General features: G+C 39.7%; 2 protein-coding genes across 4 annotated transcripts; one reads left to right on the top strand and one right to left on the bottom strand.

The window, feature by feature from the left end:
* Positions 1–370: 370 nt before the first annotated feature.
* Positions 371–47,083, top strand: LOC139685112 (ciliogenesis and planar polarity effector 1-like). The gene is given in 38 exon segments (XM_071581731.1): positions 371–453; positions 1,004–1,156; positions 1,975–2,110; positions 2,292–2,411; positions 3,285–3,514; positions 3,855–3,961; positions 5,688–5,844; positions 6,628–6,731; positions 6,877–7,059; positions 8,481–8,730; positions 10,407–10,559; positions 11,744–12,498; positions 15,075–15,259; positions 16,152–16,232; positions 16,872–17,036; positions 17,700–17,873; positions 20,796–21,024; positions 21,253–21,386; positions 23,846–24,063; positions 24,344–24,508; positions 25,559–25,697; positions 26,126–26,232; positions 27,327–27,488; positions 27,635–27,743; positions 28,106–28,412; positions 28,868–29,801; positions 30,972–31,135; positions 32,336–32,472; positions 33,180–33,262; positions 35,934–36,010; positions 36,819–36,887; positions 38,336–38,412; positions 38,415–38,518; positions 39,565–39,822; positions 39,997–40,740; positions 41,606–41,769; positions 42,858–42,987; positions 43,953–47,083. Coding segments are annotated over 37 exon segments (7,710 nt in total). The 5' UTR covers positions 371–453; positions 1,004–1,075; the 3' UTR covers positions 44,271–47,083.
* LOC139685109 (ciliogenesis and planar polarity effector 1-like) lies at positions 45,141–103,985 on the bottom strand. Of its 3 annotated transcripts, none has more exons than XM_071581724.1 (52): positions 103,903–103,985; positions 103,200–103,352; positions 102,245–102,380; positions 101,944–102,063; positions 100,841–101,070; positions 100,394–100,500; positions 98,509–98,665; positions 97,622–97,725; positions 97,294–97,476; positions 95,623–95,872; positions 93,794–93,946; positions 91,855–92,609; positions 89,103–89,287; positions 88,123–88,203; positions 87,319–87,483; positions 86,482–86,655; positions 83,331–83,559; positions 82,969–83,102; positions 80,302–80,519; positions 79,857–80,021; positions 78,666–78,804; positions 78,130–78,236; positions 76,885–77,046; positions 76,630–76,738; positions 75,961–76,267; positions 74,575–75,508; positions 73,241–73,404; positions 71,750–71,886; positions 70,960–71,042; positions 68,212–68,291; positions 67,335–67,403; positions 65,704–65,887; positions 64,398–64,655; positions 63,480–64,223; positions 62,433–62,614; positions 61,233–61,362; positions 60,212–60,266; positions 58,987–59,091; positions 58,424–58,516; positions 57,654–57,766; positions 57,258–57,456; positions 56,752–56,996; positions 56,052–56,145; positions 55,025–55,183; positions 53,639–53,669; positions 50,550–50,715; positions 49,232–49,293; positions 48,641–48,802; positions 47,581–47,693; positions 47,152–47,235; positions 46,106–46,275; positions 45,141–45,717 (listed from the first exon to the last, which is right to left on the bottom strand). In XM_071581724.1, the coding sequence occupies exons 2-52, from the start codon at positions 103,278–103,280 to the stop codon at positions 45,577–45,579; spliced, it is 9,408 nt and encodes a 3,135-aa protein (XP_071437825.1). In that variant the 5' UTR covers positions 103,281–103,352; positions 103,903–103,985; the 3' UTR covers positions 45,141–45,576. The 3 variants fall into 3 exon arrangements, with proteins under 3 accessions (XP_071437825.1, XP_071437826.1, XP_071437827.1); XM_071581725.1 differs by having other exon boundaries at positions 62,451–62,614; positions 68,212–68,288; XM_071581726.1 differs by lacking the exon at positions 76,630–76,738 and having other exon boundaries at positions 75,961–76,229.
* Between the last annotated feature and the right edge of the window lie 3,511 nt (positions 103,986–107,496).

Raw genomic sequence — 107,496 nt, 5'->3', positions numbered from 1 at the left:
CGGGCAGGGCGGTGCTGGGGCGATGTTGGAGAGATGCTGGGGCGGTACTGGGGAGATGCTGGGACGGTACTTGGGAGATGCTGGGACGGTGCTGGGGAGATGGGAGAGTGGGGCGGTGCTGGGGCGGTGCTGGGGCGGTGCTGGGACGATGCTGGGGCGGTGCTGGGGCGGTGCTGGGGAGACGTTGGGGCGGTGCTGGGCGGTGCTGGGCGGTGCCGGGACGGTGCCGGGGCGGTGCTGGGGCGGTGCTGGGGAGATGTTGGGGCGATGCTGGGGGCGGTGCTAGGGCGGTGCTGGGCGGTGCCGGGGCGGTGCTGGGCGATGTGGGGGCTGTGCTGGGCGGTGCCGGGGCGGTGCCGGGGAGATGTTGGGGCGGTGCCGGGACGGGGCTGCGGCTGCGCCCTGCTCTGGCCCAGCCCTGGTCCGGCCCCGGCGGCTGCGGCAGCGCGGGAGGTTGGTGGGACTGGCGTTGGGGCCGGCACTGGGGCTCGGCTGAGGCTCAGCTGGGGCTGGCGAGACCGGGTCGGGGTCCCGCATCACGGAGACCCGGATTGCGGCGAGCGGGCCCCGGGTTGTTTGCGCAGCCGGTCCGTGTGCCGCCGAGCAGCCCGCCCAGCGCCGGCCCCGCACGGAGGCGGTGGGGCCCCCGGGCCGCCCTCGCGGCCCAGGCCGCTCCCAGCGGTTCGTGCTCCGGCCCCGCAGCGCGCTCTGCCTCGCTGTGTGTGTTCAGGGTGCCTGGCACTGTGCTTGGCCTCGCGGCTGCTCCCCTCTCCCAGCCCCTAGCGGGGCAATCCCGTGGCTCCTGCCGGCCTCACGCCCATGTCCCGGGCGCTCCCGGGCGGTCTGGTTTGGCAATAGATCCATATAGGGGTGAGCATGAACCAGCGCCGTCCGTGCCCAGCGGGAGCGACCCCGGGCAGAGCTCACCTCTGCATTGTCCCCCTCCGCCCACCGCTCCTGACAGACCTCTCGGCCTTTCTTCTGTTTGTTTCTTAATTTCTAGAGATTCTCTAGGGCTGTGTGAAAGAACCGCTGTTTGCTGTGCTGTATGATGGTTACGTAGGGTTCAACGAGAATGGAGGTTAAGCTGGATGTGCTCATCTCTACGTCCATCAAGCAAAGAAAACCGTGGCCTCGCATCGCGTGGGTTGGACAGGTAAGTGTAATGGACTTCTATTTGAATAAACTTCTGTGAAGAGTAAGGCTTTTAGTTATATAATAGTTTGCAATTACACTTAGTTGAGGAGGATGTGGGTAAAAAAAAGCCTCAGGAAGTGATGTAAACGCATCTCAAGAGTTACTAAAATAAATGGCTTGGATTTTTATCTTCTTGACATGAGGCTGGAGATTCAGGATTTCTCAGAGAAACAACGCAGAGCCTTTTTGTTTTCCTTCACAAAAGCTGTCCCTTATACGAGATTGTTGTTTTGATGGTTCTAGTTTTTCATATCCTCTTTTTACAGTACATGGTGGGAAACATGAACACCCCCCCAAAAGGGCATCCTGCATTTGTTGAAAGACAGGCCTTCTTAGACTTTTTTTATAAAATGAGTAATTTTTTTCTTGTCTTTTATTGGAATTTAAGTAGGTAGTAATTTAAGGGCAATACTTTTTTCTGTTGGAATCACTGACAAATATCTCAATAAATTAAACACTACAAGACAAGATAGCTAGTGTCCAATTTTTGTCATTTTTTAGCAAGCTGAGTTCCTGAGTTACTGTGATAATAACTGTAAAATTAGTTTGGTAGTTCGAAACCTGTGAACCAAACTGATTGTCACCACAGGTTGATGCTAAATATGTTGTGCTGTGAAGCAAATATGGCAAAGATTGAAGTTAGAGTTGTAATTGCAGTTCTTAGCATACTATTTTTATTACTGTTTTTTCCTTAACTTTTTTATCTGTGCATTATTTTGTAGGCTTGTGTAGAAAATACTTTTTAAAAACTTAAATGCTTTTCAATTCTTTTAACAGGAAAAAGAGACTGTTTTTCTTCTAGATGGTAAACATATAAATGAAATTAACCTGGCATCAGGGAAGACAAGGAAGAAAATCCCTCAGCTTCAGTCATTGTTGAAAAATGTGGTTGTCTTAACAACATCAGGAAACGGTTAAGTATAGTATCTTATGTGTTGGAAGTTCGTGTTATGTTGTTTGTAACAGTCTAGAAGGGCAGAATATCTAAATGATCTGCCCATTTACTGGCAGTTTTAGAACTGTAGCTGAGATGGAAGTAATGTAAGTACTTCACAATAATATCCTTTAAAACTTTTCTCCCCCAATCAACACAGCTGCTTGGTTGGCAGGAATACTTACAACAGGAGAGCTGTTTCTTTGGAATAAAGATCAGGACTGCTTGAAAATTGTGCCAGCAATCGAAGAGTCTAGGAAAGTAGTGGCAGCAGCACAAGGTAGGTTTTTTCAATCAAGCCTGTGAAAAATTGAGTACAGAGAAAGTTACTTGGATTTCCTTTAGTCTTATTTCATGAGTAAAACTATATTCTCACATTGCTTTGCATTTGTGTAATTTGTATGCTAGCTAAACTTTGGGAAATGTCCTTTTAGTTATTTGAATGGTGCAGGTATTTCCATTTAATAATCCCCTGTAAGTAGCAATGAATTTTCAAATACTATAAGTGTACTTTTTAATGGTCAGTTTGTAACTGTAGGTAAGTATTCCTGACTAGGTTGTCAGTACTCTAGAGCAGATGTACATCTGATATAAACAGTATATGGACAACTGGAAGCTTGTTCTCTAAGTGGGATTTTATGACAAATGCCAGCTGAAGAGAATAAATAAAGGCATATATTTGCAAACTTAAGTATCAAATCATCATGCATTGGATAATATCACTGATATCAGTTTGTAAAATGAAGTATTGTCCAGCAATTCTGTAATTTCAGGGAAGATCAGTAGTGCATTTAGTATTTAAAAGTAATACATAGTTGAGTAGTTACAAATTTATTGCTACTTTTCATGAAAGGTGGATTTCAAGAAAGACAGTCTCAGGAAACATGGTTGATGGTTGAGTCTGGTGGGAAAGATAATTCGTAAGATGCATAAAAATTGACATCCCATCTGACATTCTTGCTGCCCAAGGTCTGCCATCATTGGTGAAGCTGGAAATGAAAGATACTTAAGGTGGCAGCTTGGATTTCTTGATATAGACAAGAAAAGAAATTTCCTTTCTCTATTCATTTTAATTCTGTATCTAACAATGGAACAGAAACTATCCTGCCATGTTGTATTGTTTGTTGTTTTTTGTTTGTTTTTTTTTCCCCAGAGTGTTTAATGAGGTTGTACTTGTATGTATCTGGAGATGGCAGAAAGGCACTATTAACTACTCCTACAGCATGTGTCTTCTTGTGGGAGAGCACAGAACATGGAAATACATCCTCTTACAAACGCTCTTCTTCTGGCCGTTGGACGCAAATTTTACCTGATGAATCCGTCATGTTGCCTTCTACTGAAGAAAAAGAAATTGGAGTGCATGCTGCTTTCATACAAAATGAGGTACAAAGTAAGGCTAAAGCAATAATTTTATTTCTTAATTAAATTAGAGAAGCAGAAGCTACAGTGAATTTTGAGAGCAATGTGTGCCTCTTTGGTATCACGTGCAAACTTAGTCGTTCAGCTCGTGTTACCTTTAATGACAACGTAAGAACAGCCATAGTGAATCAGATCATAGTTTATCTGGTCCATTAATACTCTTGGCAGCCCTTATATTTCTGAATGACAACATTATGTTATTTAATCTGAATTGTGATAGCTATTGATTTAAATATATAATTAAAGAGAAAATTGTGTGTAACAAGCTTTTGGGGTTTTGATTCTGTTCTTTTTTTTTCCACAGATACTGGGTGATTGCTGTTTTTGCACATTTGTATTTTACTCTGGAGAGTGTTTGGTGCTCACATTTTTGATTCTTCGGTGGCATGAAAATACCTTTAAACATGTTAGGTAAGTTCAAAGATACCTGAAGTTACCATAACTTCAGGAGCATTGCGATTATTCTTTAGAGCTGGGATTCAGAGCTGCAACTGAACACATTTATGGGGATGTCCACTTAGCCTGTGGTTACAGGTACTTACTTGTGTTTACTCGGGTAAGTTCATAGCATGCCCTCTGTCAGTTTGAAGCCATTCTCCCCTGTCCTATCACTGCATGATCCTTTTAAAATAATAGCATTTATTTACATGCTCCATATTTCATTATTAGTTTACACCTAAATAAAACTGAGTGCATTTATCATTCCATGTGGGTGGCTGTGTATACATACACACATCTGTGCACACATGTGTTTTACTGCCAGAGTTTTTTGCATCATGCTAATAGAATGTCTTCTTCTTGTTTATAGTGCTTATGTATCTTACATTTTCTGTATTTCCTGTACATTCAGCCATGAATGCCCTGAATACCTCTTCCTCTTCTTTATTACACAGATTTGTCTATTTTATTTGTTTTCTATACCCCTTTTCATCTCTTCAGCTTGACTATGAAAGAGCAGGCATGTGTCTGTCTGTCTGGGTTGGGACCATGTACAGAAATATGTGGATACAACCACTTAAAAATGCAATTGAGCAATAATCTGAATCACAGATTATTCCTATTCCTAAGAGAGATACACAAATCTATGAGTTTAAACAGAAGTGTCTTCTGCAGGTATCATTTGAATAACTTGCTAAAATTTTGCCCTGCACTTCACATGGTACAACTACATTTGTTATATAATGCCCTTTTGATACTGACTTACTAATGATGTCCTTCTTGAGCTAATCTTCACTCAGTTTGTCAGTAGCATGGTAATGCCTTTCTGGTTATATAAAAACCAAAATAGAGCATAATGTGCTCTGTGTAGAAATGCATAATATATCCATATATATATATATGTATATATCTCCATATCCATATATATATATATGGATATATATACACATGTGTATATATATATAATTTTTTTTACACAGACACAATAGCAATTGCAGCCTGAATTCAAAACCACATTTCTCAGACATGTTACTCATATCTATTATGCTAACTCATGCTCAATTTCATTATTTACTATTGTTTTTTCTGTGTTAATGTGCTCTTTTATCTGTCTGTTAGGTAGCAGGCTTCTAAATGGAATCTTGTGTCTTTTTGGATCTTTGTAGGATCACAGAACAGTTTGGGTTGGAAGGGACTTGTAAAGCTCATTTATCCCAACCCCACAGCCATGGGCAGGGACACCTTCTAGGCCAGGTTGGTGGAAGCCTGACCCAGCCCGGCCTTGAACACTTCCAGTAATGGGGCATCCCCAGCTGCTGTGCTCACAGCAGCCTACTGTTTATTTTCTAGTTCTGAGTATTCCTGCGTTGGATAGTGTTGCAAGGTCGGAGGAAGCTGTTCCTTGCTAAAATGCAACTGCCTTAATTACGTCATGCATCATCTATATTTATTTGCATGTTCTATACTTACAGCCCAAATTCCTGTCCTATAAAAATTATTCCCTGTGATCAGAAATAATGTTTAAACTTGTGCAAGTGCAAAATAGTTTTTCATTTGTAACACACTTCAAAACAAAAAGGGTGTTTATTGTTCCTGCTCTATATGGTTTTGTCGTGCATGTTTTTTTACTGTAATGAATAATGCTATTCAGCATAATGGAGCAACCTCTTGGTTTTCTTGTCTTTTTGTTGGTATTCAGTTCTTTGCCATACCAGATCCAGTGGGTACAGCAGACTTGTTCTCTTGTTAATTTGGTTCCTCAGTGTGTGTCTGTAAAGTCACGAGGAGCTTTGCTGTGTGCGTTTGCAAGAGATGGCCTTCTGCTTGCAGTAGCTGTCAACCAAACTGACCCAAAGGTATATGAATGATAGTGCTCATTTAAGCTAAAAGTTCAGTTTGAATGAAGTGGTAACAGGGATTTAAAAACACACTTTTAGGATGATTTGTCAGCATTCATAGAGATACATGGGATTATATTCACAGTGATATCCATAGCTAAAATATTCTGCTACAAATTGTAGTGTTTTGAATGTGGTGTTCAGTTAGAAGTCCGTGTAAGCTCCTCTGTCATTTCTAGTCTTCAATAATAAGGAAGTTAATTTCAGTTACTGCATTGTATCTGCAGAGATTTGTGATGATTTTCATTCAAGCCTCAGCCTACCATGTATTGGAGGTTACGTTTGCACTTCATAATGTTATTGCTTCTAACAACTCAGATCAAATCCTAATGTGTACTTTTAAGTGCTCATGGTGGGAAGGATTATGGACCAGCTTATTTGGTGTACCAGGCTGGGATGATGCAATTCTTCAAAACCCCAGTTGTTAATTGCTAATAAGACTAAAGAAGAGTGATCTTATATTGAGAGTTTCAGCAAAAGTTATGTTAACAAGAATATCAAATTATATATTGAATATATAATAGTTCTTAATTGTTTTTCAAATTTGTAATTAAGTATAAAATTTAATAAATACTATAATAGTCATAAACACTGAAGGGCAATGTCACTTTCATGTGTAATAATATTTCTGTTACATCAAGTGAAATGAATGTTAACAATAGACTTTTTTGTTCCCTTACCATAGTGACATTTTGATACCAACATTTATGTATGTCTTTGCATTTATTTTTTTCTTTCTAGGCCACTCAGGTTTTGTTTTTAAACATGTTGAATTTTGTAACTGTTTCGGGTAGCCTTAAGGGTTGTAGTAGCAAGAGCAACATGGTCCCATCCAAGTTAATCAGGTCAGTAATTGATGCTGTTTCTGCTGCTCTTGTGGATTATTTTTAGTTTTCTGTTGTGGTTTGGTTGGTTGTTTTATAACTTTTCTAACCTTCTGATGTAGAAATTTGACAGAGAAAAAAATATTTTTTTACCTGTCCGATTTAGATCTTACTGGGTTGGTGATATGAGTTGGACTCCTGATAGCCTTTTCTTGGCTTGCATGTTAAAACGTGGATCTTTGATTTTATTGACATGCATGGGTGAATTGCTGACCTTAATTGCATCTGGCTGCTCTGTAGAATTTGGACCAGCACAGTTTATTCCATTTCATCCACTTATAACATACAGGTAAAAGGATTTGAATGTCTATATGTTTTTGTCTTATGGTCTTATCTTACTTTCTATCATGTATAGTATAATTTTACATAAAAGTAATCTTTCAAATTCACTCTTTTTCTTGTCTTCCCAATATCTGTTTCTCATTCATAGTTCTCTTTTATTTCTTATAATGGGTTTGTCGTGATGAAAATTGGCATTGTGACCATGTAAGTATACATCAATGATTTGCTCTTCTAGAAGTGTTTGATTGTATTAATAATTAAAAATAGCATGCTTTTATGATGTAAGAAGAAATTAATCTTATGGAAGTACTAAAAGTGCAAATTTATTTTAATCCAGTGTTGTTTCTCCGCTAACTATTCAATTTTACCTATAGAACTTGACATAAAGTTTACGTATTGGATATTGTAAGTAACATATTTGCATGGACAAAACCCAGTTATTTTTTAAAATCTTCTTTTGGGATTCTTCAGATGTAAATTTTGAAATCATGCTGCTGGGTGTGTGAGAGAATAGACAGATCTCTGATAGCCCTCTTCAGCATAAATTGGAAGTTACCAAAAGTAGTGCAGTCTAAATGACTAGAGCATACACAGCAGAATGTAAATACTAAGTTTTTTTTTCAAATCCTGTTAATGTTGAGTGACTCAATCCAGACAGTGTATGAATGTAACATCTCATGAAGACGTTCAAAGCATTATAATACCTTCTTACAATACCTGGTTGAAAAACCAGATACTAAAATGTATTAAAATACATGTATTATGGTTATTTATTGAATGTATGTGGCTACTTTTTTTCAAATAAAGACAAAGAATAACTTTGTACTTGGCAATAATGTGTCATAAGGCTAACATGAAAATACATGCATAGCACAGCCCTCTGGAACTCAGTAAGGAGGGATTTCTCTAAGAAGAGACTTTGTAAAGACTTCTTCTGAAAGTGAAGACTTGTGTATTTGTTTAATTTTTCTTCTGAATATCTGAACTGATGCTGAAATCCTAAGATTCAGATCTTGAGGGATTTTTTTTGTTTTCCATACATGGCTTTCTTAGAAGTGACTTCCAGTTTGATCTTCGAGCATTTGTCTTGGCTAATGAGAGCCAGATAAGAATGTAGAACTTTGAAGTCAAATTATGAAAAATACAATTCTTATTAATGAAATAATAAATGGATACTGAAAGCTGTTTTTAATTTTATTTAAATTTTACATATTGCTACAGCAGCAAAATACTGTCATCTTGCAAGCATAAATAGTGTATCCATAGTGCTTATCCTGCAAAAATTTAGACACTTCCTTAGTATTCTGAGAGTTACTGGGATAATAGAGAGCATAGTATTAGATGTTCTTAAGTTATTTCTTCTCTCTTCTGTTCATAATTATTACATGTGATGGCCGCTTCATAATTTTTGCTGTATCTCTGTTTTAGGCCACAGCACTCATTTTGTCAAGACTCTGGGCGGTCTCCTGGTTCTTCAGATTCTGAACGTGATGTCATGAGGCAGAGATTCTCTGTGGCTTCACATTCAAGGTTGCCCTACCTCATTGTCTCTGATGGATACATGATAACAGTGCTTAGATTTCCTCATAACTTTTCACCATCAGGATTTGTAAGATCCCTTTTGCTTGATTCAACCCAACAGCTTGAAAATATCCGCCGGAATTTGCTGAACTTCAAGGTGGGTTTGTGAATTATTTTGTAGACTTCCAGTAAAAAGGTTTATCTGTATGAAAGTGTGTAAATTCTAAACTGAGTACCTCAGTTTAGTTTACTGTTATATTTGCATAAATTCCTTAAAGTTCTTTTGAGAGTGGTGTTGGTCTGCAAAACGATGAATACACAGTTTTTCTGAGATTTTATTCCTTTGATGTCTGGGCGATATTTCAGTAGAATGTGGTGAGGGGAACAGTCTGAACTGTTACTGTGGTCCTTTTTTCTTGACCTGCAAAAGAAATAGGGATTTCTGCATCTACAGAGTTGATGCATAGCATTGACAGGCATTACACTACTCTGACCAGCTCATCCTTTCAGAGTGATGCAGAAAGGTTTCTCTGAATCCTGTTTCTGGGGCTGCTGCTGTTTTAGAGCAGTCAGCAGCAGTCCCAGGGATGCCGCGTGCATGTGTCCACGAGGCACTCAATCAAGGCTGGCAATTAAAGTTTGTTGAAAGCATTTTGTGCTTATTTTTCTCTCATTTTTAAACTGAGCTAAGTCTGGGAGAAGGGAAATGGCGTCCTGGCCTGTATCAGGAACAGTGTGGCCAGCAGGACAAGGGCAGTGACCCTTCCCCTGTACTCAGCACTGGTGAGGCCACACCTTGAGTGTTGTGTTCAGTTCTGGGCCCCTCAGTTCAGGAAAGATACTGAGGGTCTGGAGCAGGTCCAAAGAAGAGCAGCAAGGCTGGTGAAGGGACTGAAGCACAAGTCCTATGGGGAGAGGCTGAGGAAGCTGGGGTTGTTTAGTCTGGAGAAGAGGAGGCTCAGAGGTGACCTTATCACTCTACAACTACTTGAAAGGGGGTTGTAGCCAGGTAGGGATTGGTCTCCTCCCAGGCAACCAACAGTAGGACAAGAGGGCAGGGGCTTAAGCTCTGCCAGGGGAGGTTTAGGTTGGATATTAGAAAGAAATTCTTTACAGAGAGAGTGGTCAGGCACTGGAATGGCCTGCCCAGAGAGGTGGTGGAGTCACCATCCCTGGAGGTTTTTAAGGTGAGACTGGATGTGGCATTGTCTTGGGTTGAGCCATGATCTAGTAGTCAGTGGTGTTGGATCAAGGCTTGTACGTGATGATCTCAGAGGTCTCTTCCAACCCAGCTGATTCTATGATTCAATTCTATGATTCTATGAAACCACTGAACAAGAAGGTCCTACAGCTGTTGGCAGCCATGTAGGGTGTAACAAATACTTAGTTCAGAATCTTTGTATTCACGAATGGAATACAACTTCTCTTCCAATTCATTTTCTATTTGGGATTTTTGGAGAAATGAGTTATGGTATTCATGCATAAGCTAGAATAGTGAGCAAGGATTTGAGGATTTAAAGAGACGTGTTACTAGTAAGAATGCAAGAAAACCCAACATACAAGCAAACTTGTAGGGCCTTTTCAGGGATCAAGAAAGCATATCTTTTCAATATGAAGCTAACTAAAGTTGTCTGGTGCTGACAGAATTCCACTCTCCTGGAGCGTGGTCAAATGACTGTTTCTGCAAGCAGGTGCTTGCTGACCTGTTCTCCCTTTCTGTCTGGGACTGCTGAATTAAAGCTTTTAACAAATCTAATTTCCTTGACTTGTTTATAAAGCGTCTGTCTTCCTAAAGTCTGATAATGTGTTTTCCGTTACTGTTATTTCTTTCAGTCTAAAGGGAGACCTCGGCATCTACGGTCATTGTTGTCTTTAAAAGCAAGTCTTTTAAAACAAGTTCAAAACCAAAGTTCCATCTTTTCCAGCATTCCAAAGTTCCTGGAGAAGGACACAACAGAAATGAGTGAGAAAACTATGGATTTACTGGTACTTAACAACATTTTTCCACTTAAAATTGTGAAATTATTTCATTTTAATGTATGGAAAGAATAATTTTTTTTTCAAATAATATAGATATGTTTGCTCTTTTTAGGTTTATTTAAAGCAATTTAATATTGGTTAAATTCTGATTTCCTTTACTGGTGTGAGGAATACACTTATTTTTTTAACTGATACTTGATTTTTATTTTGAAACATCTTATTTCTTTCAGCAGTGCATTAACTTTTCGAAGAATATGTGCTAATTACATATACATCAGTTTATTGTATTTTAGTAGAATCATAGAGTGGTTTGGGTTGGGAGCAGGTAGCTCAGAGCCCATCCAGTCTGGCCTTGGACACTTGCAGGGATAGAGCATCCCCAGCTTCTCTGGACAACCTGTGCCAGTGTGTCACCTCTCTGAGAGTAAAGAATTTCTGCCTACTATCTAATCTAAACCTGCCCATTTTCAGTTTAAAGCCATTCCCTCTTGTCCTCTTGTTTTACATGCCCATGTGAAAAGTCCCTCTCCATCTTGTAGCCTCTTTCACAGACTGGAAGTTGCCATAAGGTCTCTCTGGAGACCTAAAACTTTAGCTTCACTTTAAAATAAAATGTAACATTACTCTGTTACATATAGTGGGACTGTAGAGTATTAAGAAGAACGGTGTTATCCTTAGTAAATAAGATACTTACATTTATCCTTAGTTTCAGAGGATTCTTTCATCAAGTCCAAAGTTTCTGTGTCTTTTGGAAGTGTGGTTCTGTGACCATAGTTATGGTTCAGCCTTTCCCAACTCCATTTCATGCTTTTGTGTTTTGGTTTGTTCTGATGCTTTTGAGCTTTTGTTGAATGTCTTTCATATCTTAGAGGTATTTGGCAAAAACTCTCATGTTCTCTGCTTAGTGAAGGACAAGGTTTCCCTTTCTACTATAAAATCTACGGCTGTTTTGGCAGTGTGATTTTGTGTTTTTGTTAGGTAATTTAAGTTCTGTCTGCCCAACTATTGCAAAATAACCACATTTAATTGGAGATCAAGATGAAACTGCTGTGATTTAAACTTACTAGCATTTAAGGAAGTTAATTAGCTGAAGAATTTAATTTGTGAGGTGGGCTAAATGGTGATTCCTTGCAGACTGTGCTCTTTCCCAATAAGCTTGAAGTAAACTTGATTTTTTTTGTCTGATTTAGGATTATGAAGAGGAATCAGATGATGAAAAGCAGTTTTACAATAGCCCTTCCAGCTTCCATAACCGAAGAATCCTTTCATTTGGTTGTGAAGCTGATCAAGGCCACTTAGAATTTGCATCAATGTTTGATACTATGCATGCAGATGATACTGAAGAGAAAGATAAATCATCGTTGGAACTATATTCCGTTCAGAAAAACCTCCTTACTGCATGGCAGATAGGGATTTCAAAAAACGTGGAAGAGAAGGATGCGTTGCTGAATTACACAGTGAACTGCATTATCCATTTTTTCAACATTGTTCAGTTTGTGAAATGTTCTTCGCTAAAACAGGATACATCTTTAAACAAGTCTGTGAAGAGAACTCAGTGGATTCATTGTGTCCTACAATATTTTCGTCAGTTTTTGACTGTCTTGTGTGGGCATTCAAGAGCCAGTGTCACTGGACATGTGGCAAAGCTGACCTTAGAAACTTTAAAAATAATGCTTATACAGCAACAAGATCAGTTGTTCTCAAAAAACGTTTTGGCATGCTTCTGTCTTTTAAAAATGGTTTCTCATACTCTAAGAAGTGTGTGTGTACTACAGTATGAAAATTTTTTTTCATCTCCTGATGTTAACGTTCTTGTGGAACTTGACTCTCTCACTGTGCCTGTTTTCTTAGTTCTTGATGACGTTACTACTGAGCAATTCAGCTCACTGAAACCTCTGCTTAGAGACCCCCCTCACGTACACCATGATGCAAAACCAGAGAAAAGGTATGAATAATCTTTGCATGGGGAAATAAAAATACACAGGACAACTAGGGGTTCTAGCCCAGCCAGCATGGGTTTATGAAAGGCAGATCCTGCCTGACCAACATGATCTGCATCTCTGACAGGGTGATCTGCTGGGTGGGCAAGGGTGGATGCTGTGCACCTGGACTTGACTAAAGCCTTTGACACTGTTTTCCAAGTGTTTCCTGGAGAAACTGGCAGCTCATGGCTTGGAGAGGTGCACACTTTGCTGGGTAGAACACTGTATGGATGAGAGGGCCTGGAAGAGTTGTGGTGGATGGAATTACATCCAGCTGGGGCCAATCACTGGGCAGTTCCCCATGCTTAGTGCCGGGGCAGCCCTGGTTGGTGTCTCTGTCAATGGTCTGGACAAGGGGACCTAGGACACCCTCAGTCAGTTTGCAGATGACACCAGCTGGAGAAATGTTGATCTGGGAGGGATCTGGGCAGGCTGGATTGATGAATTGAGGCCAGTTGTGTGAGGCTCATCAAGGCCAGGTTGCACGTCCAGCACCTGGGTCATGACAGCCTCAGGCTGCTCTTGGGGCAGAGTGGCTGAACAGCAGCTCATCAGAAGAGGACCTGGGGGTGCTGGTTAACAGAGGCTGACCATGAGCCAGAGTGTGCCCAGGTGGACAAGAAGGCCAAAGGCATCCTGGGCTGTATCAGCAGTTGTGTGGCCAGCAGGACCAGGGCAGTGATTGTCCCTCTGTACTGGTCAATGATGAGGCTGCAGCTTCAGAACTGCATTCAGTTCTGGGCCCCTCACTTCAGTAGGGACATTGAGGTGCTGGAGTGTGTCCAGAGAAGAGCAAAGGAGCTGATGAGAGGTCTGCAATGTGAGTCAGAGGGGCTGAGGGAGTAGTAGGTGTTTAGCTTGGAGTAAAGGAAGGTTAGGGGGAACCTTACTACTCTATACAATGACCTGGAAGGAGGGTGTAGCCAAGTGGGGATCAGCCTCTTCTCCCAAGTGACAAGTGAGAGGAGAAGAGGAAATGGCCTCAAGTTATGCCATGGAAAGTTGAGGTTGGATATTAGGAAAAACTTTTTCTCTGAAAGAGTTGCAAAACATTGGTCCAGGCTGCCCAGGGAAGTGAGTTCAGTCCCCATCCCTGTAGGTATCTAAAAGATGTGGTGCTTAGGAACATGGTTTGTTGGTGGACTTGGCAGTTCTGGTGTTTGGACTCAATGATCTTAAGAGTGTTTTCCAACCTAAATGATTCTACCTGTTGGAACAAAATTTTGTCATTTACACCGTAATTGCAACAGCCTTTTGGGTTTTTCTGCCTTTTACTTGATGGAAGGTCATGATAATCTATTAAAGCATGCAGATTAAGGCTCAGACTTATTAGATGAATGTAGTTAAGTTATGGTGACTAAACTAACTACTGCAAATCAGTTCAGAGATAATTGATGGTTGACAGCTCACACCAGGTCTGGTAGTGCAGCGTCAATCCAGGTATTGCAACTTTGCATCCTTTGGCTGCCTCTTGAGCTTTCAGTCCTTCCCAGCTGCAAACTCTATGGAGCAAGAGCCTGCTCATATGCAGTGTATCAGCAATGTCAGTTCAGTCAGCAAAGTTTGTACTGATTATGGTTTTGGTGCCTCAGAGCAGTAAGAAAGACCCAAGTGTGTGAAAGCTTACTAAACTGTGTGAGTTATTTCTTCTTAGAAGGTAGACTCATAAACTTGGAACTGAAGTGTGCTATCCAACTGTTGGGAAAGTATATTATTGTCACTGGAGTATTTCTGTACTGCAGAACTCAAATGAATCCAAGTGTGACATTCATATGAGCAAGATTTTCCTTTCCAGAGATTTAGAGCCAAAGAAGTATTTTAACTCACAAATTTAATCCAACTACAGTAGAGTGTATTTCCTCAATAATCTTAAAATGTAATGCTGTGTTCATTGCAAATCTGTTCAGCAAGTTTCAGTTATCTCTGAGAAGAGATAACTGAGAAGAGATATTTTTTGGCTAACTGTGCTCCAAGTACTGAGCACTGTATGGATAATTATGGAAGCAGTAGTAATTGAGAAGAAGATGCAGAGGTATTACAGTTCTGTAAAATCTTTTTAAATCTCTAACAAAGAATATTTGCTTGTGTTGTCAAGCTTATTGCATATCTGAGCTGGTACATCTAATAGTACTATGCTGGGCAACAGGGACTTGCCCGTCCTAAAAACATGCTCTGCAGTCTTATTTTCCTGTCTTTGCTTTTCTGTATTGTAATTTTAATCAGTCTATAAGCATGATACCTGTCTTGAGCTTTCTCTGAGACCATTTCATTTCCCCATTGTTAGCTAGCAAGGGGATTAATTTTGGGGGTATTGGGGTGCTTAAAGTAGATTACTGTGTTGAAGCAAATTCAGAAGAATTATTGTTTGTTGGTCATAAACAAGACAAAAATATTTTTCTTTTCCTCATAAGTCAAGAAAGTAGTTGATCCAATTTAATTCTCAGGTGCAGAAGGTAAAATACAAGGAAATAAGAAATTACTGTAAGCAACCTTGCTAATTCTTGCTTAATTTCATAACATTGTACTTCTTGAACTACAGGTTGATTGTACTGTGGCGGTTGTTGTATAAGAAAGTGGTTTGGTATCAAGTGCAGCTGAAAAGAAAAGCGAACAAGAACGCAGAAGAAGCTTCTGTTGTCTCATTGCTTTTAAGTCATATACAAGCAACTCTCCAGTCTTCAGCAGTGGCCCTAGAACAACATCTGAGGATTAATTCTGTATCTGGTTAGTACAAACGTTAGGTAGTCACATAGTCAACTGAATACTTGGAAAATTCGGTCCGACAATGACAATCAATAACCAACTACCAGATTTAAAAAAAAACAATGGTGATACTTTTCTTAAAACTCTTATCAGAATTTTGTCTTAATGTCCTGGTACACCTGTAGATTGTAGGCAATCTTTAAAGCTTGTTAAGCTAAATAAAAAGAATATATTGACTTCAGTTTGCTTTGAGACGTGTCCTTAGGAACCTGAATGCAAGATTTGAATTTTGTTCTCCTTTGAACTGTGCTGTTTCCTCAGAAGTAAATGAGTATCACAATGTGTTTCTTACTGGATTTTTGTGTTCACTCCATGTGATCATTATGGGCGTGACCATGTTGTGTACACAATGTAGTCAACCTCAACTAAGCATCTAAATTAGTGTAACCTAAGGTAACAGACTTAATCTGTCATATCTATTTTGCAAACAGTATATAGTTGTAGCCTAAGGCCTTACACATTACTGTCCTATGCTCAACCTTTCTTATCACTTATCACACTGCTACACCCAGCTTCCCATTTGTGTCTACCACCACAATTCTTTTTATTTCCACATTCTTGTTCTCTCTCCCTTAAATGACACTTGTAGCTGCTCTTCCCACATCACTCCATACAATACATGAGCTCCTCCTGGAGAGCAACTACTACATTACCTGTCCTGGGGAGGGTATTCAAAGTCATCTTTGCTCATATGCTCAAATCTTAAGATTTAACTGTGAGAATAAGAATTTGCTGGAGACTCACATATTTTACTCTGCTTTTCATAAATCTCTAATGCTGAAGTAAGTGCATGTATGTTTGCACATGTAACTTTGTGGAGCTTTTAATTTGTTACATATTGTGACTTGTATAGGTGAGGAGCAGTTCCTTTTAGGCTCATACAGAGAATCCGTTGACATTTGGAAAAGATCTCTTTGTGAAACCAAGGCAAAAGGTAGGGGATAAAATCTTTCTTGGGAGAGCAGGGGTAAATTGTAAGCCTTAATCTGTCTGTTATGCTTTAACTTAACATAGTTACTTGGGACTGTCTTTGCCCTTTAAAAAAAGGTGAGAACCAAAAAGAATGCACATTAGAAATTAAGCTGGGATTTGAATAGAGACCAGTCAAAAACTAAATCTGGTTGATCTCTGAGAAAATTCTGTGTATTTCTATTTCAGTATCAGAGTTTTCTTGTGGTTATGAAGTAGTTGATATAGAGAAGCTCTGGATATATTTTTGAGTAAGAAAGGGACAATGAGAAAAGGATGAACAAAAATCAATTGCTTTAGTAGCTGTGAAATGAAAAGACTTAGTGTTTAGACAGTAGCAAAATAAAACTTCACAATAAAACTGCCACATCTTTCAAAGTAAAAATGTTGTAGATGAGCATTAACTTAATAGTGACTTAGAGACTGTAGAAGGATCATATCCTAAAATAGCTGCTCCTAATTTCTACTCCTCTGAGTGTGTGTTGATGTAGATATTTTTCTGGAGAGAAAAGAGGTAGTACTTTCACTTGGTGCATCTGCTTTTGTGTTTCCTGTTTCTTTTCCAAATGGACTTCTGCCCTATTTCTTTTATCTTTTATTGCAGAAGGAAAAAGAACATGTTTTCTTCAGACTAGATATTACCTTGCAATATTATTTTGCCACCTGTATCAGTATAACTTGTGTGAAGCTCAGGGACTGTGTGACCATTTGGTAGGAGAGATTCTGAGGCGATCACAGCTCTCAACAAGGCAGATGGAAAACTTTTCTGGTATGTTTGTATTGCCTAATGGGGGTGATGAGGTATGTTGACACTGGTGTCTAATTTGTGTGCCATCACATTGGCACTCTGGACAGCATGTTTTTCCCTTTGCAATGGATTGAAGACTGTTTTCAGTGACTTCCTTGATCTTTTCCTGGTTCTCAGATGTTCTGTCAGCAGCACTTGTTGGAATATGTGCTTAGACAACTTTGCACTGTATAATTAATAGTGAAAGCAATGTTTTTAGACTGAAATTCGCTCAAGAAAAGACTTTGGATAACAAGAATAAGGGGGAAATGATGTGATTTCATTCTATATTCATTTAGCATTGTTTATGATACAACATGATAAAAGACTTGACAGTGGAGTGCTTTTGCAGATGCTTGTAAATTTTACTTCTATTGACTCTGAATCTGCGTGAAATATAAATTTCTAAATTTAAACAAGTGGTTTTTTGACCCAGTGATACTCTAAATTTAGATGTTAGAGGTCCATCCTCAGTCTTCAAAAGCTACTATAAAATTCCTCTAATACTAATATAATGTGTAATTAGTGTAAGTTCTTAAAGCTTGTCAAGAAATTAAATAAATTTGCTTGTTTAAAAAAAGGTTTTTATCATTCAAATTTAAAATAATTTTCCTCCTAATGTTTTAATTTTTTATGTTTTTTTAGACACTAAGTATCTTCATCATGAGCTATGGATGGTAACCAGCATTCATACTGACACTGCTATGGCTGTGATTCAGTCCTTGGCTCGATTCATGGCTGCTTATTTCACAAATCAGATGCTCTATATCTTTCCCCCACACAGTGTTGACATTCTGCATCCACTTCACATCAAACAAGGTATTTTCTCTTAAAAGCTGTTTAGTTTCCTTAGACCTTAACCTGTCTGTTATTCTTTAACTTGCTGATCAAGTTAGCTTTTCCATGGAGTACGAGACAGAAAAAAGGATGTTGCCGTTCTGGTGGAACTGATGCAATTTTTGCTCCAACATACAGAATCATTTAGGTTAGAAAGCATATTTAAGATCAGAGAAGCGGTTTTTCCTAATATCCAATCCAAACCTTCCCTGGCACAGCTTGAGTTCATTTCCTCTTCCCCTGTCACTTGTCACCTGGGAGAGACTGGTTCCCATCTTTCTACACCCTCCTTTCAGGGAGTTGTAGAGAGCAGTAAGGTCCCACCTGAGCCTCATCTTCTCCAGGCTGAACACCCCCAGCTCCCTCAGCTGCTCCTTACAGGACTTGTGCTCCAGGCCCTTCAGCAGCTTTGTTGCTCTTCTCTGGACACATTATAGCACCTCAGTATCCTTAAAAAGTGAATGCAGGATTTGAGGTGTGGCCTCACCAGTGCCGAGTATGGGGGTGCGATCACTGCCCTGGTCCTGCTGGCCACACTGTTGCTGATACAGCCCAGGATGGCTTTGTCCTTCTTGGCCACCTGGGCACACTCTGGTTCATGGGCAGCCACTGGAAACCAGCACCCCTGGGATTCTTTTCCACTGAGCCACTTTCCAGCCATTCTTCCCCAAGTCTTCATCATTGCTTGGGGTTGTTGTGACTCAAGGTCTGAATGTGGCACTTGGCCTTACTGAACTCCTGCTGTGGCCTGTCCAGATCACTGTGCAGAGCCCACCTTCCCTCCAGCACATCAACGCTTCCTCCTAGCTGGTGTCATCTGCAAACTGAGGGTGCACTTGGTCCCCTTGTCCAGACCATTGATACAGATATTAATCAGGGCTGGTACTCAGTCCTGGAGAACTCCCCTAGCGACTGGCCCCAGCTGAATGTAATCCAATTTACCACCACTCTCTGGGCCTGGCTATCAGCCAGTGTTGTACCCAGCAAAGAGTGTACCCATCCAAACCATGGGCAGCCAGTGTCTCCGGAGGAATGCTCTAGAAAATGGTATCGAAGCCTTTACTAAGGTCCAGGTGGTCAACATGAGCAGCCTTTCCCTCATCCACTCAGCAGGTCACCTTGTCACAGAAGGAGATCATGTTGGTCAGGCAGGATCTGCCTTTCTTAAGCCTGTGCTGGCTGAGTCTGATCCCCTGGTTGTCCTGTGTGTGTCTCATGATAGCTGTCAAGATGCTCCATGGCCTTCCCCTGTGCCAAAGTCAGGCTGACAGGTCTGTAGTTCCCCAGATCCTTCTTCTGGCCCTTCTTGTAAGATAGGTATCTCTTTTCTCAACCTTGCTGGTGAGACAGGACTGCTGGTAAATGATGGAAACTGTCACTTCCCTCAGTACCCTGGGGTGGATCTCATCCAGCCCCATAGATCCGTGTGTGTCTAAGTGGTGTAGCAGGTCACTGACCATTTCTTCCTGGATTGTGGAGGCTTCCTTCTGCTTCCTGTCCCTGTATTCCATTTCAAGGGTCTCAGTACCTGGGTAACAACTGGTCTGACTGTTAATGACTGATGCAGGGAGGACAATTCAGTATCTCGGCTTTGAACATCCAGTGTCACAATTATGCCTAAAGATCTGGCTCTGATTGACTTTGATCCTCCCAAAAGTGAGAATAAAGGAGTGCTTAACAAATATTTGAGTTGTATCTGCTATGTTGTGACCTGAACTGAAAAGTCAGAGGAAAGGCTTTTTTGCTTATCTGGCAGTCAAGCTCTTGGAATCCAGAATGCTTCAGACACTGTATTGTCAGAGCAAGTGGCAATGTCAGATTGGTTTGTTGCTGAACTCAAGTAGTGCTTATTAGCTTAAGTCCTGCTTTTCAGCATTTTTATGAGAATTAATATTTATCATAGTGGGTGGTTTATGTGTTTTTTGCAAGAGATTCTGTTTAAAGATTTTCCTTGTTAGGAAACTTTTGGTTTTAGAATTAATTTTTCCACAGGCATGTAGATTCATTTGGAGGTTTTTATGTTTTCTGTAGTGTATGTGAATACACTGACTATGTTTAATGTTTCTATACTACAGTATGCACTGGTATGTGTTTTTGTCTTTGTGGTCTTTTCGATGTTTTAGTTGGGCAGCCTTCCAAATAAAACCTACAAAATAAGACCTTGCTTTTAGCACTTACATTAGGCAAAGATCCATGTATGTGGTGAGACAGCCTTGGTAAAATTATGTAGCATGAGCTGGATTAGTGTGGATGTCTCCCTAACTGTCTGAGCAGTAAACAGAAACTGTGAGAGCAGCAAATAACTCTTTAGAATTTATGTTGATCAGCTCCTCTCCGGGAGAACAGGATGTAAAACCTTGAAAAATGATTCTAAATCTAAGGAAAAAAAGGGGATACTAAATTTGTCTGAAGTTTGTCGCTATATTCGCTCCTAAAATCACAACATAACAGTGTTTTGTACCATTCTTTCTTAAAAATGTGTTTAAGCATTCTGTCTTCTGCAGTAAAGCAGTGCAGTGAGTACAGAAAACACGGGTACACTAGGAAAACTCAGAATTTCCATTCATCTTTGATATACTCTCTGGTGCATCCTAAACAGATGTAGCGTACTTGCAAAGGGTCTGTCAGCATGATTGAATCTTTAAAGTAAGAAAACCCCACAAGTTTTGCACTTGCTTATCCCACATTATTAACCAGAAAAGTAGCCTATTCTAAACTCACTGTTATATCATAGCATGAGCTGCATCTGCCTGCTGCAGATAAACTCCATGGTGTGCCTCTAAAAGTAAAGAGCAATTGTACACTGAAATTAATCCAAAATCAATATGAGCAAATGAATTCTAGGTTAGTCATGTGATAGCATGCAGATTTATGTAAACTTTAAATGTGTTTTTTCTGTCACAGGTGTATCTCCTCGTGTTATTCCACTGCAACACTGTTTGGTTACCAGAGCCGTCAGGGACCAGAACCTTTCATCTGTGTGGACAGCTGAATATGCTCTTGATTTGTTCTTTATTGGTGGACTCATTCCAGAGGCTGTGTGGTTAGCCCACACACTTGGGGACTGGAAACTCTCTGTTTCAATTGGCCTGGCCTACCAGCTGTATTGTCAGAACTCTGATGAATTCTTAAGGTAAATTTGAGCTTGGAATTAGTAATAGTGTATTTTGTTGTGAATTATCTGCATGAAGTTTATTGTGACAAGAAATACCCTTTCCTCAAAAATTCAGATTCTCAGGGTCCTAGCAAGTGTAGGACTTAATGCGTTGTTTTGGCTTAGATATTCATTTAAGAGACCTTCATTGAATTATGTGTGGATGTTACTTTGTTATTTATGAGCAATTTCTTGTTATACTTTCAGACTGAAAAACACAGAACATCACCTGCCATTAAGCCTATCACCAATGCAGACTTTTCAGGAAAAGTTACAGTCTTTGTTAGGGCAGCCAGTAACTTCTGAAACATCAGAACTTCTTAAATACAAGAAGTTTACAGGTACTTAAAAATAACTGTGGTGATTTTTCATGTTATTTGACTACATGTTCTGTGTTATACTCTGTTTTAGAAAGAAACAATTGCTTCATCTGCTCCAGTGTCTGTATTACTGTTACAATATATTGAAAAGCTTTAATGTCATAGGAGTTTGGGGTTTGGCTTTGATCATTCCAGGAATGGAGTGTATTACCAGTCTCGTCTTCTTCATCTATACTGCCCAAACCCTTATTTGACTATATGTGATATTAACTTCTTTGGAAGAAAACTGAAGCTTTATTAAAACAAACAAAAAAAGGAAATATATTAACAATGTGGAAAGTGTCATCACACTTAAAGTTAGCTACATGAAGGAGTGTAATTTTGGCTTTTCCTTTCTGTCAGAGGAGTAGGGGGTGGCATCTCGTAGCCTGACACCTCCACGCCCCCAGGTCCAGCAGCTAGCAAGGCTGAGAATGTATTACCGGTAGGGCATATACAAAAACACACATACACAACACCTATATACATCTGGCCACACATCAGCACCTGCAGACGTGCTCAGCACTCACACAGACAACAGCAACAATCCCACCCTGTTACCCTTTCTAGCTGGTCAGAGTGAGGGTCTGCATATAGATACCTTTTTGTACAGTGTGTATCCCTCCAGTAGCCCCAGTAGCTGAGTATCTCGTATTGCTTGTGTCTGCCTATGTGAACCCCCAAAGCCCCAGCCCCACTTCATTTTCTAGTACAGCTCCCCCCACAGATACCCTCTTCACCCTAGGCACACACTGTCCATGCACCTCCACAGTAGCTGTCTTTGAATACACACTCCATCCACTGGAGAGCTGGTCTGGGTTCCCCAGCCTGTCCAGGTGCCTCACCTTCACAGATGCACACGCATCCTGCCACGTACACAGTGTTTTTCTGGCAGGTGGTCACAACTCCCTTGCTGTCTCCAGTATCCAAATCCCCTTGTCTTGCCCCTAGAGACGAAGGCACACAAGTAGGTTTCCCAGTTGTCTGTCCAGCCGTTGGCCAGGTCTTCACTGGTCCCTCCAGACACTTGAGTTGCTGTCTCCTTGCTCTTGTGCCTCTGATCGCAGGACACTTCACTTACTCATTACTGAGTCTGACTTGGTATTTGCTGGCATTCACACCTGCACTTCCATAGGCACTGTGGGATGTGTGAGAGCTCTGACCTGACGTTGCTGGCACTTGATTTGACTTGACTGGAGTCTCTGCAGTCGCTGGCATCCCAGACGTTGCCTTTCTGACCTGTGGTCCCTGTCATTTGTTAGCACTTGAAATACTGCACACAGCACAGAGAGTCCCTCTCCTAGGAAAAGAGACAGGGCTCAGTGGAGGTGAAGCTGCCACAACTCCATACCATCTTTGGTTTCTTTCCTAAAGATCCCATCATGAGCCTTGTGCCATCCTAAAAACCTCTTCCTCTGCATTCTGTGATATGTCCTGTTCTTGACAGTAACCTCTCTCAAGCCAAAAGGTACTTGAAAGGAGCCACTCCCACTGGCTCATTTTGATGGGTTTCATAACTGGACCCCAGGGCTGGTGGCTCTCCTGGGAAGAGGTCATGGGTGGATTTTTATTCTCCGAGTAGGTGAGGCTGTGTACTATTCAGTCTCTGTGCTCCTTTGGAAGTGTGTATACGAGCTTTTTATCATATAACCTAACAATATTTTGCAGCTGAAAGTCACACAGTTAGCTACATCAACCTGTCCTTATTAACATTTTACAGAAAGTTTACTCGCACAGTCTATTTCTTACTCTCATTTTGTGTGTTTGAAAACCACATTTCAAGTTCCTGCCAGCAGGTGAACGTTAATTAATCATTTTCTAAGCCATATTGCAAACATGGTGTACCTTCTTCTTTTGTACTCATTTCCAAGGATTTCATTTCAAACAGACACACACACATGTACCTGCTGTATGTAACAATCTGTAAGGATAATAAGCAGTGGAAAGATTGGACAGCATATACTTCAAGACAAGCAGGAGGAGTAGAAATGCAGGTAGAGCAGTATAATACTATGGGAATTTCACAAACCAGGTAATGATGTATGTTAAATGTCCTGCTGCCTCTAGGAGGTGAGGAAAAAATCCAACAAATACAATTCCCTTTCCTTGTTCTTTGTGCTTCCTGATAAATGAGTTCTGTTAGTCATTATTAATAGTGTACCTAGTTTATGCCTGCTTGGTAAGAATGATTTGCCAGGATTTTATTCCAAGCAAATGCCTGGCTGAAAAGTTCTCCCTTTAAAAAGGCAATAGCTTCCCTGTTAATAGGGAAAATCTAAAGTTGAGTACTATTTTCAAATGTGAGAGATCTTAAAGCAGGTAGACAAGATTTGTGATTGTAGTAGATGAATGCAAGCTCTGAGAACATAACCTCATGTCCAAATGAAGGTCTATGTATTGAGTCAATTAATTTATTGGTTTCTATGCTTAATATTTGATAGATCCCATTGAAGAGGAAGATGCAGATGTTCTTTATAGTTCAATACAGGAACTCCTGAAAGCAGCTGTTATGGCAGATGCTGATATTCTTTCCGAGACATTTCAGCTTTTGATGGATTCTGCCAAAGATCTTAGCAGAAAATTGTATGGTTTGGTTCCAGCTGGGCTCTATCTTCCAGCACCACCATTATACTGTCCTCAGCCAACCTCTCTCAGTGAGGTAAATATGTGGGATAGAAGCTTTTTGGGTCTTTGTTTGAAGGTATTTATGAAGTGATCATGATCCTTACTCTGGTTCCTTTCAGCTCATTTTTCTGTTTTTTTTCCATGTCCACTCATGGACTTAAGTAGCACCATAGTGATAAGTATGTGTACCTCTGTATTTATTCCGTAAAGGATCTGTGCTGTAAAGAGGAAGAGAAATATTTTTAGGAGCAGAAACAGTGTTGAGGTGTATGTCCTTTCTAATTTTAGGATTTGTCTGTTTTTGCATGTTCCAGGAAGATGACAGTGACTTTCTTTTAAAAATGGAGAGAGAAATCCGTCAGAAAGTGTCAGGAGTTCTACAGAGAATTATCTTGCTCTTCAGGGCTGCTCGTTGTTCTTGCCCTGCAGCACAGTGGTATATTACACAACTGAAGCAGGCAAGAAAAGTTATGCAGAAGGTAAACATTTGTTTTTGTTATGACTTGATTATCAGTCATAAATACTACTGACAAGCTTACAGTTGCATTGCAGAAACACTCAGTCTCACCTGGGCTTTGATGGCATGTTCTTCACGTGTCGTCTTCTAGTTTTGCACTCCATGTTCATTTTATTTAGGAAACCAGAACTTAAAGATATAGGGTATCTAATTCTCAAAGTGTTGCCTTCTATATGTTTTTATATACCTACGTGGTAATGAACCAATTCATTTCTTCTCTGTTTGAAAGGAACAAGCAGGCTGTAATTGGGAGTTCTAGCTGTTAGCTGGAAGCAAATTCCAGTTCACTTGGGACTGAATGTGTAGCAGAGAAGGTAGCGCTCACTTCAGGTAAAGGGGTCACCTTAGTGCACAGAATTTACAAGATTTCTTTCTACTTTTGTGCAATTTGTTTGCACAGAAGCAAGTTTGGAATATATTGATTGAAAAGGTCAGGCTTTTCTTAGGTCATTGTTACACAGCTACTTAAAGAGGTTTGACTTGCAGAAGGGAGTGTGTGTGACTGCCTCCCTTCCCTCAACCCCCCTGCACCAGCATTAATGCAGTGATCCAGATCAGGAATGGTCTGACTGGCAAATACTTCCTTCTGTTTGCTCATTGCATGGTCATGTGCCTGATGCTGGCATGGGGAAGTGATCAGATGTCCCAGCTGAAACTGGAGGGAAAACTAGTCTGCCTTGGCAACAGCAACCTGGACTGTGTGGGATTAATCTGGTTTCTTGATTGTGGTCTTAGTTGTTCTTATGTTTGGTTACTCCTATATTTCATAGTAATAATGATTATCATTCAAACAAAAGCGCTTTTTTTGCCACAGGTCATACTAAACATGTTTCTGTAAGAGAATTTTCAGAATAGTGAGTTGAAGAAAATGGAAAGCAAACTTAAGGGAAATTTACTAATCTTGGCAGTATTCTGCTAATAACAGAGGCTGTATCAGCAGTGATACATATAAAATGTTAACTGACTTTCATTTCAGTTAGGTAATTTATTTCTTTATTTTTACTATCTGTAGATTCGAATGAAAGATTCCCTTCCTTCACTGAATCCATTCCCAGAGACTTTGCTTCGTTACTGCAATATCTGCACTGTTTTTAATGGAACTGCATCTTCTGGACCCCATCAGTTTGATGATATTACCTGCAAAATTTTAGGTCTGTATGTAATAACATGGAATAATTTAGAGCTGGACAAAAGAACACCAGTGAATATCCACACATGCAAATAAGCTCTTTTTCGCTTAAGGTAGTCTATTGCAGTGTGTGCAGAAACACACCCTAAGTTTTATTCCTTTTCCAGCTTTTATGTTAGTTATCAAAACTCTATTCTGAAATGTGCTTTTCTGGATTGGGGCTGGGGGGGGGTGCATGCTACAGACCTGATTGGTGTGAAAGAACATGAACACTGAGTGGGACTACAGAGTTCTAGCAGCAGAGCAATATTGAAAAATCAAGAATATGTAATTTTTTTCTCTAATAATACTGTTATGATAATGTTTATTCCTTTTTTAGACGAAAATCCCAAGCTATTCTATTTAATTTATTTAAATAGAATCTCACCATATTGCATATGTGTGTTGTAGGTTGGTTCAGAGAGTTATGTGCATTATGTTGGATGTTTCATGTTCGTGAAAAATTGTCTGACAACTGTAGACGGTACCAGGCTGCAAGGGAAAATACTACTAATAAGGTAATTATATTAGTAATAGAAGTAATTGCATGAAACTGAGAAGAATTCTAAAGGTCTGATGTATATTTTTTGTGAGAACTTTTATTTGCTTCACATGACAAAATGCACACAGTGCCACAATATGCAGTATGCAGCTGATGCTATGGAATAGTGCTGTCCATGTGAACTCTGTCTTCCTGACAGTGTTTCTGTTGAGCTTTTGCTTGGTATTTAACTCAGATAATTGAAGAGATGCTGCCAGAAAATCAGTAATTACTACAGTTGTTGTCTACCTAAGTATTTACTTCATGGTTTGTGGGTTTTGTTGCCATCAGGTGAAGATATTTCAGGTATTTCCTGATTAGTGTATAATTAAAACACCAAAAATTAGGTTTATGGGTGTCAAATATACAAAGTTTTCAAAAAGAATAATGAAAAATATTAAAACTCAATCATGTTTTCTCTACTTATACACATATCAATTGATGTTAGAGGTTAGGGAAAAAAAAGAAATTGATCATATGTTCTGTAACAAGTCTAAAGTATTTCTTCACCAGAAAAAACAAGCTTCAGATAAACAGGATGGCTCTGTTTCAAATGGCAGACTGTTCTGATTTTTCTGTACTTTGTGTGACAGTGAAAAATGAGATGGAAAATACTATTCCAAAATAGACTGATCCATTTTAAAAGCATCTTGCCAGACTTAATCATATTGATCCCAAGAAAGAATTTATCATCACCTCAAGTCACAGTAAAATTATTTAGTTCACCTGGTAATATGTAATCACCAGGTGTATATAATCAGTTGTATCTAGTTAGTCCAATTATCAAGTTTTACTCAAAATGATTGCAAACAGAATCTTCAGCAGATTATTAATGGGAAGTACTTCTTAAACTAGTTTAAAAAAAAAGCTTTTTTTTCTTTTTTTGATGTACATTTTGATTACTTACAACCTTGATCTGTCTCCTGGCATTGTACACTTCTTTGAATGGCAATTAAGTTAAAGATGCTTATTTTCTATTGGCTAGGGAAAAAGCATTGCCATCTGTAATGTGTGAATAATTCTGCTGAAATATATTGTTCGTATCAATTAATGTTTCTGTTGATTTTTTAGGATCTGAAGAAGAATGGATGTGATGCCTCCACAGCTGGGCATTGTCTGAGTGCAGTGGAGTGGGCTTGTCGAATGCTTCCTTTCTGCAGGTTCATGAATGCTGAAGAATTAGTTCAAGATGTCATTTTGAGTCTTCTTGGAGAATTGCCACCAATGAAAAAGGTAAAAGAAATTAAAGCAGTAGAGATTATGAGAAATATTCCTTCTCCTTGGAAAAGCCACTAGTTAGATTTTCTAGTGGTGTTAGTTCTGTGGGAAAAGATACCTTATCTGCTGGCTCCCGAAAAAAGATGTGATATTTTGTGCAGGTGGCAGAGGTTTTTGTAAAAGCATTTCCTAATCCTGAAGATATAAGAGTTCCGCTAAGAGATAAATATCATGTACTTCGGCAGCGACTCGGGCACAGTGTTGTTAAAGGTAATGTTCATCCTTCTTCAGGAAATATTAAACAAACTTTCTTTTTTACCCTGCTTACTGACTGGATATTATTGTGACAATACCTCCTTTCAGACCCCATGTAAAACACTTACTGTCGTTTCTAGTTAGACAACTTTGAGTTTTGTGACAAAATCTGTATTTTCTTTCTGATAGGTCTATACCAATTACAGAGTGTCATAACTTTCAAGTTGTTGTGTTTCTTTGCTTTCTCATGGTTTCTTTCTGTAATTCTGAATTGCTATTACTTATTTTAATTTAAGGCTAATTCATGTCTCAATTTATGAGACTAATTGAAAACTGAAAATTGAAAATGGGAAATTTGATTTTCTTTCTTTCAGTAGGTCCTGAAAGTGAAGAAATGATGTCTGTTGTTATCCAGGCCACTGAAGAAGTGAGAAGGAAAGCCTTGAGATGTGTAGTAAGGAACATAGGCCCAATAGAAACAAATATTTGGGAGCCATCAGAAGAGGGAGCAGCAGATGATGAGGAACACTGTTACGACAGATTCTCAATAGACACTAGTCTAAGCACAAGCACACTTACTGATCTTGGTAATCCTCAGATACATAGTGATGCTGACACAGCAGATACACTTTCTGATGCTTTTTGTACTGAAGAAACGAGAGTTCAAGCACCTTCATTCCAAAGGTATAAAGAAAAATGCAGCAGAAAGCTTTCAATTTAAATTAGGGAAAAAAAAAACCCAGAAGTTGTCTCCTGCTTATCAGGTAATCTTTTCACCAAACGGGGTGTTTGTCACTCTGGGTGATTTAAAGAATTACAAATTTACCAAATCAGAGAACTACTAATGTCATATCAGTTAGTATGCATGACCAATGCATTGTGGAAGTGTGAATTATTATCAGCTATGTCCACATTCATATATGTTATTGCCTGATTTACATCAATGTAAAAAATATAGATTTTGCATTTTATTAATTTGCCACTTGAACATTGTATTCATGTAAATTTGGGATTGTTAGTTTACCCTTTTTAATACTAAAGGAAGAAAAGGAACTAATGTTGTATTTAGTTGTTTTTTTATGTAATTCTTCTTAAAATGGATTTTGGTGTTAACGGTTCTAATGTTTATTGTCTTACAGAGATAATGAACACCAGAGACAAGGAGAAATAGGTAGCAAAAACACCCCATGCAGGATAAAAGCTCCTAACTGGAAAACAACACATCAAGACAAAGTACATAGAAGAGATGTGCATAATCAGCGTAATGTGGCTGTAGTTGGTGCATGGGAATTTGAACGTGATGATGATGAATATGTTAAATTTTTAGAACTCTTTTTGAGTTATGTTCTTGAGAGAGACCTGATAAAATACAGCGACGTTGGAATTCCATTTCTTACTAGCTTTTCTGGACTTCTTCGAGAGCATGAATTGAACTCTCTCTTTTTTGATGTCCACACAACACTAAAACGTCGACACGGCAAAAGTAGAAGTCAGACTGTGTTTAGAGCTGGGTCTTGCTATAGTGTTACCCTGGCATCTTGTGATCCTGAAAGAGCATCTGTCTGCAACAATACCCAAAATATTTTGGAAAAACCTACAATTGTACAGTCCATTGTACAAACAAAAGAACCTTCTGTGCATTATCTAATGAAAGGACCTAGTGAAGGATTATTTGGTTTAAAACACAAATCAATTTACAGAGCTCAGGCTGATAATCAAGGAGTCACTGTTGCACTAGCAAACCAGACCTTTCCTAACCACACTTCCTCTACCCTGCAAGCTCAGGCAACTTCTAAATACATTTACAAAACTGTTGATGTAGTTGATACTGTACCAGGAGAAGAACTGTCTATAGAATTGATGGACAAGTTGAGCAACATTGCAAAATTGCTGGAGTGGATGATCAGATGGTCTGATAAAAGACTGCTTTGTGGTCCCAATAAACAAGATTCCTTAGAAGAGATTCTCCCCATGATACATGTGAAAACATCAGCAGGTGCTGTCCTTACTTCGTTGTGGCTGTTAGAACATTTATACAGAGCCACATCTCAAACAAAGAACATAAAATGTAAGGTAAGAAAAAGAATGTGATAGATGTCAATGAAATGTGGGTGAATTATGCCAGTAAAGAAAATCACACAAGGTTTGTCCCATCATTCTGTTCTCAGTAAAACCTGGGATATTGATTAATAGCCATTCCTTTAAGGATTGCTTAAAGGAGAAACATTCCAGAAATACTGGAATTCTATCTGTAGAAATACTTGTGTTGGTGCTGAAAGTTCTCTTTGGAAACCATGTTCAAAATCCAGCTCGTTTATCCAGGTAGCACATTATTTGTGTAAATTTGTGTAAGTTTGGCCATTGTGTCTTAGACATCATCTTTGAAGAAACGTAGTACTGGAGATAGAGTACGGTGAAGCAAGACAGAGAACAAAGTTTCTCTGGGAAGATTTGAACTCAGCTTCATTTGTCTTTGAGGACAGTGCAGATGTATTTTGACTACAGTATTTAAACTAGGTAAAGATCTGTGAAAAGTGACTAGCACTGTTAGACAGAGTTGGGGTATATGTGTACATATGAAAGAAGAGATTCGCCAGAAGAACCTGATGAGTATTGCTTTAGTTAATATTTTAGGGATAACTGGATCACTTAGCTTTTTTAGATACTCTATGTAGAATCACAGAATGCATGAAAGGCTCTGAGGGGAGAGGGTTGTGGGATTTTTGTCAGAAGACTTTTCTCCCATACCAAGAGATATTTTTTTCTTAGTTTTGGTTTATAGTTTTGTTTTTTGAATAAGTGCCACCTGTATTTTACTTAAAGCTTACTGCCAAGATTTTATGTGTGCATCTAACTGCAAGATTATGTATGGTTTTTTTACCTTTCATGCTGTTTTCAGTGATAATTTCAGTCATGTATTCCATGTGATGAAAGCCAAACCTTATTGTGTGTGTTTGTCTCAATTCTAGTGTCACATAATAGCTTTGACAATTGACATTCACTTGACACTGACAAATCTTTCTTACGTTCCCTTTGGATTATTCAGAGGATCATTGCTTTACTTAATGCAAAAAGGGGCAAGACTCAGGTGCCACAGGCTACTGTAAATCCTGGATTTCTCAGCTCTATACTAAAGAATATGAGTTAAACATAACTGTTCTAAATGAAGTCATTGTGGCTTTTAAAAAAGTATCAGGTATCTTTTAACTAGTGAATTTTGATTATCATTATTTCTCTTAACAGCATCCAGATAATCAAGATCTGAAAGAATTTGCTTCTGCATCAGAAACCCCATCTAGGACTGAGAAGGAAAGCAGTATTGATGAAAGCTTTTCCATAGTGGCCAATCCTCCTCCTAACATCCAGAATGCACAAGCCTATGAGGAATTTTGTGGAACTGATATTAGGTAATTTGTTGGGGTTTTTTAACGTAAGAACTCTAGTTGATCATAATTCCTCTGCTAAGCAGCATGTCAGTATGAAGAGTTCTACTGTTATCATGTGTTTTATACATGTTTAATTTTGAGTGCCAAGTTGAACCTGTGCCTATTGTTTACAGCTGTATTAAGCATCAGCAGATATAAATAGTAGGCAGAAAACAGTGTACTTGTTGCATGTGAAGTGAACTGTACATTGATTGTTTATAAGTTTGGTCATGTGGAAATAGAATCTAGATTTCTGATTAAATGGATATTGCAATTTTCTCAAAGAATTCAAATAAATTCCACTTTCTTTAGTGTAACTTTCCTTGAATTGTGAGGTTCATGATGTTATTTTTCTCTGAATATGTAATCTAGCTATGTTGCTATCTGTGCATGTCAGAAAAATAGATTGAAAAGACAGTAAATGTTTTATTTGTTAATATCTTGCGCTATCCTGAAGATAAAGTAAGTATACATAACCTGAACTCCTTTGTGACATTTCATCTTCTGTTGCACTAAAGAAAAAACAGATCTTCAGTATAGAAGAGATGGATGGATGGATAGGTGGATGGATGGATAGGTGGATGGATGGATAGGTGGATGGATGGATAGGTGGATGGATGGGTAGATAGATAGAAGAGATGGATGGATGGATGGATGGACGGATGGATAGATAGATAGAAGAGATGGATGGATGGATGGACGGATGGATAGATAGATAGAAGAGATGGACGGATGGATGGATGGATAGATATATATCTTCAGTATTCTGAAAATAACCTCTTGTGTTTTGAGATGTTGCTATGTCTCTTGTCTGTCAGGATTTTTTTAATAAAGGAAATTTCTGAGGGGGAAATAAGTGTCACCTTAACCAGATGATTTTGAAGTCAGAACAGTTTGTCTTCCATTTTTGATAGATCATGTGTCTTGGTTATATTTTTCTGGAAACAGTCCAACTGAAAGAGTGTACCATTAATGACACTAAAATACCACAGCTATACCAAAATAAAAATGTTAAACTTGGTTTAAGTGAAACTCAGACAGAAAACTTACCTGAATACTGATTATATCACAGCAGTGTTTATTTTACAGTTATGCACTAGCCTGAAATTTGAAAGGAACAGCATACTTAAGCTAAGCCAGATACTTACATTGTTAATTACCTTTTGTAATTTCAATTACCAGAATGTCTCCAAAGTCAGAACAATTTGATAAGAACCAGATAAATCAAGGAAGTTATTCTGTGCCTCATATGACTGAATATCCTAATGAGGTGGGACCACTTGTTCAGCAGGAGTTAGATGTAACGCCAGAACGAGAAGGTTTGTATTAATGGTGTATCCTTTTACTATGATCTGACATATAAAACAGCAGGAGTTTTGCATGAATATGGTTATATATGCCTCTGTTTATTTAATCAAAAAATGAAAATAAGTTTTAATTTTTCTATTGAAATTATTTTATCCAGTTTATAACTAAATTGTGTACAATTGCTTTATCAAGACTTTCTGATCAGTTTTTCACTTTTCTAACTTTTTTTGCTGTAGAGATACAACAATATATATTAATATGTTCTATTCTGTCATACACTTTCATTCCAGACATATTCATGCAACTGTGCAAAACAATTTGAAAATTGTAAGAGCTGAGTATGCAGAAGTTCAGTTTATCATATTCATACCATTTAAATAAGCTGCTTTTTTTTTCTCCAGGTGCGTGCATCATCACTAGTAATAATAAAAATTTTATATTTGCTGAGACAGACTTTTTTTATTTCACAGACTATTCTGAGTTGGAAGGGACCCAACAAGGATCATCAAGTCCAACTCTTAAGTCCCCACACAGGGGATTGAACCTGTGATCTTGGCATTATTACAGCCAAATTTTAACCAACTGAGCTAATCTCCTCTGAATGCTTTACTTTTCGCTAGGGAGAAAGTGGACTAGTGTGACCTGCTGTCAGAAATCACATAACAGTGCTGTAATGCATGTAGATGTCTGATTTAGAGTAATTGTGTTTGTTTTGTAGAGGTCTTTGTGGAGCCATATGAAACTCCAAAGAGCTGCAATAGCTCCATCAAGATCAAACCTGTGGCACATCATAGAGAAAAGGCAAGTTACCACAGAATCATCGTACAGTCATAGAATGGTTTGGATTGGAAAGGACTTTAAAGATCTCGTTCCACCCCCCTGCTATGGGCAGGGATAATTTCAACAGACCAGATTGTTTGGAGCCCCATCCAGCCTGGGATTGAATGCTCCTCACAGATCCATAGCTTTTCTGGGTATCTTACTCCAGTGCCTCACCCTCCCTCACAGTAAAGAATTTCTTCCTAATATCTAAACAAAACCCACCCTCTTTGGAGTTGAAGTCATTCCCCCTCTCCTATCACTGTATGCCCTCGTTAAAGGTCCAACTCCAGCTTTCCTGTAGGCTCCTGTGGGTTCTGAAAGGTTGCTCTGAGGTCCTCCCGGAGCCTTCTGTTCTTAGGTTGAACAATCCCAACAGTCTCAGCCTTTCCTCAGAGAAGAGATGCTCCAGCCCCCTGAGCATCTTTGAGGCCTCCTCTGGACCTGCTTTAACCAGTTCACATCCTTCTTATGCTGAGGGCCACAGAGCTGAACACAGTGCTCCAGGTGAGTCTGATAAGGACAGAGTAGTGAGGAGAATCCCACAACCTGCTGGCCACGCTCCTTTGGATGCAGCCCAGGACACAACTGGCTTTCTGGCAAGCACACATTGCTGGGTCATGTTGATGAGCCTTCACCCTCAAGTCCTTCTCTTCAAGGCTGCTCTCAGTCAATTCTCTGCCCAGTACTTGCACTTGGGTTTGCCCCATCCCACGTGCAGGAACTTTTGATCTTCATGAGGTTTGCACAGGTCCATCTCAAGCCTGTCACAATCCCTCTGAGTGGCATCCCTTCCTTGATCACACCACACAGCTTGGTGTCACCAGCAAACCTGCTGAGGGTGCACTCGATCTCACTGTCATGTCACCAACAAAGATGTTAAACAGTGCTGACCCCAGTACTGACCCCTGAAGACACCACTTGTCACTGGTCTCCCCTTGGACATCAAGCCATCAACTGCAACACTTTGACTGTGGCCATCCAGCCAAGTTCCTCATCCACCAGGTGCCCCATCCACCAAATCCATATCTCTCCAGTTTAAAGATGGGCATGGTGTGCAGAACAATGTCAAATGTCTTCCACCAGTCTAGGCAGATGACATCTGTTGCTCTTCTCTCATCCACTAACACTGTAACTCTGTTGTAGAAGGCCACCAGAACTTTCAGGCCCAGTTTGCCCTCAGTGAAGGCATTTTGACTGTCACTTATACTTCCTTATTTTACATGTGCCTTAGGCCAGTTTCCAGGAGGATCTGCTCAATGGTCTTGCCAGACACCCAGGTGAGACTGACTGGCCTGTAGTTCCCCAGTTCTTCCTTATTTCTGCTTTCAAAAATGGGGTTATGCTTCCCCATTTTCATTCAGTGGTAACTTTAGTGAACTGCCGTGACTCCTCAAATGTGGTGGTTAGTGACTTAGGCCCTTCATCTGCCAGTTTCCCTCAGAACCCGCAAACGTGGGTCAGGTCCCATGGACTTGTGCAACTGCAGGTTCCTTAGATGTTCTTGAACCTGATCTTCCATAGCAGAAGGTTCTTCATTGTCCCAGTCCCTGTCTTTTGGTTTTGTGACTCAAGCAGTGTGGCTGGGGCGCTTGCCTGTGAAAAACGAGGCAAAAAAGTCCTTGGCCCTCTCCATATCCCAAGTAACCCGGACTCATATTCCCTTAGAGATCGGGCCCACACATTCCCCAGTCTTCCTGTTGTTTCCCTTGATGACCCTGGCCAGATTTAATTGTATCAGGGTTTTATCTTTCCTAAACTGATCCCTGGCTGCTTGGACAATCTGATATCCTTACCCTGTCTTTGCTTCCACCCACTGTAGGCTTTCTTTGTGTTTGGCTTTGTCCAGGAGCTCCTTGTTCATCCATGCAGGCCCACTGGCATTTTTGCCCGACTTCCTCTTTGTTGAGCTGCATCACTCCTGAGGTTGGAGATGGATTCTTGAATATTAACCAGCTTCCTTGGGCCCCTCTTCCCTCCAAGGCTCTGCCCATGGGACTCTACCAATCAGACCCCTGAAAAGGCCAAACTCTGCTCTCCTGAAGTCCAGGGCAGTGGGTTTGTGGTGTGCCCTCCTTGCTGCCCCACGGAACTCAAACTCCTCCATTTCATGGTCACTGCAGCCAAGGCTGCCTTTGAGTTTCACGTTCCCCACGTCCCCCCCCTTGCTGGTGAGAACAAGGTCCACCACAGCACCTGTGCTCATTGAGTCATCTGTCACAAGGAGAAGGAGGTTTTCATCAAAATGTTCCAAACCCTCCTTGATTGGCTGTGCCCTGCTGTGTTGTCCCTCCAGCAGACAGCAGGGTGTCCGAAGGTCCATGAGGAGCAGGGCTGTGGCAGACCCCACTGTAGTGCCACCTGTCCCTGCTCTCGCTGGGGTCCTGAGCCATAAGCTCTTGGTCAGCTCCTCATCCATCCCCAGGTAGTGCATCATGAAATATGTTCAGTGAACCATTAGAGTATCTCCTTATTTCTGATCTGTAGCTGTCCTCTGACAAGTATGTCATTTGCATTATTTTCTGTCAGATTTTCTCAAGTGGGTGATTAATCATAAGTACATTTGCCATAGGCTGAAAGAGTAATAACTTTATTGAAGCAAAAGGAATAGAAAAATTTACAAGTTTGGATGCATCTTTTTATATGCCAGCAGGTCTCCATTTCAGATGTAGATAGTGAAGAAGATCAAAAAATGGAAGAAACAAAGGAAGAAAAGGCTGAACAGAATGTGTGAGAGACTTTGGTTTTTTAATTTAATTTGTTTAATTTATTTAATTGGCTTTAAAATCTCTCTATAATACAATATAAAATTATAGAAACAGTTCATAAACCTGGTTAACATAACATGTGTTTGAATAGATGAATGCTCTGTTTGATTTCTCTGAAGTTTTTCAAGGGAAGAAACTCTGTATTCTGTAAACACAGGATTCCTTATGTTTACCACAAGGAATATTGGTCTTTTGAGATATTTTCATTTTTTTTAATGACAAAAAATCAATCTATTTTTAGTATCTTTCAATTAGCTTTCTTCTAAATGGCTTAATTTTAGAAGAACTTAGAATCCTCTAGTATTTTAAAATGGCATTTTTGTTTTAACTGCATGTAAGAGGCACTTAAAAGATGTTATTATGGCGTTGTTTTTTCTCTTAGAAATGCAGAATATAGTGATATTAACAGTTTTGCTTAAATTGGATTTTCTCTTCCTTTGTTTACTGAAATCACCCTCTTTTTTGCCTGCTGTTTGCGTTGAATAGCCAGAACTTTTTCAGTGCTTTTGTTTGAGTCAGTTTCTGATTGCCAGGGAGACAAAGCATGAATGTCAGTATTTGCCAGCTCAGATTGCAGGGTAATGCAATAATTGATGCCATGCAGACCAGTGTAGCTCTGATCAGGTGGCTTTCATCTATTTCATCTCATACCGATTAAAATACTTTTTTGGAAGGTTATGCATATATTTATATACACAAATGTATATAAAATGAAATTAAGCGGCATATCAAATTACTGTAGTATTTACAATACTCTCCTTTCTTTACAGCATGACTGAGGTTGTTACTAGCACTGTTTCTCATTCCTTCTCTTTAAAACAAGATTCAGAAGTTCCTAGGTAAGAGAAACCTATACTGTTTTATGCAATAAAAAATGGACTATCCCTGTTACGTCTTCAGTTTGAAGTAATGTGCTGCGTAGATTTGCTTACAAAATACTTGCAGGTCTAATATATTGTACCTGCAAACTAAGTAGCTTTTCCTGGAATCTTTTTGTACTGTAATCCCTGAGGATCTTATACACTTGTGTATTGTCCAGAATTCACAGGAATCCAACATGTTATTCCAGAGCAACTAGATTTCAAGAGACATGATAGTTTTCTTTTCTGGTTCCAGACAGAAGCATTATACAATATAAGTGTAGAAGATATGTTGTCACATAAAACACCTGAACAATAGTATTTTAAACTTACATTTACATTTTTATTAAATTATTAAAATACCTATGTCCTACAGCAACTGATAGGTTCACATAAATATATGCTAATATTTCTGTAAAGAGGGAGAATGTTGGACTTGGGAAAAGGGGTCAGGAGTCAGTCTCAGGCTTTCAGTTCTAGAACAGTCCTCTAGGAGGTTTTTTTCAGTTTAGAGGAAGATAAGAACCACACGTCCTTTTGGATTCCATTTTCATGCATCTCTGATCTCTCTTCCTTCTCACCTGTGCCCCTTCACACCTATTACATAGCCAAAAAGTTGCCAGTATTACTCATTAGCCATTGCTTTATGCTTCTGTTTCTTCACATGCTTGGAAGCTACTCTGTACCATTTCAGAAAGTCCTCCAAAGGTTGCCTGTACTCATAGCAATGTCAGCATTTTTCTTAAACAGAGAAGGGCCTTTTGGGTCGATTTCTGTTGATGTAGGTGAAGCCCTTCAGTTTCTTTTTACCTTAATGTAAATCCCAACCCTGTCTTCTTCATGTTAGGAATTCATTTACTTGATATTCTTTACCTACTAAAAGTTTTTATTGTTATTGTGGGAAAATTTAATGTGTCATCTGGTAGGTGCTGTTTTAATTTTAAATGTGTTTTTTTTTAATCTGAAATTGTGTTGTTGCTTTTTAAGTCCAAATATAAAAGAGCATATTACTTTTAGTGAAAGTGAATCTGCCTTCTGGTTTATTTCATCTAATAAGGCCCTTCTTCATTTTCCATCAGCTGTTTGGCTTTATGACTAACCAGGCTGGTTTTCTGTCCTTTCTGTCAAATAATTTTTTTCTGCTTGTTTCTCTAATGAAGATAATATTTCAGATATGCTTGTGGGTAACAAATCACACAGAATTTAGTGGTTTACTGGTGGTTTTCATTCAGCATTTTAAGAAGCATTAAGAAAACATAGTCTCTGGTGAAGATTGTACAGAGTTAATTATTAAATTGTTTCCAAAGTTTAATGATGTTTTTAAAAAACAGATACCTTTAAATCTTTTCTAGATTGATTTAAGACAGCCTTATGTAGGTATTTTGAACTATGAATGTTTTTACAGTTTTGTTCTTCCTCGTTTGAAGTAATGCAGACATCTCTGTGAGTGATCACGAGCCGACTCGGACTGTTTGTCCAGCACTGCCTCCCATACCTCTGTTTGTGCAAAGAAGCAAGAAGCCAAAGAAGAAGCCCCTACAGAAGAGAAACCAAACACATCAGAAACTGTCAGGCAGATGCTCCAAGATGAAATGTTTAAATTAGTTCAGGTGAGAGCATCTCTTATTTTAGAAGAGCTTTCACATTACAAACCATGTTATTTAAGACCACGGAGGTAATTACTGTTTTAAAGGCATTCTATGTGTGGTTGTTTTTGAAAGAGATTTCCAGTTCCACATTAACCACTGTGAAAACTTATATTAGACTTAACTCTTGCTTGTGACTCAAGAAAATGAATGATAAGAAAAGTTTGAGTGTGTTTTAGTTTACATAACTCAGTGTGCTCTAGTAGAATACATAAGGAAAAATTCTGATGCTGTAATAACTTTGCACCTATAATAATGTCTCAGGTTTGGCCTAGCTGTTGCCAACCCTGGACTGGCCCCCCTTCCCCCTCCCAGAACCTTCCCAGCAAAGGAAAGGGGAAAAAAAAACCAGAAAAGACACGCACTCTAAAGAAACTGAACTGAGTAAAAAGAATAAATTATATTTACTAACATTTACAAACCACACTGTATACACAATACATAGGATCCCAACCCCAGGGGAGAGGGGAAGGGAGAAAAGGGGATTGATTAGCCGGAAAATAGGGAAGACACCAACCCAACCTAAAGAAACCGAATGAATCAAAAGAAAGACAATTAAAAACCTCAAGGAAAGGGAACAAGAATGAAACAATCTCACCCAGGACAGGAGAACCACCAGGGACCGGAGGGACCAGACTTCAACCACCTCCCTCCAGCTCCTCAGCCAAGGAAGGGAAGCAACACCCCCCCCCCCCCCCCCCCCCCCTCCCCCTGCTACGTGGAAGACACGTGTGGAATACTTGTAACTTCCTTAGATACAACGGTCACAAACAAAGTGAAGGAATTTGCCTTGCTTTAGCATAACCTGACTGTGGCAGGTATCACTGTATCTTGAAAGAAATTCCAGTACCATAAACAAATGAATCATTATTGAAACTTTGGGATTTTTTTTATTTTGTCACCTGTTCTTACAGGCTGAAGAGCAGCTATAACATAGCTGAAACAGAATTTTTGTTAAGACTCCTGTTAAAGTTGTTGACAGTGTTAACTTTGTGCATGTGTGTTTTCAGCTACAGCAGATCAACTTCATGAGTTTAATGCAAATAGTGCAGTCATCCTTTGCCAACGGGCCAAACGTGCAGCAAATGTTGCAGCAGCATCAATCTGTTCATCTGGCTGGGGTCCAGCCTGCACACACTGCCCAAGGCAATGGTTCTCCAAAAACACAGCTGCCCACTCCAGAAAATAAAGGAAAACCTGGTCAGAAGATCTGTGATTTTCAGCCAAGGAATAGTGTAGAAGATGAAGGCAACAACGGCCATGTAGAAGTATGTATATCCAAGTGTTGTTTCTGAAGATTGTTCAGTTTATCTGACGTGTTACCTATCCTGTTGAATTAGGAAATGTGTCTGTAGTAACTGGTGTAGACAAAACTGCTTTTGTGCATATTTTTAGTGCATGGTTTGTGTGTAAATGCTGGTTTGTTTCATTTTTTGATTTAGAATCATCTGGATGTGAATGCTTCTTTAACACTACTTGAAAGCAACAGCAAAGAAACAGGATTTACATCACCATCCCAAGACTTGCATTCTTCAGTGCCTAATAGACCATTTCCTCTCCTAGCCCCTTCCTCAAACATCCAGAAAACAGTGGAGCTTATTCCTGTTGTAAAGAAAACGAGTTACTCAAATGGATTTCCTTTGCTTAGGCTCAAATCAAGTTATTTCAAACCAGCACTTTTACATCCGATAGAAATGTCATCAGCTTTTGCCAGACCACCCCCAGTACCACGAGCAGCTTGGAGTTCCTCAGACTCCTCATGGAAACATCAGTCATCCTACACAGCAACAAAGAGTAAGGCAGAAGATTTCAGTAGGGGTAGATACGACCCTGAGATCCCAAGGCAAATGCACGAGGAGGAGAGGAGATGGGCAGCACCAGTGCACAGGGGACCTCCCAAACTCCTGAGCCTGGGTCGGTGTGAAGGGCAGCAGGAAGTGCCAGCTGGGCCACAGATTCCTGCAGATGTGGATGTGTGCAGAGCACCTGCCACGCGGAACCTGGCTGGTATTCCACTGCTGCACTTGCAGCTTGACCCAGGACCCAGAGTTCCACCAGCTGTAAAGCAGCCAGTCACTACAACTTTAATACCTGTTAAACCTGTAACAAAGGATGCTGATTCCAGAAAGACACTGCAGGATGCAGGAATATCACTACTTCAGGTGAATTTACGTCAAAAAAAGAAGGTACTGGATTTTAATAATATCATTTTCTAAGTTGTAGTGTTTTTTTCATTTCATGATTTCTTACTCATGACAAATAAGTGTGTGTTTCCAGAGTATGGAATTTGGAAGTGTTCAGCAGACTTACCAGGAGGGATCTAGACCTAGGGGTACCAGTTTCTTTGCATATCAATATGAGACAGGCTGCAAGCTTGAAAGTGTTTTTAATGGTGTTACATTGATTCCACATTCCACAGTTCATCACCATTCAACCCATTAGTGACTATTCTTCACCCATCAGAATGCAAAGGATTTACTCTCTAAAATACTGAATAATATAAAAGTAGTTCTGGTTTTTTCAAAAATGATACTATTTATAGAAATAAAACGCAGTGACAAATCCTCTTCTATAGTGCAAAAATGGGATGCTAAAAGGCTTGGTAAAAAACCCTTATCTTATGAATGCTGAGAACGTGGTGTTTTGACACATGTTTCTGGTAGATGCTTATAAGCTTACACATTCTGGTTGAGAAGAGTGGAAATGCTTGTCCTTGAAAGGAGAACCTTGAAAGGTGCTTCTTCAGTCCTTGTCTACAGTGCACACTTTATACCTTCATTCTGAGCTACATACGTAAGAAATGCAAAATATCAGTGAAATATGTTCTGTGGAGAAAATTCTAGTTTACTTTCAGAAAATAGATCACAGTTAGATATCAGCAGAGGTTCTGGTCTGATGCTGTGAATATTACATTTCCATTTTCTTTAAAAATTGCTGCAGGGGTTATATTTGTATAACTGACATCCAACTGGACCTGCACTTTTCATCCAGTCTGACTGGGACTCCCCTTTCGGTTTCTTCTGTCTTCTTTCTCTCTCTGAACCCTTTTAGGCACCAAGACTCATCCCATTTCAAGATCTCATAGCATTTGAGCAATGCCACCAGCATCCTTCGGTGCCCAGTACTTCCTTTGAGCAAGATCTAACTGAACCTATACAGCTACTGAAAACCAACATGGAACCATTTGAGCTGAGAGGTGTGCAGAACAGGAAAAGGCAAGCCCAACTTTCAAAGTGGGAACTTCATTTTGAAAGACTAACAAGACTAACTGCTAACCCGTACCTTCTAACTTTGAGATCAGAGGGGTGGGATTTAATTCTGTCAGCACAGTAAAATAGCAAATGTTAGTAAAAACAGAGCAGAAGTATATCAGTAAGGCGTGAAGGGGTTTTTGCTGTCAGCAGACTGCTATCAGTGTCTTAAAATCTGAAGTTACCTGACTGCTACACGCTGTTTATGAAATGCTTTGTGGTTTACACATGATGAATCTTAATAGGCTGCTGTCTGTGCTGCGTGTTGGCACTGTTAGTAATCTTCAGGAAGGAAAGGGTTGTGTTCTTTCATTGTAGTTCAATACATAGGCTACTTTTTAATATAGACAGGGATTAATTAGCAAAATTGCTGCTGAAGCAGTATTTTCTTTGTTAGGTATGTTTTTCATTATTTATGAAATTTGTTTTATTTGTTGTTAATTGTTTAAGCTGCTTACACATTCTGTTTTCACAGAATGTTGATAGAATGTTGTAGAAGAGAACACTTTCTTCTGATCATGGTTCTTTTAACTGGCATTGGGGAACACAGACTCAAGATGAGTTTTTCACTGTTAAGGTGAAAACTTGTTGCACAAGTAATTGCAGACGGAGTTTAGAATACATGTTTTGATATTATCTGAGGAAATGCTAGAAGCTACAGTTACTGTCTTATAATCTACTTATCTTGTATTTCAGAAGAATTGCAACTTTTTGAGTAAAATAGGTAATTAGAAATTTTCAGTTCATTTCTTTGAGACTCTTTACAGGCATTTTGTGTAGTAGTTATTAATTATACACAAACCATAGATGTGGAATGTTATGTGTTTATGATATTTAGTGTAAGTAGCTTATTAAACAATTAACTGATTTTAGTGTGCATGTTACTATTTTTATGAGTTTGTACAACAATTTTGTGTAGATTCCAGGTAGGCAAAAACAGTGCTTTGAACTGATCTGTATGCAACAGTTATGTTTCTCTTTTCCATCTTTATTTCAGTGTATGTCCTTTCAGTGCACATCTTATTCTTTATCTGTAATTAATATGTTGACAGAAAAAAGAGGCGTAATAAGCAGCAGCTGCAGGATAAGGAAGAGAAGAAGAAACCAAGTGTGTCCTTCTGCCCAGAGGACACCATCATCAGTATTAGTGACACAGCAGTGCTTTCTGAATCAGAGACTGGGGTATGCAGTAATGTTTTTTTCTTTGCCTTCTTCCATACAAGTATTAATAGAAAAGAAAGAAGTGGAAAATTATAAACCAAATTAATAATGTGCTTCCCTTCCAGGCTCCAGCCTAGAAACAATATACATATTTTTAATTCATATACTTGCATTTTCTGTAAACAGGAGATTTAGTTTTATAAGGTGTTTGAAGATTACTGTTGTTTTTCTTGAAATATGACCTTGTCTGTTTTGATAAGTCATAAGTCTGTATGTACATTTATAGTAAAAACATACAGAAATGTTTTTTTTAAAAAATATCATATTTAGCCCAGTAGCAATGCTGGGACAAATGAACCAAGCATTAACTCTTTCCATATGAGGCGAGATGGATGGCAGTATAAGAGAAAGGATGGGGAGCGTGAGACCTCAGTTCTGTCTCAGCCCAGGAACTGAGAAAAGAAAACCTTCATCAGGGTGGGGTTTGATTTATGCACTTGTAGTTTTCATTTGCCAAGGCCTTTTTGATACCTTTTGGGGGTTATCCTTGCAACTACCAGATGTGAAGCTAGAACACTGCCAGATGTGAAGCTGGATCCCTCCCCAGAGCAGCAGGCTCTGTTCCTGGTTCCTGCCACAGCTTCTGTGAGATGTCACTGCGGCACAGCAGCTGAGACCCTCACCAGACCAGGAGTGTTAATTGCAGTACAGCACAGAGAGCACATACTCAAGGAGCAATAAGGAATTTGTGTTACTGCAGATCACCCCAAGGGCCATGGGAGATTGTCCCAGAGCCAGTAATTCCACTAAGTTGTAATGGATCAGAAAAATTAAAAAAGGGAGTAAGAAAAGTAAATGACAATTTTTTTTTTTGTTTCCCAAATCATTACTCATACAAGGTGTATTGGATAGTTAACAGCATTGAGAAATCCTTTAATCTGCATTGGAACTGTTTCTAAAGAAGGTTCTTTTTTTCCTTATGTTAGGATCACGAAACAAAATTGGCATCTTACCCTGAAGGTGGTTTTTTCATTTCAATGGGCAAGTACAAGTCTTTTCCGTGCTTTGAATGCTTGTTAAAAAAATCAAGGAACATAAGTTTGTTAGATTTCAAAGGAGAACTCTGTAGTTCTCCCAGCAGTGGGACCTTCGGGTGGCTCCCAGGGCACCTGACCCAAGCCACGTGTCCCAGGGCTCGCTGTCCTGGCAGCATTCCCAGAAACCTCTGTCTTTGCCTGGTCCCCACAGCACCCACCACCAGCAATGGCTTTGCTGCACGTGCTGCCACCACACCTCAGCACTGACATCCTCATCGGGAAGGCTTTGAACTGCCTCTCTGCCCTTGCTCACATGATCTGTGATGCTATGGAGCAGCAGAAACTTAAAGTACTTCCTTCATCACTGTTAAAATGAAATGAATTGACTGCCTTCTCTTCCTTCTCAGAGCTGGCTGTGGGCATCAGGACACTTCCACATTTGGCTAAAACAGTATTTTTCACAGGTACTTCCTGATGATTTCTTTGCTGCCACTCTAGAAAAAGGCAGTATGACACTGAGTACAGTTACAGTTTCATGCTTTGGACTGACTCTTTGAAGATATTGGCCCTTGCCCTTTGGAGATGATCACACCCAAGACTGAGTTTTGCACTCTCATCATGCCTTTCTCTGAACCTTATTTTTTTATGTTTGCCAAGATGCAGCTTCACCTACAAACATTCAGGTTTTATTTTTTCTTTAACTATTACAGTTTTGGGTGACAATAATTGGAAATTATCACATTTCTGACTTCTGTGAAAAATTCAGATTTCCTCACTACAAAAATAAAAACTTGGGAAAGAGTGCCACAGCTGCATCTGTTCAGACTATCACAACTACTTGATCATCACTGAACATATGGGATATTTTTCCACAAACCTCTGGGGGCTGCCAGAGGAGCTCTAAACAGCATATGGACGAACAGCAATATTGTTCTTTACCCCCATCCTTTGTGTCTTAAACTACTGTCTGATTTTCCTAACAAAAGTCTGTACTTCATCTATTGCTGCCTGACTATTTGTACCTCTCTAAATAATTCAGACTCTTCGAAGATTTCTCTAAACTATTGCATAGGAAAGGTTTAAAGTGCAAGGGTAGTGCATGTGCCCACGTACAGTCTGAGTGGTACACAGCAATGGAAGTGCTCCATGTGTAACTCATTTACAGCAGAAAATAATAAATTCACCTTTATTAAATCAGTTTATCACAACCATCCTGTTACAAAAATAACTTCAGAATGATGTTAAATATTAAATACAAAGGCAAAACAGCTGTGCAGTGCTCTTAAAATAGAAAACCATTTTTTGTATGTATGAATGTTTCTGTGTAAAGCAGCTGACCTGGATGGTCTGCCCTTACCAACTATAGTTCTTCTTGACCTGAAGACACATGGAAAGCAAACTACACATTAAGGAACTGAACTTCATCTGAGACTGAAAGCAGTGAGAGTTTCCACACTGCTTGAGAAGGAAGCCAATGCAAGCCTCAGTCCATTTTAAGTAGAACAATTCTTGGTTTTGAAAGTGAAACCAAACACCAGCAACTGTTTGCAAATGCACAGTGGCTGAGAAATTCTCACTCATCTTCCACATCTGCTATCAGAGCCTCAACTGCATCCCAGTCCAGCTTGCTGAGGATACTTCCCGTGCTCCCAGAAACGCTGCCAGCGTTGACACTGCTGGGAGGAGAGCGACTGGCACGATGCAGAGCAGAGTCCTGTTGGAGGGACAGGACATGCAAAGTCCATCATCAGTAGAAACGATCACAGTAGGAATGATTCCACTCTTTTCAAACATGTTCTAATCAAGTTATGTGATTATTCTGTAACAAATGCAATCTGTTTTCCAATCTATGTGCTCCCACCCGTGTCTGCTGCCCAGACAGACAAAGTGTCTGTGAAGTTGTTAAAAAGAACATTCAATTTCAAGGCTCACAAGAATGACTTTGCTTGTAAAGACAAAATGTAGGTCAGTTGAAGCACCATCATTTACATCCTTCTGCATCTATCCCACCCACCCACCCACACATTTTGGACACAGAACCACACTTTAAATAAAGTAGAAGTAAAAAAAGAGTTAGGTCCTTGTATAAGTAGATATTCTACCTGAAACAAGGAGTCATGACTATCTTGAAGTATTCTTTGGATATCATCAGGCACAGTCCAAGGGCTTCCTATGTCTCGATCAGTCTCTTGATCAATACCTTCTGTCTGAACTGCAGTGGCAACTTGTGGGGGTTCTTGTTTTGAGGTTCTGCTGGCTCTGTACTCGGCAGCTGAGGAGAAAACAGGCCAACCAGAGCATTTTTACACTTCTTGCTGTTTTCCTTTGAACCTCTTTTAACTCCTCCAAGAACAGAAGCTGCAAGTTCTAAGAATTTAAGCTGTGTGTAAATCCATGTGAAAAGAGCATGTCCTGCTATCCTGAACTGCTGTGGGGTGATAGGGAGAAAAGGTTGCTGGCCCCTTCCAGCCTCTTGCTCCCAGCTGTCCTCCCAGGGCAGAACACAGAGTGGAACAGGAACTGGAGCACTCAGGTTCTGCAGTGCAGTCCCCCAGAGAGGGACATTCCTTCATTATTTGACAGAGGACTAAACTACTCAAATCCTGGATTTATGGAAGGGCGAGGAAAATTACTTTCCATATGTGTAGAGGAGAGTGATTCAGGAAAAGTGCCTTTCTGCTTACTGTTACTTCTCTCAATTTCCTGCATTGCCAACTCAAATACACTGACAACTGACTGACCAAATCATGCCACAGTATAACTGGTGTAAGGCAGAATGGAATCAACTCACTCCTAAGTTTCAGATTGATTCTCTCCTCATTCTTTTCTCCCTGATCAGAAATTCTGCTGCTGTTAACAAGTACTGTATCAGTTCAAGAATTTGGTTAGAAGGAAACATTTATGAGAGGAAACTTTTGTGGATCCAAACCTACACAGAATAGGCATGAAAAAGAGTACCACTAAAATCCAAAGGTGTTTTTTGTTTAGTCGTAAGTTTTTCCATGCAAACATTATGACAAAATCATATCTTATATAGATACTGTACAGATGGTTAATAAAGACAATTCTGAAATGTGTTCTCTGTGTCTTATTTCCCCCCTGTGTTATGTAGGTGAACAGCACCATGTCATTGCTCTGTGGAACTTACAGTCTCTAGAATTAACAGGACAGTTCGTAGCATTTCTCAGTCTTCCTCTGGAAGTACTTTTCTGTAGGGCCATACAGACATTTCCTGGAAGGACAAAGAAAGCATTTCTTCTTTAAAATGCATATCAAACATCCTCAAAGATGCTTAAAAGTTTTCACCTGAAAGCAAAAAAGTTTGCTTCCTGAATTACCCAGTACTCTTGCCATGGCAATTTAAGCTACTTTGCATTTAGAGAGGTCATAAGGAAAGGTAACTCTCATTATTTAACAGGTCAATAACAATACAGTTGCAAAAATCTCGGAACAGGAAACCTCCAGAATTCAAAGACTGATTTTCCACACAGGTATTAAAGTTCCTCCCTCCCAAAAATCCAGCAGTAACTTGAAGATCATCTTCAGTATGGGCCTTCAACAAGAAGTTCTTTCTTACCCCTGAACTGTGTTAGACCAGGAGCTGGGGTGAAATGGTGTTTTCTTTGACCAAAGCTGGGTTTGGCAGCAGTTCTGCTCCTTTCTGACAGAACAGGACTGTTCAGATAACCTCTGTGACAGGAAAAAAAACCATAAACACAGCAACAAAGCTTAAATACTTACTCCTGTCCACCACATATCATTCCTCCACACAGCTTAGACCTAACAGGGCTGACTCAGATGAGGAGGACCAGCACCACATGCTGCTTCTGGGCCCAGTAAGTCTCACCAGAATTACAACTGCTGGCAATTACAGTGAAGACATACCCTGCTGGCTTTGCAAAGAGCCAGTTTAGGACCTACAAAACTCATCAGTTACTGTCAGTCCTAAGGCAGCCTCCTGCATGATAATCCTGAGCATGCCTGACCCTGGCAGGGCTGATACACCTCAGCTTCCCTTGGACACCACTAGCAGCTCTGCACAGCAGTGACTGCACTCAGTTCAATGGAATTGTACCTAATAAAAGGTACTGCACCTAAACAGAGAAGCAGAAATAATTAAGTCTGGAGATTACAGGATTACCTGAAATACACCGTTTCTCCTATTATTCTGAAAAGCATAAAACTGTATACAGAAGAAAAGCTACACTGCAGTAAACAGCTGGAGTCCAACCTTTGGCTGACAACTAGGACATGGCAATAAGTGCCATGTCCACTCCCTTCCTGAACACCTCCAGGGATGGAGACTCCACCAGCTCCCTGGGCGGCCCATTCTAATGTTTAACAACCCATTCTGTGAAGGATTTGATGTTGGGTGGAATGGGTTAGGACACTGTCTCTCCAGCTGGCTCATTCTGTGCCTTAAGAAGTGTTTTTAATGGTTCCCCCAAGATGTGCAGTACTGGTTGTAACAAGACTGACACAAGAACTCGAGATTCCTGGGATCCAAACAAATGGCACCACTGATTCCTGCCAGCGTAAGAGTTTCTATAAGCTAATCCTGTAAGAAATTGCAGACAAATTTGGTGTGGTAAAAGACACCAATACACTAGACCAAGTTCAATCTTCAGAGTTGTTACCCTTTACTCAGTGCCATAGGCCTTCTGTACACCTGAGGAGATCCTGTGCTGGACACAGTTTTACGATCATTTGCTGGTGACTTCACTGTGTCAGATAACACCTCATTCATCAGAGAAAGGGCCTGTGATATCCTCATTCTGTGGTGCTCAGATAACAGGGCTCTGTGGAGAAATAACAGTGCACGTTGCCTCACACTGTCACTCATTTCACTGCAGCTGGCTTGCCAGTCTGGTAAAGGCTACATGAAAAACACTTTCTGCCACTTCGCAGAAGATACACTAAGCCTTTTAAGATCACTCCCAAAAAGATAAAACATTTCTTAACAATAGGTGTGACAGAATGAATGAGTCAGTATCGGGTTAAAAAATAACAAACAATGATATTTGGGAAGTGAAAAATACAGTCAACGCATGAAACATGCTCATGGTTTTCCTAAATGGTAAAGTGAACACCAATTACTTATGCTTTTAGTTGAAATATCATTCATATCTGAAGTTTCAGAGACAAGATAGTTAAAGCTACCTCTTTTTTAACACTAGGAGGTTAATATATAAATAAGGATATCACAAGTTATATTTACAGCTACTTACTTATCTTTTTCTTCTTTCCTCTTCTGGAACATTCTAATATCCTTTGAAGTAGGACGATAATGCTGTGTAAGAAAGAGTATAAAAATCATTAACTTATTATGTACTGAGGTCTCATTCCAACCTCCCACTCAAAAGGTACTTACTTAACTTCAGTTATTGCTTAAGACACTCCTTAGATTGAAAAAGAGGATGAAAGTGTACAGCCCTACCAGAAAATTCAGGTAAGAATGTCTCTGCAACTTTCCAGGCTCTACAAATACACAGAAAGCTTGCAGTCTAAAACATTAACATTCCTAGGGAGATTTCACTGTCAAGCTCAAAGTTTCAAATGGCCTCATCTTTAAGTTTGCTAAAAATCAGTGATGTTCCTAATAATAACCAACTTAAAAAACGAGTCAGGGTTGCACTTTGACCCATGTTTCCTGGAGTACAATTCAAATTTTTTAATACTTTCTTCTTAAAAAACCAACCAAACAAATAAAAAAACAACCAACCAACCAAAAAAAATGTAAACCACAAACCAAACCAAAGCTGGGAATCCTTCCACTAATGATTTCAGGAGAAAAGCCCGTGACAAAAGCATCAGGTATACATTTATGGGTTGGCAACATAGGAAGGAGACAGAAGCACGAGTTATTTTTTCTTGAATCACTTCTCTCCGTGTGTGTACAAAATAGCAGCCCAATTCCATTCTGAAAGGCATTTTTAAACCAGGGGAAATGATGTATTTCACATAGATGGGATCTGTTGAATGCAGTCGAATTCTTCAGTAACAGGAAACTTGTGCATGTTACGTGTTTGCTACTTGGGAGTAAAAACAAGTAGAGTTTCTTCCTCAAAGCATTTACACCATCCCCTGAGTTCAGCTAACAAGTAAGAAGTACAGGGATGTATTTGCTGTTACTGGGTCTCATCTCCTGTAACCCCAGAGCTTCCCCTGATTCTCCAGGGCCCTTTCTGGTCCTGAAGGTATCAAGATGACAAGTGCACACTTTCAGAGTTATTACTGATTGGGAAATTACTTCTGAACAGCTTTTGTACCTTTTCCCCCCCAGTTATTTCCAGCACAGTGCAGATCAGAAGAGATTTATCAGGCCATAAACTTGTCTTTACTAAATAAATCTAAAGTTAAAAAAGTTCTGCGAGAGGAGTGTTTGGTGATTCAAATCCATCAGTTCCAGTAAGTAAAATAATACATACAAAACCACAACATTAAAACAATGAAAAAAATCACTGTCAGCCTTTACATTATCTAATCTGAATAATCAACACTTGTATAATACATAACAGTCACTCTTCAAATTCCCATTATCCTTACCACATTCTTTCTTAGATTGAATGGGTTATGCTCTTTCTGTCTTTGTTCTTCCAGTTTCTTCATATATTCTCTCATTCTTTCCTTTTGTTTTCTTTTCATCCATGTTTGAATCTCCTTCCTCTCCTCTTCTGTTTTTTGAGAAAGTCCGGCAGCAGAACCGTGAACCCTGAGAGCAGATGTGAGCAAGAAATCATCTAGTACATCCTGTAAACTGCAAGCAATGGCAACCACACATGATGTAATAACAACACTGCAAACCCTTTAAAATTCTGACTCAGCTGGGAGCATAAGTAATGAACAAGAGGGGAAAATTTCTTCTGCAAAATTTTACTTTATAACATCCTGCCACACAAGTAGTTTCCAAGACGTTTCCTAAATTTTTTCTTCTAGTTGTCAACTCCATTCAGGTAATAGGACCAGAGCTTAAACAGGTGTGATCTGTGGCACCAATGCAACAGACTGGCAACCAGAACCAGGATCTTTTTGCCTTGTCAGCAATTGATACCACAAACAGGAGTAGGAAAAGCTGTTGCTTTGACCTCCCTCAGGACAGAACACAGCTGACTTTGTAACTGACAGCCAGGAGGTGCAGAAACCTCCGGCAGGAAGGGAAGCATAACAAGCTGGAGTCTGGGGCTGGAAGCTTCTGCACCTGCTGTGCCACTGACACGAAATTCCTATTTTGTCTTTGAGAACTGTTTTAGAAGGCCCCAGTCCATCAGCTGAACTGAATCTCCTGTATACAGAGATTCCTGCTCCAGCCTACACCTGGTAGAAGAAAGACCAAAAAGAGAAAGAATTTAAAAAAAAAATAGAAACAGAAATAGAATGGGAAACAATTAGGACATTTCACAAGCCAGTAAATTTGTGGCTACTAAACAGTTCTAATACTAGTCCCATCAACATCAACTCAAATCACATACTTATTTCCACTGTGTACAGGTCTGAGCTATGAGAAGAATAACTAGGGTTAAAATGATTTAACAAACACACAATAAAAACCAGCCATGGTATTACCTAGAGATTTTCTTGGCGTGTATTTTTGTAAAGCCTAGCTCTAACAGAGACACGTCACTGTGTACTAAAGGATCATTAGCGACGTCAGTAGCACCACTCGGACCAGTAACTTGCAGGGGATCTTCTAAAGAGCTTGAACTTATGTAGGGGAAAAAAAGATGTTACTAATTTAATGTAGAACAGGCCTGTAAGAACAAGCTAAAATCCTTTTCCTTTCATGCTTAAAATGAGAACATTCAGGTTATTTTACATAAAGCCTGTGGACTTGAAAGAGAAGAGAGACCAAAAAACCCCTAGTTTTGTGAAATTTCTAATTCTGCTTTGCAAAATATTGTTTGCTTAGCAAGGCTGCTTAACTCATGAACAGCATGAAGTGCTGGAGTCGCTTTGTTCTGGTCTAGCAATTACAGAAACCAGTGTACCATGGATTAGAAGCCATACATTAAACTAAACTAGACACTTCAATAGGATGAAGTGGTAAAGATCCAAGATTTTGTAGTTAGAGCCAAGGTTTTACAAGTTTGACAGGTCTTTGTCATTGAACAAAGAAAAGGCCTAAGTCCAGCAGTGATGAGGATGCTTCAAGACCACCTGAGGGATGAAGTCAAGAGACCACTACCCAAATTCGAAGCCAAAAGGAAAGCTCCACCCAAGATTCTGCCTAGTCATTAATACTGAAATTCGAAAGTATTAACTATGAACTTAACACTATAAATGGCTCATTTTACACAAATAAGTTAGGCATGTTTTTGCCCAGTATGAACTGGCTTGCCTCCAACTTTGTCAATAAATACCTTTGCTGCTAAATAAGACAAAAAGCTTCTTAGCAGTTATTTATTTCAAAGTGGTTTTCGCTATCAGGACTGGATTTTCTTTCCCCACATCTCTACTGTGTCAGTGCACGAAAACAATACCTGGACAATGTGTGTAGATGCACAATCTTGAAAAGGTGCCTTGGCTTTGCTGTCATCATGCCAACTTTGAATGGACAGGAGGAGTGAGGCCTGACCAAGATCAGTGGTGCTGCAGCAAAAGGGGTCCTGAACAAACCATCCCCAAGTATGGCCCCATTTCCTCCAGAGCTGAAATGTCGGAGCTCCACTGGGGGGTGTGGGCATGGCTGGCCCAGGAGTGGCTGAGCCTGGCAGGCAGGAGCACCCACAAGTTTGTACTGCTGCCCACACTGAAAGGTTATGGGATACTACCAGTTCTGAATGACCTTCCGAGAAAGAATCAGGGTGAGTGAGAGGATAGTTTTACCTAAAATCTGCCCATTTCTTTCCTCTTTTAATCAGTTGCTCCCAGTAAAAAAACAAATCTCATTGTTTGTGACTGCATGTTCCTTCAAGTTACTCCTTTGGGTAAAAATCACTGCCTGCTTAGGTTTATTGCCTCACAACTGACTTCCAGCTTAAGTAATCACTCCCTAGTTACTGCTCTGAAACAAAGAGTTCCACTTCAATTACTTGAACAATAAGATAAACCATTCAGTTTGCTGTTACATTTCAAGCAAAACAATAAAGGTGGGTAATGGAGCACAATGATCATGAAGAAAGAAAAGCCAAGTGTTTTCTACTGCACAGTTGGATCCAGAAGAGTAACAGCAGCTAACAGTAAAAAATATGTACATCAGACCATTTTATTTTAATGAACAGGCTCATTCCAGTTTTGAGATCTTCAGTCCATTGCTTTACACTTTTCATAGGGTAACACTTTTTCTAGAACTTTCTGGTGACAGTTGGCCCTGGTAGACACTACTAGCAGCAGGTGCAGGCACTTTGTTGCAAAAGTGGTTTGCAAAGAGAAGAAATAAATACAGACAACAGCAACACCTACGTGAACAGCTCTGTTATTTGTAACTAGTAAAGAACTTTGAATGCTTCTGCAGCATTTGCATAAAGTAAATCTAACAGGCACAACCAAAGTCAGAAAAAAATATCTGAAACTAATTAACAGGAAGGCTTTCATTCAGTCTGAAAATTAATGCCTTATTTTTTAGAAGTGACAATTTCACTCTGACAGTCCTTTTTTGGTAAACTGATTTTCAACAAAACCAATCACAAAATACATACCTATCATGTAAATCTCTGCACACGTGACAGCCTGAAACAGAAACAATTCTTGTTAACAAAATCCTTGCAATTGTGCACAGACTAATCATACATATGTTAAACAGCCTGTGGGATAAAATACAAAAATATATCAACCTGAATACGTTAATAATAAAAATAATTTCATATTATACACAGGCTTACTGGCCTGCAAGAGAACATGTAGCTGATTGTCAGGTTAGCACAGAGTCTCCAGGGAACATGAATTAACAGCTCCCTGTTGATGTGGGTAGTTTTGCTAGGATTTGATATCACTGTTGTCAGTTTTCTGCCATGACCAACTAACCGGAAATTACGTGCTCTGATTCATTACATTAACTATATTAAAAACAGGAACTCAGAAAGAGCTTGGAATTCAGGAGATGCAGCTGAAGAGCAGTATGGATGTCTTGGAAGGAACAGCACTGCTTCCCCTCCTAAACTAAACTCTACATCTCAAAAAATTACAGTTGTAACTCAGTATCATCTATAGTTTTCTAAGCTTGCAAGTAACAAGTTCTGACTTACAGAAAAAACTGCACTACTATTTTCAAAACTTATCTGGGTGTGATACCACTTGGGTGGGACTCCCTTATGCTGTATGGAGATACAGGAACCACGTTCTGACACCTTTTAAGACAGATTGCTGCAAATGTGGCTATCAAATGCTTGCTATGTTTACAAAGTGTGTATCATTTCTGGAAGCTTGACTGCAAGCCATGCAGGCAATATGCAGACAAAATCAGACACTACATTTTTAAACTCAAGGAACAGATTGATTTTTCCTCCCCCTTTCAATGCTACTGCAATCTGTAATTGCAAATATTAATTTGCTCTCAGTTTGCAAAAAGAAACAAGACCTCATAAAGTAGTTAGGACACGGACAGCAGTTACTTGGTAGCGAAATAATCCAATTGATTTTTGTCTTTATTTAACTGATATCTCACGTCTCCAGATACAGGAGGAAGACAGGGATGATAAAGACAGCTTTTGGAGGAAGCTTTGAGTGTTCTGTGACACCAAGCTCCATTCACTTAAGTAAGTACAAATCAAAATAGTGATGGGTTTCATGAACAGACCCCAAGTTATTTTCTTTCACTAACAGTGAATTTGAGTGCAAGCAGGATTCACTGCTGAACTGTTTTCAAAGCTTAGTGATACTGTTCTGTCATGTAACAAAAACTCCTTATCAGTGCACACCAGTGAAGCCACTCTAAATAATGCAATCTACAAAGATGGACTTCATTGAGCTCACTGGCATTATGTAACATTCTGTACAATAGCAATGAAAAAGTATCACAAAAGGAAGAAAAGATTTACTCATTTTTAAAAGGTCTAAAAGGAAAAAATACGTAATAAAAATTATACCAGAAGATGACTTCATGCCAGTGGGTAAGTTAGAAGCTGAGGCTGCAGAGGCAGGGGTGTGTGCTTTCACACTGGGTGTGGGATGTTCCAAGTTGGAGCCCTCCTTCTGGTCACTTACAACATCTTCAAAGATCATGCCTGCCAAATAACGTTCTGACCCTGTGAAAAAAATAATAATCAGTCTTGACCAGTGGAAAACCCTCACAATGCAAAAACTATCACTCATGTGCATTTGTCACTGGCATCCTTAGCTCATCTGTGCCACGTACAGCAGCACCCTGAGGTGGGGTGAGCTGTGCCTGCCCACGGCAGGGCAGGGCAGAGCTGTGTGAGTGCCAGCCCTGCACACACCAACAGAGGCACCGAACCAGGAGCTGCTCTATGTGAGGCCCAGGGACATCTCAAACATTGTTTTACATGTGAACACAGATATAACCACGATTTGGTGCTACCACTTGGCTTTGTGTTAACTCCATAAGTAGATTAGCCTATGTCCTTGTCACAGCACAGTAGCTAAAATTAAATAGGTACTACACAGTCATTTATTACATAAACAATAAATCATTCAATAGGTCTGCTCCAGTAGACAGTTAAGCTGATGTAAGCTTGTAGTAAAATATAGCTATTACAACTGAATAGCCACCAAAGATGCAAGAAAAAAACCTTTCTTTATACACAAAAAAAAATCCTGGGGACAAATTTCATATCCTTTTACATCAGTGAGCAAAGCACTTATAAGCATCATGTTTTGATTTCATGATCCAATAGAAATAAATCTTTTTAAAAGTCCTATACTATGGTTTTGGAAAATATCAGCATTTACAGATATTTTCAAATACTTTTTATTGAAGCAATACCCATAATACTCAGATTTGCCACCTTCCATTTTATTTGTCTCTCTGTTAATTTTGGTTTATATTTCAATAACACGTTTCAGGATTGCATTAAACCTCAATAGTAACTAAAAGTCAGTCAAGTTTAATATCCAACTGTAAATATATTATCCTTCTGTTAACTGAACACATACCACCATCAATGACTTCAGCTGCTTCAGAGGATGAAGGACGAGCACCAAGGTCAGAATCAGCTGCCGTTAAAAAATCTTCTATTTGTTTCACTAACTGTAAATGAAACCCAAAAACTAAGTAATGATACTTTCTTCAAGGTATTTCTGAGACTTTCACCACAAATACTCATACAAAGTCTACTTTAAATAAACTTTTTTCCTCAGAATCTTAAAAACATTTTAATGCAGTTTCCTGATTCAAAACAAACAAAAATAGTTCAGCAATCAAAGTAGCTCAAGCAGGTTGATTTCCGTCTGAGAAGTTCAATCTTTTGGACCCTTACTTTGAGAAAAATACATATAAACTCTATTATTTGTGTGAACAGTTGTACCCCTACTGATCACATCATTTTTATTTTTAAAGTAGATTAAGTTTTCCAATATATCTTACCTAAAAACTATGGCAAATAAAATATTTCAGAAGTCAAAAGTTTCCTGATGTTTAAACCTGGCCATTCTGACATTGAAAGTAATGTCAGCCCACAGACCCAGCACTAAATGTGAAAGAATTGTGTATTATTCTCCATCTCTCTCAACAGATACTAAGCAGATTTGAGAACACATTGTTCCAAAATATAACTTTTGTCTTTAGCTTAAAAATTCACAAAACAATCTGTTTAAAAAATGACAGGTAGCAGAACAGGTAACACTCAGAACTCACTACTTTGGTATTTCTCAAAGTCTGCTCCATGTTTTCCATTATGTTCTGTAGTGTCTGTAATTGCATATCCATTTCCTGTTGCTTTGTAGAAAAGTACTCTTTGCCAATTACTCTGGATGGAAGCCCTGAAGAAGGAAGAGTTCTGCCATCTTCATGTACCATCTTCCAAGTCACACTATCTGTAGCAGAATCTGACTTCTTATCTTTCTTTTGCACTTGGCTTGACACATTTTTCTGATGATTGTCTTGAAATAAGAAAAAAGAATGCACCAATACCAGTGAATAAACTGCAAGTATCTAAATACTGCAAGTAATTAGGCACCTAATTAGTACCTAATAGTAGGCTTTAGGAGAAAGGAGTCACCCCAAAAGTAGTCAAATGTATAAAGGTTGATGTTTAAGACTAAAAAAAGCAAAGTTAGTGTGGGAAAGGCTGCAGATTTTCCACAGGAGTATTATAATGAAAGTGCATTGCTTATTTTGGATTTAAACCCCAAATGGTTTACCTTGTTTTTGAAGAGCCTCAGGTGGAATTGCATTAGTAACAGAAGGTGCTGTGTGGTTAAGCTTTGCAGTAGATGCAATTCCAAACTCCCCACTTTGCTGTGCAGCACCTCTCTCTTCTGCAGACTCAGGTATCATGGGCAAATTGTCAAGGATGTCACTGCCTTCGATGTCAATCACACTGATAAATTCATGCTCATGCTGAACAGCAACAAGATTACAAACAATTAGAAGGAATGTGTTTGGCATAAATTGTTCACAGTGCATTGTTAACCATTTCCTGTGTTTGTCACTCTGAGCCGAAATGATTGTTGTTTTGGAGACAAAGAGCCCAAATTATTTAAGACAATCAGTATATTTAAAATGCATTTTAACCATATGTACATTGGATCACTAACCAAATCAGGTGCATCTGACAGAAGGGATGGCAAGGGTTTCTCATCCACTTCAGCGGGGAATCCCAGATTTAAAGACATGTCTGGTGGTAGCATTGCAGGGGCATTAGATGATTCTATGAGAAAATCATAATAGTCAATTTTACATTTATAGTAAAAGCCACAAAACTTCAGACTAAGTATTTGGAAACAACTTTTAATTCTGAAGATGATAAGAAAAGATTGCTACAAATTTCCAAGTCCATCCAAAGTAAAAAAAAATTTCTGCATCTTGACTTGATCCAAAGAAATTATAATACTCAGCTAGAAAGACCTCTAATAAAACTATCTGCAAATAAGTAATGTGATGTGGCAAAATTATCTTCAAATGGAAAAACACTATTGAATTTTAAAATAATGGGAAAATTACTATGCTCACTTGGTACCATAGGGAAAATACTTAGGTACTGCAATTTATTAAGGATTTTTAAAATGGGGGGGGAAAAACCCAAGCCAAAATAAATCTTCTTTAGTCTCAGCACAAAAATCAAGCTAAAATCCAGAAAATAATCTCACAGAGGAGTACCAAGGCCATGCTCCATGAAAAATTCCAGCCAAACTTTTCATAAATGGTATTATAATTATTTCATATTGGGTTCCAAGAAATCAGACAAATTAGTATGTTATCTACACTCTGCACTAAGCTACCTCATGTACAAAACCCATGTTAAAATCGCTGTATTTTTATAGACTTCCCAAACAATAAATGAAGTAGAGAAAGGCTGGAGCCACACCTGACACAGGAACAGATGGGACTGGCTCCTTTGTTTGAACCTCAGTAACTTCATTTCCACCACTGATTCCAAGATCCTGATATGACTCAAGCACTTGATTGTAAAACAAACAAACAAACAAAAAACAAGAAGAAAATTAATGAATTTAAGGAAAGATGCTGATGGCATTATCCAAGTGTCCATTCCTGATTGGCTAACTCACAATCAAAGAACAGTCAGGGCAGGGGGTGAGGAAGGGAAACCATTTCATTCAGACATAAAACATTAAAGTCAAGTTAAAAGAAGCTTTCAGAAGAAGTCAAAGCAGAACTGATTTACAGAAAGCATGTGGAGATTTACGTCATTGCATCAGTAATAATTTTATTTGCTATTATTTTAATTAATATTTTCTAATTTGTATTCCAATATCTTCTGGTTTAATTATGAAACAGAAAGTTAGAGCACAAAAAACTGTTTTTCCTTTCACAATCTTACCACATTTTCAGAACTGACCAAATATCACAACTGACAAGAAGCAACACCAGAAGCAGTTGGTTTCTGTGGGTCACACAGGTACCACTTACGTGGGTGAGTATTTGTACTTGCATCCCGAGTTTCTGCTGGTTTTTTCCCTACAGAAGCCAAGTAATGTAGATCTGCTGAAGTAGAAATTGCTTCTCCCACTGTGTCTGAAAGGTGATAATACAAAATGGGTGTGTACAAATAATACAAAGCAATGACAGTAACTCAGCACTGAAGGCTCCAACAGTTTTTTCTATGCATTTCTGACAGGTATTTTTAACTTATCTCTAAGCTTATCTCATGAATGATTCCAAGAAAAGCTCATGCTACCTAATGTATGTCATTATGCAACTGTACTGAGACTTACAATGTTACACTGAATCAAAATCAAGGTTCAGTTTAGGTATGTGATTTTTAAATTCAATATTTTAGTATGCTGTACAGTAAAAGTCTGCTTCACATTCCAAAAGGGGGAGAATATTTATGATATGTATACCTTTATTTTTTTATTGATGTTTCCACAGAGCTTTGCAAGCCATTATTTAGAGAATGGATTGCATTTTGTCCTGTGATAGGACTGAATATTGTGCTTAATTAACATACTAGAAGAAGCAAATCTTTCCACAGCATAGTCTTAATTTGGTAAGCTATAAACATTGTACATATGGAGTTTCTTTTAAAAGAGCCTTAAATTTTAAGTAATGAGAATATGCAGGCAAATAAAATTGGAATATCTTTTAAAAATAAAGAAATCACTATAGTATTTAAAAGAATTGTTTACAGCATTATTCTGATTAAGCACATGAACAAAAATTACCATGAACCACAATTACTGAAAATTAATAGTTACCATAACCATAGTTACTGTGAGCCATAGTTACTGAAATTCACTCAACATGCAGTCATTATTCCAGTAACTCCACTACTTTTAAACATAAATACAAGACTAAAACTCATTTTTTTTAAAAATTAAAATACTTCTACAGTTTCCAAGAGAACTAGGCTGAGTTTTCAGGTAATTGACATAAGATTTTAAATTTGCCTGCATGTCTCTCCACATCAATCCCCTAAACACTGACTATCCCTTAAAAAGTCCAAGTATCTGTTGTCCATCCTGAAAGGTCTGGGGAAAGCAACCACAAGTCACTGAGCTGCATTGCCCACAGACTGTATGATCCTAGTTTTTAACATCTTGCTGACTACAGAGTTCTCCTTTGAAATCTAACAAACTTATGTTCCTTGATTTTTTTAACAAGCATTCAAAGCACGGAAAAGACTTGTACTTGCCCATTGAAATGAAAAAACCACCTTCAGGGTAAGATGCCAATTTTGTTTCGTGATCCTAACATAAGGAAAAAAAGAACCTTCTTTAGAAACAGTTCCAATGCAGATTAAAGGATTTCTCAATGCTGTTAACTATCCAATACACCTTGTATGAGTAATGATTTGGGAAACAAAAAAAAAAAATTGTCATTTACTTTTCTTACTCCCTTTTTTAATTTTTCTGATCCATTACAACTTAGTGGAATTACTGGCTCTGGGACAATCTCCCATGGCCCTTGGGGTGATCTGCAGTAACACAAATTCCTTATTGCTCCTTGAGTATGTGCTCTCTGTGCTGTACTGCAATTAACACTCCTGGTCTGGTGAGGGTCTCAGCTGCTGCGCCGCAGTGACATCTCACAGAAGCTGTGTCAGGAACCAGGAACAGAGCCTGCTGCTCTGGGGAGGGATCCAGCTTCACATCTGGCAGTGTTCTAGCTTCACATCTGGTAGTTGCAAGGATAACCCCCAAAAGGTATCAAAAAGGCCTTGGCAAATGAAAACTACAAGTGCATAAATCAAACCCCACCCTGATGAAGGTTTTCTTTTCTCAGTTCCTGGGCTGAGACAGAACTGAGGTCTCACGCTCCCCATCCTTTCTCTTATACTGCCATCCATCTCGCCTCATATGGAAAGAGTTAATGCTTGGTTCATTTGTCCCAGCATTGCTACTGGGCTAAATATGATATTTTTTAAAAAAAACATTTCTGTATGTTTTTACTATAAATGTACATACAGACTTATGACTTATCAAAACAGACAAGGTCATATTTCAAGAAAAACAACAGTAATCTTCAAACACCTTATAAAACTAAATCTCCTGTTTACAGAAAATGCAAGTATATGAATTAAAAATATGTATATTGTTTCTAGGCTGGAGCCTGGAAGGGAAGCACATTATTAATTTGGTTTATAATTTTCCACTTCTTTCTTTTCTATTAATACTTGTATGGAAGAAGGCAAAGAAAAAAACATTACTGCATACCCCAGTCTCTGATTCAGAAAGCACTGCTGTGTCACTAATACTGATGATGGTGTCCTCTGGGCAGAAGGACACACTTGGTTTCTTCTTCTCTTCCTTATCCTGCAGCTGCTTCTTATTACGCCTCTTTTTTCTGTCAACATATTAATTACAGATAAAGAATAAGATGTGCACTGAAAGGACATACACTGAAATAAAGATGGAAAAGAGAAACATAACTGTTGCATACAGATCAGTTCAAAGCACTGTTTTTGCCTACCTGGAATCTACACAAAATTGTTGTACAAACTCATAAAAATAGTAACATGCACACTAAAATCAGTTAATTGTTTAATAAGCTACTTACACTAAATATCATAAACACATAACATTCCACATCTATGGTTTGTGTATAATTAATAACTACTACACAAAATGCCTGTAAGGAGTCTCAAAGAAATGAACTGAAAATTTCTAATTACCTATTTTACTCAAAAAGTTGCAATTCTTCTGAAATACAAGATAAGTAGATTATAAGACAGTAACTGTAGCTTCTAGCATTTCCTCAGATAATATCAAAACATGTATTCTAAACTCCGTCTGCAATTACTTGTGCAACAAGTTTTCACCTTAACAGTGAAAAACTCATCTTGAGTCTGTGTTCCCCAATGCCAGTTAAAAGAACCATGATCAGAAGAAAGTGTTCTCTTCTACAACATTCTATCAACATTCTGTGAAAACAGAATGTGTAAGCAGCTTAAACAATTAACAACAAATAAAACAAATTTCATAAATAATGAAAAACATACCTAACAAAGAAAATACTGCTTCAGCAGCAATTTTGCTAATTAATCCCTGTCTATATTAAAAAGTAGCCTATGTATTGAACTACAATGAAAGAACACAACCCTTTCCTTCCTGAAGATTACTAACAGTGCCAACACGCAGCACAGACAGCAGCCTATTAAGATTCATCATGTGTAAACCACAAAGCATTTCATAAACAGCGTGTAGCAGTCAGGTAACTTCAGATTTTAAGACACTGATAGCAGTCTGCTGACAGCAAAAACCCCTTCACGCCTTACTGATATACTTCTGCTCTGTTTTTACTAACATTTGCTATTTTACTGTGCTGACAGAATTAAATCCCACCCCTCTGATCTCAAAGTTAGAAGGTACGGGTTAGCAGTTAGTCTTGTTAGTCTTTCAAAATGAAGTTCCCACTTTGAAAGTTGGGCTTGCCTTTTCCTGTTCTGCACACCTCTCAGCTCAAATGGTTCCATGTTGGTTTTCAGTAGCTGTATAGGTTCAGTTAGATCTTGCTCAAAGGAAGTACTGGGCACCGAAGGATGCTGGTGGCATTGCTCAAATGCTATGAGATCTTGAAATGGGATGAGTCTTGGTGCCTAAAAGGGTTCAGAGAGAGAAAGAAGACAGAAGAAACCGAAAGGGGAGTCCCAGTCAGACTGGATGAAAAGTGCAGGTCCAGTTGGATGTCAGTTATACAAATATAACCCCTGCAGCAATTTTTAAAGAAAATGGAAATGTAATATTCACAGCATCAGACCAGAACCTCTGCTGATATCTAACTGTGATCTATTTTCTGAAAGTAAACTAGAATTTTCTCCACAGAACATATTTCACTAATATTTTGCATTTCTTACGTACGTAGCTCAGAATGAAGGTATAAAGTGTGCACTGTAGACAAGGACTGAAGAAGCACCTTTCAAGGGTCTCCTTTCAAGGACAAGCATTTCCACTCTTCTCAACCAGAATGTGCAAGCTTATAACCATCTACCAGAAACATGTGTCAAAACACCACGTTCTCAGCATTCATAAGATAAGGGTTTTTTACCAAGCCTTTTAGCATCCCATTTTTGCACTATAGAAGAGGATTTGTCACTGCGTTTTATTTCTATAAATAGTATCATTTTTGAAAAAACCAGAACTACTTTTATATTATTCAGTATTTTAGAGAGTAAATCCTTTGCATTCTGATGGGCGAAGAATAGTCACTAATGGGCTGAATGGTGATGAACTGTGGAATGTGGAATCAATGTAACACCATTAAAAACACTTTCAAGCTTGCAGCCTGTCTCATATTGATATGCAAAGAAACTGGTACCCCTAGGTCTAGATCCCTCCTGGTAAGTCTGCTGAACACTTCCAAATTCCATACTCTGGAAACACACACTTATTTGTCATGAGTAAGAAATCATGAAATGAAAAAAACACTACAACTTAGAAAATGATATTATTAAAATCCAGTACCTTCTTTTTTTGACGTAAATTCACCTGAAGTAGTGATATTCCTGCATCCTGCAGTGTCTTTCTGGAATCAGCATCCTTTGTTACAGGTTTAACAGGTATTAAAGTTGTAGTGACTGGCTGCTTTACAGCTGGTGGAACTCTGGGTCCTGGGTCAAGCTGCAAGTGCAGCAGTGGAATACCAGCCAGGTTCCGCGTGGCAGGTGCTCTGCACACATCCACATCTGCAGGAATCTGTGGCCCAGCTGGCACTTCCTGCTGCCCTTCACACCGACCCAGGCTCAGGAGTTTGGGAGGTCCCCTGTGCACTGGTGCTGCCCATCTCCTCTCCTCCTCGTGCATTTGCCTTGGGATCTCAGGGTCGTATCTACCCCTACTGAAATCTTCTGCCTTACTCTTTGTTGCTGTGTAGGATGACTGATGTTTCCATGAGGAGTCTGAGGAACTCCAAGCTGCTCGTGGTACTGGGGGTGGTCTGGCAAAAGCTGATGACATTTCTATCGGATGTAAAAGTGCTGGTTTGAAATAACTTGATTTGAGCCTAAGCAAAGGAAATCCATTTGAGTAACTCGTTTTCTTTACAACAGGAATAAGCTCCACTGTTTTCTGGATGTTTGAGGAAGGGGCTAGGAGAGGAAATGGTCTATTAGGCACTGAAGAATGCAAGTCTTGGGATGGTGATGTAAATCCTGTTTCTTTGCTGTTGCTTTCAAGTAGTGTTAAAGAAGCATTCACATCCAGATGATTCTAAATCAAAAAATGAAACAAACCAGCATTTACACACAAACCATGCACTAAAAATATGCACAAAAGCAGTTTTGTCTACACCAGTTACTACAGACACATTTCCTAATTCAACAGGATAGGTAACACGTCAGATAAACTGAACAATCTTCAGAAACAACACTTGGATATACATACTTCTACATGGCCGTTGTTGCCTTCATCTTCTACACTATTCCTTGGCTGAAAATCACAGATCTTCTGACCAGGTTTTCCTTTATTTTCTGGAGTGGGCAGCTGTGTTTTTGGAGAACCATTGCCTTGGGCAGTGTGTGCAGGCTGGACCCCAGCCAGATGAACAGATTGATGCTGCTGCAACATTTGCTGCACGTTTGGCCCGTTGGCAAAGGATGACTGCACTATTTGCATTAAACTCATGAAGTTGATCTGCTGTAGCTGAAAACACACATGCACAAAGTTAACACTGTCAACAACTTTAACAGGAGTCTTAACAAAAATTCTGTTTCAGCTATGTTATAGCTGCTCTTCAGCCTGTAAGAACAGGTGACAAAATAAAAAAAATCCCAAAGTTTCAATAATGATTCATTTGTTTATGGTACTGGAATTTCTTTCAAGATACAGTGATACCTGCCACAGTCAGGTTATGCTAAAGCAAGGCAAATTCCTTCACTTTGTTTGTGACCGTTGTATCTAAGGAAGTTACAAGTATTCCACACGTGTCTTCCACGTAGCAGGGGGAGGGGGGGGGGGGGGGGGGGGGGGGGGTGTTGCTTCCCTTCCTTGGCTGAGGAGCTGGAGGGAGGTGGTTGAAGTCTGGTCCCTCCGGTCCCTGGTGGTTCTCCTGTCCTGGGTGAGATTGTTTCATTCTTGTTCCCTTTCCTTGAGGTTTTTAATTGTCTTTCTTTTGATTCATTCGGTTTCTTTAGGTTGGGTTGGTGTCTTCCCTATTTTCCGGCTAATCAATCCCCTTTTCTCCCTTCCCCTCTCCCCTGGGGTTGGGATCCTATGTATTGTGTATACAGTGTGGTTTGTAAATGTTAGTAAATATAATTTATTCTTTTTACTCAGTTCAGTTTCTTTAGAGTGTGTGTCTTTTCTCTTTTTTTTTTCCCCTTTCCTTTGCTGGGAAGGTTCTGGGAGGGGGAAGGGGGGCCAGTCCAGGGTTGGCAACAGCTAGGCCAAACCTGAGACATTATTATAGGTGCAAAGTTATTACAGCATCAGAATTTTTCCTTATGTATTCTACTAGAGCACACTGAGTTATGTAAACTAAAACACACTCAAACTTTTCTTATCATTCATTTTCTTGAGTCACAAGCAAGAGTTAAGTCTAATATAAGTTTTCACAGTGGTTAATGTGGAACTGAAATCTCTTTCAAAAACAACCACACATAGAATGCCTTTAAAACAGTAATTACCTCCGTGGTCTTAAATAACATGGTTTGTAATGTGAAAGCTCTTCTAAAATAAGAGATGCTCTCACCTGAACTAATTTAAACATTTCATCTTGGAGCATCTGCCTGACAGTTTCTGATGTGTTTGGTTTCTCTTCTGTAGGGGCTTCTTCTTTGGCTTCTTGCTTCTTTGCACAAACAGAGGTATGGGAGGCAGTGCTGGACACAACAGTCCGAGGCGGCTCGTGATCACTCACAGAGATGTCTGCATTACTTCAAACGAGGAAGAACAAAACTATAAAAACATTCATAGTTCAAAATACCTACATAAGGCTGTCTTAAATCAATCTAGAAAAGATTTAAAGGTATCTGTTTTTTAAAAACATCATTAAACTTTGGAAACAATTTAATAATTAACTCTGTACAATCTTCACCAGAGACTATGTTTTCTTAATGCTTCTTAAAATGCTGAATGAAAACCACCAGTAAACCACTAAATTCTGTGTGATTTGTTACCCACAAGCATATCTGAAATATTATCTTCATTAGAGAAACAAGCAGAAAAAAATTATTTGACAGAAAGGACAGAAAACCAGCCTGGTTAGTCCTAAAGCCAAACAGCTGATGGAAAATGAAGAAGGGCCTTATTAGATGAAATAAACCAGAAGGCAGATTCACTTTCACTAAAAGTAATATGCTCTTTTATATTTGGACTTAAAAAGCAACAACAAAATTTCAGATTAAAAAAAACACATTTAAAATTAAAACAGCACCTACCAGATGACACATTAAATTTTCCCACAATAACAATAAAAACTTTTAGTAGGTAAAGAATATCAAGTAAATGAATTCCTAACATGAAGAAGACAGGGTTGGGATTTACATTAAGGTAAAAAGAAACTGAAGGGCTTCACCTACATCAACAGAAATCGACCCAAAAGGCCCTTCTCTGTTTAAGAAAAATGCTGACATTGCTATGGGTACAGGCAACCTTTGGAGGACTTTCTGAAATGGTACAGAGTAGCTTCCAAGCATGTGAAGAAACAGAAGCATAAAGCAATGGCTAATGAGTAATACTGGCAACTTTTTGGCTATGTAATAGGTGTGAAGGGGCACAGGTGAGAAGGAAGAGAGATCAGAGATGCATGAAAATGGAATCCAAAAGGACGTGTGGTTCTTATCTTCCTCTAAACTGAAAAAAACCTCCTAGAGGACTGTTCTAGAACTGAAAGCCTGAGACTGACTCCTGACCCCTTTTCCCAAGTCCAACATTCTCCCTCTTTACAGAAATATTAGCATATATTTATGTGAACCTATCAGTTGCTGTAGGACATAGGTATTTTAGTAATTTAATAAAAATGTAAATGTAAGTTTAAAATACTATTGTTCAGGTGTTTTATGTGACAACATATCTTCTACACTTATATTGTATAATGCTTCTGTCTGGAACCAGAAAAGAAAACTATCATGTCTCTTGAAATCTAGTTGCTCTGGAATAACATGTTGGATTCCTGTGAATTCTGGACAATACACAAGTGTATAAGATCCTCAGGGATTACAGTACAAAAAGATTCCAGGAAAAGCTACTTAGTTTGCAGGTACAATATATTAGACCTGCAAGTATTTTGTAAGCAAATCTACGCAGCACATTACTTCAAACTGAAGACGTAACAGGGATAGTCCATTTTTTATTGCATAAAACAGTATAGGTTTCTCTTACCTAGGAACTTCTGAATCTTGTTTTAAAGAGAAGGAATGAGAAACAGTGCTAGTAACAACCTCAGTCATGCTGTAAAGAAAGGAGAGTATTGTAAATACTACAGTAATTTGATATGCCGCTTAATTTCATTTTATATACATTTGTGTATATAAATATATGCATAACCTTCCAAAAAAGTATTTTAATCGGTATGAGATGAAATAGATGAAAGCCACCTGATCAGAGCTACACTGGTCTGCATGGCATCAATTATTGCATTACCCTGCAATCTGAGCTGGCAAATATTGACATTCATGCTTTGTCTCCCTGGCAATCAGAAACTGACTCAAACAAAAGCACTGAAAAAGTTCTGGCTATTCAATGCAAACAGCAGGCAAAAAAGAGGGTGATTTCAGTAAACAAAGGAAGAGAAAATCCAATTTAAGCAAAACTGTTAATATCACTATATTCTGCATTTCTAAGAGAAAAAACAACGCCATAATAACATCTTTTAAGTGCCTCTTACATGCAGCTAAAACAAAAATGCCATTTTAAAATACTAGAGGATTCTAAGTTCTTCTAAAATTAAGCCATTTAAAAGAAAGCTAATTGAAATATACTAAAAATAGATTGATTTTTTTGTCATTAAAAAAAATGAAAATATCTCAAAAGACCAATATTCCTGGTGGTAAACATAAGGAATCCTGTGTTTACAGAATACAGAGTTTCTTCCCTTAAAAACTTCAGAGAAATCAAACAGAGCATTCATCTATTCAAACACATGTTATGTTAACCAGGTTTATGAACTGTTTCTATAATTTTATATTGTATTATAGAGAGATTTTAAAGCTAATTAAATAAATTAAACAAATCAAATTAAAAAACCAAAGTCTCTCACACATTCTGTTCAGCCTTTTCTTCCTTTGTTTCTTCCATTTTTTGATCTTCTTCACTATCTACATCTGAAATGGAGACCTGCTGGCATATAAAAAGATGCATCCAAACTTGTAAATTTTTCTATTCCTTTTGCTTCAATAAAGTTATTACTCTTTCAGCCTATGGCAAATGTACTTATGATTAATCACCCACTTGAGAAAATCTGACAGAAAATAATGCAAATGACATACTTGTCAGAGGACAGCTACAGATCAGAAATAAGGAGATACTCTAATGGTTCACTGAACATATTTCATGATGCACTACCTGGGGATGGATGAGGAGCTGACCAAGAGCTTATGGCTCAGGACCCCAGCGAGAGCAGGGACAGGTGGCACTACAGTGGGGTCTGCCACAGCCCTGCTCCTCATGGACCTTCGGACACCCTGCTGTCTGCTGGAGGGACAACACAGCAGGGCACAGCCAATCAAGGAGGGTTTGGAACATTTTGATGAAAACCTCCTTCTCCTTGTGACAGATGACTCAATGAGCACAGGTGCTGTGGTGGACCTTGTTCTCACCAGCAAGGGGGGGGACGTGGGGAACGTGAAACTCAAAGGCAGCCTTGGCTGCAGTGACCATGAAATGGAGGAGTTTGAGTTCCGTGGGGCAGCAAGGAGGGCACACCACAAACCCACTGCCCTGGACTTCAGGAGAGCAGAGTTTGGCCTTTTCAGGGGTCTGATTGGTAGAGTCCCATGGGCAGAGCCTTGGAGGGAAGAGGGGCCCAAGGAAGCTGGTTAATATTCAAGAATCCATCTCCAACCTCAGGAGTGATGCAGCTCAACAAAGAGGAAGTCGGGCAAAAATGCCAGTGGGCCTGCATGGATGAACAAGGAGCTCCTGGACAAAGCCAAACACAAAGAAAGCCTACAGTGGGTGGAAGCAAAGACAGGGTAAGGATATCAGATTGTCCAAGCAGCCAGGGATCAGTTTAGGAAAGATAAAACCCTGATACAATTAAATCTGGCCAGGGTCATCAAGGGAAACAACAGGAAGACTAGGGAATGTGTGGGCCCGATTTCTAAGGGAATATGAGTCCGGGTTACTTGGGATATGGAGAGGGCCAAGGACTTTTTTGCCTCGTTTTTCACAGGCAAGCGCCCCAGCCACACTGCTTGAGTCACAAAACCAAAAGACAGGGACTGGGACAATGAAGAACCTTCTGCTATGGAAGATCAGGTTCAAGAACATCTAAGGAACCTGCAGTTGCACAAGTCCATGGGACCTGACCCACGTTTGCGGGTTCTGAGGGAAACTGGCAGATGAAGGGCCTAAGTCACTAACCACCACATTTGAGGAGTCACGGCAGTTCACTAAAGTTACCACTGAATGAAAATGGGGAAGCATAACCCCATTTTTGAAAGCAGAAATAAGGAAGAACTGAGGAACTACAGGCCAGTCAGTCTCACCTGGGTGTCTGGCAAGACCATTGAGCAGATCCTCCTGGAAACTGGCCTAAGGCACATGTAAAATAAGGAAGTATAAGTGACAGTCAAAATGCCTTCACTGAGGGCAAACTGGGCCTGAAAGTTCTGGTGGCCTTCTACAACAGAGTTACAGTGTTGGTGGATGAGAGAAGAGCAACAGATGTCATCTGCCTAGACTGGTGGAAGACATTTGACATTGTTCTGCACACCATGCCCATCTTTAAACTGGAGAGATATGGATTTGGTGGATGGGGCACCTGGTGGATGAAGAACTTGGCTGGATGGCCACAGTCAAAGTGTTGCAGTTGATGGCTTGATGTCCAAGGGGAGACCAGTGACAAGTGGTGTCTTCAGGGGTCAGTACTGGGGTCAGCACTGTTTAACATCTTTGTTGGTGACATGACAGTGAGATCGAGTGCACCCTCAGCAGGTTTGCTGGTGACACCAAGCTGTGTGGTGTGATCAAGGAAGGGATGCCACTCAGAGGGATTGTGACAGGCTTGAGATGGACCTGTGCAAACCTCATGAAGATCAAAAGTTCCTGCACGTGGGATGGGGCAAACCCAAGTGCAAGTACTGGGCAGAGAATTGACTGAGAGCAGCCTTGAAGAGAAGGACTTGAGGGTGAAGGCTCATCAACATGACCCAGCAATGTGTGCTTGCCAGAAAGCCAGTTGTGTCCTGGGCTGCATCCAAAGGAGCGTGGCCAGCAGGTTGTGGGATTCTCCTCACTACTCTGTCCTTATCAGACTCACCTGGAGCACTGTGTTCAGCTCTGTGGCCCTCAGCATAAGAAGGATGTGAACTGGTTAAAGCAGGTCCAGAGGAGGCCTCAAAGATGCTCAGGGGGCTGGAGCATCTCTTCTCTGAGGAAAGGCTGAGACTGTTGGGATTGTTCAACCTAAGAACAGAAGGCTCCGGGGGGACCTCAGAGCAACCTTTCAGAACCCACAGGAGCCTACAGGAAAGCTGGAGTTGGACCTTTAACGAGGGCATACAGTGATAGGAGAGGGGGAATGACTTCAACTCCAAAGAGGGTGGGTTTTGTTTAGATATTAGGAAGAAATTCTTTACTGTGAGGGAGGGTGAGGCACTGGAGTAAGATACCCAGAAAAGCTATGGATCTGTGAGGAGCATTCAATCCCAGGCTGGATGGGGCTCCAAACAATCTGGTCTGTTGAAATTATCCCTGCCCATAGCAGGGGGGTGGAACGAGATCTTTAAAGTCCTTTCCAATCCAAACCATTCTATGACTGTATGATGATTCTGTGGTAACTTGCCTTTTCTCTATGATGTGCCACAGGTTTGATCTTGATGGAGCTATTGCAGCTCTTTGGAGTTTCATATGGCTCCTCAAAGACCTCTACAAAACAAACACAATTACTCTAAATCAGACATCTACATGCATTACAGCACTGTTATGTGATTTCTGACAGCAGGTCACACTAGTCCACTTTCTCCCTAGCGAGAAGTAAAGCATTCAGAGGAGATTAGCTCAGTTGGTTAAAATTTGGCTGTAATAATGCCAAGGTCACAGGTTCAATCCCCTGTGTGGGGACTTAAGAGTTGGACTTGATGATCCTTGTTGGGTCCCTTCCAACTCAGAATAGTCTGTGAAATAAAAAAAGTCTGTCTCAGCAAATATAAAATTTTTATTATTACTAGTGATGATGCACGCACCTGGAGAAAAAAAAAGCAGCTTATTTAAATGGTATGAATATGATAAACTGAACTTCTGCATACTCAGCTCTTACAATTTTCAAATTGTTTTGCACAGTTGCATGAATACGTCTGGAATGAAAGTGTATGACAGAATAGAACATATTAATATATATTGTTGTATCTCTACAGCAAAAAAAGTTAGAAAAGTGAAAAACTGATCAGAAAGTCTTGATAAAGCAATTGTACACAATTTAGTTATAAACTGGATAAAATAATTTCAATAGAACAATTAAAACTTATTTTCATTTTTTGATTAAATAAACAGAGGCATATATAACCATATTTATGCAAAACTCCTGCTGTTTTATATGTCAGATCATAGTAAAAGGATACACCATTAATACAAACCTTCTCGTTCTGGCGTTACATCTAACTCCTGCTGAACAAGTGGTCCCACCTCATTAGGATATTCAGTCATATGAGGCACAGAATAACTTCCTTGATTTATCTGGTTCTTATCAAATTGTTCTGACTTTGGAGACATTCTGGTAATTGAAATTACAAAAGGTAATTAACAATGTAAGTATCTGGCTTAGCTTAAGTATGCTGTTCCTTTCAAATTTCAGGCTAGTGCATAACTGTAAAATAAACACTGCTGTGATATAATCAGTATTCAGGTAAGTTTTCTGTCTGAGTTTCACTTAAACCAAGTTTAACATTTTTATTTTGGTATAGCTGTGGTATTTTAGTGTCATTAATGGTACACTCTTTCAGTTGGACTGTTTCCAGAAAAATATAACCAAGACACATGATCTATCAAAAATGGAAGACAAACTGTTCTGACTTCAAAATCATCTGGTTAAGGTGACACTTATTTCCCCCTCAGAAATTTCCTTTATTAAAAAAAACCTGACAGACAAGAGACATAGCAACATCTCAAAACACAAGAGGTTATTTTCAGAATACTGAAGATATATATCTATCCATCCGTCCATCCATCCATCCATCTCTTCTATCTATCTATCCATCCGTCCATCCATCCATCCATCTCTTCTATCTATCTATCCATCCGTCCATCCATCCATCCATCTCTTCTATCTATCTATCCATCCGTCCATCCATCCATCCATCTCTTCTATCTATCTATCCATCCGTCCATCCATCCATCCATCCATCCATCCATCTCTTCTATCTATCTACCCATCCATCCACCTACCCATCCATCCACCTATCCATCCATCCACCTATCCATCCATCCACCTATCCATCCATCCACCTACCCATCCATCCATCCATCCATCCATCCATCCATCCATCCATCCATCCATCCATCCATCTCTTCTATACTGAAGATCTGTTTTTTCTTTAGTGCAGCAGAAGATGAAATGTCACAAAGGAGTTCAGGTTATGTATACTTACTTTATCTTCAGGATAGCGCAAGATATTAACAAATAAAACATTTACTGTCTTTTCAATCTATTTTTCTGACATGCACAGATAGCAACATAGCTAGATTACATATTCAGAGAAAAATAACATCATGAACCTCACAATTCAAGGAAAGTTACACTAAAGAAAGTGGAATTTATTTGAATTCTTTGAGAAAATTGCAATATCCATTTAATCAGAAATCTAGATTCTATTTCCACATGACCAAACTTATAAACAATCAATGTACAGTTCACTTCACATGCAACAAGTACACTGTTTTCTGCCTACTATTTATATCTGCTGATGCTTAATACAGCTGTAAACAATAGGCACAGGTTCAACTTGGCACTCAAAATTAAACATGTATAAAACACATGATAACAGTAGAACTCTTCATACTGACATGCTGCTTAGCAGAGGAATTATGATCAACTAGAGTTCTTACGTTAAAAAACCCCAACAAATTACCTAATATCAGTTCCACAAAATTCCTCATAGGCTTGTGCATTCTGGATGATAGGAGGAGGATTGGCCACTATGGAAAAGCTTTCATCAATACTGCTTTCCTTCTCAGTCCTAGATGGGGTTTCTGATGCAGAAGCAAATTCTTTCAGATCTTGATTATCTGGATGCTGTTAAGAGAAACAATGATAATCAAAATTCACTAGTTAAAAGATACCTGACACTTTTTTAAAAGCCACAATGACTTCATTTAGAACGGTTATGTTTAACTCATATTCTTTAGTATAGAGCTGAGAAATCCAGGATTTACAGTAGCCTGTGGCACCTGAGTCTTGCCCCTTTTTGCATTAAGTAAAGCAATGATCCTCTGAATAATCCAAAGGGAACGTAAGAAAGATTTGTCAGTGTCAAGTGAATGTCAATTGTCAAAGCTATTATGTGACACTAGAATTGAGACAAACACACACAATAAGGTTTGGCTTTCATCACATGGAATACACGACTGAAATTATCACTGAAAACAGCATGAAAGGTAAAAAAACCATACATAATCTTGCAGTTAGATGCACACATAAAATCTTGGCAGTAAGCTTTAAGTAAAATACAGGTGGCACTTATTCAAAAAACAAAACTATAAACCAAAACTAAGAAAAAAATATCTCTTGGTATGGGAGAAAAGTCTTCTCACAAAAATCCCACAACCCTCTCCCCTCAGAGCCTTTCATGCATTCTGTGATTCTACATAGAGTATCTAAAAAAGCTAAGTGATCCAGTTATCCCTAAAATATTAACTAAAGCAATACTCATCAGGTTCTTCTGGCGAATCTCTTCTTTCATATGTACACATATACCCCAACTCTGTCTAACAGTGCTAGTCACTTTTCACAGATCTTTACCTAGTTTAAATACTGTAGTCAAAATACATCTGCACTGTCCTCAAAGACAAATGAAGCTGAGTTCAAATCTTCCCAGAGAAACTTTGTTCTCTGTCTTGCTTCACTGTACTCTATCTCCAGTACTACGTTTCTTCAAAGATGATGTCTAAGACACAATGGCCAAACTTACACAAATTTACACAAATAATGTGCTACCTGGATAAACGAGCTGGATTTTGAACATGGTTTCCAAAGAGAACTTTCAGCACCAACACAAGTATTTCTACAGATAGAATTCCAGTATTTCTGGAATGTTTCTCCTTTAAGCAATCCTTAAAGGAATGGCTATTAATCAATATCCCAGGTTTTACTGAGAACAGAATGATGGGACAAACCTTGTGTGACTTTCTTTACTGGCATAATTCACCCACATTTCATTGACATCTATCACATTCTTTTTCTTACCTTACATTTTATGTTCTTTGTTTGAGATGTGGCTCTGTATAAATGTTCTAACAGCCACAACGAAGTAAGGACAGCACCTGCTGATGTTTTCACATGTATCATGGGGAGAATCTCTTCTAAGGAATCTTGTTTATTGGGACCACAAAGCAGTCTTTTATCAGACCATCTGATCATCCACTCCAGCAATTTTGCAATGTTGCTCAACTTGTCCATCAATTCTATAGACAGTTCTTCTCCTGGTACAGTATCAACTACATCAACAGTTTTGTAAATGTATTTAGAAGTTGCCTGAGCTTGCAGGGTAGAGGAAGTGTGGTTAGGAAAGGTCTGGTTTGCTAGTGCAACAGTGACTCCTTGATTATCAGCCTGAGCTCTGTAAATTGATTTGTGTTTTAAACCAAATAATCCTTCACTAGGTCCTTTCATTAGATAATGCACAGAAGGTTCTTTTGTTTGTACAATGGACTGTACAATTGTAGGTTTTTCCAAAATATTTTGGGTATTGTTGCAGACAGATGCTCTTTCAGGATCACAAGATGCCAGGGTAACACTATAGCAAGACCCAGCTCTAAACACAGTCTGACTTCTACTTTTGCCGTGTCGACGTTTTAGTGTTGTGTGGACATCAAAAAAGAGAGAGTTCAATTCATGCTCTCGAAGAAGTCCAGAAAAGCTAGTAAGAAATGGAATTCCAACGTCGCTGTATTTTATCAGGTCTCTCTCAAGAACATAACTCAAAAAGAGTTCTAAAAATTTAACATATTCATCATCATCACGTTCAAATTCCCATGCACCAACTACAGCCACATTACGCTGATTATGCACATCTCTTCTATGTACTTTGTCTTGATGTGTTGTTTTCCAGTTAGGAGCTTTTATCCTGCATGGGGTGTTTTTGCTACCTATTTCTCCTTGTCTCTGGTGTTCATTATCTCTGTAAGACAATAAACATTAGAACCGTTAACACCAAAATCCATTTTAAGAATTACATAAAAAAACAACTAAATACAACATTAGTTCCTTTTCTTCCTTTAGTATTAAAAAGGGTAAACTAACAATCCCAAATTTACATGAATACAATGTTCAAGTGGCAAATTAATAAAATGCAAAATCTATATTTTTTACATTGATGGAAATCAGGCAATAACATATATGAATGTGGACATAGCTGATAATAATTCACACTTCCACAATGCATTGGTCACGCATACTAACTGATATGACATTAGTAGTTCTCTGATTTGGTAAATTTGTAATTCTTTAAATCACCCAGAGTGACAAACACCCTGTTTGGTGAAAAGATTACCTGATAAGCAGGAGACAACTTCTGGGGTTTTTTTTCCCCTAATTTAAATTGAAAGCTTTCTGCTGCATTTTTCTTCATACCTTTGGAATGAAGGTGCTTGAACTCTCGTTTCTTCAGTACAAAAAGCATCAGAAAGTGTATCTGCTGTGTCAGCATCACTATGTATCTGAGGATTACCAAGATCAGTAAGTGTGCTTGTGCTTAGACTAGTGTCTATTGAGAATCTGTCGTAACAGTGTTCCTCATCATCTGCTGCTCCCTCTTCTGATGGCTCCCAAATATTTGTTTCTATTGGGCCTATGTTCCTTACTACACGTCTCAAGGCTTTCCTTCTCACTTCTTCAGTGGCCTGGATAACAACAGACATCATTTCTTCACTTTCAGGACCTACTGAAAGAAAGAAAATCAAATTTCCAATTTTCAATTTTCAGTTTTCAATTAGTCTCATAAATTGAGACATGAATTAGCCTTAAATTAAAATAAGTAATAGCAATTCAGAATTACAGAAAGAAACCATGAGAAAGCAAAGAAACACAACAACTTGAAAGTTATGACACTCTGTAATTGGTATAGACGTATCAGAAAGAAAATACAGATTTTGTCACAAAACTCAAAGTTGTCTAACTAGAAACGACAGTAAGTGTTTTACATGGGGTCTGAAAGGAGGTATTGTCACAATAATATCCAGTCAGTAAGCAGGGTAAAAAAGAAAGTTTGTTTAATATTTCCTGAAGAAGGATGAACATTACCTTTAACAACACCGTGCCCGAGTCGCTGCCGAAGTACATGATATTTATCTCTTAGCGGAACTCTTATATCTTCAGGATTAGGAAATGCTTTTACAAAAACCTCTGCCACCTGCACAAAATATCACATCTTTTTTCGGGAGCCAGCAGATAAGGTATCTTTTCCCACAGAACTAACACCACTAGAAAATCTAACTAGTGGCTTTTCCAAGGAGAAGGAATATTTCTCATAATCTCTACTGCTTTAATTTCTTTTACCTTTTTCATTGGTGGCAATTCTCCAAGAAGACTCAAAATGACATCTTGAACTAATTCTTCAGCATTCATGAACCTGCAGAAAGGAAGCATTCGACAAGCCCACTCCACTGCACTCAGACAATGCCCAGCTGTGGAGGCATCACATCCATTCTTCTTCAGATCCTAAAAAATCAACAGAAACATTAATTGATACGAACAATATATTTCAGCAGAATTATTCACACATTACAGATGGCAATGCTTTTTCCCTAGCCAATAGAAAATAAGCATCTTTAACTTAATTGCCATTCAAAGAAGTGTACAATGCCAGGAGACAGATCAAGGTTGTAAGTAATCAAAATGTACATCAAAAAAAGAAAAAAAAGCTTTTTTTTTAAACTAGTTTAAGAAGTACTTCCCATTAATAATCTGCTGAAGATTCTGTTTGCAATCATTTTGAGTAAAACTTGATAATTGGACTAACTAGATACAACTGATTATATACACCTGGTGATTACATATTACCAGGTGAACTAAATAATTTTACTGTGACTTGAGGTGATGATAAATTCTTTCTTGGGATCAATATGATTAAGTCTGGCAAGATGCTTTTAAAATGGATCAGTCTATTTTGGAATAGTATTTTCCATCTCATTTTTCACTGTCACACAAAGTACAGAAAAATCAGAACAGTCTGCCATTTGAAACAGAGCCATCCTGTTTATCTGAAGCTTGTTTTTTCTGGTGAAGAAATACTTTAGACTTGTTACAGAACATATGATCAATTTCTTTTTTTTCCCTAACCTCTAACATCAATTGATATGTGTATAAGTAGAGAAAACATGATTGAGTTTTAATATTTTTCATTATTCTTTTTGAAAACTTTGTATATTTGACACCCATAAACCTAATTTTTGGTGTTTTAATTATACACTAATCAGGAAATACCTGAAATATCTTCACCTGATGGCAACAAAACCCACAAACCATGAAGTAAATACTTAGGTAGACAACAACTGTAGTAATTACTGATTTTCTGGCAGCATCTCTTCAATTATCTGAGTTAAATACCAAGCAAAAGCTTGGTATTTAAGACAGAGTTCACATGGACAGCACTATTCCATAGCATCAGCTGCATACTGCATATTGTGGCACTGTGTGCATTTTGTCATGTGAAGCAAATAAAAGTTCTCACAAAAAATATACATCAGACCTTTAGAATTCTTCTCAGTTTCATGCAATTACTTCTATTACTAATATAATTACCTTATTAGTAGTATTTTCCCTTGCAGCCTGGTACCGTCTACAGTTGTCAGACAATTTTTCACGAACATGAAACATCCAACATAATGCACATAACTCTCTGAACCAACCTACAACACACATATGCAATATGGTGAGATTCTATTTAAATAAATTAAATAGAATAGCTTGGGATTTTCGTCTAAAAAAAGGAATAAACATTATCATAACAGTATTATTAGAGAAAAAAATTACATATTCTTGATTTTTCAATATTGCTCTGCTGCTAGAACTCTGTAGTCGCACTCAGTGTTCATGTTCTTTCACACCAATCAGGTCTGTAGCATGCACCCCCCCCCAGCCCCAATCCAGAAAAGCACATTTCAGAATAGAGTTTTGATAACTAACATAAAAGCTGGAAAAGGAATAAAACTTATGGTGTGTTTCTGCACACACTGCAATAGACTACCTTAAGCGAAAAAGAGCTTATTTGCATGTGTGGATATTCACTGGTGTTCTTTTGTCCAGCTCTAAATTATTCCATGTTATTACATACAGACCTAAAATTTTGCAGGTAATATCATCAAACTGATGGGGTCCAGAAGATGCAGTTCCATTAAAAACAGTGCAGATATTGCAGTAACGAAGCAAAGTCTCTGGGAATGGATTCAGTGAAGGAAGGGAATCTTTCATTCGAATCTACAGATAGTAAAAATAAAGAAATAAATTACCTAACTGAAATGAAAGTCAGTTAACATTTTATATGTATCACTGCTGATACAGCCTCTCTGTTATTAGCAGAATACTGCCAAGATTAGTAAATTTCCCTTAAGTTTGCTTTCCATTTTCTTCAACTCACTATTCTGAAAATTCTCTTACAGAAACATGTTTAGTATGACCTGTGGCAAAAAAAGCGCTTTTGTTTGAATGATAATCATTATTACTATGAAATATAGGAGTAACCAAACATAAGAACAACTAAGACCACAATCAAGAAACCAGATTAATCCCACACAGTCCAGGTTGCTGTTGCCAAGGCAGACTAGTTTTCCCTCCAGTTTCAGCTGGGACATCTGATCACTTCCCCATGCCAGCATCAGGCACGTGACCATGCAATGAGCAAACAGAAGGAAGTATTTGCCAGTCAGACCATTCCTGATCTGGATCACTGCATTAATGCTGGTGCAGGGGGGTTGAGGGAAGGGAGGCAGTCACACACACTCCCTTCTGCAAGTCAAACCTCTTTAAGTAGCTGTGTAACAATGACCTAAGAAAAGCCTGACCTTTTCAATCAATATATTCCAAACTTGCTTCTGTGCAAACAAATTGCACAAAAGTAGAAAGAGATCTTGTAAATTCTGTGCACTAAGGTGACCCCTTTACCTGAAGTGAGCACTACCTTCTCTGCTACACATTCAGCCCCAAGTGAACTGGAATTTGCTTCCAGCTAACAGCTAGAACTCCCAATTACAGCCTGCTTGTTCCTTTCAAACAGAGAAGAAATGAATTGGTTCATTACCAAGTAGGTATATAAAAACATATAGAAGGCAACACTTTGAGAATTAGATACCCTATATCTTTAAGTTCTGGTTTCCTAAATAAAATGAACATGGAGTGCAAAACTAGAAGACGACACGTGAAGAACATGCCATCAAAGCCCAGGTGAGACTGAGTGTTTCTGCAATGCAACTGTAAGCTTGTCAGTAGTATTTATGGCTGATAATCAAGTCATAACAAAAACAAATGTTTACCTTCTGCATAACTTTTCTTGCCTGCTTCAGTTGTGTAATATACCACTGTGCTGCAGGGCAAGAACAATGAGCAGCCCTGAAGAGCAAGATAATTCTCTGTAGAACTCCTGACACTTTCTGACGGATTTCTCTCTCCATTTTTAAAAGAAAGTCACTGTCATCTTCCTGGAACATGCAAAAACAGACAAATCCTAAAATTAGAAAGGACATACACCTCAACACTGTTTCTGCTCCTAAAAATATTTCTCTTCCTCTTTACAGCACAGATCCTTTATGGAATAAATACAGAGGTACACATACTTATCACTATGGTGCTACTTAAGTCCATGAGTGGACATGGAAAAAAAACAGAAAAATGAGCTGAAAGGAACCAGAGTAAGGATCATGATCACTTCATAAATACCTTCAAACAAAGACCCAAAAAGCTTCTATCCCACATATTTACCTCACTGAGAGAGGTTGGCTGAGGACAGTATAATGGTGGTGCTGGAAGATAGAGCCCAGCTGGAACCAAACCATACAATTTTCTGCTAAGATCTTTGGCAGAATCCATCAAAAGCTGAAATGTCTCGGAAAGAATATCAGCATCTGCCATAACAGCTGCTTTCAGGAGTTCCTGTATTGAACTATAAAGAACATCTGCATCTTCCTCTTCAATGGGATCTATCAAATATTAAGCATAGAAACCAATAAATTAATTGACTCAATACATAGGCCTTCATTTGGACATGAGGTTATGTTCTCAGAGCTTGCATTCATCTACTACAATCACAAATCTTGTCTACCTGCTTTAAGATCTCTCACATTTGAAAATAGTACTCAACTTTAGATTTTCCCTATTAACAGGGAAGCTATTGCCTTTTAAAAGGGAGAACTTTTCAGCCAGGCATTTGCTTGGAATAAAATCCTGGCAAATCATTCTTACCAAGCAGGCATAAACTAGGTACACTATTAATAATGACTAACAGAACTCATTTATCAGGAAGCACAAAGAACAAGGAAAGGGAATTGTATTTGTTGGATTTTTTCCTCACCTCCTAGAGGCAGCAGGACATTTAACATACATCATTACCTGGTTTGTGAAATTCCCATAGTATTATACTGCTCTACCTGCATTTCTACTCCTTCTGCTTGTCTTGAAGTATATGCTGTCCAATCTTTCCACTGCTTATTATCCTTACAGATTGTTACATACAGCAGGTACATGTGTGTGTGTCTGTTTGAAATGAAATCCTTGGAAATGAGTACAAAAGAAGAAGGTACACCGTGTTTGCAATATGGCTTAGAAAATGATTAATTAACGTTCACCTGCTGGCAGGAACTTGAAATGTGGTTTTCAAACACACAAAATGAGAGTAAGAAATAGACTGTGCGAGTAAACTTTCTGTAAAATGTTAATAAGGACAGGTTGATGTAGCTAACTGTGTGACTTTCAGCTGCAAAATATTGTTAGGTTATATGATAAAAAGCTCGTATACACACTTCCAAAGGAGCACAGAGACTGAATAGTACACAGCCTCACCTACTCGGAGAATAAAAATCCACCCATGACCTCTTCCCAGGAGAGCCACCAGCCCTGGGGTCCAGTTATGAAACCCATCAAAATGAGCCAGTGGGAGTGGCTCCTTTCAAGTACCTTTTGGCTTGAGAGAGGTTACTGTCAAGAACAGGACATATCACAGAATGCAGAGGAAGAGGTTTTTAGGATGGCACAAGGCTCATGATGGGATCTTTAGGAAAGAAACCAAAGATGGTATGGAGTTGTGGCAGCTTTACCTCCACTGAGCCCTGTCTCTTTTCCTAGGAGAGGGACTCTCTGTGCTGTGTGCAGTATTTCAAGTGCTAACAAATGACAGGGACCACAGGTCAGAAAGGCAACGTCTGGGATGCCAGCAACTGCAGAGACTCCAGTCAAGTCAAATCAAGTGCCAGCAACGTCAGGTCAGAGCTCTCACACATCCCACAGTGCCTATGGAAGTGCAGGTGTGAATGCCAGCAAATACCAAGTCAGACTCAGTAATGAGTAAGTGAAGTGTCCTGCGATCAGAGGCACAAGAGCAAGGAGACAGCAACTCAAGTGTCTGGAGGGACCAGTGAAGACCTGGCCAACGGCTGGACAGACAACTGGGAAACCTACTTGTGTGCCTTCGTCTCTAGGGGCAAGACAAGGGGATTTGGATACTGGAGACAGCAAGGGAGTTGTGACCACCTGCCAGAAAAACACTGTGTACGTAGCAGGATGCGTGTGCATCTGTGAAGGTGAGGCACCTGGACAGGCTGGGGAACCCAGACCAGCTCTCCAGTGGATGGAGTGTGTATTCAAAGACAGCTACTGTGGAGGTGCATGGACAGTGTGTGCCTAGGGTGAAGAGGGTATCTGTGGGGGGAGCTGTACTAGAAAATGAAGTGGGGCTGGGGCTTTGGGGGTTCACATAGGCAGACACAAGCAATACGAGATACTCAGCTACTGGGGCTACTGGAGGGATACACACTGTATCTATATGCAGACCCTCACTCTGACCAGCTAGAAAGGGTAACAGGGTGGGATTGTTGCTGTTGTCTGTGTGAGTGCTGAGCACGTCTGCAGGTGCTGATGTGTGGCCAGATGTATATAGGTGTTGTGTATGTGTGTTTTTGTATATGCCCTACCGGTAATACATTCTCAGCCTTGCTAGCTGCTGGACCTGGGGGCGTGGAGGTGTCAGGCTACGAGATGCCACCCCCTACTCCTCTGACAGAAAGGAAAAGCCAAAATTACACTCCTTCATGTAGCTAACTTTAAGTGTGATGACACTTTCCACATTGTTAATATATTTCCTTTTTTTGTTTGTTTTAATAAAGCTTCAGTTTTCTTCCAAAGAAGTTAATATCACATATAGTCAAATAAGGGTTTGGGCAGTATAGATGAAGAAGACGAGACTGGTAATACACTCCATTCCTGGAATGATCAAAGCCAAACCCCAAACTCCTATGACATTAAAGCTTTTCAATATATTGTAACAGTAATACAGACACTGGAGCAGATGAAGCAATTGTTTCTTTCTAAAACAGAGTATAACACAGAACATGTAGTCAAATAACATGAAAAATCACCACAGTTATTTTTAAGTACCTGTAAACTTCTTGTATTTAAGAAGTTCTGATGTTTCAGAAGTTACTGGCTGCCCTAACAAAGACTGTAACTTTTCCTGAAAAGTCTGCATTGGTGATAGGCTTAATGGCAGGTGATGTTCTGTGTTTTTCAGTCTGAAAGTATAACAAGAAATTGCTCATAAATAACAAAGTAACATCCACACATAATTCAATGAAGGTCTCTTAAATGAATATCTAAGCCAAAACAACGCATTAAGTCCTACACTTGCTAGGACCCTGAGAATCTGAATTTTTGAGGAAAGGGTATTTCTTGTCACAATAAACTTCATGCAGATAATTCACAACAAAATACACTATTACTAATTCCAAGCTCAAATTTACCTTAAGAATTCATCAGAGTTCTGACAATACAGCTGGTAGGCCAGGCCAATTGAAACAGAGAGTTTCCAGTCCCCAAGTGTGTGGGCTAACCACACAGCCTCTGGAATGAGTCCACCAATAAAGAACAAATCAAGAGCATATTCAGCTGTCCACACAGATGAAAGGTTCTGGTCCCTGACGGCTCTGGTAACCAAACAGTGCTGCAGTGGAATAACACGAGGAGATACACCTGTGACAGAAAAAACACATTTAAAGTTTACATAAATCTGCATGCTATCACATGACTAACCTAGAATTCATTTGCTCATATTGATTTTGGATTAATTTCAGTGTACAATTGCTCTTTACTTTTAGAGGCACACCATGGAGTTTATCTGCAGCAGGCAGATGCAGCTCATGCTATGATATAACAGTGAGTTTAGAATAGGCTACTTTTCTGGTTAATAATGTGGGATAAGCAAGTGCAAAACTTGTGGGGTTTTCTTACTTTAAAGATTCAATCATGCTGACAGACCCTTTGCAAGTACGCTACATCTGTTTAGGATGCACCAGAGAGTATATCAAAGATGAATGGAAATTCTGAGTTTTCCTAGTGTACCCGTGTTTTCTGTACTCACTGCACTGCTTTACTGCAGAAGACAGAATGCTTAAACACATTTTTAAGAAAGAATGGTACAAAACACTGTTATGTTGTGATTTTAGGAGCGAATATAGCGACAAACTTCAGACAAATTTAGTATCCCCTTTTTTTCCTTAGATTTAGAATCATTTTTCAAGGTTTTACATCCTGTTCTCCCGGAGAGGAGCTGATCAACATAAATTCTAAAGAGTTATTTGCTGCTCTCACAGTTTCTGTTTACTGCTCAGACAGTTAGGGAGACATCCACACTAATCCAGCTCATGCTACATCATTTTACCAAGGTTGTCTCACCACATACATGGATCTTTGCCTAATGTAAGTGCTAAAAGCAAGGTCTTATTTTGTAGGTTTTATTTGGAAGGCTGCCCAACTAAAACATCCAAAAGACCACAAAGACAAAAACACATACCAGTGCATACTGTAGTATAGAAACATTAAACATAGTCAGTGTATTCACATACACTACAGAAAACATAAAAACCTCCAAATGAATCTACATGCCTGTGGAAAAATTAATTCTAAAACCAAAAGTTTCCTAACAAGGAAAATCTTTAAACAGAATCTCTTGCAAAAAACACATAAACCACCCACTATGATAAATATTAATTCTCATAAAAATGCTGAAAAGCAGGACTTAAGCTAATAAGCACTACTTGAGTTCAGCAACAAACCAATCTGACATTGCCACTTGCTCTGACAATACAGTGTCTGAAGCATTCTGGATTCCAAGAGCTTGACTGCCAGATAAGCAAAAAAGCCTTTCCTCTGACTTTTCAGTTCAGGTCACAACATAGCAGATACAACTCAAATATTTGTTAAGCACTCCTTTATTCTCACTTTTGGGAGGATCAAAGTCAATCAGAGCCAGATCTTTAGGCATAATTGTGACACTGGATGTTCAAAGCCGAGATACTGAATTGTCCTCCCTGCATCAGTCATTAACAGTCAGACCAGTTGTTACCCAGGTACTGAGACCCTTGAAATGGAATACAGGGACAGGAAGCAGAAGGAAGCCTCCACAATCCAGGAAGAAATGGTCAGTGACCTGCTACACCACTTAGACACACACGGATCTATGGGGCTGGATGAGATCCACCCCAGGGTACTGAGGGAAGTGACAGTTTCCATCATTTACCAGCAGTCCTGTCTCACCAGCAAGGTTGAGAAAAGAGATACCTATCTTACAAGAAGGGCCAGAAGAAGGATCTGGGGAACTACAGACCTGTCAGCCTGACTTTGGCACAGGGGAAGGCCATGGAGCATCTTGACAGCTATCATGAGACACACACAGGACAACCAGGGGATCAGACTCAGCCAGCACAGGCTTAAGAAAGGCAGATCCTGCCTGACCAACATGATCTCCTTCTGTGACAAGGTGACCTGCTGGGTGGATGAGGGAAAGGCTGCTCATGTTGACCACCTGGACCTTAGTAAAGGCTTCGATACCATTTTCTAGAGCATTCCTCCGGAGACACTGGCTGCCCATGGTTTGGATGGGTACACTCTTTGCTGGGTACAACACTGGCTGATAGCCAGGCCCAGAGAGTGGTGGTAAATTGGATTACATTCAGCTGGGGCCAGTCGCTAGGGGAGTTCTCCAGGACTGAGTACCAGCCCTGATTAATATCTGTATCAATGGTCTGGACAAGGGGACCAAGTGCACCCTCAGTTTGCAGATGACACCAGCTAGGAGGAAGCGTTGATGTGCTGGAGGGAAGGTGGGCTCTGCACAGTGATCTGGACAGGCCACAGCAGGAGTTCAGTAAGGCCAAGTGCCACATTCAGACCTTGAGTCACAACAACCCCAAGCAATGATGAAGACTTGGGGAAGAATGGCTGGAAAGTGGCTCAGTGGAAAAGAATCCCAGGGGTGCTGGTTTCCAGTGGCTGCCCATGAACCAGAGTGTGCCCAGGTGGCCAAGAAGGACAAAGCCATCCTGGGCTGTATCAGCAACAGTGTGGCCAGCAGGACCAGGGCAGTGATCGCACCCCCATACTCGGCACTGGTGAGGCCACACCTCAAATCCTGCATTCACTTTTTAAGGATACTGAGGTGCTATAATGTGTCCAGAGAAGAGCAACAAAGCTGCTGAAGGGCCTGGAGCACAAGTCCTGTAAGGAGCAGTTGAGGGAGCTGGGGGTGTTCAGCCCGGAGAAGATGAGGCTCAGGTGGGACCTTACTGCTCTCTACAACTCCCTGAAAGGAGGGTGTAGAAAGATGGGAACCAGTCTCTCCCAGGTGACAAGTGACAGGGGAAGAGGAAATGAACTCAAGCTGTGCCAGGGAAGGTTTGGATTGGATATTAGGAAAAACCGCTTCTCTGATCTTAAATATGCTTTCTAACCTAAATGATTCTGTATGTTGGAGCAAAAATTGCATCAGTTCCACCAGAACTGCAACATCCTTTTTTCTGTCTCGTACTCCATGGAAAAGCTAACTTGATCAGCAAGTTAAAGAATAACAGACAGGTTAAGGTCTAAGGAAACTAAACAGCTTTTAAGAGAAAATACCTTGTTTGATGTGAAGTGGATGCAGAATGTCAACACTGTGTGGGGGAAAGATATAGAGCATCTGATTTGTGAAATAAGCAGCCATGAATCGAGCCAAGGACTGAATCACAGCCATAGCAGTGTCAGTATGAATGCTGGTTACCATCCATAGCTCATGATGAAGATACTTAGTGTCTAAAAAAACATAAAAAATTAAAACATTAGGAGGAAAATTATTTTAAATTTGAATGATAAAAACCTTTTTTTAAACAAGCAAATTTATTTAATTTCTTGACAAGCTTTAAGAACTTACACTAATTACACATTATATTAGTATTAGAGGAATTTTATAGTAGCTTTTGAAGACTGAGGATGGACCTCTAACATCTAAATTTAGAGTATCACTGGGTCAAAAAACCACTTGTTTAAATTTAGAAATTTATATTTCACGCAGATTCAGAGTCAATAGAAGTAAAATTTACAAGCATCTGCAAAAGCACTCCACTGTCAAGTCTTTTATCATGTTGTATCATAAACAATGCTAAATGAATATAGAATGAAATCACATCATTTCCCCCTTATTCTTGTTATCCAAAGTCTTTTCTTGAGCGAATTTCAGTCTAAAAACATTGCTTTCACTATTAATTATACAGTGCAAAGTTGTCTAAGCACATATTCCAACAAGTGCTGCTGACAGAACATCTGAGAACCAGGAAAAGATCAAGGAAGTCACTGAAAACAGTCTTCAATCCATTGCAAAGGGAAAAACACGCTGTCCAGAGTGTCAATGTGATGGCACACAAATTAGACACCAGTGTCAACATACCTCATCACCCCCATTAGGCAATACAAACATACCAGAAAAGTTTTCCATCTGCCTTGTTGAGAGCTGTGATCGCCTCAGAATCTCTCCTACCAAATGGTCACACAGTCCCTGAGCTTCACACAAGTTATACTGATACAGGTGGCAAAATAATATTGCAAGGTAATATCTAGTCTGAAGAAAACATGTTCTTTTTCCTTCTGCAATAAAAGATAAAAGAAATAGGGCAGAAGTCCATTTGGAAAAGAAACAGGAAACACAAAAGCAGATGCACCAAGTGAAAGTACTACCTCTTTTCTCTCCAGAAAAATATCTACATCAACACACACTCAGAGGAGTAGAAATTAGGAGCAGCTATTTTAGGATATGATCCTTCTACAGTCTCTAAGTCACTATTAAGTTAATGCTCATCTACAACATTTTTACTTTGAAAGATGTGGCAGTTTTATTGTGAAGTTTTATTTTGCTACTGTCTAAACACTAAGTCTTTTCATTTCACAGCTACTAAAGCAATTGATTTTTGTTCATCCTTTTCTCATTGTCCCTTTCTTACTCAAAAATATATCCAGAGCTTCTCTATATCAACTACTTCATAACCACAAGAAAACTCTGATACTGAAATAGAAATACACAGAATTTTCTCAGAGATCAACCAGATTTAGTTTTTGACTGGTCTCTATTCAAATCCCAGCTTAATTTCTAATGTGCATTCTTTTTGGTTCTCACCTTTTTTTAAAGGGCAAAGACAGTCCCAAGTAACTATGTTAAGTTAAAGCATAACAGACAGATTAAGGCTTACAATTTACCCCTGCTCTCCCAAGAAAGATTTTATCCCCTACCTTTTGCCTTGGTTTCACAAAGAGATCTTTTCCAAATGTCAACGGATTCTCTGTATGAGCCTAAAAGGAACTGCTCCTCACCTATACAAGTCACAATATGTAACAAATTAAAAGCTCCACAAAGTTACATGTGCAAACATACATGCACTTACTTCAGCATTAGAGATTTATGAAAAGCAGAGTAAAATATGTGAGTCTCCAGCAAATTCTTATTCTCACAGTTAAATCTTAAGATTTGAGCATATGAGCAAAGATGACTTTGAATACCCTCCCCAGGACAGGTAATGTAGTAGTTGCTCTCCAGGAGGAGCTCATGTATTGTATGGAGTGATGTGGGAAGAGCAGCTACAAGTGTCATTTAAGGGAGAGAGAACAAGAATGTGGAAATAAAAAGAATTGTGGTGGTAGACACAAATGGGAAGCTGGGTGTAGCAGTGTGATAAGTGATAAGAAAGGTAGAGCATAGGACAGTAATGTGTAAGGCCTTAGGCTACAACTATATACTGTTTGCAAAATAGATATGACAGATTAAGTCTGTTACCTTAGGTTACACTAATTTAGATGCGTAGTTGAGGTTGACTACATTGTGTACACAACATGGTCACGCCCATAATGATCACATGGAGTGAACACAAAAATCCAGTAAGAAACACATTGTGATACTCATTTACTTCTGAGGAAACAGCACAGTTCAAAGGAGAACAAAATTCAAATCTTGCATTCAGGTTCCTAAGGACACGGCTCAAAGCAAACTGAAGTCAATATATTCTTTTTATTTAGCTCAACAAGCTTTAAAGATTGCCTACAATCTACAGGTGTACCAGGACATTAAGTATTTAAGACAAAATTCTGATAAGAGTTTTAAGAAAAGTATCACCATTGTTTTTTTTAAATCTGGTAGTTGGTTATTGATTGTCATTGTCGGACCGAATTTTCCAAGTATTCAGTTGACTATGTGACTACCTAACGTTTGTACTAACCAGATACAGAATTAATCCTCAGATGTTGTTCTAGGGCCACTGCTGAAGACTGGAGAGTTGCTTGTATATGACTTAAAAGCAATGAGACAACAGAAGCTTCTTCTGCGTTCTTGTTCGCTTTTCTTTTCAGCTGCACTTGATACCAAACCACTTTCTTATACAACGACCGCCACAGTACAATCAACCTGTAGTTCAAGAAGTACAATGTTATGAAATTAAGCAAGAATTAGCAAGGTTGCTTACAGTAATTTCTTATTTCCTTGTATTTTACCTTCTGCACCTGAGAATTAAATTGGATCAACTACTTTCTTGACTTATGAGGAAAAGAAAAATATTTTTGTCTTGTTTATGACCAACAAACAATAATTCTTCTGAATGTGCTTCAACACAGTAATCTACTTTAAGCACCCCAATACCCCCAAAATTAATCCCCTTGCTAGCTAACAATGGGGAAATGAAATGGTCTCAGAGAAAGCTCAAGACAGGTATCATGCTTATAGACTGATTAAAATTACAATACAGAAAAGCAAAGACAGGAAAATAAGACTGCAGAGCATGTTTTTAGGACGGGCAAGTCCCTGTTGCCCAGCATAGTACTATTAGATGTACCAGCTCAGATATGCAATAAGCTTGACAACACAAGCAAATATTCTTTGTTAGAGATTTAAAAAGATTTTACAGAACTGTAATACCTCTGCATCTTCTTCTCAATTACTACTGCTTCCATAATTATCCATACAGTGCTCAGTACTTGGAGCACAGTTAGCCAAAAAATATCTCTTCTCAGTTATCTCTTCTCAGAGATAACTGAAACTTGCTGAACAGATTTGCAATGAACACAGCATTACATTTTAAGATTATGGGGGAAATACACTCTACTGTAGTTGGATTAAATTTGTGAGTTAAAATACTTCTTTGGCTCTAAATCTCTGGAAAGGAAAATCTTGCTCATATGAATGTCACACTTGGATTCATTTGAGTTCTGCAGTACAGAAATACTCCAGTGACAATAATATACTTTCCCAACAGTTGGATAGCACACTTCAGTTCCAAGTTTATGAGTCTACCTTCTAAGAAGAAATAACTCACACAGTTTAGTAAGCTTTCACACACTTGGGTCTTTCTTACTGCTCTGAGGCACCAAAACCATAATCAGTACAAACTTTGCTGACTGAACTGACATTGCTGATACACTGCATATGAGCAGGCTCTTGCTCCATAGAGTTTGCAGCTGGGAAGGACTGAAAGCTCAAGAGGCAGCCAAAGGATGCAAAGTTGCAATACCTGGATTGACGCTGCACTACCAGACCTGGTGTGAGCTGTCAACCATCAATTATCTCTGAACTGATTTGCAGTAGTTAGTTTAGTCACCATAACTTAACTACATTCATCTAATAAGTCTGAGCCTTAATCTGCATGCTTTAATAGATTATCATGACCTTCCATCAAGCAAAAGGCAGAAAAACCCAAAAGGCTGTTGCAATTACGGTGTAAATGACAAAATTTTGTTCCAACAGGTAGAATCATTTAGGTTGGAAAACACTCTTAAGATCATTGAGTCCAAACACTAGAACTGCCAAGTCCACCAACAAACCATGTTCCTAAGCACCACATCTTTTAGATACCTACAGGGATGGGGACTGAACTCACTTCCCTGGGCAGCCTGGACCAACGTTTTGCAACTCTTTCAGAGAAAAAGTTTTTCCTAATATCCAACCTCAACCTTCCATGGCATAACTTGAGGCCATTTCCTCTTCTCCTCTCACTTGTCACTTGGGAGAAGAGGCTGATCCCCACTTGGCTACACCCTCCTTCCAGGTCATTGTATAGAGTAGTAAGGTTCCCCCTAACTCCAAGCTAAACACCTACTACTCCCTCAGCCCCTCTGACTCACATTGCAGACCTCTCATCAGCTCCTTTGCTCTTCTCTGGACACACTCCAGCACCTCAATGTCCCTACTGAAGTGAGGGGCCCAGAACTGAATGCAGTTCTGAAGCTGCAGCCTCATCATTGACCAGTACAGAGGGACAATCACTGCCCTGGTCCTGCTGGCCACACAACTGCTGATACAGCCCAGGATGCCTTTGGCCTTCTTGTCCACCTGGGCACACTCTGGCTCATGGTCAGCCTCTGTTAACCAGCACCCCCAGGTCCTCTTCTGATGAGCTGCTGTTCAGCCACTCTGCCCCAAGAGCAGCCTGAGGCTGTCATGACCCAGGTGCTGGACGTGCAACCTGGCCTTGATGAGCCTCACACAACTGGCCTCAATTCATCAATCCAGCCTGCCCAGATCCCTCCCAGATCAACATTTCTCCAGCTGGTGTCATCTGCAAACTGACTGAGGGTGTCCTAGGTCCCCTTGTCCAGACCATTGACAGAGACACCAACCAGGGCTGCCCCGGCACTAAGCATGGGGAACTGCCCCAGTGATTGGCCCCAGCTGGATGTAATTCCATCCACCACAACTCTTCCAGGCCCTCTCATCCATACAGTGTTCTACCCAGCAAAGTGTGCACCTCTCCAAGCCATGAGCTGCCAGTTTCTCCAGGAAACACTTGGAAAACAGTGTCAAAGGCTTTAGTCAAGTCCAGGTGCACAGCATCCACCCTTGCCCACCCAGCAGATCACCCTGTCAGAGATGCAGATCATGTTGGTCAGGCAGGATCTGCCTTTCATAAACCCATGCTGGCTGGGCTAGAACCCCTAATTGTCCTGTGTATTTTTATTTCCCCATGCAAAGATTATTCATACCTTTTCTCTGGTTTTGCATCATGGTGTACGTGAGGGGGGTCTCTAAGCAGAGGTTTCAGTGAGCTGAATTGCTCAGTAGTATTGTCATCAAGAACTAAGAAAACAGGCACAATGAGAGAGTCAAGTTCCACAAGAACGTTAACATCAGGAGATGAAAAAAAATTTTCATACTGTAGTACACACACACTACTTAGAGTGTGAGAAACCATTTTTAAAAGACAGAAGCATGCCAAAAGGTTTTTTGAGAACAACTGATCTTGTTGCTGTATAAGCATTATTTTTAAAGTTTCTAAGGTCAGCTTTGCCACATGTCCAGTGACACTGGCTCTTGAATGCCCACACAAGACAGTCAAAAACTGACGAAAATATTGTAGGACACAATGAATCCACTGAGTTCTCTTCACAGACTTGTTTAAAGATGTATCCTGTTTTAGCGAAGAACATTTCACAAACTGAACAATGTTGAAAAAATGGATAATGCAGTTCACTGTGTAATTCAGCAACGCATCCTTCTCTTCCACGTTTTTTGAAATCCCTATCTGCCATGCAGTAAGGAGGTTTTTCTGAACGGAATATAGTTCCAACGATGATTTATCTTTCTCTTCAGTATCATCTGCATGCATAGTATCAAACATTGATGCAAATTCTAAGTGGCCTTGATCAGCTTCACAACCAAATGAAAGGATTCTTCGGTTATGGAAGCTGGAAGGGCTATTGTAAAACTGCTTTTCATCATCTGATTCCTCTTCATAATCCTAAATCAGACAAAAAAAATCAAGTTTACTTCAAGCTTATTGGGAAAGAGCACAGTCTGCAAGGAATCACCATTTAGCCCACCTCACAAATTAAATTCTTCGGCTAATTAACTTCCTTAAATGCTAGTAAGTTTAAATCACAGCAGTTTCATCTTGATCTCCAATTAAATGTGGTTATTTTGCAATAGTTGGGCAGACAGAACTTAAATTACCTAACAAAAACACAAAATCACACTGCCAAAACAGCCGTAGATTTTATAGTAGAAAGGGAAACCTTGTCCTTCACTAAGCACAGAACATGAGAGTTTTTGCCAAATACCTCTAAGATATGAAAGACATTCAACAAAAGCTCAAAAGCATCAGAACAAACCAAAACACAAAAGCATGAAATGGAGTTGGGAAAGGCTGAACCATAACTATGGTCACAGAACCACACTTCCAAAAGACACAGAAACTTTGGACTTGATGAAAGAATCCTCTGAAACTAAGGATAAATGTAAGTATCTTATTTACTAAGGATAACACCGTTCTTCTTAATACTCTACAGTCCCACTATATGTAACAGAGTAATGTTACATTTTATTTTAAAGTGAAGCTAAAGTTTTAGGTCTCCAGAGAGACCTTATGGCAACTTCCAGTCTGTGAAAGAGACTACAAGATGGAGAGGGACTTTTCACATGGGCATGTAAAACAAGAGGACAAGAGGGAATGGCTTTAAACTGAAAATGGGCAGGTTTAGATTAGATAGTAGGCAGAAATTCTTTACTCTCAGAGAGGTGACACACTGGCACAGGTTGTCCAGAGAAGCTGGGGATGCTCTATCCCTGCAAGTGTCCAAGGCCAGACTGGATGGGCTCTGAGCTACCTGCTCCCAACCCAAACCACTCTATGATTCTACTAAAATACAATAAACTGATGTATATGTAATTAGCACATATTCTTCGAAAAGTTAATGCACTGCTGAAAGAAATAAGATGTTTCAAAATAAAAATCAAGTATCAGTTAAAAAAATAAGTGTATTCCTCACACCAGTAAAGGAAATCAGAATTTAACCAATATTAAATTGCTTTAAATAAACCTAAAAAGAGCAAACATATCTATATTATTTGAAAAAAAAATTATTCTTTCCATACATTAAAATGAAATAATTTCACAATTTTAAGTGGAAAAATGTTGTTAAGTACCAGTAAATCCATAGTTTTCTCACTCATTTCTGTTGTGTCCTTCTCCAGGAACTTTGGAATGCTGGAAAAGATGGAACTTTGGTTTTGAACTTGTTTTAAAAGACTTGCTTTTAAAGACAACAATGACCGTAGATGCCGAGGTCTCCCTTTAGACTGAAAGAAATAACAGTAACGGAAAACACATTATCAGACTTTAGGAAGACAGACGCTTTATAAACAAGTCAAGGAAATTAGATTTGTTAAAAGCTTTAATTCAGCAGTCCCAGACAGAAAGGGAGAACAGGTCAGCAAGCACCTGCTTGCAGAAACAGTCATTTGACCACGCTCCAGGAGAGCGGAATTCTGTCAGCACCAGACAACTTTAGTTAGCTTCATATTGAAAAGATATGCTTTCTTGATCCCTGAAAAGGCCCTACAAGTTTGCTTGTATGTTGGGTTTTCTTGCATTCTTACTAGTAACACGTCTCTTTAAATCCTCAAATCCTTGCTCACTATTCTAGCTTATGCATGAATACCATAACTCATTTCTCCAAAAATCCCAAATAGAAAATGAATTGGAAGAGAAGTTGTATTCCACTCGTGAATACAAAGATTCTGAACTAAGTATTTGTTACACCCTACATGGCTGCCAACAGCTGTAGGACCTTCTTGTTCAGTGGTTTCATAGAATCATAGAATTGAATCATAGAATCAGCTGGGTTGGAAGAGACCTCTGAGATCATCAAGTACAAGCCTTGATCCAACACCACTGACTACTAGATCATGGCTCAACCCAAGACAGTGCCATATCCAGTCTCACCTTAAAAACCTCCAGGGATGGTGACTCCACCACCTCTCTGGGCAGGCCATTCCAGTGCCTGACCACTCTCTCTGTAAAGAATTTCTTTCTGATATCCAACCTAAACCTCCCCTGGCAGAGCTTAAGCCCCTGCCCTCTTGTCCTACTGTTGGTTGCCTGGGAGGAGACCAATCCCTACCTGGCTACAACCCCCTTTCAAGTAGTTGTAGAGTGATAAGGTCACCTCTGAGCCTCCTCTTCTCCAGACTAAACAACCCCAGCTCCCTCAGCCTCTCCCCATAGGACTTGTGCTTCAGTCCCTTCACCAGCCTTGCTGCTCTTCTTTGGACCTGCTCCAGACCCTCAGTATCTTTCCTGAACTGAGGGGCCCAGAACTGAACACAACACTCAAGGTGTGGCCTCACCAGTGCTGAGTACAGGGGAAGGGTCACTGCCCTTGTCCTGCTGGCCACACTGTTCCTGATACAGGCCAGGACGCCATTTCCCTTCTCCCAGACTTAGCTCAGTTTAAAAATGAGAGAAAAATAAGCACAAAATGCTTTCAACAAACTTTAATTGCCAGCCTTGATTGAGTGCCTAGTGGACACATGCACGTGGCATCCCTGGGACTGCTGCTGACTGCTCTAAAACAGCAGCAGCCCCAGAGACAGGATTCAGAGAAACCTTTCTCCATCACTCTGAAAGGATGAGCTGGTCAGAGTAGTGTAATGCCTGTCAATGCTATGCATCAACTCTGTAGATGCAGAAATCCCTATTTCTTTTGCAGGTCAAGAAAAAAGGACCACAGTGACAGTTCAGACTGTTCCCCTCACCACATTCTACTGAAATATCACCCAGACATCAAAGGAATAAAATCTCAGAAAAACTGTGTATTCATCGTTTTGCAGACCAACACCACTCTCAAAAGAACTTTAAGGAATTTATGCAAATATAACAGTAAACTAAACTGAGGTACTCAGTTTAGAATTTACACACTTTCATACAGATAAACCTTTTTACTGGAAGTCTACAAAATAATTCACAAACCCACCTTGAAGTTCAGCAAATTCCGGCGGATATTTTCAAGCTGTTGGGTTGAATCAAGCAAAAGGGATCTTACAAATCCTGATGGTGAAAAGTTATGAGGAAATCTAAGCACTGTTATCATGTATCCATCAGAGACAATGAGGTAGGGCAACCTTGAATGTGAAGCCACAGAGAATCTCTGCCTCATGAGATCACGTTCAGAATCTGAAGAACCAGGAGACCGCCCAGAGTCTTGACAAAATGAGTGCTGTGGCCTAAAACAGAGATACAGCAAAAATTATGAAGCGGCCATCACATGTAATAATCATGAACAGAAGAGAGAAGAAATAACTTAAGAACATCTAATACCATGCTCTCTATTATCCCAGTAACTCTCAGAATACTAAGGAAGTGTCTAAATTTTTGCAGGATAAGCACTATGGATACACTATTTATGCTTGCAAGATGACAGTATTTTGCTGCTGTAGCAATATGTAAAATTTAAATAAAATTAAAAACAGCTTTCAGTATCCATTTATTATTTCATTAATAAGAATTGTATTTTTCATAATTTGACTTCAAAGTTCTACATTCTTATCTGGCTCTCATTAGCCAAGACAAATGCTCGAAGATCAAACTGGAAGTCACTTCTAAGAAAGCCATGTATGGAAAACAAAAAAAATCCCTCAAGATCTGAATCTTAGGATTTCAGCATCAGTTCAGATAATCAGAAGAAAAATTAAACAAATACACAAGTCTTCACTTTCAGAAGAAGTCTTTACAAAGTCTCTTCTTAGAGAAATCCCTCCTTACTGAGTTCCAGAGGGCTGTGCTATGCATGTATTTTCATGTTAGCCTTATGACACATTATTGCCAAGTACAAAGTTATTCTTTGTCTTTATTTGAAAAAAAGTAGCCACATACATTCAATAAATAACCATAATACATGTATTTTAATACATTTTAGTATCTGGTTTTTCAACCAGGTATTGTAAGAAGGTATTATAATGCTTTGAACGTCTTCATGAGATGTTACATTCATACACTGTCTGGATTGAGTCACTCAACATTAACAGGATTTGAAAAAAAAACTTAGTATTTACATTCTGCTGTGTATGCTCTAGTCATTTAGACTGCACTACTTTTGGTAACTTCCAATTTATGCTGAAGAGGGCTATCAGAGATCTGTCTATTCTCTCACACACCCAGCAGCATGATTTCAAAATTTACATCTGAAGAATCCCAAAAGAAGATTTTCAAAAATAACTGGGTTTTGTCCATGCAAATATGTTACTTACAATATCCAATACGTAAACTTTATGTCAAGTTCTATAGGTAAAATTGAATAGTTAGCGGAGAAACAACACTGGATTAAAATAAATTTGCACTTTTAGTACTTCCATAAGATTAATTTCTTCTTACATCATAAAAGCATGCTATTTTTAATTATTAATACAATCAAACACTTCTAGAAGAGCAAATCATTGATGTATACTTACATGGTCACAATGCCAATTTTCATCACGACAAACCCATTACAAGAAATAAAAGAGAACTATGAATGAGAAACAGATATTGGGAAGACAAGAAAAAGAGTGAATTTGAAAGATTACTTTTATGTAAAATTATACTATACATGATAGAAAGTAAGATAAGACCATAAGACAAAAACATATAGACATTCAAATCCTTTTACCTGTATGTTATAAGTGGATGAAATGGAATAAACTGTGCTGGTCCAAATTCTACAGAGCAGCCAGATGCAATTAAGGTCAGCAATTCACCCATGCATGTCAATAAAATCAAAGATCCACGTTTTAACATGCAAGCCAAGAAAAGGCTATCAGGAGTCCAACTCATATCACCAACCCAGTAAGATCTAAATCGGACAGGTAAAAAAATATTTTTTTCTCTGTCAAATTTCTACATCAGAAGGTTAGAAAAGTTATAAAACAACCAACCAAACCACAACAGAAAACTAAAAATAATCCACAAGAGCAGCAGAAACAGCATCAATTACTGACCTGATTAACTTGGATGGGACCATGTTGCTCTTGCTACTACAACCCTTAAGGCTACCCGAAACAGTTACAAAATTCAACGTGTTTAAAAACAAAACCTGAGTGGCCTAGAAAGAAAAAAATAAATGCAAAGACATACATAAATGTTGGTATCAAAATGTCACTATGGTAAGGGAACAAAAAAGTCTATTGTTAACATTCATTTCACTTGATGTAACAGAAATATTATTACACATGAAAGTGACATTGCCCTTCAGTGTTTATGACTATTATAGTATTTATTAAATTTTATACTTAATTACAAATTTGAAAAACAATTAAGAACTATTATATATTCAATATATAATTTGATATTCTTGTTAACATAACTTTTGCTGAAACTCTCAATATAAGATCACTCTTCTTAAGTCTTATTAGCAATTAACAACTGGGGTTTTGAAGAATTGCATCATCCCAGCCTGGTACACCAAATAAGCTGGTCCATAATCCTTCCCACCATGAGCACTTAAAAGTACACATTAGGATTTGATCTGAGTTGTTAGAAGCAATAACATTATGAAGTGCAAACGTAACCTCCAATACATGGTAGGCTGAGGCTTGAATGAAAATCATCACAAATCTCTGCAGATACAATGCAGTAACTGAAATTAACTTCCTTATTATTGAAGACTAGAAATGACAGAGGAGCTTACACGGACTTCTAACTGAACACCACATTCAAAACACTACAATTTGTAGCAGAATATTTTAGCTATGGATATCACTGTGAATATAATCCCATGTATCTCTATGAATGCTGACAAATCATCCTAAAAGTGTGTTTTTAAATCCCTGTTACCACTTCATTCAAACTGAACTTTTAGCTTAAATGAGCACTATCATTCATATACCTTTGGGTCAGTTTGGTTGACAGCTACTGCAAGCAGAAGGCCATCTCTTGCAAACGCACACAGCAAAGCTCCTCGTGACTTTACAGACACACACTGAGGAACCAAATTAACAAGAGAACAAGTCTGCTGTACCCACTGGATCTGGTATGGCAAAGAACTGAATACCAACAAAAAGACAAGAAAACCAAGAGGTTGCTCCATTATGCTGAATAGCATTATTCATTACAGTAAAAAAACATGCACGACAAAACCATATAGAGCAGGAACAATAAACACCCTTTTTGTTTTGAAGTGTGTTACAAATGAAAAACTATTTTGCACTTGCACAAGTTTAAACATTATTTCTGATCACAGGGAATAATTTTTATAGGACAGGAACTTGGGCTGTAAGTATAGAACATGCAAATAAATATAGATGATGCATGACATAATTAAGGCAGTTGCATTTTAGCAAGGAACAGCTTCCTCCGACCTTGCAACACTATCCAACGCAGGAATACTCAGAACTAGAAAATAAACAGTAGGCTGCTGTGAGCACAGCAGCTGGGGATGCCCCATTACTGGAAGTGTTCAAGGCCGGGCTGGGTCAGGCTTCCACCAACCTGGCCTAGAAGGTGTCCCTGCCCATGGCTGTGGGGTTGGGATAAATGAGCTTTACAAGTCCCTTCCAACCCAAACTGTTCTGTGATCCTACAAAGATCCAAAAAGACACAAGATTCCATTTAGAAGCCTGCTACCTAACAGACAGATAAAAGAGCGCATTAACACAGAAAAAACAATAGTAAATAATGAAATTGAGCATGAGTTAGCATAATAGATATGAGTAACATGTCTGAGAAATGTGGTTTTGAATTCAGGCTGCAATTGCTATTGTGTCTGTGTAAAAAAAATTATATATATATACACATGTGTATATATATCCATATATATATATATGGATATGGAGATATATACATATATATATATATATGGATATATTATGCATTTCTACACAGAGCACATTATGCTCTATTTTGGTTTTTATATAACCAGAAAGGCATTACCATGCTACTGACAAACTGAGTGAAGATTAGCTCAAGAAGGACATCATTAGTAAGTCAGTATCAAAAGGGCATTATATAACAAATGTAGTTGTACCATGTGAAGTGCAGGGCAAAATTTTAGCAAGTTATTCAAATGATACCTGCAGAAGACACTTCTGTTTAAACTCATAGATTTGTGTATCTCTCTTAGGAATAGGAATAATCTGTGATTCAGATTATTGCTCAATTGCATTTTTAAGTGGTTGTATCCACATATTTCAGTACATGGTCCCAACCCAGACAGACAGACACATGCCTGCTCTTTCATAGTCAAGCTGAAGAGATGAAAAGGGGTATAGAAAACAAATAAAATAGACAAATCTGTGTAATAAAGAAGAGGAAGAGGTATTCAGGGCATTCATGGCTGAATGTACAGGAAATACAGAAAATGTAAGATACATAAGCACTATAAACAAGAAGAAGACATTCTATTAGCATGATGCAAAAAACTCTGGCAGTAAAACACATGTGTGCACAGATGTGTGTATGTATACACAGCCACCCACATGGAATGATAAATGCACTCAGTTTTATTTAGGTGTAAACTAATAATGAAATATGGAGCATGTAAATAAATGCTATTATTTTAAAAGGATCATGCAGTGATAGGACAGGGGAGAATGGCTTCAAACTGACAGAGGGCATGCTATGAACTTACACGAGTAGACACAAGTAAGTACCTGTAACCACAGGCTAAGTGGACATCCCCATAAATGTGTTCAGTTGCAGCTCTGAATCCCAGCTCTAAAGAATAATCGCAATGCTCCTGAAGTTATGGTAACTTCAGGTATCTTTGAACTTACCTAACATGTTTAAAGGTATTTTCATGCCACCGAAGAATCAAAAATGTGAGCACCAAACACTCTCCAGAGTAAAATACAAATGTGCAAAAACAGCAATCACCCAGTATCTGTGGAAAAAAAAAGAACAGAATCAAAACCCCAAAAGCTTGTTACACACAATTTTCTCTTTAATTATATATTTAAATCAATAGCTATCACAATTCAGATTAAATAACATAATGTTGTCATTCAGAAATATAAGGGCTGCCAAGAGTATTAATGGACCAGATAAACTATGATCTGATTCACTATGGCTGTTCTTACGTTGTCATTAAAGGTAACACGAGCTGAACGACAAAGTTTGCACGTGATACCAAAGAGGCACACATTGCTCTCAAAATTCACTGTAGCTTCTGCTTCTCTAATTTAATTAAGAAATAAAATTATTGCTTTAGCCTTACTTTGTACCTCATTTTGTATGAAAGCAGCATGCACTCCAATTTCTTTTTCTTCAGTAGAAGGCAACATGACGGATTCATCAGGTAAAATTTGCGTCCAACGGCCAGAAGAAGAGTGTTTGTAAGAGGATGTATTTCCATGTTCTGTGCTCTCCCACAAGAAGACACATGCTGTAGGAGTAGTTAATAGTGCCTTTCTGCCATCTCCAGATACATACAAGTACAACCTCATTAAACACTCTGGGGAAAAAAAAACAAACAAAAAACAACAAACAATACAACATGGCAGGATAGTTTCTGTTCCATTGTTAGATACAGAATTAAAATGAATAGAGAAAGGAAATTTCTTTTCTTGTCTATATCAAGAAATCCAAGCTGCCACCTTAAGTATCTTTCATTTCCAGCTTCACCAATGATGGCAGACCTTGGGCAGCAAGAATGTCAGATGGGATGTCAATTTTTATGCATCTTACGAATTATCTTTCCCACCAGACTCAACCATCAACCATGTTTCCTGAGACTGTCTTTCTTGAAATCCACCTTTCATGAAAAGTAGCAATAAATTTGTAACTACTCAACTATGTATTACTTTTAGATACTAAATGCACTACTGATCTTCCCTGAAATTACAGAATTGCTGGACAATACTTCATTTTACAAACTGATATCAGTGATATTATCCAATGCATGATGATTTGATACTTAAGTTTGCAAATATATGCCTTTATTTATTCTCTTCAGCTGGCATTTGTCATAAAGTCCCACTTAGAGAACAAGCTTCCAGTTGCCCATATACTGTTTATATCAGATGTACATCTGCTCTAGAGTACTGACAACCTAGTCAGGAATACCTACCTACAGTTACAAACTGACCATTAAAAAGTACACTTATAGTATTTGAAAATTAATTGCTACTTACAGGGGATTATTAAATGGAAATACCTGCACCATTCAAATAACTAAAAGGACATTTCCCAAAGTTTAGCTAGCATACAAATTACACAAATGCAAAGCAATGTGAGAATATAGTTTTACTCATGAAATAAGACTAAAGGAAATCCAAGTAACTTTCTCTGTACTCAATTTTTCACAGGCTTGATTGAAAAAACCTACCTTGTGCTGCTGCCACTACTTTCCTAGACTCTTCGATTGCTGGCACAATTTTCAAGCAGTCCTGATCTTTATTCCAAAGAAACAGCTCTCCTGTTGTAAGTATTCCTGCCAACCAAGCAGCTGTGTTGATTGGGGGAGAAAAGTTTTAAAGGATATTGTTGTGAAGTACTTACATTACTTCCATCTCAGCTACAGTTCTAAAACTGCCAGTAAATGGGCAGATCATTTAGATATTCTGCCCTTCTAGACTGTTACAAACAACATAACATGAACTTCCAACACATAAGATACTATACTTAACCGTTTCCTGATGTTGTTAAGACAACCACATTTTTCAACAATGACTGAAGCTGAGGGATTTTCTTCCTTGTCTTCCCTGATGCCAGGTTAATTTCATTTATATGTTTACCATCTAGAAGAAAAACAGTCTCTTTTTCCTGTTAAAAGAATTGAAAAGCATTTAAGTTTTTAAAAAGTATTTTCTACACAAGCCTACAAAATAATGCACAGATAAAAAAGTTAAGGAAAAAACAGTAATAAAAATAGTATGCTGAGAACTGCAATTACAACTCTAACTTCAATCTTTGCCATATCTGCTTCACAGCACAACATATTTAGCATCAACCTGTGGTGACAATCAGTTTGGTTCACAGGTTTCGAACTACCAAACTAATTTTACAGTTATTATCACAGTAACTCAGGAACTCAGCTTGCTAAAAAATGACAAAAATTGGACACTAGCTATCTTGTCTTGTAGTGTTTAATTTATTGAGATATTTGTCAGTGATTCCAACAGAAAAAAAGTGTTGCCCTTAAATTACTACCTACTTAAATTCCAATAAAAGACAAGAAAAAAATTACTCATTTTATCAAAAAAGTCTAAGAAGGCCTGTCTTTCAACAAATGCAGGATGCGCTTTTGGGGAGGTGTTCATGTTTCCCACCATGTACTGTAAAAAGAGGATATGAAAAACTAGAACCATCAAAACAACAATCTCGTATAAGGGACAGCTTTTGTGAAGGAAAACAAAAAGGCTCTGCGTTGTTTCTCTGAGAAATCCTGAATCTCCAGCCTCATGTCAAGAAGATAAAAATCCAAGCCATTTATTTTAGTAACTCTTGAGATGCGTTTACATCACTTCCTGAGGCTTTTTTTTACCCACATCCTCCTCAACTAAGTGTAATTGCAAACTATTATATAACTAAAAGCCTTACTCTTCACAGAAGTTTATTCAAATAGAAGTCCATTACACTTACCTGTCCAACCCACGCGATGCGAGGCCACGGTTTTCTTTGCTTGATGGACGTAGAGATGAGCACATCCAACTTAATCTCCATTCTCGTTGAACCCTACGTAACCATCATACAGCACAGCAAACAGCGGTTCTTTCACACAGCCCTAGAGAATCTCTAGAAATTAAGAAACAAACAGAAGAAAGGCCGAGAGGTCTGTCAGGAGCGGTGGGCGGAGGGGGACAATGCAGAGGTGAGCTCTGCCCGGGGTCGCTCCCGCTGGGCACGGACGGCGCTGGTTCATGCTCACCCCTATATGGACCTATTGCCAAACCGGACCGCCCGGGAGCGCCCGGGACATGGGCGTGAGGCCGGCAGGAGCCACGGGATTGCCCCGCTAGGGGCTGGGAGAGGGGAGCAGCCGCGAGGCCAAGCACAGTGCCAGGCACCCTGAACACACACAGCGAGGCAGAGCGCGCTGCGGGGCCGGAGCACGAACCGCTGGGAGCGGCCTGGACCGCGAGGGCGGCCCGGGGGCCCCACCGCGTCCGTGCGGGGCCGGCGCTGGGCGGGCTGCTCGGCGGCACACGGACCGGCTGCGCAAACAACCCGGGGCCCGCTCGCCGCAATCCGGGTCTCCGTGATGCGGGACCCCGACCCGGTCTCGCCAGCCCCAGCTGAGCCCCAGCCGAGCCCCAGTGCCGGCCCCAACGCCAGTCCCACCAACCTCCCGCGCTGCCGCAGCCGCCGGGGCCGGACCAGGGCTGGGCCAGAGCAGGGCGCAGCCGCAGCCCCGTCCCGGCACCGCCCCAACATCTCCCCGGCACCGCCCCGGCACCGCCCCCACATCGCCCAGCACCGCCCCGGCATCGCCCAGCACCGCCCTAGCACCGCCCCCAGTACCGCCCCAACACCTCCCCAGCACCGCCCCGGCATCGCCCCGGCATCGCCCCGGCACCGCCCCGGCACCGCCCAGCACCGCCCCCAGCACCGCCCCAACACCTCCCCAGCACCGCCCCGGCATCGCCCCGGCATCGCCCCGGCACCGCCCCGGCACCGCCCAGCACCGCCCCAACGTCTCCCCAGCACCGCCCAGCACCGCCCCAACGTCTCCCCAGCACCGCCCCAGCACCGCCCCAGCATCGTCCCAGCACCGCCCCAGCATCGTCCCAGCACCGCCCCAGCACCGCCCCACTCACCCATTTCCCCAGCACCGTCCCAGCATCTCCCAAGTACCGTCCCAGCATCTCCCCAGTACCGCCCCAGCATCTCTCCAACATCGCCCCAGCACCGCCCTGCCCGGCCCCCGGAGCGAGGGAAGGTCCCCGCGCGAGGGTCGGAAGGGTCGAAGGGTCCCACTGCACAAGGATGGATCTTCCTCTGCCTTCCCGAGCCGGGCTCAGCGTGAGGCTGTTCGCTACCTCCGCTTCTTAGCCCGCCGGCTTGGCAACCCGAGGGGGAGTCTCGCCCGCAACGCTGAAAGCCAGCCGTATCCCGGACAGCCAGCCGCATCCCGGACAGCCAGTCGCATCCCGCTCAGCCAGCTGCATCCCGGACAGCCAGCCACAGCCCTGAAAGCCACTAGCATCCCGGACAGCCAGCCGCATCCCGGACAGCCAGCCACAGCCCTGAAAGCCATTAGCATCCCGGACAGCCATTAGCATCCCGGACAGCCAGCCGCATCCCGGTCTGCATCCCGGGCGGCCGGCGGGACGGCACAGGTGGCTCTGTGCCTCTGGTCTGCCCCAGTGAGACCCCACTAGAACGCTGAGCCCCGGAAGGGCAGCGATCATCAGAAGGATGGGGCAGTCTGAGAGAGCTGGGGATACCTTGTGGCCCTTCAGTACTCAAGAGCGGCTTGTAAAAAAGAGAGAACGGGACTGTTTACAAGGTATGTAGTAATGGAATAAGGCGGAACGGTTTTACAGAAGAGGTTGATTAGATGTTAGGAAGAAATTCTTTACTTTGGGGATGGGGAGGCACTGCATAGCTTACCCAGAGGAGTTGTGGGTGCCCCATCCCTGAAAGCATTCAAGGACAGGTTGGATGGGGTTTGAGAAACCTGGTCTAGTTGAAATGCCTCTGCCCATGGCAGGAGAGTTGACTTTAGGGTCACTTCCAACCAAAACCATTCTGTGATCCTAAAAAGAGTGGGGGGTGTGGGAGTGAGCAATAGTTACTTGCCAGCTGGGACTAAACCACAACAAAGTGAAATACAAGTTGTGTGAGCAGACAGGCACTTTGTTCCATCACCTCCAAGAAATGTGCTTGAATCCCTTAGAACAGCTGTTCTTCCAAACTGTCTCTTGCTTCTGCCTTCCATTACCTTTCCTTAATCACAGTCTTGACTGGGAATTTGTAACACTGACACAGAAGGAAAACAGTCCCATAAAAGTAAGGATACAGTTGTTGATCATATTGACAATGAGAAATGGTTCACATTAATGCTATTTACTTCCCTGTAATTGTCACCATTTATTTCATCTACTGCATTAGCACATCCCTCTCCGCTGATCTGTTTTCCACATCTCCTAATCTAAACTGGGAAAACAGAGCCTACCCTTTCTCCATCTGAGAGCAGAGCAAGTGTTATGAAAACAAAAGGTAACGTCTACGTTGCAATTACTTGCTGTCATCTGAAAACTGTCAGAGGTAACTTGTGATATACTTTGAAATACTCTCTTTGATAAAGTTGTAATGTTGTTAGAGGCATCCTTGTTCTATTAACTAGAAAGAAAAAAAGAAGTGTTGAACCTTAAGTCTGTGACTTGTGCCTGTTTTCAACTCTTCTGTTATTTCTCCATATCTGAGAACAGAAATCTACTTAATGGACTACAGGATATTGCTTAACACAACATACATTCATGAAAACATTGAAATTTAATTAAATACATGAGTTAAGACTTTGGACATCATTTGTATGAAGAGAACTGCAGTAACAGGACCAGCATAAATGTTTCCTTATTATGAAACATAGCTGTTAGCAGAAAATACCTTATAATATGTAAAGATAGTACATATCTATGGACATATCTAAATCTTTTTCCCAGGACACACAGGATTTTCTCTGTTTAAATACTTTGTAAGGTGATTTTAACACCGACAAAGGAGAAAAGCTAATACTAATATTTCACCTTTATTTTTAAAGGTAAAAAGCAGATGTATTCGAATTTATATATTACTTCACTGAATGCATTCTTTGGCTTAAAATCATCAGATTGTAACTAGTAGAAAGAAATGTACTTTAAGCAAAATTTTAGAGTAATCAGATCTGCTAGTAAAGGCATTGTAGAGCAATTCACTTAGCATGTGAGGAGCAGAGTGATTTTCCAGCACTTTTCATTCCCCTTGTCTGGACACAAGGCCCTTTGCTGGGGGTCCCATGTCCTCTGGAAGGATGGGGAGAGCAGAATGGAGCAGTGGAAGCATGCTGAGCCCATAACCCTGAGGTCAAGAGAGTAAAACCACCCACTCCTAATGGATTTTTTGTCTTCCATAAAGCACAAGACCGAGCACTCCCAAAAGCAATTGGGCAAGGAAGGCAAGGTATCACCATGGCAGAGCAGGGAATTGCTGGTGGGACTAAAGGGAAAGAAGCAAATGCACAGTGAAAGGGAGGATAGGTGAGATGGGGAGAGTACAGAGATGTCTGGTTGTGTAGGGATGAGGCGAGGAAGGCCAAGGAGAAGCTGGAACTGAACCTGGCAAGTGACATAAATGGTAACAGGAGGATCTTCTACAGGTTATGTGTACCAGAAAAGTAAGGTCAAAGGTGGTGTACTCTCCAATAAAAAATGTTGGAAAACTGGCAAAAATAGGTAATGAGGTTGAGGTACTCAACATTTTTGCCTCACTCTTCAATGGAAACTTCCCACGCTCCTCAAATGGATGGACAGCAGGATGGGGACTGGGGGAGCAAAGTCCCTCCCACTGTAAGAAATTAGGTTCATGACCATCTGAGGAATCTGTATGTGCCTAAGTCTATGGGACCCCATGAAATGCATCCAAGTCCTGAGGAAACTGGCTGTAGTTCCCAAACCACTCTTCATATTTGAAAAGTCAGGGCAGTCAAAAAAAAGGAAAAGGGAAACATTGAACCCGTTTCTAAAAAAGGCAGAAAGGATGATTCTGGAAACTACTGACCTGTCAGCCTCCCCTCTGCATCTGAGAAGCTGATGCAACAGATCCTCCTGGGAGCTGTGCTAAGGCACAGGGAGGACAGGGAGATGATTCAGGACAGCCAGCACAGCTTCACCAAGGGCAAGTCGTGCCTGAGCAAGCCAGTGGCCTTCTATGATGGGGTGACTGCATCAGTGGACAC

This window comes from Pithys albifrons, chromosome Z (genome assembly GCF_047495875.1).
Source record: "Pithys albifrons albifrons isolate INPA30051 chromosome Z, PitAlb_v1, whole genome shotgun sequence".
Taxonomy (NCBI): Eukaryota; Metazoa; Chordata; class Aves; order Passeriformes; family Thamnophilidae; genus Pithys; species Pithys albifrons.
This window is presented reverse-complemented; position numbering and strand designations above follow the sequence as displayed.

Bases quoted from the DNA above. Each gene is read 5' to 3' on its own strand.
- LOC139685109 (XM_071581724.1), bottom strand. From the start codon at position 103,280: ATGGAGATTAAGTTGGATGTGCTCATCTCTACGTCCATCAAGCAAAGA. The intron at 83,103-83,330 runs GTAAATTTGAGC...TTATACTTTCAG, and splicing joins AACTCTGATGAATTCTTAAG to ACTGAAAAACACAGAACATC. The intron at 62,615-63,479 runs GTACTGGATTTT...GAACCCTTTTAG, and splicing joins ATTTACGTCAAAAAAAGAAG to GCACCAAGACTCATCCCATT.